The 142380-nt window shown below is 34.9% G+C and overlaps 15 protein-coding genes and 1 pseudogene across 26 annotated transcripts; 11 read left to right on the top strand and 5 right to left on the bottom strand.

Moving 5' to 3' along the window:
- Positions 1 to 2904: 2904 nt before the first annotated feature.
- On the top strand, positions 2905 to 5706 carry LOC113760250 (pectinesterase-like). Its single transcript, XM_027302807.1, has 2 exons — positions 2905 to 3838; positions 4853 to 5706. The coding sequence occupies exons 1-2, from the start codon at positions 2905 to 2907 to the stop codon at positions 5542 to 5544; spliced, it is 1626 nt and encodes a 541-aa protein (XP_027158608.1). The 3' UTR covers positions 5545 to 5706.
- Positions 5707 to 8566: 2860 nt separating this feature from the next.
- On the top strand, positions 8567 to 11086 carry LOC113760247 (pectinesterase-like). The gene is made up of 2 exons (XM_027302806.1): positions 8567 to 9569; positions 10386 to 11086. The coding sequence occupies exons 1-2, from the start codon at positions 8567 to 8569 to the stop codon at positions 11084 to 11086; spliced, it is 1704 nt and encodes a 567-aa protein (XP_027158607.1).
- A 1493-nt stretch (positions 11087 to 12579) lies between these two features.
- Positions 12580 to 17398, top strand: LOC113760246 (probable pectinesterase/pectinesterase inhibitor 20). Its single transcript, XM_027302805.1, has 3 exons — positions 12580 to 13134; positions 13276 to 13564; positions 16698 to 17398. Exons 1-3 carry the CDS (start codon positions 12580 to 12582, stop codon positions 17396 to 17398), a joined length of 1545 nt encoding a protein of 514 aa, XP_027158606.1.
- A 1771-nt stretch (positions 17399 to 19169) lies between these two features.
- Positions 19170 to 21316, top strand: LOC113760245 (probable pectinesterase/pectinesterase inhibitor 58). The gene is made up of 2 exons (XM_027302804.1): positions 19170 to 20172; positions 20337 to 21316. Exons 1-2 carry the CDS (start codon positions 19170 to 19172, stop codon positions 21314 to 21316), a joined length of 1983 nt encoding a protein of 660 aa, XP_027158605.1.
- Positions 21317 to 24052: 2736 nt separating this feature from the next.
- LOC113761840 (DNA topoisomerase 1) lies at positions 24053 to 27735 on the top strand. The gene is made up of 6 exons (XM_027304992.1): positions 24053 to 24374; positions 26364 to 26433; positions 26522 to 26584; positions 26878 to 26919; positions 27014 to 27070; positions 27340 to 27735. Exons 1-6 carry the CDS (start codon positions 24121 to 24123, stop codon positions 27430 to 27432), a joined length of 579 nt encoding a protein of 192 aa, XP_027160793.1. The 5' UTR covers positions 24053 to 24120; the 3' UTR covers positions 27433 to 27735.
- An 11529-nt stretch (positions 27736 to 39264) lies between these two features.
- On the top strand, positions 39265 to 43860 carry LOC113762460 (epoxide hydrolase A-like). Its single transcript, XM_027305918.1, has 3 exons — positions 39265 to 39797; positions 42307 to 42548; positions 42947 to 43860. The coding sequence occupies exons 1-3, from the start codon at positions 39333 to 39335 to the stop codon at positions 43191 to 43193; spliced, it is 954 nt and encodes a 317-aa protein (XP_027161719.1). The 5' UTR covers positions 39265 to 39332; the 3' UTR covers positions 43194 to 43860.
- Positions 43746 to 48823, bottom strand: LOC113762461 (malignant T-cell-amplified sequence 1 homolog). Of its 2 annotated transcripts, XM_027305919.1 has the most exons (8): positions 48653 to 48823; positions 47347 to 47428; positions 47191 to 47258; positions 46975 to 47072; positions 44888 to 45024; positions 44657 to 44724; positions 44450 to 44513; positions 43746 to 44165 (listed from the first exon to the last, which is right to left on the bottom strand). In XM_027305919.1, the coding sequence occupies exons 1-8, from the start codon at positions 48661 to 48663 to the stop codon at positions 44148 to 44150; spliced, it is 546 nt and encodes a 181-aa protein (XP_027161720.1). In that variant the 5' UTR covers positions 48664 to 48823; the 3' UTR covers positions 43746 to 44147. The 2 variants fall into 2 exon arrangements, with proteins under 2 accessions (XP_027161720.1, XP_027161721.1); XM_027305920.1 differs by lacking the exon at positions 48653 to 48823 and having other exon boundaries at positions 47347 to 47439.
- A 17606-nt stretch (positions 48824 to 66429) lies between these two features.
- On the top strand, positions 66430 to 69839 carry LOC113760244 (bidirectional sugar transporter SWEET16-like). The gene is made up of 6 exons (XM_027302803.1): positions 66430 to 66463; positions 66556 to 66592; positions 66792 to 67002; positions 67672 to 67833; positions 68448 to 68567; positions 69585 to 69839. The coding sequence occupies exons 1-6, from the start codon at positions 66430 to 66432 to the stop codon at positions 69837 to 69839; spliced, it is 819 nt and encodes a 272-aa protein (XP_027158604.1).
- A 3469-nt stretch (positions 69840 to 73308) lies between these two features.
- Positions 73309 to 75393, top strand: LOC113760243. The gene is made up of 4 exons (XM_027302802.1): positions 73309 to 73608; positions 73847 to 73884; positions 74109 to 74291; positions 75371 to 75393. The coding sequence occupies exons 1-4, from the start codon at positions 73487 to 73489 to the stop codon at positions 75391 to 75393; spliced, it is 366 nt and encodes a 121-aa protein (XP_027158603.1). The 5' UTR covers positions 73309 to 73486.
- Positions 75394 to 75949: 556 nt separating this feature from the next.
- Positions 75950 to 76703, bottom strand: LOC113760242 (annotated as a pseudogene).
- Positions 76704 to 79368: 2665 nt separating this feature from the next.
- On the top strand, positions 79369 to 84670 carry LOC113761972 (bidirectional sugar transporter SWEET17-like). Its single transcript, XM_027305185.1, has 6 exons — positions 79369 to 79537; positions 79637 to 79673; positions 79776 to 79986; positions 80126 to 80287; positions 80907 to 81026; positions 84406 to 84670. The coding sequence occupies exons 1-6, from the start codon at positions 79504 to 79506 to the stop codon at positions 84568 to 84570; spliced, it is 729 nt and encodes a 242-aa protein (XP_027160986.1). The 5' UTR covers positions 79369 to 79503; the 3' UTR covers positions 84571 to 84670.
- A 5176-nt stretch (positions 84671 to 89846) lies between these two features.
- On the top strand, positions 89847 to 90576 carry LOC113763552. Its single transcript, XM_027307386.1, has one exon. It carries the CDS (start codon positions 89941 to 89943, stop codon positions 90463 to 90465), a length of 525 nt encoding a protein of 174 aa, XP_027163187.1. The 5' UTR covers positions 89847 to 89940; the 3' UTR covers positions 90466 to 90576.
- Positions 90577 to 96316: 5740 nt separating this feature from the next.
- LOC113762017 (serine/threonine-protein phosphatase PP1 isozyme 9) lies at positions 96317 to 99866 on the top strand. The gene is made up of 4 exons (XM_027305251.1): positions 96317 to 96998; positions 98347 to 98906; positions 99144 to 99323; positions 99498 to 99866. The coding sequence occupies exons 1-4, from the start codon at positions 96803 to 96805 to the stop codon at positions 99519 to 99521; spliced, it is 960 nt and encodes a 319-aa protein (XP_027161052.1). The 5' UTR covers positions 96317 to 96802; the 3' UTR covers positions 99522 to 99866.
- Positions 99867 to 100413: 547 nt separating this feature from the next.
- On the bottom strand, positions 100414 to 106262 carry LOC113761353. The gene is made up of 4 exons (XM_027304306.1): positions 106056 to 106262; positions 103270 to 103628; positions 102595 to 102917; positions 100414 to 100890 (listed from the first exon to the last, which is right to left on the bottom strand). Exons 1-4 carry the CDS (start codon positions 106159 to 106161, stop codon positions 100770 to 100772), a joined length of 909 nt encoding a protein of 302 aa, XP_027160107.1. The 5' UTR covers positions 106162 to 106262; the 3' UTR covers positions 100414 to 100769.
- A 1137-nt stretch (positions 106263 to 107399) lies between these two features.
- Positions 107400 to 110802, bottom strand: LOC113763738 (dormancy-associated protein homolog 3). The gene is made up of 3 exons (XM_027307648.1): positions 110567 to 110802; positions 109811 to 110011; positions 107400 to 107909 (listed from the first exon to the last, which is right to left on the bottom strand). The coding sequence occupies exons 1-3, from the start codon at positions 110679 to 110681 to the stop codon at positions 107800 to 107802; spliced, it is 426 nt and encodes a 141-aa protein (XP_027163449.1). The 5' UTR covers positions 110682 to 110802; the 3' UTR covers positions 107400 to 107799.
- An 8227-nt stretch (positions 110803 to 119029) lies between these two features.
- On the bottom strand, positions 119030 to 126678 carry LOC113763398 (50S ribosomal protein L18). Of its 11 annotated transcripts, none has more exons than XM_027307188.1 (5): positions 126282 to 126678; positions 124409 to 124471; positions 124271 to 124322; positions 120150 to 120208; positions 119030 to 119527 (listed from the first exon to the last, which is right to left on the bottom strand). In XM_027307188.1, exons 4-5 carry the CDS (start codon positions 120168 to 120170, stop codon positions 119168 to 119170), a joined length of 381 nt encoding a protein of 126 aa, XP_027162989.1. In that variant the 5' UTR covers positions 120171 to 120208; positions 124271 to 124322; positions 124409 to 124471; positions 126282 to 126678; the 3' UTR covers positions 119030 to 119167. The 11 variants fall into 11 exon arrangements, with proteins under 11 accessions (XP_027162989.1, XP_027162991.1, XP_027162990.1 ...); XM_027307190.1 differs by lacking the exon at positions 126282 to 126678 and adding an exon at positions 125038 to 125327; XM_027307189.1 differs by lacking the exon at positions 126282 to 126678 and adding an exon at positions 124666 to 124726.
- Positions 126679 to 142380: the final 15702 nt, after the last annotated feature.

Below are 142380 nucleotides of genomic sequence, written 5' to 3'. Positions count from 1 at the left end.
ATCTTCACATTTTAATGTCCAGTGAAATGCTTAAGTTGCGTTTGATAAAACTGAAATATGAAATTATTAAATTATTGAATTATTAAGTACTAAATATGATAAATATGAATGTATATCATATTCAATGATAAGTAAATAGTTCATCACTTATTTTTTGGGAGTAAGTTTTACCTAAAAAATTTAGTACCATTTAATTAATTCAGGTGTTCAATTTTTGGTTATCAAACGCGTTTGAACATGTTAAGATTTGAATCTGTTAAATTTAAGTACTGAATTACATTATAAAACAGGGTCTTAGTTTTGAGATCGTATAACAAGAAGAATTGAATTTTAGCTACTAGAACCAATAGGTCAATTGCCAGTCCTGTAAATACGTGCATTTTCAAAGTTTTTTGCTTATATTTGATTGGGGTAAATCAATCAATATGCTCTTAACTTTTTTTTTCCCCTCAAAATCAGCATCAACTTTAGCCGAACTATATTTAGTCTTGACCGAATAAAGGTTGTAAGAAAACAAAAAAGAATCGAGAATTCCTAGTCTTGACCGAACTATATTTGACATGTTTGCTGGATAGCAGCTGCCCATATAGACCAAGTCCTTTTGGGTCACCTCCTCTTTATTTCCGCTGTTTGCGATTTTTTATTCCCATCTCTCGAAGGTGGGACAATTAATTAGCAACACGCTTTTTGGAGAATTGGAACCTTCAACATTCATTCATTGCTAAAGGGTCCTAATTCACTAAAGAAGCTAGTCCATGAGATCAAGATCAAATTTTTGAAGCAACACCTTTTTTTTTTTTTTTTTTCCCTTTTTCAAAATGTCATAATATCATTAAAATCTATATTAATGACAGAAATTACATCATTAATTAATCATATCATTCATGCATAGGTATCAAAACACAGATATAAGAGAATGGGTACCATAGCCCTGAAGCAATGCATTAATTGGCGATGAATTGACAACACTAGTCATGTTTTGTATTCTATTCTAATTTGACCACGCAAAGGTGCTTCTTGGTACAACAGCAACAGTTGTTAAAACTTAGACATAAGTGATATCTAGTCGGGCCGGTGTGTACTCCGAGTTTCTTCTTTGACCCCTTTGATTCCCCTTCTCTCTTGTACAGAGTAGAAATAGGTGTAAAATCGAATCTATCGTGTCAGAAAAAAAAAGGATATCTAGTGATCGAAAATGGGGTCGGTGAAGTGGTTAGCTTTTAGTACATTAATTAATTCATTTTAAGATGGAAATCATGCAACCCAATTGTTTTAATACATTTTGAGCTATTCGTTATCCATCAAAATGGCTTTCCGTTCCCTATTGTGGTCGGGGCACGAAATTTTCTTTATTTCTTCTTTGACATAGCCAAAAATCTGGAGTATGCTTTTTATTTTTGTGACTACGATTTTATTTTGATGCATTTCCTTTGGGTTCCTCAAACCTTTCGTTATCAATCAAGATGCATTTCCTGTGGCATACGTAAAGCATCCCTCTCTTTTGTTATCACTAGCTCAATAAATTTAAGGGTACATTACATATAACACTTATGTGGTCTTGTCCGTTGTCACGTGACCCCTTAACGTTTGAAAATATCTACTTTAATTTCTTGTGATTTCATGTAAAATAAAATAAAAATTTAACGAAAAATAGCCTCTATAATATTGTTAGTTAAAATATCAATATTCACCATTTCTTAAACATTAAATCGATCAATGGCCTAATGATTTTGCATAAAAGCATAGAAGAATTATGTAGACAAATACAAAAAGTATAAGGGGAAGGGGTGAAATGGATGTTCATGCAAATCATGTGAGATTAAGTGGATATTATGATTCCATCTAACGGAATGTTCATGCAAATCACGTGAGGTTAAGTAGATATTATGATTCTATCTCACGCCATTTTAGAGCGCGTTTGTTCAATTAGTGTAATCTATGGTGCTTTCCGTCCATTTTTCACTATACTTAGAACTACACGGGAGCTATATGACTATTTTAAAATCTTAAGAGAGTCATGTAGTATTATATAAAATTATAAGGGAATTACACGTAATTTACCCTAAAATTTAAATCCAGTCATTAGTATTCCAGCACAAAGAACATTTTCAGTCGATTATATATCCCAAATCTTTCCGAGTCACACTATACCTATCTATACAAAGGTAAAGTGAGATCTTACTACTGAATAGGCGGAAGGAACGGCATAACTTCAGAGATATATCTAATCTTACAACCAAATCTGCGGAACACGTCTGTGATCGGTCCGCGGCGGCTTGCTATTGGATCCCACGTTAATACATGCTAGTACATGTTTGTCCTACTCTTTCTTGCAACTTTTTCAAGATTTGGCCAATGTATTCTTGTTTCTTAATTTCTAACAACTCCGCTTTGGCTTTAGCATAGATTAGTTATTCATTATACCATATAGCATCTTAATCAGCCACGAGGTTTGTCTTTAGCATAGATTATAGTATGTAAAATAAACCTTAAATGTTCCTTTATGTTCCCTTGTTCTGTTAAAACGCGGTTTGTTACAGGAAGACTCTAGCGCAGCCTTGGAAGATCAATATCCATTCTCCAAAACCTGCAAACAGATTCCCAACCTGGATAACAGCTTCACAAATTGTGGAAAAATGGAGAGAGTAAAATACTCGTAGAATTTGGAGGAAAGCGAATTTTAATTGACTTCCAACCCTTCGCGTAAATTCAGACCTAAACACGGTTTCAAATTTCAAGAAAGACAGATTTACGGCTAACATCTTGACGTGTACTGTATGTTTGAATTTTTTTTAGTTCCATGAATCTCTTTCGATTTCTTTTTCTATATATATAGGTTTCAGTGCTGCATAAAATTCATAGTCTTGAAAATTAGGCAATTCACTTGTGTCATTTTCAGAAACCATGCAATCCAAAACTTGTATTATTTTCGCTTTACTTCTCCTCTTTTCTTTCTTCTTCACAAACCATGCATCTTCTCCACCACCACCTTCAGCTCCTTCCAATCCACAAACCGTTTGTAGCTATACTCCATTCCCTTACTTCTGCAGATCCACACTACCAAACAATCGATCCGCGACCATACATGATTATTGCCGATATTCTGTCCATCATTCTCTGTCCATGACAAACAATTTTCTCTCATTAGTCAACAGATATCTCAGGCGTCCGTTTGCTTTCACCGAAAGCACGATTCGAGCTCTTCAAGATTGCCAAACTCTAGCTAGCTTAAGCAGGGATTTCTTGTCGAATACCATTCAATCCATTGGTTCCACAACAACCCTTCAAAGCTCCCAAGCTGATTATATGCAAACATTGCTTAGTGCCACATTAACCAACTATCAAACTTGCTTAGATGGGCTAAAAGAAACAACTTCTTCCTCTAGTGTTAGCAGTGCATTTTTAGCTCCACTGACTAATGGGAGTATGTCTTATAGTGTCTCTTTAGCCCTTTTCCTGCATGGCTGGGGTCATTACAGACAATCAAGGAGGTCGCTAAGTGAATTGAATTCTGATAAATCTTTTGGGTGGGGAAGAAGACTCCTGCAGCAAATTGGGAATAATAATGCCAAGGTGAATCAGATGGTGGTTGTGGATCCAAATGGGAATGGAACTTTCACTACCATTAGTGATGCTGTAGCTGCAGCTCCCAATAATACGGCCGCCGGCAAGGGCTACTTCATGATTTACGTGGTTGCTGGAGTTTATGAAGAGTATGTTACAATTGCTAGTAACAAAAAGTATATTATGTTGGTTGGAGATGGGATCAACCAGACGATAATTACGGGGAACAGAAGCGTGGTTGATGGTTGGACTACATTTAATTCTGCAACATTTGGTAAGTATTCATATTCTAGCTTCTAGCTAACAGAATATCTTCTACTATTTTTTATGCCTATTTACTCAATCTCTAGCAAGCCAAGAAGCTTGAACCGTCATGACAAGTTGTGTCAATTTATGTTGGAGAAGATTATTAACTAATTTTTTGAGAGCATTTGCCATACCATATTCTTGTGCATTTCCTACAGGTTCTTTATTTGTAAGTTAGAAGTTTCTTTTTTAAAAAAATAATGCAGTAAAATAGAACATAATTGGATTGCTTCATAGTTTGACTTGTTTCAATTTAATTTGGAAAACACAAGGCAGCAGCAACGATGGATGTGCTTTAAAATTTTTTTGGAAATGTTCGAAGCTTAAATGGTTACACGTTTCGCTTCAAGAACATGCCAAACATCAACATCTCTGTTGGGTGCTACTAAAAAATTGATTCAGCTGGTAGCTAGATTTGAAAAACTTTGATCTGGTTTTCTGGATTCAGTATCGATCGAGTACACTAAACTAGTATATCAAGTTAATTAGTTGACCGTAAAAGTGTGCCACAGTCGTCATTTTATGTACTAAAATTTAGTATTTTATCACCATATTACTACTTGGAAGTTTGAAACTTCACGTCATGAGTCAATCGCATCTATTAATTACTCCGTAAGAATTGACTAATGTAATTGTTATCATTTTTTTTTTCTTTTTTTGGGGGTTGGTAATGTAATTGTTGCTTTCCAAGCTTTTTTTTTTCTTCGTTTAATTTCGAAAGGGCTACAATGAATAGCATCTAAGCTAGGGTAGTGCATAGGCACACTCTCTACATTCTTTTAATAGTAGGGTGAAGGGTTCGAACACTGACCTAAAATTTGGAGAGAGACTTTAAATCCTTTATAGTGATCAATTTACCGTTGACAAATTGATTGCTTTCCAAACGTTTGTCCTTAGAAACTGTTTTATCTAAATAATTGCATGATAATATTTATTATTTGTTGAAATCTGAATAAATATACTCGTGTTGTGTTACACACAGCTGTGACTGGGCAAGGGTTTGTTGGGATGAACATAACCATTCGGAACACAGCAGGAGCAGTAAAGCACCAAGCAGTGGCGGTTCGAAATGGTGCAGATTTGTCCACCTTTTACAACTGCAGTTTTGAAGGGTATCAAGACACGTTATATACACATTCCCTAAGGCAATTTTACAAGCAATGCGACGTTTATGGAACAGTAGACTTCATATTCGGCAATGCAGCAGTTGTTTTTCAAAATTGCAATCTCTATCCTCGTCTTCCAATGCAAGGACAATTCAATGCGATCACTGCACAAGGTAGAACAGATATAAACCAGAACACAGGGACTTCTATACAGAATTGCAACATCATGGCAGCCCCAGACTTGGCTTCGAGTAACGGGACGACTAAGACATATCTTGGACGACCCTGGAAAGAGTATTCAAGAACTGTTTACATGCAATCATTCCTGGGGAGCCTGATTGATCCTGCCGGCTGGACTCCATGGTCAGGGGACTTTGCACTGAGCACATTGTATTATGCTGAGTACGACAATTCAGGCCCCGGATCTGATACTACCAGCAGGGTTACATGGCCTGGTTACCATGTCATAAATGCGGCTGATGCAGCTAACTTCACTGTTGCCAATTTCATATTAGGGGATAATTGGTTACCCCAGACAGGAGTAACCTATACCAGCGGTTTGCTATAATTGCCACTTGTCCAAGACTTCTATACACTGCAACTCTTGATTCTTTATAAGATTTTTTTTTTAATATCAGGATATTCAGATTTTCACAAGACGTTGTATTGATGCAAATATGTAACTAGCTAGTACAGCTCGCTGGCTATATAGAATTAGTTTTTTTCTTGTATTTATGTATCGGGTGATAAAGAATTTTTGAGTTGTTATTTCTTCTATTATTGTATTTTCATATATGTTATGGGAAATGTTAAGTTGCGTTGGGACTAACATATTTACCAATCTTTTTGCAATATTGCTTGAATTAGACTACTAGTATGGGCATGATAATTTGAGCATCCATTTATTATTAGGTAAAAGGGAAATCAACAGGTATTACGTTTGCCGGATCTGATTCTCCTGCTGCAATGTTTAGAAGATTAGCACTAGCTGCAACAGTTTTGGCACCTGTGGCACAAAGGAATAGGAGGATATTTCAACACTTTGCCGTTACCACTGAACAAGTTGCTGCTGCTATCAACCAAGAGGTTCATTTGACTCTGGTGTCATGGACTTGAGCTCCCAGAACTCATGGAAACTAGCTACTGGTCCTGGCAGGGGGGTGATCTCAAGAGTGTTTGCAAAGCTAGTTGTAGGAATAGCTTTTGTTTGTGTATTTTTTAGCAGTTTTATACTTGTACTCGGTAGTCTAGTGCTGTGTTGTAGATGTAGTAAGAGTATATCCTCCCTTGTAAAGCTTACTGATACATCAATAAAATGGTTATTATGTTAAAAAAAAAAGATTTTACTTTATTTGGAAACGAAGTGAATCAAACCTTTGTCAATTATTTTAGTACACACCTTCTGTCTTCTGATGTTATTTTCTGCCTTTCATTGTATACAATGAAAATGTTTGTCCTATCATCACAGATATATATATGCAAATTGGTCCATAAAGTATTGAGTAGTCTTACAATCATTTCAACCCACAAACTTGAACGTGGGGCTAAAGGGCATATATGGAACAAAAGCTTTAAAGCTTTTGAGTGAAGTTTACCATGCATAAAATGTACTAATTTCAAGGTGCGTAAACAATTAAAAAATTATGGGACGAAAGGAGTATACTCATACATACCTTACTAGTGAAGATTGCATGGCCACCTTCTTTATCCCTTATCCTTGTATGTGTAAAATTATGATAGTCTAGAGTATACCTGGCAATTGGGTGGATTGGGCGGATTTTGGGCGGGTTAATATTGGATTTTCATTTAAATGGGTTACATCCAACCCGCTCAATTTTAGATTAGATTAATTTTGGGTTGGGTCATATTGGGTCATCTCAAACCCATGACCCAATATATTAATTAATAGATTTTAATACATAAACTCTCTCAAATATATTTTCACATACCAAAAAAAAATTTTAAGTGGATGTCCAACACAAATACCCAAACCACCCAAAAAAATATTTTATGCTAATATTTTCACAAAGAAAGTAAGGTAATTTTGGATTTATGTAGTTTTTACATATTGAGAATACGGTTTATAAAAACAAAAATCTTTTAGCATGAATGAGTTATGTGGTAGTTATTAAGCACCGAGGGCACAAGTAGTTGTAAGTTGACATTAATGTCTCAAAATTAATTTCGAATTTAATAATGTTCAAATTCTTCATACTGCACATTTTGATGACGATAATATAAATGAAAAAAAGTCACGTTGTAGCTAAATATTTAACTCATAAATGCAAATTAATATTTTTGTCACGATGCATCTGGCAATTATTCTAGCACATCTGGCCTTTTCCATATCTAGGGTACTACCCTACTAAGTATGTAACCAAGGAATTAAAAATAGGCCAAGTAAAAAAATTTTAACTTGCTTGGCGAATTATGTTATAATCACAAAAGATGTTTATAGCAAAAAATAGTAAAAAAAAGTCTATAGTTGATGCTTTTGAGTAACTATTCACCCTTTTAAGATTGTGTTGATTATTCACTTGATTCAATTAGCACAAGTTGGGTAATGGGTGTCCAACACAAATACCCAAACCGCCCAAAATATATGTGGATTTTTATTATCCAATCCAAAATTGACCCAATACCCAACTTACACAAGCCAACCTGTCAAATTAGTGGATGGATTGTTGGGTTTTGGGCATAATTACCTGGTCTAGTCTAGAGCAACTCTTCTCTTATTCTAGCTCTATAAATCATCGAGTGCAAGGCAAACATAAGAGATGATATATACTGTAAATATTTGCAAGAAGAAGCTATCTATCAAATAACTGTGGACAGCGTACATCTTAAACCCTTGGAAACATAGCGGCTGATCAATGAGTCACGAATCCAATTATCCTCTGCTTCACCTTCTTAATCTCCACTCTTCTAGATGTTGAAAAATTTGTCCTGTAAGGCAGACTTGTTGACAACTTGACATATTTGGGCAATCAAATGCAACTGTTACCAACTTGACATTAGCCGATTTTAGACCATTAAAACACAACAATTGCTGGTTTTTCTAAACTCGAATCCCCATAATGTTTACACAAATACTAGTATTATTTGAACCCTGAATTGCCGCAGCCCCAATCAGGTTAGCTGAACATGAAACTTCTGAAATTTATGGCCCTTTAATTACTTCAACTTGTGTTCTTGCATGTGAGTTCATGAAAATTTTTATGGGGGGTTGTTTGACATTTTGATCTAATTGCTCAAAGGCTAAGCCGTGTTGATTTTTTCTTGCGGTTGTATTGGACTTTGACTTTTACAATACTATTAACTTTTTTCTCGGGTCCATGTTACACTAGTACAAGTACAAATTTGATCAAGAACCCCTTCTAATTAAAATGCACGATTGGAATTTTGTTAGGTAAAGAAGATCTTGATCCATGTCAACGAAAATGCAAACTTGTTCGTGACAGTGTGGCCTCTAAAAGTCAGCACCAAGTTCACCCAGCCAAGTTGATCATATTTTTATAGCTCTCCTGCCTATAAAACTCCTGCAGTGGCATACCATTTGTCACAACATCTGATAACCCTCTGAATTGAGTATGGAGAAAATGTCCATATCTACTTTCTCCAGTTGCACTACTTTCCTGTTGCTCATCATTGTAATTTGTTCCATCTCATTTCCTCATGTCCATGCATCTTCTTCTTCTCCCTCAAAACCTACTTCATCTGATGCCCTATGTGACATGACTCCGTACTCGACTTTCTGTAAATCTCAATTCCCTCAAAACAAATCTACCAACATACATGACCATGGCAGGCTGTCTATTCAGAAATCCCTTTCAACATCCACAGTCCTACTTTCAGCAATCAACCGTCATTTAAGTTCCAAAAGTTCTTTATTGTCTCAAACCGCAGTTTTTGCTCTTCAAGATTGCCAAGATCTTGTTACTACAAATGTGGATTTGTTGTCAAATATTCTCCAAACTATAAAAAATAGTGATGCCCTCCAGGGTTCTCAGTATGAGGACTCCAATACATGGCTTAGCGCAACCATAACCTGTCTACAAACTTGTTTGGACGGACTGAAAGCTGTACTATCAGCCTCACCCGTTGCCAGTGAGCTTTCACCTTCACTCACCGATGGGAGCATGCTAAGTGGGGTGTCTCTTGCTCTTCTCAAGTATGGCTGGAAACCATCTACCGGTAAATCCAGATTTCTTGGAGAGTTATTTCATTTGTCTATGGCAAAATATGCTAGAAAGAGCTTGTGGAATGCTAAGTTTTATGAGTCAACAAATGGAAGAAAGCTCCTACAAATTGGTGGTATGAGTGTTAACATAACCAAAACTGTTGTGGTGAACCCTGATGGAAGTGGCAATTACACTACCATTAATGATGCCATTTTGGCAGCTCCAAACAACACTAAAGCTGGCAAGGGGTACTACCTGATTCGTGTAGTTGCTGGAGTTTACCAAGAGTACATTTCTATTGCCAGTAACAAAATGTATTTGATGATGGTTGGCGATGGTATAAACAAGACAATTATCACCGGTAATCATAGCGTGGATGATGGATGGACAACCTTCGATTCTCCAACATTTGGTAACACTATTACTCCATTTTACTTCTCTTTAGGAATCAAATTATTCTTCTTTTTTTTTTTTTGGAGAATTAACTCCCTAAACAAATACACAATCCTCTGATATGTTAGTAACTCAGTTCTAATATAGTACTTCATGCTGTGACAGCGATACCTTTCCCTGAGGAGTACTTTATTCTAAGGTTTTGCTTTAAAAATGTATAAAAGGAAGTTTACACCTTTTAATCAGCATGTTATTGGCACTTACATCTCACTATTTAAGATTCCGAACAGGATCATTTGTGATTAATACATACTGAAAAGTAGTATTTAAAATTCACATTTTCAGACTTTCCATTGCAATATATTAGTTCCATTCCACTATTTTATGACAAAACAAGAGAAATGCATACAGCGCATTTTACTTGGGTACCTCATTTGTTTCTTTTCAATCACACATTTTGATTTGGTTAAAATCGTCCTCCTTTTTCGTTAAGTGTAAGCTTGGATTCATTTGGCTGGCTGACTTTGTACAGGAAAGGGTGGATAATTTTATACTTGAAGAATTCATAATGGTAATGGACTTTGCAGTTCATGAAGCTGAAATCCATTATAGGATTAAAAATTGAAAAGACAAGTCAAAACTTATGCTATAGTTTGATGAACAAATGCTTTTCAGGATATAATATTTTCATCCAGTTGTCTGAAACTCTCACCATGTATACACGTTTGAGTAATATTCTGTGCTGGTGAAGTATCTTGAGGAGGATCATTTTAATTAGTAATCAAAACTACGTAATGCCACCTACTAACACGTCTAAAAATAATATTGCTTGCAGCTGTAACTGCTCAAGGATTTGTTGCAATAAACATTACCTTCCGTAACACGGCCGGAGCAATAAAACACCAAGCAGTGGCTCTTCGAAGTGGTGCCGATCTTTCGACATTTTATAAGTGCAGTTTTGAAGGTTACCAAGATACTCTCTACACTCATTCCATGAGGCAATTTTACAGAGAATGCGACATTTATGGTACCGTAGACTACATATTTGGAAATGCAGCAGTGGTTCTCCAAATGTGTAACATATACTCAAGGCTTCCTATGCAAGGCCAGTTTAACACCATTACTGCTCAAGGAAAAGTTGACATAAACCAAAATACTGGTACATCTATCCAGGATTGCAACATTTTGGCCGCGAGTGACTTAGCTTTGAGCAATGCGACTGTGAACACATATCTTGGACGACCCTGGAAGAATTATTCCACAACGGTTGTTATGGAATCGGTCATGGATAAATTGATCAATCCTGCTGGTTGGGCACCATGGTCCGGGGATTTTGCGCTGAGTACATTGTATTATGCTGAGTACAATAATACAGGTCTGGGATCAAACACTGCCAAGAGGGTTACATGGCCTGGCTATCATGTCATCACAAAATCATCTGATGTTTCTAATTTTACTGTGTCCAACTTCATATCTGGAGACTCCTGGTTGCCTGCCACTGGAGTTCCTTATCTTGGTGGCTTTTTGCATTCATAAAGATTTCTCAATCCGTGGTCTTTCATTTTCTTGGAGCAGCTTAAAGATTAGTAAAACAAAAACCAGCTAATGGTCGGATACTTGTCAGTGTCTTAATTAATATTCCTCGCGTTTTAAAACGTTCAGCTAGCTAAATGAATTGTGGATTATTCACATTGGACAATCTCATACTAATCACTTGCAGGTTTTTGTTGTAATCTCCCCTGAGTTATTCAGTAACCTGCGAGGGGTCTCAATGTCTTATGACAAACCCCAACCAGATTTGATGATTATTGTCTTTTGCGCAAAACCTTCGACGAATCTACCAATGGCTACAATCTGGAAAAGCCCAAATGCAGCAATGTTCACTAGGAAACGAGAATGAGACTTTGGTAAGGTCAACTATGGATGGGATAATACATCTATAATGCAAGCAGAAATACATAGCTGATTTTTCACGTGATAGGCAACGAGTAAAGATGATCAAGATTGGGAGATAGCGTTGACCAGTGACGAAACTAGAAAAATTTACTTTGAGGGCGAAATGCATACACATATAAACTTTAGACTTGATATATAATGCTTTGAATTTTTTTGTGGCAAACTATCATTTATAAGGAAAATTTTGAAAACTTAGAAATTTTCAACGGGAGAAAACACACATTTCTGAAATTTGAGGTGTTGTTCCAAAAGTAACTCTTAGATCTTAAAAATTCAATTTAACACTTAAATTTAATGGATTAAGATCTTAATATATTCATATGCATTGGATAACTAAAACTAGAATATCTAAATTAATTAAATAGTACTGAATTTTTTAGGCAAAATTTGTTCCAAAAAAAATAAGTGATCAGGTATTCATTTGTTATTTAATGTGATATACACTCAAATGTGTCAAATTTAGTACTTAATAAATTCAGATTTTAAATTTCAAATTTCAAATTTCAGATTTCGATTTTCAAATTTCAGTTTTATCAAATGCACCATTAGTTTTATGGATCTCAAAACTCCAAAGTTTTCACACGGATGGTAATTGAAGTCTTCATCTGGACGCATGAAGTAAGAAAGCTTTGGGGGATGAGCAAACACTTGTTAACACATATAAATTACATTTAACTTGTCATATAAATATACAATATCACAAGTATTGCACCTCTCAATTAAAAACTTTTTCAAATTAAAATTACTTTTTCAAAAAAAAAAAAAAAAACTTTTGAGACCCTATTAACGACGTGCACCCATTAATCAAACCATATTAAAATATATTAAGTCGCAGTTTTGATCTGGTACTGCTTTAACCATACTTGATTGATGCATTATTAAGTAAAGAGGAACTTGATTAATGATAAAGAAATGGAAACTTCCTCATGACAGAGTGGCATCCAAAAGTCAGCACCACGTTCATCTCGTCAACTTGATCATATTCTTTTTGACATACTTGTCTATTTAAACCCGCATAAGTGTATCATAAATCACAACATTAAGCTGCCTTCCAATATAGTTGCATCGAAACAATGTCGATTTCTACTTTCTCACTGTTTTTGATCATTCATTCAATCATGTCTCCTATCCATGCATCTTCTTCATTCTCAAAACCTACTTCATCCGATGGCCTCTGTGACATTACTCCTTACCCGGATTTCTGTAATTCTGAAATGCCTCAAAACAAATCAACCAACATATATGACTATGGCAGGTTGTCCATCCAGAAATCTCTTTCAACATCCCAAGTCATACTTTCTGCAATCAACCGTTACTTACATTCCGGAAGTTCTTCACAATCTCAGACCACAATTTTTGCTCTTCAGGATTGCAAAATTCTCCTCAGTTCAAATGTGGATTTGTTATCAAGTGTTGCTGGAATTATAAAAGATAGAGATGCCCTCCAAAGTTCACAATATGATGACTTGGAGACTTGGCTTAGTGCAACCATTACCTCCAAACAGACTTGTTTGGAGGGACTATATGCTGTGTCATCAGCTTGGGCCATAGCAAATGGCCTTTCACCTTCATTAGCTAATGGAACCATGCTTTGTAGCGTGTCCCTTGCACTTGTCAAGCATGGTTGGATCCCATCTACCCCAAAATCCAGATTGCTTGGTGAAAAATTCCCTTTTTCTGGTGCGAAATATGCAAGAAATCACTTGCCTCTGAGACTATCAAGGTGGCATCCTGAATTCTATGAGTCAACAATTGGAAGAAAACTCCTACAATCTGGTGGTGGTAGTGTTAACATTACCAAAGTAGTCGTGGTGAATCCTGATGGAAGTGGCAATTACACCACCATTAACGATGCCATTTCAGCTGCACCTAACAACACTCAAGCAGGCCGGGGATATTACCTGATTCATGTTGTTGCTGGAGTTTACCAAGAGTACATTTCTATTGCTAGTAACAAGAAGTATCTGATGATGGTTGGTGATGGCATAAACCAGACGATTATAACTGGTAATCATAGCGTGGGTGATGGATGGACAACCTTCAATTCTGCCACGTTTGGTACGTACACTTCTTCAATTATTTTACGACTTTGTTTAGTTAGTCCTTCGAATTGGTACCAGATAAAACTATACCTTCTTCTCGTTTGCCTTAGATTTTGCATAATCTAATTATAGACAGTGATTACACAAAATAATCAAAATCAGCAAAAGTTACTAGTTGATTGATATGAAACCTAGCTTTTTTTGTTATTAAAAAATTTTATAATTTAAACACAAAAACTAAACGAGAACATCAAAAAAATTGATTTTCCAAAATAAAAAATCTATAATCAATTAAGAATAAGCCCTATGTTGGAGTCTCTCTGGAACTTTCCTCTAGATTTATTAAGAGTAAATTGTGTTGAACGATTTCTAGCAATATCATTTGTAATATTTGTTTGTTCTATTAGAAACAAAAAATTGTTATAATTATGCAAAAACACTAGTTAAGAAAGTAGAAGCCCTGGCATTGTAGAATGAGGTTGTATGCATACTGCATGCAGCTTCGTGAGGGATGTCAATGTTTGGCTATTTGAGTTAATACCAGCTTTGGGAAAATGTTGACACTGAATACTGATCAGATGTGGTAAAGAGGTTTTGCACTACCCTATTGTAGCCTATGACCTAAGACTCTAGAGCATCCTTTTCCCTCCCCCAGATCAATTGATTTAGCTAGTAAGATCTAATTTAGGCTTATCTGATGATTAATTTCACGTTGAATAATGTTTTTCCCATGTTTACCTACGTGATAGATTAATTAAGAGAAATGAATCTTTATGGAGAAGTAGAGGTGGCAAATCAACCCACTTAACTAAATTTATCCATACCCGTCCATGAATAGATGGGTATGGGTATCTTAAATTTTTGTATATGGGTATAAATAGGTTACCCAATAATACCCATTTAATAAATGGGTATTATTGGGTAACCCATCAAACCCAATTAACCCATTTAAAATTCTCTTCTCCTAAATCTCTTCTTTTCCCCCACCTATTTTTTTTTCAAAATTTTCATTTTGTCATGATGTTAACTACTTTTGTTTCATTATTATTATTATTTGTTGGTTTTATTTTATTATTTTGTTTTCTCTTAGTTTGTTAACTTGCTCATTTTTCGGCATTACCAATTTATGATAAATTTGAGCATCTTTTCTTATCTTTCTAAAATGAAAATTTAAATTTATATATGGAAAAAATGTTAGGGGTTAAAAATTTTTGGATTAAATTTTTATATTAACTTTTATAGTACTTAGTTCAAATTTTTATATTCTTATTATTCAATTATTAAATAATATGTAATTTTGTGAAATAGAGTATAAATGAAAAAAATTTGGTAATTAAGCTTATTGAACATTATAAGTAAATATTTAAAACTAATGATGGGTACAAAGAGCGGTATAAATTGATAACTTATTTTGCAAAAATGAATTTAAATGAATTTACAAAAAATTAAAATAAATGAGTTATAAATGGATAATTGGGTTACCTAATTCATTTTTTGACTTACCCATTTATACCCATCTAATTAAATGGATATAAATGGGTTGACTCACTTATACCCATTACCCATTTTACCCAACCCAAACCCGCCCAAGTTACCCATTTTGACACCTCTACGGAGAAGGACGAATAAATTTGTAGTTTAACTCTTTCACAAATCATAATTGACCACAATTTGCAATTCTTTAAGCTGAAAATTCTATTACAAGAATGGACATAACTAATAGAAAGTCCAAGCCTTTGTTGGTCATTGTTAAATGTCTTCTTCTTCTTTTCAATTGGCTGAAATGCTGAAACTGTCAGCCTCTTGCTCTATTCATTAATTAATGTGTTTGGCTCTTTGACTAAATTGGGTAAAATTATTTTAGACTGTTTCTATATATAGTACCAGCCTAGTTTTAAACCCTTTTCCAACTGACTGGGTGGAGTTGCATATAGACCATATGGCGTGCAATGTCATTAGTCACAGTTGTTTGGTACCATAATTAGTAGATTGAGCCTTGACTTCTTTAAATTTTCTCTTTTTAACCCTCTCATCTGCAAAGAAATGAAATTGATTTTTTAGTGTTTGTCAATCATGCACACCTTCTGAAAAATACGTAAAACTTAATCTCATTGCATATATCCAATAAACAATGTCTCACTAGTTCATCAAATTTTCCTATATATTCATATCCTTGCAATTCTCATTTATTTTTCACAATGGAAAACTTACTTTGGAGGGATGACCTGCATATTTTTATAAGGTTTGGGGGTCAATATGAAAGTTTTTGAAAATTTTTGTGAAGGCAAAAAGTTTAATTAATTTGTAACTAACATCTATGAAATCCTTTTAAAATTCATGGCAAATAGGGTAAATTACTTTTTAACCTTATGTGGTTTGATGTTTTACCACACAACCCCCTTATGGTTTACAAACCTATACATAACCACCTCTTAGTATTTTTTTTTGTTTCTTAGTTATTTGTTTTATATTTCCCTTCCATCTTTTTTGTTTCTTATTTATTTATTTATTTTTATTTCCCTTCCATCTTTGTTGTTTCTTATTTGTTTATATTTGACTTCCCTTCCATCATTTTTGTATTCGGAGAAAATTAAAATTTTGTAGGCCAAAATATAGGTTTTCAAAATCATTTCTTCTCTTCAAGAGAGAGAGAGAGAGAGGAAAAAGAAAAAAAAAAGGTAGTATAAGGGTGAATTTATTAATTTATTAGTTTGACTTTGACGATTAGTTTAAAGAGAAAAACTAATGGTGACACTTTGATCTAAATCATGAGAGAACTATACATAAGTTTTCAAACCCTAAAGAGATTATGTTATAAAGTACTAAATCACGTGGAGGTAAAAAGTAATTTACCCCCAAAAAATATAAATTTCTAAGGCTTGGGGGCGGTACACCTTAATTGGTTCCTTCCCTCCTGACTAAGATGATTTTTTCACATCGAACCAGGGCAACTTGTGCTTCCAAATCTCCCTAAAAAGTTCGAGTTTTCTTATTTTCTTTGCGTGTGTGGGTGGGGTTTTGTGGTTGGGGGGGGGGGGGGGCGGGGGAGGGAAGAATGAGAGCCAATCGTCTCATGTTTGACCTGTTATATTTCAGAAATCAAAACTACATGTTGGTACATACCTCAACGTAATATATATTTCTTGCAGCCGTGGTTGCACAAGGATTTGTTGCAGTCAATCTGACGTTCCGTAACACTGCTGGAGCAGCAAAATACCAAGCTGTGGCTGTTCGAAATGGTGCTGATCTTTCTACATTTTACAACTGCAGTTTTGAAGGTTACCAAGACACATTATACACCCACTCTATGAGGCAGTTTTACAGGGAATGTGACATATATGGAACCATAGACTACATTTTCGGAAATGCCGCTGTTGTTTTCCAGCTCTGCAACATGTACTCAAGACTTCCTCTCCAAGGTCAATTCAACACCATCACTGCCCAAGGAAAAACCGACATAAACCAAAATACTGGTACTTCTATTCTAGATTGCAACATTTTGGCCGCGACTGACTTATCTCTGAGCAATGCAACGGTACAAACGTATCTTGGACGACCATGGAAGAATTATTCCACGACGGTTTATATGGAATCCTTCATGGATAGTTTGATTAATCCTGCTGGTTGGGCTGCATGGTCAGGGGATTTTGCGCTAAGTACATTGTACTATGCTGAGTATAACAACTCTGGTCCGGGATCGAACACTGCCAACAGGGTTACATGGCCTGGCTATCATGTGATCACAAGTGCATCTGCTGTTGTTAATTTCACTGTGTCCATTTTCATATCTGGGGACTTCTGGTTGCCTGCTACCGGAGTTCCTTACATTGGTGGCTTTCTTTATGCCTAAAAATCCTTCCATTTGGGCGGGGCTTGTTTTGGTTGAAGCTGGTGCAAGATTAGAAAGACGAAAATTAATAAACTGAGATTTATCTATATAATTTTTAGGATTAATCTTTTCTACACTAACAATGCATACACTGTCAGTTTTGGATGAATGATAACTATGTAAAATTTGAATTTGAAATTCAACTTTTGTACATGTATCATGAATCTAACGGTGATAGTATACATTGTCAGTGAATATAAAATTTACCTTACTTTTTACCTTATATTCTAAACAGTTTAGCTTGGCTAAATAGATAGCATCTAATCTTATTTTACAATGTTGTAATCATATCACTTGAAGGCTTTGGCTTTTAGTCTTTCTTAATGTGAGCTTTGTTTTGGTTGCTAAATCTTATGCCAAACTCCTTGGATCACATGGTGGGAATTGTTGGAGAAAGTGAGGTGATTAATCTTTTCAAGCGAAATATTTCTTGAATAATTAAGTGTGTGGTCAAAGTTTGAGAAAGCTTCTAAGAAGGAAATAAACTGGGGCGAGGCAACTTTGGGTAAACTCATAATCGATTTAATTAAGGTGATAATTAGACTGTAGGATGGAACTTGTATACCGTAATACCCTTTCAATTCGGCTTTATTGAACTTTGGCATCAGAAATGTTTTAACTTCGCTGTAATTATGATATGATTGAAGGCAAAGGAAAAGAGATTTTGCAGCTTATTTTATCAATGATCAAAATCAAAAAACAAAAAAAAAATTATTTTGTATGATTTATTTGCACTATAAGAGATGATTTCCTTGCGACCAATGTGGAAAATTATACGAAATAAAATTAACATAAAAGGGTCTTATAGAATCTAAACTTTAGTCTTGTGTGAAGAATAAAGCTCCTAAATGATTAATTCATTTTGATTGCAGTTATATGCTTGATATTGTATGAATCAATTGATGTACGTATACATGCTTGTTTTGGCCATTATGTAGCACATATTGATAACGTATTGTCGAATGTTCAATTTAACTCACTTTGATTTGAAAAACTATACTATATCTTCCTGCGATTTTGACTAAATTGAAAATTGAATGAAAAGCATTTCTTGTATAGCAAGGAGATTATTGATATTTCACACACATCCGTTAAATTGGATGCTTTTTGTCTAATTTTCAATTTAGTCGAAATTACAGGGAATTACAGTGTAAGTTTCTAAATCAGTGGGAGTTAAACTAGACATTCAACAAATCACATGGAATTTTTTGGTATTTTACCTAAAATTTATCCAACACAAGTTTATAGCGTGTGCAAGAAGTGTCCTCCGTAATTTAAGACATTTTTTTGTGTCTAAATGGTTAGATTGGATGTTTGCCGTGTCCTATTCGTGTGATGTGATTGTGTCCATACTTGCTAATAGTTCCACTATATAAGCAAAGAAAACAGCCGAATGTTAATCACCACTTGCTAACCATAGTAAAAACATCTCTAACTCTCCATACTAGTTTCTCTCTGAGCCTCATGTTCTATAACAGAATAACTACTAAAAGTTTCACATACTGATTTACACACCACCTATAAAACAATCTTTCTAGTAATTCTCCAGGGCCAACAGCATCCTGCAGGCTAATAGATAGCTTGAAAGGGGAGGGTCACAAAGTAGCTGTTCTGGCCCTTCTCCACTGAACATCAGGTTAATAATTCGTTCTATTAGCCACAACCTTTCTGAAAAAGTTATAAGAAAAGTGATTTCATTTGGCAGTTGTTGATAGCTATACAATTGCCAAATATGGCTGGCCAGGCCAAGAAGAAATTTGCCATTCTTGGCGTTGCTTCACTTGTCCTAGTGGCTATGGTGGTTGCCGTCACCTTGGGCACCCAAAACTCCGACACCGACAACTACAATCACCAAGAAGTTTCTGACTCCCAGAAGGCCATCCAGACAATCTGTGAACCTACAGATTACAAAGAGACTTGCATCAAGACCCTACAAGCCGAAGCTGGAAATTCCACAGATCCCAAAGAACTCATTCAGGCTGCATTCAAGGTTACCACTAATTACATCAACGAAGCAGCCAAGAACTCAACTGTTTTGCAAGAGCTTCAGAAAGATCCCAGAACCAAATTGGCTCTTGAAAACTGCAAAGAGCTTGCTCACCAGGCTGTTGAGGATCTTGAAAGATCTTTTGCCAAGTTCCAAACTTTTGATTTCAGCAACATAGATGACATGCTTGCTGATATCAAGGTTTGGCTCAGTGGTGCCCTTACATATCAACAGACATGTCTGGATGGTTTTGAAGGTGCCGAGGGAGATGCAGGAGAGAAAATGAGGCAATCTCTGGAGACTAGTATGGAACTGACAAGCAATGGTCTTGCCATGATCAATGACATCTCTTCAGTCCTCACAAGTTTGGAACTTCCTGCCTTCACAAATCGTCGTCTCCTATCTGATGATATCCTCGGTCACGGTATGGACATTTTACCTTCTTGGATAGATGAAGGAAGGCGCAGGCTCCTTCGAGCTAAGCCAAGTAAAGTTAAACCTGATCTCATTGTTGCCAAGGATGGATCCGGCAATTTCACGACGATCAACGAGGCACTCCTGAATATCACCAAAAATGAAGAAAAACGATTTGTGCTCTACATCAAAGAGGGTGTCTACGAAGAGAAGGTGACCTTTCATAAGAACTTGCTTCATTTGACGGTTATCGGTGATGGCCCAACCAAGACAAGGATTACTGGAAAATTGAATTTCATTGATGGAGTTCCTACTTACCACACAGCTACAGTCGGTATGCATTCTCTCCCTTTTTTTTTTTCTTCCAATTTTTATGATACATTGCCTTGGTTTACTAATAATATATCAAACAAAGGACACAACGCCAGTAATTCAAATGGGAATGTAACTTTTTCCTTTTTGGATTTCTAATCTTGTGAGAAATATCTTTGAATGCAGCTGTGCTTGGAGACTTTTTCATTGCCAGGGACATTGGGTTCGAGAATGCTGCTGGCCCTGAAAAGCATCAAGCCGTGGCAGTGCGTGTTGGAGCTGACAAAACAATTTTCTACAATTGCCATTTCGATGGCTTCCAAGATACTCTCTATGCACACACCTATCGCCAATTCTACCGCAACTGTAAAATCTCTGGAACCATAGATTTTGTATTTGGTGATAGTGCTGCCGTGCTCCAAAACTGCACATTGGAGGTCAGAAAGCCTCTGGACAATCAACAGTGTATCGTCACAGCACAAGGCAGGAAGGACGCGCGCCAGCCAACAGGTCTGGTGCTACAGAATTGCAGCTTTGTGGCCGATCCAGCATATTTCCCATACAGATTTCAACTCAAATCATATCTTGGCCGTCCATGGAAAGAATTCTCAAGAACCATCATCATGGAATCTTTCATTGATGATTTGATCCAGCCGGAGGGATGGTTGGCCTGGAATGGCTCTTTTGCTCTCGACACACTCTTCTATGCTGAATTCAACAACAGAGGACCTTCCTCCAATAAGATGCTCCGTGCTCAATGGAATGGTGTTAAGGAGCTTCCATCATCTCGAGTTGAACGTTTTCTTGCAGCCAAATTCATCGACGGCAATCACTGGGTAAAATCAGCTCATTTCCCCTACAACTCTGGATTCATTTACCCACCACCACAGGAGGATCCCAGTGTTAAATACTCCCCTGTAGCACCAGAAGAAACCAAAGACTTAGGCTCAGACAGAAGCAAGGAGGCATTCTATTTCCGTCAACCAGCAGCAACTGATAATGCAGACATTGGATCTGCATCAATAGCAGCCCCTCCTCTTACAAGCTATGGCCTTCCTCCAGCTTTGAGCCCAGTTGCCGCTCCAGCTCCCGCTCCCATTCCCACTCCCACTCGCAAACGGAGATCAGGTTCACGTCTTAGGCGGCTTATAGCAAAGATTTGGTGACATGTTGGCATCTGTTATCCGACGGTAGAATATTCCAGTGATCAAATCGCAATGAACTGTAAGATTCAATTTTCCCATGACAATGCAGACAGCTCGAAGGAATCAAGTGTAGAAATCTCGAGTTAAAAAGACTTTTTTTTTTTTTTTTTGGAAATAACCAATTGTGTATTTTTTTTGATCCCTTTTGTAATTTCGTTTTCTTCACTTAATGTTAAGTTCATGGCCAATTTGTAGTAATTTATATTCTTTTTTTTTTTTTTGGAATATGGTAGTAGTAACAGTAGTAATTTATATTCGTTTATGGTTTATCATATATATCAAGATTTTTGTTTTAATGTATTGCCATTATATTTCTGAACATATATTTCAATGCTTAATAACATAATTCCGTATTAACATAGGGGAGAAAAAGTAGTAACTTTTGTTTGTGTCTATATATATATATATATAGAGAGAGAGAGAGAGAGTAGCTACTAGCATTCATCTCTTTTTACCAATAGTTTCTTGCTTGTCTAATAATATCCAGACTTCAATGTCCTTTTGATACTTGGCTATGAGTCTTTAAGTGCAAAACTTGTCTTGGCTGTATACGGCAAATCTCATAGGTTTTCATGCGGAAAAGGAAAGGTATTTGAAAAATGACATTTTTTGAGGGATATAAGTTCTTCATGTGAGGTAACGTAGAAAACAAACAATTAGCTTGCTCCATCTCCTAACCAATAAAATAAGCCAACTCAGTTCATGCGAGGGTGAGAAATCAATGAATCATAAGAAGAAGAAGAAGAAGTGATTCATATGTTGCTTGGGTCATAATTCAGTTATGGGTTAATGATAAAATCATCCCATTAGTCACTGGCAAATTAATACCACTATGATATTTTGCATAGCCAATTAGGACCACAAAAATTGATACATAAAATTTAGGAAAATGTTATTTGCACTTCCACTATCGTTTTAATCACATAGTTTTTATTTATTAAATTATATGATAAAACAAAATGATGGGAGTGCAAATAAGAAAAAATGAAGTCCAAATAGGCTTTTCCCAAATTTTATTATAGAAACAAGAATTTACAAACCAATTCAAGATCAGCTACAAGTTTGTTAGAGAGACAAGAGTTCTGTAATTTGTTAATAAAAATTATACCTACAGATGACTGTGAAGTATGTCTGCAGGGTGTTTGAGGCATTCATTTGATTAAGTTCATCCATTTGCCTGTTGAAAAACTTAAACTTAATCATGAAAGTGGCTAAATGCATGCAAGGGAAAACACATGAAAATTAATGTGACAATTTAAATGTAAATTATGTATCAGGCAGTGTATGTTAACCATGAAAATATCTATAATTTTCCTATATTAACACAAACTCAAACCCTTCAACACTTTTCCTTCAAACAAAAAAAAAAAACCCTTCAACACTTTCAAAAGAACAGAAGTGAGAGCACAAGATTTCTAATTTGTAGCTAGAAAAGTAAATAAGAATCTTCGTATTTTGTCTCAAACTGAGCTCTTGATTCACAAAGCTTTCTTTCCTACTTTTTGGTCCACTATTCCCATGTCAAAAATAGGTTTCAATCGAATATTGACTCACGACGTACTTACATCATCATGAAGGCCTTAAACCCAAGGATCTTCATTTGGGAACAAACAAAATGAAAGTGAAAAAAGGGGGGCTAAAAAAGAAATTTATAGCAAAATATGGTGCTTTTAGATTTTTTTTTTTTAAATTATTGTGACACTTTTCTAATAAATATATTGATGAGATTTAAAAAATGGTTAAAATAGTTTTAAAAAACACTATACAAATGAAAGTTTAGTCTAAGCATCATCACCTTCAAGAATTTAATGTTTACATACAAATAAGTCTCATTTAGTTATAAGCTAAGGGAGTTTTATGATCAATGCAATTTCTCCCTTTATTTATAGGGAAGGAAATGAGGTGTGTCATACGCTAGCAAAATTCACTTTGAAGCTAGTTAATGATGTGTATTGAGAAACAAATTTCCCGGGTTGGATAAAATATCTAGCACGAAAGGATTGTGAGGGCAGTTTGTCCCTTTTGTAAAGCATACTTGTATTATCAAGTTTTAAATCAATACAAATGTTATCGTTTTGATAAAAAAAAAAGTTATATGGAATTGCATTCTTTTCCCTCTTTTGTACAACATATTGATCTACTTATTGAATACAAATAAAATATTTTTGTATATGTTCTTAGAATTTCTGAAAATATGTATTGCAAATCAAACTAACATTGCTAAAAATTTATGAAGTTGAAATTACAAACACCACCAAGTTAAACTAAAAATTTAAAATCTTGCTACTTCGCAATTATTACAATGACATTATTATTAGTTTTAATATCCATATCACAGTGTAGAGAGTTGTCCATCATATTTCTTTTTTAAAGTTTCACATCAAATTAGAGAGCCATCCAATATAATTTTTTCCCATTATTCTAGATTCCTTATAATCTAGTCAAAACCATATTAAACTTTATTCAATTTTTTACTAGTTTTTTAAGTTTGATTAAAGATAATAAAACTTTGCAGGGTTCGTTTTAGGAAAAAGTGCAGTCATTGGAGTAAAATTTAGAAAATTAAAAATAGCAGTCCTTGTTGTACACTTGTACTAGGTATGACAAAGCAAAGAAAGGTTAAAATAAAGAAAAAAAAAAGCACAAAAACCCTTGATACCACGTCGTTTAAGTACCAACCGTTCACCAGTATGCCAATCGAAAGTCGAAGCTCATCCCAGATTTTGCAAAAGGAGAAGAGAACTTCCCAAATCTCTGGCGTAAGTATGCCGGCCTCCTCCACCTCATCATCCTCGGCGTCCTCTTCATCGGACAACTCGTCGGATTCTTCGCCTCGGCGCCACCGTCGTCGCCGCCGTCAACGCCGAGACAAAGACAAAGACCGAGACGAGCTCAAGGTCAGCAAGAAAAGCCACCACCGCTCTTCTGAATCCAAACGGCGTCGTCATAAGCGCCACTCCTCCTCGTCCGACCGATACTCTTCTTACTCCTCTTCCGCTTCATCGGATGATGATTACAGGTCTCTTTTTTTTTTTTGACCCTTCCCTTTGATCTTTTATTTTAATTATTTCGAAAAGAAAATCTCCCCTCTGTTATTTGATGAAGTTTGGATTTTTCTTTTCTCGGAAATCTGTAGACTGACGTTTGTTCTAGGATGTTACGGATTGCATTTGGTTGTTTTGGGGATTGTAGTTCTTTATTTTTTCTTTTTTTGTTGGGGGGGGGGTGTGATTTATTTAATTTAGATTCTTTTTCTAAGGTTGCATTTAATTTTCGTGAATTCTGCCTTGTAAAAAAGCAGTGAAAAATGCAGCGGGTGGTTGGGTAGAGAAGATTTTAGCTTCTTGTTCTGAAAATAATATTGAGCTTTTAGTAAGCTAAAAGGAAGCTATAGATATGTAGGAACATCTAAGAATATTCTTTAGCTGAAGTAAGCAGTGCTAGATTAAACATACTATTAGCTCATGAAATCCGACCTTTAGGGTAAGGTAGACCATTGTTGTCATCTACTTGCTAATTCAAGCTGCAATACAAGCAGGCATAATGGAGGCGTTCATAAAGGCATTACTTAGGTCACTTTGGTGCCTTGACAGTCTGCGACAGTGTATAAACCTTGTATTTGCGGTGGTTTATTGTTTTTTACTTTTCTGTCTAGGCTTGGGGTTAGAAACCTTGTTTTGAGGGTACGAGCTTTGTTGTTTATGACCTAAACTGTTTTAATATCATTTTTCAAGGATATTCATTCTCTTTCACTTTGTTTTCAACTTCAGCGTGGGCTCCCCTTGGGCAACCTACGCACTTGTTGTAGTTAGGAGACACTTGCTGTGAAGGTGTTTGTAATGTCAGTTGAATGTAAGTCTAGTCACTTGCTTGAAATCATTTATTAATTCAATGCAAAATTTTCGGCTTTGCCTTTGTCAAAATTTTTCTTGGATTTTTCCTTATGAGATGGTGGTACCAATTTGAACTTTATACTTTCAACTATTCTTAGCTTGAATAGAAAGCTTTCATAATATAGAGGCGGTGCAGTCAGCAGATACTGCTATGAAGAGAAGGGACGGGGACGGGGGATAATATGTTGCCTATATTTTGCCATTTTGTTGATGATTTTTATGCCTCTCCACCTTGGGCAAAGAGTAGATGAAACTCATAATATAAAGATACTCAAATAGGTTAGATAGATACACAAAATTAACTATTTCATAGGTTGAGCAGACTAATAGAATGCAAATTATATTAAACAGACAAGACATGGAATGCTAGGAATCAATAACTTGTTCACTCCATGAGATGGTGCTCATTCTATTGGATCTGATTTTAATTTGTCTATTGGTAACATGGTTACCTGGTCCTGAGCAAGAAATGGTAGAAGCTTGGTCAAGATTCCTTAATACGATTTGCACTGGAAATACAGTACTATCGCATTAGCCTAAATCAGTTCAAATTTTTCACAAGTCTCTTCAAAATTGTTTAATACTACCATGTGGTCAACTTCTTTTTAGCTATAAAAGTTGGAACTGTATTTTCCTGAAGCCTGCTTCAAGTCTGATCTCTTACTTCCAAAAGTGCAGGAAATCTACATTAAAAAACTGGAAAGTAATTGGTAGTTAGGAGGTTTCCTAGTATCTATAAGGTTTCTTAAAATGCTTTTAATTCTGTTTTCGTTTGATCCGATGTTAAAGGGGGTTGCTTGGTTTATTGCGGTCTAAAGATGGGCAGATCATCTTACTTATTAGGCAATCTCTGTAAGGCTTACCTAAAAGTTCTCTGCTCTGTTAATAAACTCATTATGCCGTGCATTAGAGGGTCTGTACATTATGTTGTTCTCAAATGATGCCATATTGCACTTTGGCTTTTCCCCCTCAAACACAAGGAACTTGAATTTGAATTTCTATTAATGTATATATGCTGCAGATTGAAAAAGTGACTTCGAATTACTATTTGGTTTAATTAAACTATAACTGGAACTTGGAGATTTCGTCTCATGCCATATTTTTTGTTATTGCAGTTCCTCTGATAGTGAACATGAAGCATCAAATCGTTCAAAGAGGCACAAATCGAGTGACAGACCCAAGAAGGTTGTCTTGAATAATGACTTTATTTACTTTCCATTGGTTACTATTCCTCTCCCATTGTGTAACCTTCTAATGGCTTCTGATCTTTCAGAGCAAGGATAAAGAGAAAAGGAAAAGCCATCAGCATAAACGTCACAAGCACAAAGTCAAAGAGGTAGATTACTGGTTCAGCTTTGGATTAGAGTGATCACATCCCTAATTTTGTGATTGAAACAACCTTCTTAGCCATGTTAAGAGTTCTCTCATGTGTGGTAGTTTATTGGTTTTGTTTTTATGAATTGGTGTATACTTTTTTGACGTGACGCTTATAATACTTTCTGTCTGTTTTAATTAATGGCTCTTCGAAATTGGAGCTGGGTCTGTGGCATGATGATGGGGTGGTTGATTGGCTTGCTTGGATGTTGTTTCTGCCTCGGATTTTATCCTGGTAATGGGAGCTATATATAGAAGCAGCAGGAGGAGAGTAGCAGCCCTGTGCAGCTGTCTAAGGTTGTCTTTTCGCCCTCAAAGATTTCCTTTTGAAATTTGCTGCTTAAGTTTTGTTTTCCTCTGTGAACTAATTTATATTCTGGGTACAATACAGTTTCTGGGACGAGACAAAGATGACGGTGTCCGTCGTAGTGCTGTCTCTGGCAAAAAGGTAGATGTCCGGCTTCTTAAAATTAGCACAATATAGTCATCTAAATGTAAAACATTAATGCAAACTGGTGTCTTGGAGGATTTCATGACTCTATATTGTGCGTAGATCTTCTTACTGAAATATGAAAAAGTCAGATGAGCTGACTCAATGCTTATGCTAGAAAAGATTTGCTTTCTACTGGTTGCATTTGATTCGCATTAAGTAGCTTTAGATTGTCATATATATTATCAGGAAGGCGCCTAAGGTTATATCGTGTTCTTGACTTGTAGATTCTATTAAAGCTTGAGAAATCAAAGGAGGACAAAATGGCAGAAAATAATCGGAACAAGCTACTGAATTTCTTGAATGCTAGTTATGATTGATCAGGGACCCCAGAAAGGTTTCCTGGAATGGGATTTCTTGGGGCAGATGATTGAAGCTGTACGACATTCATGAGGATTCAAAGGCACTCCATATATTAGTTAATTACAAGATATGGAAATGTGTTCTTTCTCCGCCTCATGGTTTTTTGAGAACTTATATGGTTGTTGTATCATTATTATTATTATTATTATTTTTGACATTGTATCTCGATTTTGCATTTCTGACATTCAGCGTTATACGACTCCTGATTTTGCGTTATTTAGTTGTATCAAAAGCTGTTACATCAAAACTGTTTTGGTGATCTTTTGGGGCATCCACAGCCATCTTCCCTGGCTTTTATAGTATAAATAGATAAGGCCCCGGACTGGAGTTAAAAAGAAAATTGCGCAGGTTGTTATCATCAACTGATTGAGGTGCTGATCAATTATAGTATAAAATGTGCCGCAAGATGTTCCAAGATAAGTTTTCTTGATCCGCATCCAATACTTTGATTTAACTTCAAGCAATGTCTGACTCCGAACTATATTAGCATGTTATTTTGGGATGCAAGTTAAAGAATCTTTTACCTTAAATATGCTCTTTTGGATTGCTATGTTCAATATTTTCGTTGTACTTGCAGGCCGTGTAAGTTTGTTCATTTGTAGCGCTATTTTTGTGATAACATTAATCTTCGGAATGCATTCCATAGAATGCCATTTTGCAGATGTAATATACAGCCTTGCGTTGCCATACTAGATCAAGAATCGAAATGAAGTAGTTTGAGAGATTTAGAGGATGCCTTTATTTCCCCCCCCCCCCCAAAACGATAAACTTTCATCGCATAAAAACTGTGTTACAAAATTCTGAGCAACTGCTCTATCATATCTTCCTTGGTTAGCGTATTGAGCCAAGTTGGGAAGTTTCTTTCCCAGGTTACAACAGTAATCAAGCTCAGAGCAAAATTTGCCAGCGTATGACTAACTACATTGTCTATTCTTCTAATGAAAGAGAAAATGCAAACATCAAACTCATTCTTCAACTTGATAATATCCTTCAGAATTGTAGTGCAGTACACATTCTCAGCAGAGTTTTCTTGCAGCTTCCGTACTACATTTTTGCAATCTGATCGAATCTTTATTTCCTTCCATCCTTTCTGTTTAGCTTTCATTAAGGCCATTTGTATGGCTAATTCTTCTTCCACAGTTGGTTCTGAAGAACATTTTTGAGGAATTGCCCACGTGGAGATCAGTTTCCCTTCTGAGTTTCTAGTCACTATACCCCATCCAGCTTTCCCTCTTGATGTCTGTACCGCTGCATCTATATTGATTCTGATGCATTTCTCCCTTGGTGGAACCCATCTTTTATCTTCTTCTTTAGGCTCTCTGATCTCCTCTTGTTCCATTGTAGCTGTTTGTGCTTCTTTGCACTCTATCCATTCTGATATGGCCTTGTTGATCTGTGTCATTGGTTGTCTCTTCATTGTGTTGAACTGGAACTCGTTCCTCGCCTTCCAAATCTGCCATAAAATATTGATGGTTAAAGCAATATGATCATGACCATTTTCTCTCTGGGTCACTCCCAGAAGCTCAGTGCCAGAAGTTGTCTCTATACTTTTTCAGTCCATCCCATTTTATAGGAGCACATTTCCATATTGCTTCTGCATTTTCACAGAAGAAAAACATGTGCTCTAATGTTTCCACTTGATTGCCACAGACACTTGCACGTTGTTCTCCTTTTCCCATCCTAGTCTTTTATCACTTCATTCACAAGTAGAAACCCCTTTAGGGATTTCCATATGAAGTGCTTCAACTTATGTTTCACATTCATTCCCCCCCAACAGTTTCCATATTCTTGTTCTGCTCTCATTTCTGCTACTTTCTCCACCTATGATACTCCTGGATATCTTCTTTCTTTTCAGTTCCCTCGCCAGCATATACCCAAATCTTACTGTATACCCACCAGTTGGTGAGTGAAAACAATAGAACCTGTCTTTTGCCTTGCATGTACTTGGAGGGATTTTTAGTACTTCTCTTGTATCCTCACTGAAAATGGACTCTATCAATTGCTTTTTCCAATTTTCATTTGTGATCAGCTCTCTTACTTTGCTTATATATCTCCCCCAGTGGTGGTGATGACTTAACCAAGCCATTTTCTCTCCCTAGAAGCCACTTATTGATTATGAAAGAAAAAAGGGATAATTATAGAAATCTCCCCTAAGGTTTTTGACAATTTCACTAGCCTCTTCTGAAGATTGTATTTATATACAAATCTCCCCTAAAATTTAACGTTTTGATAACAAAGTTAGTCCAATTAGAAAAATAATATTTAAAAAATACTTTAAGAAGAAAGATAAAAATTTTATTTCATAAATGCCCCTTATGTATGTATATAAATCGTATTAGTAAAAGAATAAAAATAATTAAAAGTTAGTAACAATTAATGAACACATTTAATCACTCAAAAAGTTTATATTTAATAAATTAGACAATACAAATAAGCAACAAAACTACACTAATAATTACAAAATTCAATAAAATAGACCAGTCATTTCTTTTAACTTGATGTTTGATATGATTCTTGTAATTTTGAATAGAAAAATTTTTAAATTTTGTCTTTCTTTTCCCTCATTTCTTCCTTATTTTCATGAAATTACTTTACAATTGTCTCATTTATTTTCATAAAATTACTTTACAATTGTCACAACTTTAAAAGTTTCAAAGAAAATTGAAATGAGAGAAAAGAAAGGCAAAGTTTGAAATTTTTTTTGTTCAAATTACAAGAATCATAACAAATATTATGTTAAAAAAGATGACTAGTTTGTTTTGCCGAATCTTGTAATTATTAGTATAGTTTTGTTACTTATCTGTGCTGTCTAATTTATTAAATATGAACTTTTTGAGTGGTTAAATGTGCATATTAATTATTTTTATTCTTTTACTAATACGACTTATGTCCATGCATAAGGGGTATTTTGCGAAATAAAAGTTCTAACTCTCTGCTTAAAGTACTTTTTTAATGTTACTTTTTCTAATTGCACTAACCTTTTTATCAAAATCTTAATTTCAGAGGAGGTTTGTGTAATTTTACAAACTTCAGAGGAGGTTAGTGAAATTGTCAGAAACATCCGGGGAGATTTCCGAAATTATCCCAAGAAAAATGGATGAAAGGCAGGAGGGTTCAAAAGGAAATAAGAAGATGCATATGAGGGCAATAGCGTCATACAAAAATTGGCCCGGGAAACCTTCGATCCCCCAATCTTTGTATAAATAGTAGCAGCCCAGGTCAGTGACTTCGTTTTAGGGTTCGAGACCCCGCCATGCGGCCTCCTCATCTTCACCATTGTTCTGTATCTCTTCTTCATTTTGTCTTGGGTTTCTTCTCAGCAGAAGCTTCTTTTTTTTTTTTTTGGTTTTCTGTTCTTGTTTTACCTTTACTCTGTATCTCTTCTTCTTTTCGTCTTCGTTTTTTTTCCCAATAGCAATTTCTTTTTTGATTTTTTTTTGGTTTATTGTTTCTGGTTTATCGCACATAGTTCTTCTTGGCAATTCAATCACAACAGTTTCCAAGATTTTATCTGTGCGTAAAGAAATCATCCATTCTGCTTGAGCTTTCTCCCCATGAAACTGTGGAGCTATGCTTCAATGGTAATGGCTGACACCTCAACTATGACATTATTCTTTCCCCTATAGAAAATGATATAATTTTTTCTTTCAAAACGTCCGAATCCTTGTCTTGCCATAATTGGCAAGAAATGGAAACAAAGTCAATTTTTTCTTTTTGGGTAATGCCCCTTTGATTTGAAGGCCAAGTTTATAAATTTGACACGTTATTGTCTTTTCTTTTTCATTTTTTGCACATAAACTCTCAAATGAGGCATTAGGTACGAGGTGCTTGGTCATATCAATGCTATGCTTGTACTACTAGTTATTGATGTATTGTTTGTGTTCTGCAAATTGAAAATAAAGAGTGGCACTTGGCTCCTAATCAAAGATTAATCGTTATGAATCTAACTCTTACTCTTTATTTGGATTGCATCTTTCTAGATTTTTTCTAGAAAAATTACTGTAGCGATGTAGCGATGTAAGGTAAAATGGTGATTGAAAAATGTGTCTACGGAAAACGTAATAATTTTTCTTTAGAAAATTACAATCCAACCACTCCTTAAACATTGAAGGATTTGTTGATCATCTGAAATGAAAAAATTGGATTAACTTCTTATATATAGATAGTGTAGTGATTTTTGTACACTAATAATTATGAATACATTATTGTATTTTTAAATTTGAATTCATGTTATCTGGTAATGATTTAAATTTATAACTGTAAAATATATTTATACTAATAGTGTACACAAAAATTTATTTTCAAAAATTTGACCTGAAAAATGTACACAATGTATAAAAATTTTACTCTAAAATTTGACAAAAAAAATCAAATCAAAAGAAGTACAAAGATGTAATGTTTTTTTACCCCTTTTATAAGAGAGACGAAAAAGGAGTCAAGAGAAGTATGATGGACGGATCAGATGTTTTATTGCATCGAGGGACAGCAGCCCAACCCAAACCCATCATTGTCTTGCTGCCCAGTTTCCGACCTCAACTAAGCTTGTTTTGGATTGGATCTAACTCTAGTATGTAACATTGGCGTATTTTTTATGACATGAAAATTTTGACCAAAAAATTCTCAAATCGAAAGAAGTGTAATTGACTTAGGAAATTGACGGAAAAGGAGAAATATGAATGGATAACATTTTATTGCATTCCAGGGACATGAGCCCATCCCAAACTGGACCAACTGGGTGGGATTTTGGCCCATTCCAACCCTAGAAATCTGTCAACTGGCAATCCACAACATCTACACCAAACTTTAGGAGCCTGGACCTGTGACAAACATTTTACCTTATGAAAATAATTTTAGGGAGATTTTACGGTCCTCTTTGGATATCATACGCCCAAGTTAAATTCACTGTTAGATAGTGAAAAATATGTTATTGGCTCTTAAACATTAACAATTCCAAAGATTTAAAATGCAAACTATTATTTTTATTGAAAGATACAAGTTGAAGGGATGGTATCCAAAAGGGACCATAAAAATTTTTCATAATTTAAACCAAGTAAAATTAGGGTTTGGAATCTTTTCTTGACCCAACAAAGAAAAAAAGAAAAACCCAATAATTTGAACAATACTGAATTCTAATTTCCTCTTAAAGAAGTCTAATGAAATGTTTAACTATATCCCCAAAACCCAATCTAGCTAGTAAAGACATTAGATAGGTAAGGTTCCTAGTTCAATTCTTAAACTCACGTCATTTTTCCCTTATCCCTTGTAAGGCTTAAGCTTAGAGTCTCCCCTTGTAAAAATAGAAATTGCTTAACTGCCATAGTGTGAGAAAATCACTGCAATACTTTCTTTTCCAATTTGGCAAAACGCAACAAGTACTTTAGACAAAGGAGAAAATAAAGTAATTTAGGTAAGCTAATTCTGTACAAATTTATTCTTAAGATTACAAATAACCCACATGTTGAGAATATTACAAATAATCAGTAAAACTAACCCATAAAATAGTGAGAACTACAACGCAATAATATTGCACACTCACTCATAATATTGCATATTCCCTCGAATTCTCCTTGATCCAGTTGAGCCCTTCTCTATTATAGGCTAGAATAGGAGTAATGTAACAATTAGTGACTGATCCAAAAAAAAAAAAAACAAAGAACTCATAAAGAGTGGAAAAAAATTGCTTATAATGAAATTTGAATTGAGAATTTTTTAGTCTTAGGGCTTGAATTTTAATCACTAAATCAATGATTGGCATATATATATATATGAACATTTTTAACATGCATGATCAGCTTGTGGAGGTTCAATTTTAACATGCATGATGAGTGTGGGCCGTGGGAAGGTTAAGGAAGAGTGGCCAACTCTAGGCTCCCGTTCTAAACAGAGGATAAAAAATCCACAAACACAAATGAGTTAGACATTTAGATTTGAATATCTTATGAAATGAGAGTATACTACTGTTACGGTATAAGGTCCAACAAGCTACTTAGGAATCTATGGACAGAAACATCATGATTTCAAGTGCCTAACCCTAGACGGATTGACATTTGTTGGAGCTCATCTTCATTTATATTGATTTTTCAGATTTTTTGTATTTATTAATCTCAAATTTATATATATATATATTTGTGTCATTTTTTATTTAATGTATTTCTAGTATTTAATACAAATTTATTAAATAAAATGATTTTTAAAAGAAAAAAAGAATAAACTCTACGCGAATCGGTCGATACTTGAATGCTCAAAATTATTCCGTCTTCCTCCTCATTTACTCCCCCATTCATTTACATCTGTGCTCTATAATTTTCCTTTAGTGCCATCACAAACCATAATTATGCGGTCCCATTCCAAATTTCCGATGCATTGATATGTTCATACTACTTTCCTTATTAATGCTGCTACTCCTTTCAAAACATTTTTCTTCCTTTCTTATCGACTAGCGATTGGATGATGCTAAATCAGATAACTCAACTTGAACTTGCGAACAACTCGGTCAATAACTTGACTCGGGTTCGTTTTGACCGAGTTTGAGTTTGAATTTGAATTTGAACTACTCATTTGATCTCACGAGTCAAGTTCGAGTTCCAATATTTTGTGTTAGAAAGTTTGATGAGCTTAATCAAGTTTTTTATAATATATATATATATTTAATTTTTTATATTTATTATTGTGAAATGTCAATAATGTCTTTTATTTAAGATTATATGTAAAATATTAATTTTTATTACGTGAGCTCGATTAGACTCGAATAGGCTCAATTGATTTTGATTTAATTCGATTAAATTTAATTAAATTCAAACTCAAGTAAGGTAAATTGAAATCAAGTTTGAAATTGAACTCGAGTTCGACTTCTAAAAGCTTGATGAGCTCAGGCTTGAACTTGACCTCAGTCATTTTACCTCGAGTCGAGATCGACTCGGCTCGTATGCACCCTACTAGGGATATTGCCAGAGCTAAAATCTTTCTGCCGGATCAATTTTGCACCAAATGCCCAAACTATCCTTACGGCCAGAGCTAAAATCTTCCTGCCAGAGCAATTTTGCACCAAATGCCCAAACTATCCTTACTCGGTAACTTGTGGCTGTATGGAAAACAGACCACTTTTCTTTCTGCCACTAGTCTCTGTCTTTCTGGGCAGTTCCATCTTTGTTTTTACATCTCTCAAATCCCAGTACCTCCATCCCCCTTCGATGATAAGATTGATCTTTGTGTGCCACCTTTTTGTCTCTCCCCTTTCGCTACTCTTCTATTTTGGTTCTTGGACAGCAAAATGAAATTCATAAAATAATCCATTTATCTTTTTGTTATTTTCTCCGTAAGAAGGATATGGGAGTTGTAGATTTAGGGTGTTTTATCGACAAACATAACTTTGATAATTTTATAAACCGTAATACAAGAAATATACTTTTTTTTTTCAGAGACGACAACTGTTATATAACCTAATATATATTACACTAGAGGGAGGAGACGGACCTAAAGAGGCCTAGAAGTAACTCGGAGGGGACTGAACCACCACCGGATCAGACGGGTGCACTATGTACCCGCCTAGATTTTTTCGAAGCCAAGCCACTTTAAATGTGGCATTTGGTGGGAGGCAAGGTTCAAACCTTACCTCCCACCCCACCAAACCTTAATGATTGGGTGGTGGCCACCAGCCTTTGGGCTGGTGGTTTAATACAAGAAATTTACTTGGCATATCTAAATTGTGGGTTTGGTCAAAAGGGAAAGCTTTGGGATACTAAACAAAAGACAGAACGGTTAGGGATTTTGGGCAGCAGATAAACAGGCTTGGATTGTTATTTTTTTTCATTTGGCAACTCGTTTATGAATGTTTCTAGCTGGACTGGTGTTGAGTTTCATGTTTGCGGCTTTGAATACTGCGAGGGCATTATCACTATGAAGCTGCTGCAAGTCTTTATGGGAGGAAGAGGAAGTGTGAATTCAGGGAAGAGAGGAAGAAGAAAGGCCCGCATGGCTTGGAAAACACTTACTGTTAACTCATCTGCCAATAGAGGGTAGTTAAGGTATTTGGAGTAAAATTGCCATGACAGAAAAATAATAGTATTTTTTTTGCCAAACACAATAGATTCTATGCTACACCTGCTCCTACTTTAGAGTCTAGATTAGGGGAAGAGGGGATCCAAAGGGACTAAAGGAAGAATTCGAAGGGGATTGAACCATCATCGATCCAGCACCTGTTGGCGAATTTTTTTTTGGAAATTTTGCATTTTTTTAGAATGTAGGTAAAGGGATTTGATCCTTTACCTATTCTCATTCTCCTTGGTGGTCAACTATTCTAGAAGTAGTTGGTTTTGACAGAAAAATAATAGCTCTGGCAATATAACAGTTATGTTTGGATAGCAAATTTTTTCAAAAAAATTTTTCGCTTGCATCATAAATACATTTCTCAATCCACCTTTTTATATTCCCAATCATCTTTTTATCTCACATATATCACATTACAAAAAGTATTACAGTAATTATTTTTATCCCAATTATTTGGAATAATACTCTATCCAACAATCCTTATCATTGAAAATTTTTCCTTTCAGGTCGGAACAAGGAAGGAAGAAGCCAGAAATGAATTTCAGATAATGAAAATTAACCACTATATCTTAAGGTTAAAGATGGAACTCTAACAGCATTATCTGATTTTGATGGAAAAAAAATCTCATAACACTAAATAGAACTTTGACTATATATATATACTAGGGGAAAAAACCCGCGCAACGCGCGGGAGTTTAGTGCTTGTAATTAGAGATGGTTAATAATTATTAATTGGTATTTTGTAGTATAAGAATTGAAGTATGACAATTTTATTATGTAATATTAAACATAAAAATCATTAGTCAAAATATATAATATGCAATGAAACATAATTATAAGATACGATCAACCACTTTGCATCTAACCTAGTTGAATAAAAAACCTACCTATATCGGCTCATGCACTTTAGGAATATTAAAATCTGTTATTTAGTTTGAATTTAATCTTGATATGAGGGCAATCCACCACATTATCTTGTCATACAAGTGAGATTTGGACAATTACATACTTAAAAAAATCATTGCTGGTGGAATTTCGGTTCTTGCAAGCCAAATTCTTGATTTTATATTGATTTTAAGGATATATCATCACGAAACCTCCATATTGACCAATCAATCAATTATGATTTATTGTATGGTTTAGGGCATATAGCAAAGAATCTTCTTCTCAATAAGGGTTACAATCACGAAACATCAGTTTTTGAGTTAATTGCAAAGATATACAACACCTAACACTCTAATTTAGAGAAATAATTACCTCAAAAAAGTACTAAAGCATCTTAATCCACTCAATTCAAGAAAATAATTAAAAGTAATGAAATACATACTTTAGATTTGCAGCCAAATAGTTTTAAGTAGATAGTTAAACATATTGACAAATCAAATGAAGTGAAAATTTGCCTAGATGGAATCATCAATAAAATAGTAAACGATTTGAAAATTACCATAACTAATACTCCCTCCGTCCCACTTTGATAGTCCTGATTTTTTTTTCACACAGTTTAAGAAAAAATAGTTAACTTTGTTGGAACAATCAATTTAGGTAACTATTTTCCTAAAATACCCTCACATTAATTAGAGTACAACTTTATGGGAACTTGAATTGATGGTAAATAAAGAATTAACTCTCATTAAATGAGGTAGGTTTATAGTAACAACAACTTACATTGAATAAGGATATTTCATAAAAATTAAAATACAACTATATTTTTCAATTGAAAAGTGGACTACAATTTGGGACGGACGAAAAAGGAAAACATGACTATCAAAATGGGACGGAGGGAGTAGTTAAAACAACAAAAGAAGTAGCTACAGTCTATAAATGGAAAATTTTATGATGATAAACTTATTTTAAACCACAAATAACAACTAACAAATGTGATCTCCTACCTATTAAGCTTGTCTAACATGGATAATTGAATTAAAACACTAAAAACTTATTGCACATACAACTTGCAAGATTATAGATTTCTTCAACCAAAAAGTAAATTGGTTAAAGAAAACATACCTATTGAGAAACAAATAGGTTGCATGATTGTGATGGAACAAAACTATAAGTAAATGAAATGAATTTGAATAGATGGGGGTTGCCATGGTAATGGTCAAGAAACTAAACTTCTCTACTAATTGGTATTGATTATGTCTTAACATCTATATATAATAAGTTTTGCAAATAACTGATGATAAAGGCTTTAGAAAATTAAAAGACTTGGATATTAATACAATTAAATGATTAGAAGGGTTTTTATGTAATTTCACTAAAACACAAGCTGAATTCAGTTGTACCCAATGTTGGATCGGATATCGAACACTACCACATGTCAAACTTAAACCTAGCTTTGAATGTCTGAAAGGACATCTAAGTAATTACAACAAAATCAAATTAACTACAATGACTCATATTCAATATTCTAATTGCACTTCAAACATTCTCGCGTTTCCAAAATAGTCCCACCCTTGCAGTTGAAATCCAAAGATCATCTTTACCCTAAACTCATTCTTATATAGTATAAGGATATATATATATATATATTACATTTCTAGTTGAATTAATATCTTACTATTACATTTTAGTGCATTTATATAATTGAAAATTTATAATACGAAGTATTCATTCAGTATAAATATTTTACTTAGAAAATCTTTTAAATTGTGATTTTCAACTCTCTCTCTAAAGTCTAAATACTCTATCAAATCAAACTAAGGACCTGTTTGGAACCCAGTTTTTTGGATAAGTATTTTATCTACTAGTTTTTTAACAACTTTTGCTACAGGAATCCCAAAAATCTTCTCAAAATTTTTTACCTACACACCTCAAAATACCCAAAACACACCAAAAAAAATTCCCTTCCCTTTTTTCCTTCTTCCTCCCCCATCCCAACCCAACATCACCGCCGGTTCCCAAAACACACCACCACCGTTTCGTCCCCCAGCCTGCGCGCGCGTTGCGGCTGGGTCGTGAGTCCGGGCTGCTTCTGGTGCGCTGTGGAGAAGAGGAAAGGCTGAGCCTGGGCTGCGTCTGGTCGCAAGCCTAGGCCTGCCATCGTCTGGTGCGGCTGGGCTGCAGGGGAAGGGCAGGGCAAATGGCGGGGGGAAGGGGGAAAAGGAGGGCAGAGGGTGGCGGGCAGGAGAAGAGGGAAAGGTGGCGCAAAGGGGTGGCGGGGGAGGGCAGTAGGCGGGGGAAGGTGGAAAGAGAGGGCAGTGCGATGGCGGGGGAGGGGAGGGCAATGGCCGGGGGAGGGGGGAAAGGGAGGGCAGAGGGGTGGCCGGGGAGGGCAGTGGGCAGGGGAAGGGGAAAGAGAGGGCAGTGCGGTGGCGAGGGAGGGGGGAAAGGGAGTTGCTGGTGCAAGGTAACGGGGAAGGGGAAGGGGGAAGCAAGAAGAAGAAGAGATGAAAGAAAAGGAAAGAAAGAAAAAGAAAGAGAAAGAGAAAGAGAAAAAAAAAAGAAAAAAAAATTTTACCTTACAAAAACTTCTACAAATTTTTTTTAAAAACTTCTACAGTGCACTACAGTAAAGTTTTAAACAAACTCCAAAAAAACTCAGGTTCCAAACAGGCCCTAAGACATTGAATTTGAAACCATGCATTCAATGAGACAGAAAAGGCAACTTTCTAAAGTTTACCATAAAAGGAACAGTGCACTTGAGAGTTGAGAGGGAAACGGGGTCGAAGGGGAGTAGTTCAGCCACAACCATATATATCCATCTTCAAATGCACTTGACTACCTTCCTACATCATTTCAAATATTCAACCTTTTCAGCTTTTCTTCTTCTTCTTCTTCTCCTTGTTCATAGCCAAAAAGCAGCCACAAAATGGAGGGCATCGAGCATAAGAAAGTGGACTTAAATGGCATAAACATGCACGTAGCTGAAAAAGGTGAAGGCCCAGTAGTCCTCTTCCTCCACGGCTTCCCTGAGCTCTGGTACACATGGCGCCACCAGATCACGGCGTTCGCCACCTTAGGCTACCGTGCCGTTGCGCCGGACCTCCGTGGCTACGGGGACACTGATGCTCCTTCTTCTATATCCAGCTACACTTGCTTCCACATTGTAGGTGACCTCGTGGCCCTCATTCAGTCCCTAGGCGTAGCCCATGTTTTCTTGGTGGCTCATGACTGGGGTGCCATGATTGCTTGGTACTTGTGCTTGTTTAGGCCTGACATGGTGAAGGCATTTGTGAGCTTGACTGTGCCTTTCCGGCCAAGGAATCCTAAGATGAAGCCCATTGCCGGCTTGCGGGCATTTTTTGGGGAGGAGTATTACATGTGCAGATTCCAGGTTTTTTTTTTTCCAGATGACCAAAAGCATTTAGATTTGAAATAAGCTTTTTAAGTATGACTCTTTTTTTTATTATTATTATTATTTTGGAAACTTTTTATGTTCGACTTTGAACCAAAAGGGGTTTGTTTCCATAGATCTATTTGCTTCTTGGACAATAGGGAATGAAATGAAATGGATCATGCGTCCACTTTGATTAACCTCTCACTGACTTATTTCCCGTTTGAATTGCATTTTTTGGGAGTTTTTGAGGGAAAATTACTATAAAAAATAAAATTTACGTCAGATAAAAAGATAATTAAAAATTATGTTGAACAAATATTCACAGAGTAGAACCACGAAATTTTTCAATTGAAAAATACAATCCAAATGGAGCCTTAGTATCTGCCTATGAAATCTCGACTCTTGGCCTCAGCCACTTGGGTTGGGTCGGGTAATGGTTGGGTGGTTAGGGTTGCCTTGTAAATCATTTAAGGGGATCATTTAAGGGGATCATTAATTCCACTGGGAGCCAGGGTTATATCGTTTACAGAGTCCACCGGATATAGTTCGGAGATGGATGAACTTGGATATTGCCGGAGTAACTACCCCGCGTTTAGTATCTATGTATTGAGCTGCTTAGCTCTCCTTGATAACCAAAAAAATATATATATTTTTCTGTGGACATTAGTGTATGCTTATGAAATGTATATGTTAGAAAAATATCAAATCAACTAAATTACGGTTCACGAGATTCACCAATTTAGTTCACGGTGTCTGCTCAAAGAAAAAATTGTCATGTGACACCTTAATATTGAAAGTTAGGCTACTTGCCAGTACAATTGACTGGTGTACTTGTCACATGACACATCAAAAAGTTGCAAGATAGCTACTTGTCACCAAGAAGATTATTCATGATGTTTTATGTTATTTGAGGGGTTTTTTAGTTTTAGAAATCTGATTTACGTAAGGGAAGAAATTCTTGCGAAAGATTAGAATTTGTCCAAATTTGTGAAACCATGCACAATTCTTAAGTGAGAAGGAGAGGATAAATACGGATTTGACTCCTCTCAAGTGGATCCTGTCTCGATTTTCGACAATGCACATCTGAATGAATGATATGTGTCTTTATTTATTATAAATAAATGTGATCATTTTAAGCTCGACTAATTCTAACCAGTATTAATAAATGAGGACACGTATCATGCATTCAGATGTGTACTGTAAGAAATGGAAAGAAAATCTACGGTGAGAAGCCAAGTCCAATAAATACTACAACGTGTATACTAGATCTGAACCCAAAGAAAAGGGCTATTTTATTATGGCACCCCATATTCTAGATTAATAACTCTACAAATGCAGACAAAATTATTTTGTCAGCAAAACCACTGCTCCCAGTAAATGAGACGTAGGCATTAAAGACGTAGGCAGGTCATATAATTCATTGTTTGTGGGCTATGACCTGTTGTTCGTGGTTCATAAGCATTTTTTCTTGAATGCCAATTCAGTCTTCTTGAATGCGCCGTTTCCATTACCTAAATTCCAGTTGCATTTATGGCCATAATTTAAGCCCTGCATCTCCCATATTAAAAGGTAAAAGCCAAAAATGAGAGTAGAGTAAAATGGTTTCATTCATTTTGTTTGGTTTGAATATGGGAAAAAAAAAAAGAACATTTGAAATTTTGTTTAGATCGAGAAAAGAAAAGATCAAGTGTTAATTAATAGGATAAGAAAAAAATGACTTTTTAAAAAAATTTAAGTTATTTTACTAGATGTCATTCTCTTTCATTCTATTCCTGCTCGCTTTTGGATCGAAATCATACTTCAACAAAATAACTAGATCGTTTCCTTTCCATTCCCTTTCTATCCTTTTCTTTTCCTCTCAAGAATCAATTAAAATGAGCACAATCAAATCCCTTCAATTTCTTTCCTTACGTTTCTGTCCGACTCCCTCAATCCAAACCTTTAAAAACGTTTTAGATGGATAAATTTGTCGCATAATCTCTATCAAAGCTATGTATAATTGATTGTTAAAACTATAGGTCTCCATATCCCTAGTTTAAGGTGTAATTGTTTAATACAAGTCCTTTGGACATTGGTCATGGTCTTTGATTTCTCAATTATTTCCACTTGAATTAATTGCAATATATACCCTTGAAATGTCACCTATTTGCACTATAGACCCTCAACTATCAATTTATAGCATCAAGTTGTCCCACCAGGCACTGGATTTGAATGACTTAGCTTGTAGAATCTGCACTTTACACTCTTAAATGCATGAATTTGCACTTTATGACTTGAGTATCTATGCCATGTCCTATAACACACATCTTGGTAATATACAACCGACAATAAAATGTTTATCGTTAGCTGTACGATTGTGTTTGGATTGCATTTTTCTAGATTTTTTTGTAGAAAAATTACTGTAGCGATTTGATATATGTGAGGTAAAAAAGTGATTGGAAAATGTAGCAATTTTTCTTTAGAAAATTGCTGTCCAAACAAGGCCTTAAGTATTTTCATGTCACAGGAACCTGGAGAGATTGAGGCTGAAATTGCAAAATATGGGAGCAAAGCAGTACTCAAGAAAATTCTTACAGATCGTAAACCTGGTCCTCCTTGTCTACCAAAGGGGAACCCTTTTGGGATTTCACCTGATACTGACATCAAATTGCCCGCCTGGCTATCAGAAGAAGACTTGAAGTACTATGCTAACAAATACGCCCAGAAGGGCTTCACTGGAGGATTGAACTACTACCGTGCATTGGATTTGTACGTTTTCTTTCTTGATGAATTGCCTTCTTGGTTTTCGTGTTCTTGTCGCTAGTCTCCATTTATGCATCCACATTCCAATTGGAGCAAATCTGGGATCATACTTGATAGACTTGTCTCAGGTGCAGTTCCCTCTTAAACCATTGCAAAACACTATTAAGTCCATTCTGTTTAGTTTTACACAGCAAAGTTAGAAAGAACTGAGCTCTTTAATGATCATCACAGTTTTATGAATGTCGTTAGGGAAAAAATTGGTCAAAATTGAAAAATAGTGAAAGATTAAACATGGAGACTAATGAATCTAAAGGATAGAATGCATTGAGAAAATTCCCTTGGCTTTCTTCCTGGTTTTAAAGACGGATTTTGCCTTTCATAGTAATCTTTCCACACCGTTGCAGAAACTGGGAGCTGACTGCAGCATGGACAGGAGCACAAGTGAAAGTTCCTGTGAAATTCATAGTCGGAGACTTGGATATGGTGTATACCACTCCAGGGACACAGGAATACGTACATGGTGGCGGCTTCAAAAGGGACGTGCCATTCTTGGAAGAACCTGTGATAATGAAGGACGCGGGCCACTTCCTCAACCAAGAAAGAGCTGAAGAGATCAACCATCACATCCATCATTTCATCAAAATGTTCTGAGAGCTACTTGTGGTAATATGCCCTGCGGTTCTGCAGAGTGGCAATTGAACATTTAGAAGCTTGATTTTCCGCTAGGTATTCTCAGTTATGTCTGTTTGCTGTTCCTGCTGCAGGATTTCCTTCTTTGATTTTTTATTTTATGGTAAAGCTTCAAGATCATTCAATTCTTACTATCAATCATCCATTGAACAATTCTGTAACGCTTTGGATAAGAATCCAGTATCACCTGTATTTTGCAACGTCAAGCACTTGATCTAAGATCTATAGGACCATGAACCCAAGAGCTAGTCAGATCTCAGCCAAAGCTGGAAGACTGACAACTACTGCTAGGTAAGGGGAGAAACAAGCTCATCAGGTTTGCCTCACCACTAGGTTTCATGTCAAATTACACTTCAGCACCATGTAATCATTACCTGAGTTCAGAAATTTGTCTTGTACTCAACTGTGAAATAAAGATGCATCCATTCTTATCTCATAACCTGTTGGATAAGTACTCCACGTAGAACTAATAAAGCAAACCCAAGACAATTATCAAAAGAAGATGGCCATTGGAGCTTCAACATATAAGGTAGGCTTGTCTCTCCAACAAATTTTAACGGGTTCCAACTTCTATTTTCACGATTTCTCGAAAATTTCTACATTTTTTTGGCTCAACTATGCAACAAAATTGAAGAGATGACTATAGTTCAGCCTCAAGATGTTTGAGGACCAGCCCCCGCTTTAAGATCCACACTCAAGAGGGGCATAACCTAACATTCATACAATTGTTATACATTTTCAGAACCAAAACCTGTAAACCCTCCAAGGCAGAAAAAAGGGTCTCAAGAAAACTCTGACTTTACCACCAGCATCCAGATTAACTGAAAACTATTGCAGAAAAGAAAGCAGCTTTTCTAGCAGGTAAAACTTATTCATTTTCTTGCAAATTGGACATCCTTTGACCGTTGTGTCAGCTCAATCCAAACGCTCCATCTGTAAATACACTTTGAATTAATGCCATAGATAACAATTTGCTTAATGAAATGTAGCTAGCAGAACAAATAGAAAAAAATTTTCCATTTGATGAACAAATCAATGAACTCAACTTACTTAACCACTTACAATGCCAAAATCTAAAGAAACTGCTGATAAGATGCAATTCCGATGGTTGTAATACTCATGAGGAAATTTCAAGAAATACAGAAAACCTCCAAAAGAAAAATAAAACCACCTTAATGCTTTAAGAGACCAAAGAAATGAACTAGAAAAGAATATACCTTCCAGAGTCCATCGTTAAGATAATGCATATTATCCACACCAATTCCTTTATTGATTGACCTTCTGCAATAGCACAGAATAATTTTTAAAACATAGTGAACGTACTCACCAACATAACATGATCAAAACGAAGAAAATGCAAAGCGAAAAAGGAAAGAAACATAAGAGGACAGTCGAAGTTTCCTAACAGCTTACAACAAACTTACATATCTTTAGCTGACATTTTAGTAAAACCAATAGCGAGAGCATGTTGCTTTCCTTCAGCCATTATAGCCTGATAATTGAAGTCAACGAGTCATAAATTTTAAGACCACAATCAAACCAAAATTGATACAACTATGGCACAACAGCACATCAAACCAAATATCTTTATATATCTAATTAGATTATAGAAATGGACATGGTAAAGCAATGAAGAATATGATTCTTGTACTTACCACAGGGGAATCGGCTTCCACGTCATCATCCAAAGCACCTCCAGGAGACGTAAGCCCAGGACACATAATATTCGCACCAGATAGGACAAATTTAATCGCGCCCCTATCAACTTGGAATTTTTTCATGATATTTGGATCTGTGAAAGAGAGAAATACATGCAAAAGTAATTATAGACTAGTTTTGACAACCCTTAGACTATAATGATTTTGATGCCACAACTTGCTCAAGGAAACATGTTTAATGTGCAATATTAAATTTTTTTACTCCAACATAATGTAAGCAACACCTGTCCCCTAATGAAAAAAGAGTTTTAAAAAGAAACTTCTTCTTGAATCAGCAGATAAGTGCAGTTTTGATCAGAAATCCCTGCAGAGTAAAGCAATAAGAAAAGAAGAGTTCCACTCTGCCGATGGAAAACAAGGAGAAAACATTTACTTCTCAGGAGCAAACTACTAAAGGTGCTCATAAATTGTCAAAGCATTTTCCATATCATCCAACTTAGCCTCCAGCAATAGTAATCCTGAAACTGTTCAGCATTTTTCTTTTTCTGGTTGAATGAGAATCCTTGAGTACAGTCTAAACTTTTGCACACTCAAGGCAACCAGCACCACATTCAAATATATTTGTTTAAGCAGCTAAAAACATAATGAACCTATTGACTGTACTATTGCTGCATACTTGTTTATGCATGCTAATGACAGGTGACTGCAACGCATCTCTCAGCCACCATCTCTCTAGGGCTCTTAAACTGTTCTGTTCTCATTTCAACTGTGTATAAGTCAGCACCAGTTGAAATCTGGTTTTTATTTTTACATTTTTTGTCTTGATGTTGAAGCACTTTTTATGATGTCTTTCTGTCATTCCTTCACAGTAATCCAAGAACAGTTAACATCGATTATCTGAGGATTGAACAAATCATGCTGGATGACAGAACCATTCCATATTAGTGACTACAATTTCTTGAGACCCAAAGGTGGCAATCAACATGACAAGGTAACACCACACTAGATTATCCTGTGAAGATAAGAATTTTTTACACACAAGTACACAACTCACTGGGATATATAGTTAAGCATATAATAAATGGATTAACACAACTAAACTTTTGTATCAAAGTATGATGTGATCTATATAAATGACATACTACATTTTCTTTTCGTACATAATTCCACAGAATAGGTACAATGGTTCTCCTAAGAAACTGATGTGTACATGACTCAGTTTGTGGTTCGACACCATTGTATTTTGCGTTTAACAGCATTGCTTACATATCTCATTGCAGGTAAAATTACTTTTAGTGATCTCATTGTTAGTATGCAAAATGCAGCAGGGAACCCCAGTGTTACGCTTCTTTTTTTTTCTTGGTAAATTAACATAATGCTGGATCATATGTCAGCTAGCTGGTTGTTGAAAGCAATTATCCAAACAGAAACAAGATCTTCAATATGAAAACCAAATGGTTCACAAATGAAAACTAAGAAGGATGACTGCTAGAATCAAACTCTCTGCATCCCAGCATTTTGCATCTTATACTAGTTTTAAACTTGGACCTGGACATGGATTGAGGACCATCGCCAATCCAACCAAATTACCCAATAGATCTTAAACAAGACATTTAGATGCAGGTTTTTTAAGTATGATATCTTATAAGCCTTTCAAATATTCAAATGTAGATTATTAAACGAACTCTTCATTGCAAATGGACAACTTCGTAATAAATAAGCTACATTCTGTAACTTTGTAAAAAAATGTGCTACAAGTTTTCAAACTTACACAAGCTTGATACATATCTTCATAGTATTAAACCAGATTCCTGGTATAGACTACAACTGCTGACATTCCCTGGGGCAATCATTTGGAAATTTTAAAGGAAATCAGTGGTGGATTATATTTCTCTCTTTCTCTCCCCCCATTCCCCGCTGCATATTGAGCTTCTATTCCCCCTGGAATACAACTGACTTACCATGCATGTTGAGACATTGTCAAATCAACAGGAAACTTTTTAGCCTAAATACATGATAGATGGCAATGTTTAGAAGAAATTAGAGAAATGGGGTAGAAACTATGTAATGAATGACCGACTTACATTGATGAAGAAGTCGAAGAGTAGGCATGTACGGTCCATCACGTATATTGAAGAAAAGTGGCACATTGTTCACTATAACAAGATTCAGATGATTTGGGCTTACAAACAGAAAAGAAAGCAAAAGAAGAGTAGAAAGTTAGATTCAAGGTCATAATCTAATTGATAAAAGGCAGAAGTAAAATACAAGGATTTAAAGATCATTGAAGAAAAGAAAACCATTTTGCAACTATTAGGGGGGATTTCTTAGGAAGCAAATCGTCCAATACTGGTTCAAGTCCTGGATACTGCAACAAAAAGGATTACAAGATTGATAAGTGCTAGAACTAAAGTGAAAGTACAGAGTAATGTGATAGGTATAGCCCTAATTAAGACCTCTTCCGCAATACTTTGGCGGATTCTGCGTTGCACAGATGCCTTTACTTGGTTTTGGCCAGAAACTTCTTCGGATGTGAACCTGCAAAACATTCAAAGGAAAATACCCAAAGGGTTATTTTACTCTGCATATTAGTAACTGCTAAAGAACAAGACTGCAGGACCTGAACTCCTCAAACAAGTAACTTGAACATCATTAACATCAACTACAGTTTGTTTGAATTTAATCACAGAGGACACAAATGGTGTTTAACTCAATACAACACAAACGGTGTCAACCTTGATATATGGCAAAAGTGTTGCAAACCAACATAAGCCAGAGTTTCTTTCACGCACTTGTTTAGCCATTATTCCACACAGCGAAGGAATAAAAATTCAACTTAAATGGCAATATGATTACATGACTCCTACTCTCCTCATTTGCCTAGGTCCTGAAACTATTCACCTCATTAGTCCTATTGCCAGGTTGATTAGAATTTCATTTCTTCCACCTAAGGGTGAGGGTGGACCAGGGACTATAAAAAATGAATTTGAAAGGAACAAATAAAATCTCCTTCAACTCAGCAGACGACCAGCCATACAGACTGTCAATAGTTCATATAATCCCTTTCTCCTCAAAACCTTGCAACTTGAATAACAGTGATAGAATAAAGTTAAACTACTACACTTCCAAACCGGTATCTCTTCACCTTCACTTTCTTTCAAATAACTTTCCTCAACAGCTTATATCCGTACTATATGAAACACCAAAAGTGTCTCGAGTATTTCAGGAAAACATGTTTTTGAAGCTCTTACACAGTTCATCACCCTTGATATCAAATAAAAATCTTCCTCGCCGCAAAAAATCTGTATCATATTTAATGTCAAATTTCGATTTTTCAACGATAAATGCTATCTATCTTCCCTACTTATCCCAGAGAAAATCCTTATCTAAGCTATTCACTGCAACAATTAATTGCTCTCAAACCCCCAATGACCTTACAACCCAGAAGCCCAACTCACAAGATGAATCCCCAAATCTAACAATAACTTGAAAACAACGAACAAACAAACAAAACAACAGGCAGAGATAATACAACAAACCCACAAACTAACACACAATACACAATTAAATCAGCAAAATCACGAAATGGGATTCCAATTGAAAACCGAGAGTTAAACTACTTGAACCCAAACACAAACGTTAATATCTACATTGGACAAGTAACCCTTCCTCCCAACCCAAGAAAAAATGAAAGAATTTTGCAGCATAAATTAGTAATCAGAAGAATCTAAGAGTGTCAGAGGAGGAATAACGAAAACTCACTTCTTGAACATTTTTTGCTCGATTTTCCGAGAAAGACACAAGGGTTTAAGCTGAGGAGGGATTTAGTGAAATGGAAAGTATGTGCTCCTGAATTATGAACAGAGCTTTATATGAATGGCCTCGAGTTAAAAAGTTAAAACAGCCGCGTTATGACCAAGCTAAAGTTGAATCCAGAGATCGTGGTTAGTGAGACACCAGTATAAAGCTCAAAAGTGCGAAAAAAAAAATTTTCAGGAAACTTCTTTTTTTTTTTTGTTTTGTTTTGTTTTTTGTGAATAAAAATTTAGATAGGTTGGACTCCAATCACTGCCACAAGCTTAGGAATGCCATACCAAAAGGAAAAAAAATGGAATTCAATATGCTTCTTTTTTTTTATTAATAAAACTTTGAGTGGATTCGATTCCAATCACTATCACGAATCAGAAAAATATCATACATATAAAAGTTTTTATAGATCACCCGTCAATTCTCACATGAGCTCCCTTACAAAACCTCACATGAGTAAAGGAATTCGAACACACATAACATTGTGTTCATTAGTGTTGCATATTTTAATAAAAAAATATCACATGTTTATTTTGAATTCAAACACAATAAATTATAAATTTTTTAATGAATTTTCAGTTATAAATTCAATCATTCAGAAGTGTAACTTATGTTTTAAAAATGAGATTTATGTCTTAAATTGTGTAACCTACGTAATGATTAGATTTATGAATTCATTTACTGAATTTTTTACCGTTATACAATGAATCTGGACTTTTCAATTTGTAACTGAAAATATGAGGTGTTAATTTCTCTTAATGTTCGTATTTTTAATTTCTTAGCCTATAAATAGAGGCATCTATCAACAAAACCTTTAGCCATCTCTAAACTATCTTCTACTTTTCTTTCTCTTACTATAATTGAATTTTAGAGGGCAAAAAACAGTGTTGTATAAGGCTTTTGTCTTACTCCAATAGCGTAGATTGGAGTAGACTACAGTGAAAAAAAGGTTAGACTGTTGTATCTTGGAGGCAACGTGCTGAAACTTACTACACCGGAAAATAGTCCATAGGGACGCAAATCGTTTTAAAGAGAGTGATCTAATCCGTACCTCAATTCATGCCAAATTAACATTTTATGGTACAAATTATTTGCATTTTTTCATGCAATATTGAGGTATGAAATTTTTGTTAATTTTTTTTGTTAAATTTCAGTAGAAAATTATAAGTAACAATAATTTCTCTAATGAAATTAAACAAAGAAATTAAAAAATGTTTCATACCTCAATATTGCATTAAAAAATGCACATAATTTGTGCCATAAAAATTTAATTTGACATGGATTGAGACGTAAATTAGGTCGCTCTCTATAAAACGATTCGCGCCCCTATGGAGTATTCTCCAGTGTAGTAGATCTTAGCACGTTACCTCCAGGATACAATAGTTCAGCCTTTTCTTCACTATAATATATTCCAATTTGCACTATTGAAGTAAGACAGAAATCTCGCACAACACTGCTCTTTACCTTATAAAATCCAATTATAGTGAGAGAAAAGTAAAGATAGTTTAGAGATGGCTGAGTATGTCTCAGGTTTTGTTGATAGATGCCTCTATTTATAGGTTGAGAAATTAAAATACCAACTTTAAGAGAAATTAACACCTCATATTTTCAGCTACAAATTGAAAAGTTCAGATTCATTGTATACGGTAAAAAATTCACTAAATGAATTCATAAACCTAATCATTACGTAGGTTACACAATTTAAGACATAAATCTCATTTTTAAAACATAAGTTACAATTTGAATGATTGAATTTGTAACTGAAAATTCATTAAAGTATTTGTAATCTATTATATTTGAATTCAAAATAAACATATGATATTTTTTTATTAAAATATCCAACAATCCCCCACTTATTTTAATAAAAAAATATAATACTCAAAACTTAACACCTAATATGGCAAAGATTAAAAGTTCAGGCATAATGAAGGTGGCAATGCCTTTAAACCTTCACTTTGTGCTCAACAATTCCAGAGTTAAAATGGACTTAACCTTTAAATGATGACTATTTAAGGGCATGTAGAATCATATCACACACGAACCTTTCAATGTTCTAAAACAAGTTTCATAAGTCAGCACATTTATGGTTTTGTACTTTATCCTAGTTTTCTTGAATGCTCTAGAGAACCAACCCAAATTCTCATAAGAAGCAGCTCCACTTCCACACTCATATAGGTGAGTCTATCAAGGATGCTCCTATGATTTAGAAATCCCATCCACAAGGGTCATATAGCTCATTAAGGGATTAAAAATCCCAACCTCATTTATCGTCATAGGATCACAAATTCACTTACATCATAGGGATGAACAATTTAACCAAAGTAGTGCATATTAATCAATCAAACCACTCTATGATTCGTTTGTCTTCAACCTAATTCTTAGGATTTCCAGTCCTTATGTGGTTGTATCCTCATAGGTGATTTTTAACGTATATTAGGCTTTTGTCTTATCCGTCTCGATGTGTATCATATCCTTGACTCAAGTTTGAGATTTATCTTTTACATAATAAATTAGCAAAGATATGATGTTCTCGAATTTTTTCAAATAATTTCTCTTAGTGGTCCAAATATATATATTGAACCAATCTTTGATGAGAAAATTTCTCATCTATTTATATTTGCCAAATAATAGAAGCATATATTTGCTCATATTCAATTTTTTCAATTTTTTTTCTCAATGGCCAGTAATCTAGTAGCGCACTAGAAGCCATTCTCAAAAAACTCCATGGTTAATTTTACTTTTACAAAAATACCAAGAAAATATTTCGAATACCTTCACGTCAAATCATACTTTTTAGTGAGTACTAGTCTGCAAAACTCAAAATAAGAGTCAAAATAAATTCAAAAGTTATACTCATAAATTGAGCAAATAAAATGATATCACATATTTTTTTCACCACTTTCTACGACCACTATGTTTAAACCTTGGCATTAGGCATCATTTATTGGTCATCACTAATCTACACACTCAAACCAAGGATTAAGGAACTCATAATATAATTCCTAATAAAATCTCCCAATCAAATTTCAAAGTCTGTATCAAAATGGTAAAGTAAATGCTTAGAGCATTTAAAGGTCACGCTCTATATTGGCTATTGGACTTAGACACCCCCACTATTTATCATATTTCTATAGAATATGATGCAATTTTGAGATACAATGTATTAAGCAATATTGAAGATATTTATTCTAAGATTACTGCTACACAGAGTGACTTAAGTACTCAAGAACTTAATGCCATTATCAATCACTAGATATATTGACAGTTATCCAAACCTAATAACTTGTACCAGTTATCATCAACAAGCAACTATGGTACTCGGGTATGAAATTTTAAAATTGTGGCATCTCAAAGTAGTGAGAAAAATTAGCTCTAGGTACAAAATATGTCAATGATCGAAATTGTATAGAAAGACATTTTCCAAGTTACTTACATACTAATAAGCAACAAAAACTTAGCTAAGACTCATTGATGTACTTGAATCTAAAGGGGGCTGCAACCCTAATGATTTTTCCTTAATCACACTACTCAAAATTAAGCAAAAAATTTCTTTTGCAATAAGAGGCTACTGTCTTAAAATTGTTGGTTCTTGGCCAAAATAATCATATAAGTAACAATAATTTCTCTAATGAAATTTAACAAAGAAATTTACAAAAATTTCATACCTCAATGCATTAAAAAATGCAAATAATTTGTACCATAAAAAGTTAATTTGGCATGAGTTAAGACGCGGACTAGGTTGCTCTCTTTAAAATGATTCGTGCTCCTATGAAGTATTTTCTGGTGTAATAGGTTTCCGCACGTCGCATCCAAGATACAACAGCCCAACATTTTCCTCACGGTAGTCTACTCCAATCTACACTATTGGAGTAAGATATAAATCTCACACAACACTATTCTTTGCCTTATAAAATCCAATTATAGTAAGAGGAAGAAAAGTAGAAGATAGTCTAGAAATGACTAAATACGTCTCAGGTTTGGTTGATAGATGCCTCTATTTATAAGTTAAGAAATTAAAAATACCCACATTAAAAGGAATTAATACCTCATATTTTTAGCTACAAATTGAAAAGTCCAAGTTCATTGTATAAAGGTAAAAAATTCACTAAATGAATTCATAAACCTAATCATTATGTAGGTTACACAATTTAAGACATAAATCTCATTTTTAAGACATAAGTTACACAATTTAAGACATAAATCTCATTTTTAAGACATAAGTTACACTTTTGAATAATTGAATTTGTAACTGAAAATTCATTAAAAAATTTATAATTTATTGTGTTTGAATTCAAAATAAACATGTGATACTTCTTATTAAAATATCCAACATATAGAATTCAAGATGCTTATATATATATATATATATATATATATATATATTTTGAATAAAAGTTTGGATGGATTAACCACCACGGATTAGAAAATGTTGTATTTATAGAGGTTGTTATAAATTGTTCACCAATCCTCACGTGAGCTCTCGTTTACTACTCCTCACATGAGGAGAGAGATTCGAACACACATGACCTTTGTGAGAAAATGATCCACGTTCTCATCTGCTGACGCTCATATCGATAGGAGATTCGAACAGACGATTTTTTGTGAAGAAATTATCTATCCTTGTCAATTGAGCCAACTTGTTTTGGCATTCAGGATACTTCTATAAACTAGCATATATAAAGTTCGACTTGTACCACATTAATTAAGTACTTAAACAAAAAAAAAGAAAAAAAATCTTTTTTTCTCTTCCTCTTTTGTCCCTTTTCTGGTAAACAAGGGGCAATAACCTCTTGTTTTGGCATTCAGGATGCTTCTATAAACTAGCATGTATAAAGTTCGACTTGTAACACATTAATTAAGTACTTAAACAAAAAAAAGAAAAGAAAATCTTTTTTTCTCTTCGTTTTTTGTCCCTTTTCTGGTAAACAAGGGGCAATAACCCTTTATCGTTGCGATTCAAGAAATCAGTGAAATAGTAGAACCAAAAAGCACACATAGAGTCCTTTGAAGAAATGCAATTGGCTGGCCGTGATGCTAGTCTGCCAGAGCAACTTTGCTCTAATTGGCTTTAACCTGCACAATTATTTATTTTTATTCCCAATATTCTTAACTCCAATTCGACTTTATTTAACCCCCTTCATTCTTTGTAAAAGGGCTTTTAGGGGAAAAAAAGGATTAGATTATCATATCAAATAGTGAAAGACAGTATATGAGACTCTACTACTGTGACCATATGAATTATTAATCAAGTCTAAAATTTTTGTTCACGGAAAATTTGAGAAAAAGGCGTGCTTGGATATATCTTATTCATGAGACAGCAACATTTATCAAATACACTTTTGTATTTTGGGGCTTTTAAACATATAGTATTTTGCTAATGCAAGCATCATTTCTAATGACAATTAAGATGGGGGGGGGGGGGGTATTTGACAAACGTTTGACAGTTATTTGGCCAAATCATATACGTAGATTTTACAATTTGGCCAAACTTTAGAGGAAGTAGATGTGAGTAACCCTAATGTTTATCAATTTATGATTATGCGAATAATGCATTGGCAAGGTATAACTTCTTCGTAGGCTGGATATGAAGGATGTTGGGTACATATCCTGATTTTTCAAATATTTAGTCCGCAAAATCAATCGTTAATGACTTTTATGTCCTGGTAAGTTTCACCCTCTAAGTTAACGTAGTCTTGAAATTTAGTGCATTTCTGCTAATAATAATGTTGATTTGCTTGATTTCAGATCCCAAATACGGTTGGAATAGTGCTCGGCTCACTTCAGCTAATTGTCTACTTCATCATCTACAAGAACAAGACACTCCATCAAAAACAGTTGAAATGATGGATGAAGAAGACATGGCAAACCATACTAAAGAGACCAGCAAAGGGCAAGATCTCGAAGGTGGGAAATGAAGACAACTGATGTTTGAAACCAAGAGAAGATCTTTCGGTTATTAATTAAGGGCATGCATTTGGTCAAGAATTAGCTCATGCGAAGTGGCTTTTTTCTGCTGATCGATAAAATGAATAAGCCTACTTCACGAGATGGAGATCAATCCTTCCAAAATCATAAGATTGTTGTACTCTTATTCATCTCTTATATAACCAACCAATTTTTTGAATTCTAGCAATTAGGTACATTAACTGTAAGGTTAATTGTATAGGTGGCAAACCAACCCATTTAACTAAATTTATCCATCCCTGCCCATGAATAGATGGATATGGGTATCTTAAATTTTTGTATATGGGTATATATGGGTTACCCAATAATACCCATATATTAAATGGGTATTATTGGGTAACACATTAAATCCAATTAACCCGTTTAAAATTTTCTTCCCCCAAGTCTCCTCTCTTCCCCCACCCCCTTTTTTTTTCTTTCAAAATTTTCATTTTGTCATGATGTTAACTACTTTTGTTTCATTATTATTATTATTTGTTGGTTTTATCTAGAGCTGTTAAGTCAATCAAGTAGCTCGAAAGCTCGTTAGAGCTCGGCTCGTTAAGGCTCGAGCTCGGCTCGTTAATTTTGGTTAACGAGTCGAGCTCGAGCTCGAAACATGCTCGTTTAGTTAACGAGCCGAGCTTACTCGGCTCGTTTGATACTCGAGTAGCTCGTTAGAGCTCGTTAATGAAGGGCATATTTGTCATTTTAGAAATCAAAATTATAAAAATTAAAAATTATAGATTTTTATTAAGGTTAATTTGCACGAGCTCGAGCTCGAGCTCGTGAAGCTCGACTCGTTTGTGATAAACGAGTCGAGCTCGAGCTCGAGCTCGAGCCACATGTACATTTAACGAGCCGAGTTCGAACACATTTTAAAGCTCGTTTTCCTAACGAGCTCGAGTCAAGCTCGGCTCGAATTAAACTCGAGTCGAGCTCAGCAACCAAATACTCGGCTCGACTCGGCTCGATTAACAGCTCTAGTTTTATCTTATCATTTTATTTTCTCTTAGTTTGTTAACTTGCTCATTTTTCAACATTACCAATTTATGATAAGTTTTAGCCTCTTTTTTTATCTTTCCAAAATGAAAATTTAAATTTATATATGAAAAAAAATGTTAGGGGTTCATAATTTTTGGATTAAGTTTTTATATTAGCTTTTATAGTACTTAGTTCAAATTTTTATATTCTTATTATTCAATTATTAAATAATATGTAATTTTGCGACATAGAGTATGGATGAGAAAAAATTGGTAATTAAGCTTATACAGCATTATAAATAAATATTTAAAACTAATGATGGGTGCAAAGAGCTGTATAAATTGATAACTTAGTTTGCAAAAATGAATTTAAATGAGTTTACAAAAAGTTAAAATAAATGGGTAATTGGGTTAGCCAATTCATTTTTTGACTTACTCATTTATACCCATCTAATTAAATGAGTATAAATGGGTTGACTCACTTATATCCATTATCCATTTTACCCAACTCAAACCTGTCCAAATCACTCATTTTGACACCTCTACTTGTAACCAATATACACACGCACATACTAATACTTATTAACCTCTCTTACATTTATATACTTTTTCTATTTATTCTCGTGCTTTGTGACCGTGGTAGCATTTAATGGAGATGCAAGACGGACATTTGTGGGAGTTGTAGCTATGTGCAACATTCACCGTAGTTATGTATGGGGAACCTTTATCAATCGTGGTAAGCTAGATGGTCAAATCACTTCAAGGTTTTTGAGGTTGCATGCTAATTAAGTTAAACAATAAAAGCAACTCATTAACAAGTAATATAAATACATTCTTTATAGTTTTGTCATATTAGTCTTACTGAATTTTTATGGAGATACTCGAAAAATATCATTTAATGTTATATTCCTTTTATTTGTCTAGCCAAAGTGTTCTTGATTTTTATTTTACTTGTGTAATAAATTGTGCAGAGAACTGTGATAAAGACAAAGAGCGTTGTATATATGCCATTTTTCCTCTAAAAGTCTCTTTTCGTGAATGCTTATCGGTTGATTAAGAAGGCAATAGGCACAATGTGCATTTGAAACCTTACAAACATGGTAGATGATCAAAATTATTTATACGACAAGGACGTAAATTCCAAACACTTATGATTTTCATAATTCTTGTTGTCGGACTAAATATCTCAGACAGCAACCTTGATGCTTGCTCTTGAAATACTAGACAGATCCCATTATCTGTGGAACACAAGAGAGTATTCAATCATCGAATCGACTTGGAAGGACGAAATCATGAGATGATAAAAACCACTAATAAATGCAGAATTGAGAATATCGAGACCATATATGCAGTGCACCATATTCAGTTTACTTTTAACTTTTTTGCAGTCTCTCAACTTGCTAAAGATGGATAAGTTCACTTGAGTCCTGCGAGTTCTGTCTAATTTCTACTTAGAAAACTTGCTACCATATCTGTTCTTTTACATTGGATACTATGGCTTGATCACCAGTTTTCCTTGTTGGGATTACATAGGTTGTTTCTATACTTCTTAATATCGTGAACGAAGTCGATTGTTTTCAGTGAAAAGTACGGTTTTTTTTTAAGCTATTAATTTTCTGCTATGCTATGTCATCTAGATCCAGTTTGAGTGCTCCAAGTGCGAATGAAAACAGCCTTAGATCACTAACGAATTCTCCAAGTATTTTGTAGGCTTAGATTATCAACTCATAACCTTTCTTGCACAATTCATTTTCGTCTCTACAATTCCATTACGACAGTAAAGCCAAGATCAATGTTTAAAAGAGTGAATTATTAGTATGGGGCATTGCTAAATCGATCACATAGTCAGGCATTGCTATGATTAATTGATGATGAAGCGCTTGTAGTCTTTCTGGTGTTTACAGCCCAAGGAACCACTGCACAATCTTAAGCCAATTATTCTCCTGTAAAACCATCTATGGGTTGTAAAGCTTTTAGACTTACTTCAATAATTGATTGAGGGTGGTATTATTCTTCAAATGAGATATTAAGATGGCATTCTCAGTTACAAATTCGAATCTCGAAATTAGCAAAATCTTCTATCCAGATGGTTTATTTTACATTGGTCTATTATGTTAGGTTCATGAGTAATAATTATGTCCCACATTGGTTCGAGAGATGAAGAAAGAGCATTTAATATGTAAGTAAGGGTCTAAGACCTAATGGTTTAAGTTTTTGGATCAGAATTGGATTTTTGATTTATATATTAAGCTCTTTGGTGAACTCTCTCGAGGTGTTTTCCCTATTAAATTGATATCAGAGTTTCAAATTGCGAAACTGGACATGAACAAGTGGATTTTTTTGGGAATTGGACCGGTGAAAGTTCTCTTTTTGGTGGTGGACCGAAGTGTCAAAGTGCTAAGGAGTTTAGCTAGTGTTGGATTAGGTGCGCCATGGGTTTGGCAAAAGATCCGGTTGTCCTTAAACCAAAGAGCCAAGGTTTGGCAGATGAGTAAGGATTATGTTTCACATTGACCTAATGGCTTAAACTTTTAGGTCAGAGTTGGGTTTCTGACTTACATATTGGGTTATTTGGTAGACTTTTTCGAGATTTTTATCCTTAACATATTAGCGCAATGGGAATTTTCTTATATATAGATTTGAAATAAATTCAAAAATAATTCTAGAAGTTAATTAAAATTTCATTCAATCCTCTCAAACATGGCATTCTTTAATTCAAGATGGTGCAGAAGAAGACATCGGATGAATTTTGAAAATCCAACGTGTTGAAATAAAAACAAGAAGGCACTAGTGTGAAGAGTCAAAGAATGACCGGTTGGTATGAAAAACTAACATGCGAACCAAACAAAAGAACTGAAATGAATTTCTTGTAGGATCCTTTTGCTTTCACTTGTACAGGCAAACCCTATGTCCAGTTTGGATCCCTGGAATTTTTGTGATCAATTTTTCTAATGCCATTTTAGCAGTTAGATGAATTCTCCAGTGTTGAAACTCATCTCTCCGCAACTATGCTAACCCACATCAAATTTGGGTTGAAAAGAAAATGAAAGAAATCAATCACTACAAATATTGTGCAAACAATGTGAAAATGTAGAGCACAATTTGAAAAACGTAAAAGAAACATCAGATGGCAGTTCAACTTATAGTTCTTGAAAGGAATTGACAACATAAATTATGTCAACCAAAATTTTATTTTCTTTTTGATGCATGCAAAACATGGATTTGAAAAACGAAAAACAAATTTTGTACTGGTTGGCCGCTTTTATCTCAAACACTTTTCACCTTTACTCTAAAAGTGTAAATAGTGTAGAGGCAGGATTGGATTTATGAAGATCGTATGAGTGTTTTATCCTCTTCTTTTTTGTCCAATAATTGTCTAATTTCTGTGTGTTTTTGTTTTGGTAAATAGTTGCTCAGGCATCACCAAGTCAAATCTTTTGTAAGGCACCCATTCTCTACCAACCCATCAATCTAGAACTAATTACAAGAAACATACCTTGATACAATTTGTTACTATTTTTAATGACGGTCAGAAAGATGAATGAAAATGTAAAAATGGTTGAGGAACTCTATTTAATTGAAGGATGCTTCGAAGAACAATATCTCATTCACATATATTAAGATTACCCTTAATCAGTCAACTTCATATATTTTTTATGATTTTTTTTAGATCCATTAATTACTCCTCTTCTCCTCTCTCTAATTAAAGTTTTTTCCTACTCATTTATTCACATTCTTCTCTCTCTCTCTCTCTCATTAATTCATCAATTATTTTATGATTTACTAAATTGATTTTGGTTGTAATAATTTCTTGTATATTAATTCTACATTCTCTTATACTTTTTTATTTTTAAAATTTTACTCATATGGTTCTTTTCCAAACAGAATGTAATTGAAACCAAAATAAATAATAGTTTAAATTGAAAAGAATCCCAAAAAATAGCCTTACTTTTCCTTCAATAATCATGGGATACATAACGTAACGTAATTTAAACTTATTTTCATCTAATTATTAGAGAATATGACTACTTAATAGAAATCAAGTCTTACATGATTACAGATAAAAGTTAAAATTTACATGACAAGTATAAAAGAGAAAAAAAGGGTAAAGTTTTAATAGTGTTAGTTGCTTACAGACATGATAAATAAGTAGAATTCAAAGGAAAATTGCATGTTGCATGTCAAAAGAAAATTTATGCTAAAATATTAAGTTACAATGGCATCATAATAATGATTATTTTAAGCTGAAATTTGTTGGAGTTAAATGAAGTTCTATTTGCAAAAAAATAAAAATAAAGGAATAAATAAAAATTTTAGAATTGAATAAAAAAGTAAGAGCACATATTACCAAAAAGATAGAAGAAAAAAAAGGCATAAATTACATTATTTAATTAAAAAAATAATAGATCTATTAGTGTATGAGTGAGAAAGAGAGAAATAAGAATAATAAGAAGCATAATAGGTTCTCACTTCTCACCCTGTTATCCTATTGAAGTATTTGTTGTACGTAACTTTCCTCACTACAGTTTTTTTTTTTTTTACTTCATGGGATCTCATAACATGACACGACTGAACTCTTACAGGCAGTGTCATCTCAGTTTTACTTTATCCTGCTCCAATGTAAGTATAAAATTGCCCAAATGAATTTGTAACATTTTGTTCGATTGTTTCAAAGCACAAAAATAAGCATAATTGCTAAGTTCGCTTGACCAAACAAAAATTTTGTTAAACTGCCTATCTTGTTTCACAAATACATTTCGCAAGTGGTGATCATCCAGCTAGGGTAGGAGGCATTAGTTGTAAATTTGGCAAGTCCATAACAACGATCGGTCCAAATCTTGAATAAAAAAAAGTTGCTGTTAATAAAATAGCTATCTTGCAATTAATGAACTGGGGAAAAAACCAAGTTTAATTGCCTCAAAAAACAAAAGAAAAACTTAATGGTAAGTATATGGAGTAAGTGTATAACACGCAATCCTGGCATTGAGTTTTTTTTTTCGGATAAGTTAAATTTTCCTTGCAAGTAGCATAATGTATGTTACAATCACTATAATAAAACTGACCCTTAAGGTGGAATCAGTCAAATAAACAAAGAGACACGAACAAATAAAATCTACCCAACAACGTTACAATCAAGTCACAATAAGAGCAACCTTGAAAAGACAAACAAGTTCCAACCTGCAAGGTTACACCGAGACAAGAGTATTCTCACATGTTGATCAGAGAATTCGCTTGATGAATGAGCAGTCAAGAAATATGGATTTAGACAAATTTCATATGCATTGCAACCACGTATTGGGTTGAGATTTAGTAACCCTGTCAAGCGTATCTGTCCCACGTTGGGTCAATTACTCCATAACATCCTAATTCATTTTAATGGTTCTATTTGGTCCTGAAGTTCTGTTTCTTCATAATTGTCCTCTATGTTTCTTTTGCGAGGCAGTATTCTCTCCTTCAAGCAACTTTTATCATCAACAATCCGTTGTATAAAATGACAACTGTAGCTTGATGCAGATATTTTTCTGAAATAATAAATCTACCACAAATCTTTATTAGGAATCGACACTAGCCAGATGAATTATACAACTGTTATAATTTAACATAATTCACAGAAACAAGCACGAAACTTTTTGGAAAACCTTAATGAGTGTGGCAAAATATGCAGTTATGATGCCTAATATTTCTTCACCAGCTCATCTTGATCATGTCCGGGTAGAACTAGGAATTTATCTTTAAAATGACTTATAGGTACATGAAATTTTCTAGGTATATTTGCACTCTTTTTATACCCATTGACTAAGGAGAAGGCCCATGCAAAGCATGGAGTTTATACCTGCGGTGTTGTTAAATAATTTGGTAATGTCGGACAATTTTTTTCCCCTTAGGTAAGGCATAGTATTAATGGGAGCCAAAAATGTCATACTATGTGTAGATAAAACTTTTTATAGTATGGTAGATAATTAGTTAAGAGAATTATAAAAGTTTGAAGGGATAATAGACATAGTTGCTTCTCTAGGTACGGTGCTTCTTGTTTGGTGGCTATACGCCTTTTGCAGAGTTTTGAGTTTCAATAATTGTGGTCGGAGCATCTGGAGTGGAGCTTGGTTCTGTTGTTACTTCCAAAGACTTCTGTTTCATGAATCTAACTAAATTCAAGAAAATAACAGAGCATATGTACATAGAGACTTGTTTATTCAAATAGCAATGTCAATCCACACACAACTTCTCAAGCACTTAGCTATTGAAATAACAAAATTGCATCATCTATAATATAATTTTAAAACTGAATCAATCATTCACACACTTGTTAATTAAAGACGCTACACAACTATAATCAATGCAATAAAATTGTAATCACATTTAAGCAATAGGTGACATGCATCATGTGGAAATATACAAATAGGGGAGAAGATGCGGGGTCTTCAGTTACAGTTGAAACGTTGAGTTCAAATGATTCTTAACCTCCCACACTTTAATGAGCTCTTCAACATGTTGCAATTACTGGTTCAAATGAGTGTCTTTTGTTAGAAAAACTCAATTAATGTTTCTTAAGATTTAACGATGAAGAAGACAAACTTTCTACGGTTACAGTCCACAAATAGTCTTCGAATGGTATTTCTACTTTGGCCTATTAATATTGTCTTAAACATATTTAACTTACCATTGTACTAAACGGGTAGTTAAAAGGATGAAACTATCACTAACGACACATGAGCACAATTTGCGGATGTAATCATCATCTCACAAAGGGCACTCTAGTAAACTCATACTCCAATGAGCATAGCTTGTTTGTACTCTGAGGTGGATTACTTGTATGATACTTATACGATCCCTAAATTGCCCCTTAAAATGTCGGATGAAAACCACCCAACAAAAAAATTACAATTCCTTTATATATATATATATAGGATAGGATTTCAGTCATCGTTCCAATTTAACTTTAATCTGTCAAAAAATTCAGACTTGGATCCGTTTTAGTGAGTGCTCCTACGAACTCGTGCGTCAAGACATTCCATATCATAACTCTAATCACATAGCTGAAAGACAACATTTGAGACTACTTACTAGGAACGAATATGAGGACTACGTAGAGCTAGCCTTTGCAAACAATATAGAGATTTCGGAGTTATTTTACCCTATAACTTAGCTATTGGCTTCCTTCGAGGTTAAGGTTTAATTGTAAATTAGTTACGTTAAACTGGTACAATGGTTTTTCAAATCTTACAAAAGGTTTGCATTTCAAAACATATATAACGTACAAAAATCTCAATCAAGGTTGATATTTCAATTCCTTCGGCATGCAACAAACCTACAGGTGCCAAATGCACTAGGGATAATTTCCGGAACTGCTCAAATCATCAAACACATGATTTTCAAGAACAAGTAGGAAACAGTCAATTCTGTCCATGCAACTAAGGAAAATGCCTCAATTGAAGTAGCCGAAGAGGGCAGCATCAAATTGCAGCAATCGATAGATAACTAATAAAAGTTTCAAAAGCTATGAGAGTATTCATAGTATGAGCCCGCCAGTGCCAATCAGAGATGACAGCTTCCGAAGTTTCGTTAAGGACGGTCAGCTCCTTGACTGGTCCCCGTGACGGCCACTCGGGTCCTTTTTTGCTTCTTCATTGAGAAAGTCATGGGATTGAGAAGTGACGACTCTGTATATTTTATGTCAAATTAAAACCTCCAAGAAGGGATATAATTTTTTTCTTCATTTTATTTTTTTGGATGTATAATTATGGAAATGTCAATTACATATTCTGGAGTTTATCGACGTCTTACAATAAGAGAAATTGATTTTTTCTTGGCATATAAGATCCATTTGCTCCTATTTATCATCCATAAAGAAATTATCAATGCTACAGTAGTGTATAATTGTCTTATGAACCAAACGTGGTGTTTTCTTGTCGAGTTTGCATCCAATGATCTCAGTATACCTTGATAAATGTTAATCAGTATTTATTAAGTACTTTGACAATAGTATATATGCAATCTTCACTTAGTCATCTTGGAGGGAAAAACTATATAGCGAATCTAAGCATTTTTATATGCTTTTTATATTCTACAATGGTGGCTTAAGGAGTAAATTTCGAAATAGTGGTAATTCTCCAAAAAGGGTTTCAAATAGTGAGAGTTCTAAAATGGCACATTTACTCTTTTAAACAATGCATTTATTGAATAATTTGTTCTAGAAAAAAAATACCTAGACAAATGTAAAAACACATTCACAAAATGCATTTTCAAAAAATAACGCATTCATTAAATACGTTTTTCACTCTTTGAGAAGAAATTTGAAAAACATCACCTTTGAGAATTGATTTCAAAAAAATTATACCTTTTGGGAAGTTAGTCATGGATTAAGTAGATGCTTCCATATATTGACATGTGGCAACAAAAAATCTAGCATCAAGGAGAGCAACTGAGATCATTGGATGCAAACTCAAGCAGAATTCTTACTCCTCAAGCTTGAATTCTTGTTGAGTTTGCACTAGAATTACTCCTTTTCTAGCATCAAACAGAATAAACTCCTCAACCATATTCGAACCAAACAAGTAAGGGATATCAGATTAGCAACTGTTGTGGATGATATTGTTCAATTAAAACTTTTGTTTCATATATGCTCCTTTTGTCTAGTTCAAAATGATAAGAATCAACTAAGCTCCAAGCTTAGCACCTATGCATTAGGCATCACCTTTGATGAGGAACTTTCGTTTCCTTAGTAGTATAATTACCGCTTGTAAAGCTATATCGAGTCTTTACTCGTACTTGTACATCTTTTGACAAGAAATACAACCATTTATTGTTTCAGAAAAAAAAAAGGAGAGCTCTTTTGTTATCTTAGCTGACTCTTATGAGTAATTCTTACTTCTTGTAGACGATTGCATTCTCATTGTTTGTTAAAGCTTTATTTCCATCAATACTTTTCTTGCTTAAACATCTAATTAGTGATATAAGAGTTGGGATTTGTAACAACACTTTTTTTTTTTTACTTGAGCACCAGTTAAGACGAACTTTGAGATCTAATTACCTAATTATCTGCGTAAGATTAATGTAAAAAATTCATGTTTATACTGCTACAACTACGCTTAAGAAAGCCAGATATGCTCATTTAACGATTAATTAACTTGCACCCAATTAACTTCAAATTATTGATACATATAGTATGAAACAATCCTCGTATTCTCAAGGTTCAAGTGATAAAGTTATTCAGCTATTTGCCACAACTGTAATGAACAATCTTCCTCATGGAAAGATGTTTTCTTTTTGTTTTTGTTTGCTAAAGAAAACATGTGCACGTCTCTGCTTAACAAATTGAACAGACACAAAAATGGAGTTTTGTTCTACTTTACAGAAAAGGAGAATGATGAAAGTATTTTGCCAATAATCCTCATTTGTCTTTTCTCCTGTACACTTTATTTTTCAAATTAAAGTAGATTCTTCAATGGAAAGCCCGAAAAGAACTGAAGAGTTGCATCTGTATATTCTTTTCATGAAAAATCTTGACTGAATTAAGATGCCAGATGAATGAATTTGACCCTTTACACGTTACAAAGTTGACAATGTAAAAAGGTGCAAAATGCATCTGTTAACATCAAATCCATGCCACAATTTTCCTACTTCTCTAAGCATCTAACTGGGACCAAATCGATCCCTTTTAATCATTTTGCACCATAGAAATTGTTTGGTAGAATCATTAATCTTGGGGACCAGCTACTTCGAGTGAGAAGCGTGAACCAGTGCTAATGGGCTGAATATAGGAAGGGAATGGATAGGGTGCCTTTGTCCCTTCCCAAATTTGTGCAAGGGACTAAGATTAGGTAAAGTGCACTATTTCTAGCAAAAGGCACACCAGAACTAAAGAAAGGAGTATTACCTTAGGAATTAGGATGTAGAAGAGCGCAAAAAGTTGAAATTAATTATTGATTAAGCCAATTAAGGTAAGGCCATATGATTAGGTGCATGATGTACCTAATGAATTTGGATAGGGTATTATTTGAAATATTATTTGGAATAATTACTGTAGCACTTTTTGTGATGTGATGTATGTGAGATAAAAAGGTGGTTGGGAATATAAAAAGGTGGTTGGAAAATGTGTTTATGATGCAAGCGAAATATTATTTGGGATAAGTTTTGTATCCAAACACTAATGTGACGGAATGCAGAATGATTTTACCTATCCTATATGAATTATTCTTTTTTCTGCATTAGAAAGAAATTTTTTTAGCTTTTTTATTATAATTTTTGGTTAATGAAAAATTTTAACTTCTTAATGCTCCTTGCAAATCGAAGTCCAACTCTAAATTCAGGGAAAATTAGTCAAGCCAATACCTGCTTAGTACAATTTCTTGAAGCCCCCTTTATCTAGCATTCAATTTTTGCTGCACGCATATGACCTTCTTTTGACTAATTCAGACCGTGTTAATTTGTACGCTTCCCTCAGCAACATATTCAACGTTAGGCACAAAGGCCTGTGGCTCCTTGTGACACGTCCACCCAACAATTCAGGAAAAAAAAACAAACAAAAAAACCCTAATAGATCTAGTCGTCTCCAAAAAAAGATGGTGGTGAGATGACATTTTCAAGATAATTGCAAAACTACAAAAAATTGAAACGTGGCAAGAAATTGGATGGTGATATTCATCCAGAATCATTGAAATCTGGGAGGAAGAACCAACTTACTTAAGCATTCTACCACCAGAACCATCAGTTTTTTATAAATTGTATTCCTCCTCCACTTGCTATAGTCTCACCTCAGCACTCTTCATTGCTACTCTAAGACAATCTCCTTGATCGATTAGTTTCATGGCTAGCTTTAGTGTCATACTTGGTATTATTGGTATGCTTCTAATTTGTCAACCTTCAAGTTTCATATTTCGTGGCATGCAATTTACTTATAGAAAATGATAAGTTTTAATTGTACTTTTGCAGGTAATGTCATCTCTATACTCATGTTTCTCTCCCCGGTGTAAGTGTAGACTTGTCTTCTCAAAAAATTATTTTTGTTTTTGTTGAACTTTTCTCATATAAAAAAAAAAATGTTTCCTCCATGTTTGCAATTATTTCAAGTTTGTTGTAATCAGAATACTGTTACAAACTTTGCTCTATTCTATTCAGAATTGCTAATTGACTTGATGAATAATGACATGCCTAATATTTGTGTTCAGAAAAACCTTCAGGCGGATCGTTAAGAAGAAATCAACAGAGGATTTCAAAGGTGTACCCTACATAACCACATTATTGAGTACGAGTTTGTGGTCATTTTATGGGATACTGAAGCCAGGAGGATTGCTTGTGCTCACCGTTAATGGCGCCGGAGCTATCTTACACATAATCTACGTTACCCTGTTTCTCATTTATGCTCCCAAGGATGTAAAGGTGACTCCTCAGAATCTCCATGTTAAAATTTTTCGTGTCAATAAAAACTCTTCTGATTGCCGGTTGGCGGTCAAATTTGTTGGATTTTATAGTTCTTTTCTTTTTGGATGGTAAAAAAGTTTGGATTGTTTCATCTCTGATCATTACTACGGATCAGGCCAAACCATGAGACCATATGTTACTTGTAGAGGCATTTACATATGACCCATTAATGCAATTTTTATTCATATAGTAAAATTCGAATACGCAACGAGCTAACATGCGTTGGCAAGATAACATTAGATTCATATAACTTTGTATGTGCTTGTTGGACCAAAGAGGTTTGGCGGAATGGCTGCACGAAAATGAATTTTCCGGTTTAGTACTCCTTCGGATAACACTTTGGTTCAATTTCCTTAAATTCAAACTATTCAACTTGACTTGCATAATTAATCAAACATCAGTTTATATGGACATGAATTAGACTGTTACATGCATCATTATGTATAATTATGTAAGAGTAAAATGCAATCTAAGTGCTCAATTATTATAAACAGAAAATAAGCATCTAGATTACCATTTGGTCAAAGTGACAAGTAAAAGGCGTTTAGGCATGCATTGAGAAAATTTGTTACCTTGGTTTTATCATTTATGAAGGAAGTGCCCATAAGTAATGATCTTGTTGATCAGGTTAAGTCTTTGAAGCTGGTGGCAATAGTGGACGTTGGTTTCTTTGGAGTGGTTGTTGCTGTAACGCTTCTGGCACTCCATGGAAGCCTAAGGCTAACAGTGGTCGGACTTCTATGCACAGGAATGACTATTGGAATGTATGCATCCCCTCTTTCTGTCATGGTATGCTCACCCTGTCCTTTGGCTCTTTCCTGCCCCGTTCTCACTTTCTTCTAGTTCAATTTTCTATAACTCGATAAAAAGCTACAACCTATGTAAATGCCCTTTTTAGGTTTGATAATTCTGGTAGATAAATAAAGGGAATTAAAAAGCTCAGTAGCCACCAGGGAGGGACTTAAGTCCCTCCTTGGACTGAACCCTCACCTGCAGCAAAAAAAAATCTAAAGGTAATGTCATAACACTCGCTTGGTCTAGTTGGGTATGTATACCCACTAACCCCTAACACAAGCTTTTTTAACTCCCCCTCTCCCTAGATTAGGATAGAGTAGGTTATACAATGTATTGTTGTTGGCAAAAAAAAAAGGGGGAATTAAAGGGAAAAAAAACCGTTTTCAAAACCCAATTTAACTGGTAAGAATATTCTTTTCTCTCTCTCCCTTATAAGGATTGGGGTATCACCTTCGACTAAATTTTTTTTTTTTTTAAGAAAAAATCACTAGGGAAAATACACCCTTTACTGCTTTCATTATTATTTGTATAACACATGCAGTTTTGCTTTATTAGCCTAAGGAGAACCATAGCGAGAATTCTGTATTTGTAATTTGTTCTTCTGGCAGAGAACTGTGATCAAGATGAAAAGTGTGGAGTACATGCCATTTTTTCTTTCTTTCTTTCAATTCCTCAATGGGGGGGTCTGGGCTGCCTATGCTGTGCTTGTAAAGGACATCTATCTTGGAGTAAGTCTTTCTATTGCCCTTTTTTCTTAATTTTGAACTAATGTTTTTCTCCTTTTCTGATTAAAAATTAACAAATAAACAAATAAGGCTTTCGAATGGCTTCTCCTTTTTTTAAAAAAAAAAGTTAATTGTTTTCTCGTTTTTCCGGTTACAAATAAACAATGAACAGTAAACCTATGCATTAGATACCTGTTGCTCAATATAAAATATAGTTGAGTAAACGTGGGCTGAGGAAAAAATACACGAAAATAACAATACAAAGAAAAAAAATTTGTAGTTGATATCACTTATTTTTGGAAAAAAATTTTGTCTAGGAAATTCAGTGCTACTTAATTAATTAAGACGTTCAATTTTTGGTTATCAAAAGCGTTTAAACGTGTTAAGATCTGAATCTATTAAATTTAAATGCTGAATTTGGTTATCAAACAGAACCCTAAATATGTTCATATAGGTAGAGAAATTGTTTAAAATGTCTTCAAATTTTAGAAAATAAAATTTTACATTCTTTATTTTTAAAAATATTAACTTTACGTCCCTTATAAATTTAAATAAGTAAAATTTTGTCTCAACTTAGATTTTCGATCACTCTTTAATCTGAATTTACCACGTGACCTATATCTGGTCATTTTTTTGGGTATCAAAATATCAGATTCTACATTTTTAGGGGCAAAATAAATATGAATCAAGTCATATCTCACTTCTTTAGGGACAAAAATGAATATAAATCAGCTAATTTATTTAATTACAAATGGAATCTAATGTTCATACGGATCACGTGGTGAATTCGAGAACAAGTGATCAAAAATATAGTTTGCGACCAAAATTTGTTAACTTGAATTTATATTGGATGTAAAGTTACTATTTTAAAAGTGAAAAATAAAAAAAAATCATTTAATGAAATGTTATGGACATTTTAAACAATTTTCCCGTATATCAACCCAAGAATGAAGATTCAGAAAAAGTTTCTTTTATTTTTCATTGGGCTTACTGCTCCATTTAAATTCTTTTGTTCATCAGGTATCAAATGGAATTGGATTTATATTGGGTTCGGCCCAGCTGCTTCTTTTCGTCATTTACAAAAACAAGTCTCCGTCAAAATCTAAGGATGCCGTGGAAGAAGAAGAAGGAGGAGGAGGATCGGCCGTCGAAGGCGTCATGCAGATGGAGGATTTTGATAACAACGAAAAGATGAAGACAGTTTCATTAAATCAAGATGCATTTGGCTCCACTGGAAGCAAAGATCTTGAACTTGGTGTCAAAGAAAATCTTTGATCGTTCAATAATGGGATTTTTCAATTTGTGTTGTTAAAACAAATCAGCTGTGCTATCTGTTTTGAACAATTTTTCTTGGCACAAAAGTTTAAAATGGTTCGGGCACCTTTGCTTTTTGTAAATGGGAATTTACTCTGACATGTGTAATCTAAAGCTTTGAAGATGGTATAACTTCTTTAATTTTGTGTGTGGATATCTTTTGCAAAGTCATGTCCCGATTATTGTTGAATTATTTGAAGTAGGAAACAATAAGTGGTCAAAATAAATTTGCCAAAAAAAAAGCTGTCAAAATAAAAATCATAACTCGAAGAAGGGTTATAAGATATAAAGTATGGAGAAAAACATCTATTTTGAAGTATGTAAAGAAGGGTTTGTTTTTTTGGCAGATTGGATTGATCTTGGTTTCCACGCAAAAGTATATTCAAATGTAAATTGTTTTGAAAGCGAGCGAAAAGCTCTCTTCGAGTTTAAGAAATGTCTAGTTGACAAATCAAATTGTTTGACATCCTGAACTGGAGAAGATTGTTGTTCATGGAAAGGAGTTGGCTCTAGCAGAAATATTTGACATGTGATGAAACTTGATCTACATAATAGTGCCGCCTTTGATTATGGTCGATTAACCTATGGGGACAGGCAAAATTATCTCTATATATGGTAAAACTTGATTGGGAGGCCAGATGAGTCCTTCATTAGCGAATCTGCAACATTTGCATTACTTGGATTTAAGCTCGAATTATTTTGCAGGAATTCGAATCCCAACATTTATAGGATCCTTGAAAATTTTGAGATGTCTCAACCTTTCTTATGTAGGTTTCAATGGGACAATTCCTCCCCCAATTAGGAAATCTCTCAGCTTTAGACTATCTCGATCTTGGTAATAAATTAGGATGTTTTTGTGCTTGGATAAGTGGTTATAGATTGGCTGCTAGTCTTTATTTCTTGAAACATTTAGACCTCTCTAGAGTGGATCTAGGAGAGGATCAAGAATGGTTACAAGCAATTAACAAGCTTTCGTTTCTTATCCTTATTAACATTACGAGATTGTGGTATTTATACCTTTCCTTATATTGGGCACCTTAATTTCACATCTCTTACCTCACTTGACCTCAGTTCTAATATATTTAACTTCACAATCCCTCTGTGATTCTTTAATGCGATTTCACTTGTTCATCTCGACCTTTGTTCCTACAGTGTTTTTTTGGTCCAATAATTCCTAGTAACCTTCAGCATTGGACATCACTAAGCTACTTAGATCTGAGCTGCAATCAATTCAATTTTTCACTGTCCGATCCACTTTGAAGTTTGAACGATCTCGTCTTGATGGACATGAGTGCTAACCAAATCCAAGGCTTATCTTGAAAACTATTTAAGTCTATAATGGTCTAGCTGTCACAGGGGTGCCACCAAAACTAAATATATTCACAAATACGTGGAGTTTGACAAGGAAAGAAGATCAATCACACCAAAACTTGAAAGGAAAAATTATATATTCTGACTTATTTCGAGACATTCTTAGTTGTGTGAGTATACATTTTACACCTATAATATTCTTAGAAAATTTTTCATATGGCTCTCTTTTTTTTTTTTTTTTTACGCAACGATACATTTGTATAACCTATTCTATCCTAATCTAGGGGAGGGGGAGCCTAAGGAGGCTGTGGTGGGGGCTAGTGGATATACAGACCCAACTAGACCAAGAGAGTGTTATGGCACAACCCTTAGATTTTTTTCGCTGCAGGTGAGATTTGAACTCTCAACCTACAGCCCAAGGAGTGACTTAACTAGTGGCTCTCCCCCACTAGTTAATCTTCCTATTTCCAATCTCTATGGTCGGCCATTGTCCAGAAACGAGATTTTAGAGCCTTCCTTACTATTAAATTCAGAGTTTAAATCTTGTGCTTAGCAGTTAGAAGCAGTGTTTTGAAAACCGGACCGGACCGGCCGGTTCGACCGGTTGAACCGCGAACCGGCCATGGCTCCGGTCCGGTTCAATGCCAGGTTTGACTTTGTCAAGAAACCGGTCAAAAACCGGTCGGACCGCGAAACCGCTGAACCGGATTTGAACCGGTCATTTCCGGTTTTTGAGTTTTCCTTTTTTTTTTTTTTTTTTTTTTTTGCAAAATGTAGTTATCATGATTCGAACTCAAGACCTTTGTAATAGAAGACCAATGTAGTAACCGTTGCACTATCACATCTTATTAGTTTTTTTTTATAACTTATTTATATAAAATAAACACTCATATTTTTTTTGTTCCATTTTTTTTACAAAATATCATCTTTTCATGACTCTTTCTTTTTAATCTTCAACACACACACACACACACTCTCTCTCTCTCTATCATCTTTTCTTTTGCCACTCATTTTTTAATCAAATCTCTTTATTTTTAATTTATTGATGTTTTCTTCCATATATTAATTTTGTTTTTGTCCATTAAATTTAAAAAATTTAAAAAAGAATTATTTTTCTTTAACCCAATTTATTTAATACCACAACCACTCACTTTTATCTCATTTTTTGTTTCTTATCAAATTTGCATTTCTATTTTCAATTCTCTTGATTTTCTTCGAACTCCAAACTTCCTTTTTTAAATTGTAAATTAAAATTTAAGTTCACAATGTCTAAATTCTCATAGACGTGAATTTTGTATAATTTCAAATATTGTGATATTTTTGGATTATATTTAAGATTTTTTTGGTAGATATAATTGAAATTGAGATGAAATTTATTTGTTTTAACTTATAATTTAAAAAATTTATTTTTAAAAATCAAAGTTATTCAAAAATAGTAAACTTTTCATCATATAAAGTATTAAATTATCCATTACATGTCTTATTTTGTGCACATATATATTTATATAAATTATTTTTAAAAAAATTCATTGAACCGAGATTCAACCGGTCCGACCGGTTGAACCTCGACCCTTTCACTTCACCGGTTCGATTAACGGTCCGGTTTTTAAAACATTGGTTAGAAGTGAGAAGGAGATGGAAAGGGGTGGGAGAGTGTTAAAAAAAAAAATTCTTATTCCCAAGAAACTTTCCCAAGCAGAGATTTTGTAAATACCTACTACGTAAAACATAAAAAAAAAAGGAACATTTTTTGAGAGGCCAAGTAGATTAGAGGCAAAACTATGTAAGAATCATACTTGGGAATCTTTGACAGCTAAACTATATATATGATGATGCCTAATTGCCTAATGATGGTCAAAATCACAAATAATCTTATAGAAAATTAAGTATAAATTCTCCAGAATTTTTTTTTTTTTCCCGAAGCTATCTCCAGATCTATTGTTAGTTGTTACTACTCTGTATAATAACTTATCACAAGTCATAGAAGCGATGCCAAGGAATTTTCTGGGCGTAGAGCCCTGTACAGTTGACTTGCCGTACCATATGGTAAGATTTCAGAACCACAAGATTCATCAACATATAAGACTAACAGCCGAAGGAGGGTTACTGTTCACAAGCTTTTTCGTCGTCCTCACGTGCTCGCCATCCTCCTTCGGCTCGGCTCTTCTCATCATCTCGTCTCATCTCACAATAGCAGCCAAAATTTCGTTATCTTCCCTTTCACCTCTTTTCATCTCATCTCATTAATGCACGCACATGCTTTTCCATTTTTGCTCCTTCGTCTGCTCTGGTTATGAATGGGTGGGCTGAGAATCTTTCTTAATTGGAATAAGGCGTATCACACAATGGATTTTATCCTTTGGATTTATGGCCTCCATCCTTTACCTGAGATTTCTTCTCTTCTACCCAACAATTGGAGGTACGATTCTTTTTCTCCTTCCTATTTCAGTTTTTGGCTCTTCCTCTTTATGATTGTGATATTTTTCTAGGGTTCCTCTCCCAGCTGTTTGCGTTCTTGTGGAGGTTGATTTTTTGTCGGAATTTTCTTCTGTGCCTTTTTCCTTTTTCTTTTCTTTTGTTATATTTTCGCTTGCATGCTGAATTTTACAGATGTTGTTCTTGTCCTTTTATGTTTTACGTTATTTTGTTGTTTTCAGGATAGCCTTGTGCATTTGTCTTCCAAATCTGCGTGGAGGTACTATCTTTCCCCCCTTTTTTTTTTGGCAATTGCCTTTTCGTTTGAGCTGTCTTTTCCTTCTCCTTTGAACCGGTCTCTTTATGCCTTTCTTTCAATATGCTCTACCTATGTCTCGCCTGAGAAAACACCTTGATGATTTTTCCCCAGATCTATTGTTTCTTTTCTTTCCTTCTTTCTTGCTCCCGGAGTTCGAGCAACTACCTAATCAGCTGCTAACTCAGATCATCAGATGGCTTTGTCACTAGCTCTTAAGCGGCTGGTCTCATCGAGCAGCCTTCTCAGCCGGTCTCTCAATCCCCTCCTCCGTCCGGCTGCTTCCGCTGCGTCATCAAGTGTTTTCGACGTCGTCGATCGCCGCTCCGATCGTCCTCTCGACCATCGCCTCGAATTATCCTGTTTTCCAGGTAATTTTTTTTTCTTTTTTGCGCCCCCACCAGATCTATAATCTGTCTCTTCTATGTATATAATTTGGGGGAATTTTCATCCTAGCCTCTGATCTTGTCCTGCTTAGCGCCAATTGATATAGCGCAGCGGAAATGAAGTATGGGTCCCTTTATATTTTTATTTAAATTGACGATTTTTCGACTGATCTTTTATTTTTAATTTTTTTTAAAATTTTTTTTTGTCTGGGTCTTTAATGCATTTCCGCTAGATGTCTGATTTGTTTGAAGCTTGTGTTTGCTTTAGTCTTGTGGTGGGTGATTTTTTTTTTCTTTTTAGTTAACTGCTTTTCTTATTTTTTCAAACTCTATTTTTTTTTTTGACCTTTTTACCTTGGCTAATAATAATTGAAGCCTTGATTATGCTCTGTTTTTCTACCATTGTTTTGGGTCAGGCAGGATGAAGTATATTTAATCCAGTAATATACAATTTTCTTGCTTAGTGGTTTGGATTCTCATGCACTTGATCTCGTGCTTTTTTTTTCCTTGCTCACTTTGACTTAGGATTTTGCATTTTGCTTGTGGTAGAAAGTGATTTCTTGTATGCGAAGTAACTTTTACAGTTTGTGCTCGCCAAATTGACAGAATTTGTGGATGTACTGAACATGCTTTTAAAAGCTTTACCAAAGTGTAATTCTTCAATAAAGTTTAGAATGTTTTAGTCTTAAGGTTCACTGAGGATTGGTGCATATTGGGATTAAGAAGACGCTAACCTTTAAAATGCTTTTTTGGATAATTTTGGGAGGTGAATATTATTTGTGGACTTTATGTCATATTCTTGGTTAAAATGTGTAACTGGAAAATCAATGTTTCTAAACTAACCCACTCGGGGAAGTGTAAGGCAAAGAAAGGAAAAAAAAACTGGATTAAATAGCAAATAGAAGTATTTATGCTGGTACAGATCTAAGCTTCATTTTCATTTTCCCATAGCTTTTTCCTTTATGATGTTGGAAGTTGTGAGAACATACTTCTTGTGTACAAGTAGTTGAAAGATTAGTACTCATTTCAAAGCTAATTGCTATTTGTGCATCCTTTGTTTGTAGGAAGTATTGGAGTATGCAGATAAAGACTGCATGAAACAAGGATTCCTTCACTTGTTCTTATAAGAGGAAATAGCAAAACTGGACAAATTTGTTACTAATCACTCCCTCAAAGTTGGTGATTCCCCAATCTAGAACAACTTTTGCTATTATTATCTTCACCAGGAAAGGCATAGAAAAGTTGCAACCCAGGCATTTTAGCTTCAAAATTTAGCTTGGAAAGGCATAGAAAAGTTTCGACCCTGCATTTTAGCTTCAAAATTTAGTTTTAGTCAGATTCTATATACTAAGAAACTATACCACCTCATGGTGATTATTGATATTTATATTGTTAGTGAAATCTGTAGTAGACCCTTCATGGTTTTTCCGCTTTCAGTAAGTTTTGAGTTACCATATAAATCAGGAGAATTTGGGATATGGTTTTCCCGCTTTCAATTCATCATCAAAACCACGTCTACAGGGAAGCAGATTATGAGAGGACCAAATTGTAGTGTCTTCAAATAATGCCCTCATGACCAGCAACGGATGCAAGCCAGCACTGCTAGGTACGACTGTGGTCAACAATCTGAGGCATTGATGTGTTCAAATCAGATTGCAGAGCAGGGTGCTCTCGATTGGTTTCAAATGCAGTGTTCTGAGCCCTTCACTGACAAAAAATTTCACAGCATGCGCAGCGACGCAGGCCCCAAAGCATCTAATGGTAGCTGAGTTGACGATCACTTTGAAAGCAACTGTATTTGATGACAGAACAAACATATCAATTATGATGATCATGGAAGAAGGAAATTCCCATACCGTCATGGCGATAAGAAAGATCTTAAAGTAACTGGAAACAAGCATGGTAAGGGCTGTATCTTTGCCCTTCAGAACTCCAACTGAAGTATTCAGAAACTTTGCAGAACCGATGAGTACCACAGACATAAACAAGAAATTTCCCAAAACAACATCAATCAAGATCTTTACAGAACCGCAATACTGCAGGCTGCAGCAAAGCTCATTAACGAAGTGCTTTCTGAGTCATTCGCATTTAACACCCAATTTCTGTAAGAATCCAGCATTAAAAAACCCAATAGTAGTTTCCACATTAAACACTCAGAATCCAGAATGTCCCTGGTGAACATATTGTAGAACAAATGTCTATATGCCTTAGGCTTGTGCAGAATCAAATCAATTAGAATAATCATGACTTCACACACAATATATTCATCAGCCACCTTTTTGCAATTCCCACATTTCATGAGGCGGATGTTTCCGGGAGAATACTGAATGTAGAGACTCTTGATGGGAAAAGAACATTCAACACATCTAAAATCGCTCTTCTCCTCCATCCTTTTGGTCTGTGATGCTGTCTAAAGGTGTGTTGAGGGCTGGCATTGGTGGTTCAAAGTAAGAACTATTCCATTGCACTTTATACTTTTGGTTGTCCTGGAGTGTCTCCTTGTTCTTACGGGTGCAATAATTGAAAGAATTAGAGGAAGATTTAACCGGGTTCATGGCATCATGCCACCCGAAAGAATCTATGGCACCCACTTATTACATACAATAATAACAAGTTTTTATTTTTCAAATTATATACCCACTATATATTCTTTATGGGCATCCATTATAAATTGTCGCCGCGCGACGCGCAGCCCATGCCTCCTAGTGTTACTTTAAGTCTTAATCTGCACGTAAAACCCCACACACACACACACACACCACTCAAACCAAATTAAAAAATAAAAAAAAATCTGGGCGTAAAAACAAAAACGAAAACAAAAAACATTTAGGGTCTGTTTGGTTGGAAGTAAAATGTTTTCCTTGGGAAAATATTTTCCGTGGAAGTAATTTTCCATGAAAATCATTTCCCTTTCATCATTTTCAGGTGTTTGGTTAGCTTATTGAAAATATTTTCTTACTTCATTTTCTGGTGTTTGTTTAACTTTTGAAATATTTTCACTTTTATCTCTATCTTTACTGTCTACACATTATAACTACATACTTCTTCCCATGCAAAATAAGAAAATTTATCTCATTGTTTAACTTTAAAAAATCTTGGAGAAATGTATATATGAATAAAAAAATATCTCCTTAAGCAATAAACAAATTGCTGGCCATTTAGTGTCAAATATCAATCACATGCAATGCTTATTGTGACATATATCTTGCACTCTCATTGCTGAAAGTTTCTCTAGAAAAGAATGTCCCTATTATACATAATTAATTACTATCATAGGATGAGTAGGATGGGATTTTTTTTTTATTTTGAATATACTTGGGGAAGGGTTGGGTTGGGTTGGGTGGTACGGGGGAGGGAGTGTAAGGAAGAGGTATTGGGTTCGAATCCTCCTGTTTACACTAAAAAAAAAAAGAACATACTACAAGATGTTTTCAGTAAGTTTAGAACATACTACAGGCGGGATGCATGCATTTTGGAAAACAACTTCAGTAAGTTTGGAAGGGAAGTTGTTTTCCATAAGATGAGTGAAAATATTTTACATAGGAAAATGTTTTCAGTAACTTTTGTGCAACCAAACACGGGAAATTAGGAAAATATTTTCCTGGAAAACATTTTCACCCGAAACAAACGGACCCTTAATGTCGCAATCTTAAAATAGTAGTACTTCTGATGTATTTCCTAACGATATTTGGACTTGGTCCTTGGTTCGAGAATGCATGTAAAACACGTGAGAAGGCTAAAATGTGATGTCTTTTTCATCGTCCCCTCTTCCTTTTCAGTAATCTCAAGCAGAAGCAATACTTGGATTCAATTATCGCATTCATCATGTTAATCATCATTTATGCTCCGTTTGAATTGCTATTTTTATAAGTTTGTATAAAAAAATAGATTATAACGATTTGATATACATGAGATAAAAAGATAACTGAAAAATATGTTCACGTAAAAATTTTTCTGTGAAAAATAACGATACAATTACAGAAAGTTTTCTTTAAAACGACTTTTTCTTCCTTTCATATTCCTTTTTGAATGTTGGTGCATTATTTTTCCTTTAAAAAAAAGCAGGGAATGTTGAATAGTTTGTCCAGCTATTTTTTTAAGCATTGCCGACAAGTAAATTTATATTCAGCAATGGACCCCAAAAGGTAAAATGTGTATTAGTTTTTTTTATTAACGTGCGCTATACGTGCAGATAAATTAATTAATTTAATTATGATTTTGTTTTTAGTTTAAGTAAAGTGAGTATGTCACCTCTTTTTAAATATTGATTTGTAAAGTAAAAAAATGCCTGTTTCTGATAGTAGTAGTTATGACTTAGTGCAAATCATGTGGAAGATTTAAGCACGACATTGTGAAGACTGAAACCTCTTCTTTGAAGGTGGTGAGAGAAGATTTCTCCATGTGAGTTGAGAGCCCATCTTGTGCAATTTTTGGTTGGTGAAGTAAAAGCGTTTTAATAGAACATGAAATTGTCATGATTGCCGTGTATAACCTTATACTTTTTTTTTTTGTCAAAAATGTATAAACTTATACACTAAGGGTACATTTGATAAATTTGAAATTTAAAATTTGAAATCCAAATCCGTTAAATTGTCAATAATAAAATTCTAACATTTGACTGCATTCTGCATTAAGTGATAAGTGAATAACTTATTGTTTATTATTTTTTTTAGAGTAAGTTTTGCCTACACAATTCAAACCTACTTAATTAATTTAAATGTTCTATTTTTAATTATCAAATACGTTTGAACATGTTAAGATTTAAATATATTAAGTTTAAGTATTGAACTGCATTATCAAACAATGCCTAAGACCGGATTTACCTAGAAAATATTTGTAATTCAAAGTACAGCATTTTTGTTTAATCTTACTTGTAGTCATTAATGAACTATAATTCAATATACAATTGGTAAAACTTAATTTGAACTAGAACTTAAGCTTTCCAATTTCTTTTTATATATTTGCAATTCCAAACATCATGTCAAATTCGGGGATGCACATATAGGCCCACCTCATGTGTTCATGTTCACCTACAAACTTGTTCACATAGAAATATCCCATTACTGTTGAATAGGACATACATGAAATCCGTTCTCTAGTTTGTTTAAGTTGAAAACTTACCAAACTTACTCCCTAAACATATTTCTTCCCTTAAAGGGCCACAACAGCATTTTTGCAGGCCAGAGTTTTGCTCAACATGGAGACACTAATTTTATTCGTTGGCATAATAGGTAATCATTTGTCTAAACAATTCACAAGTTATTTTCTCACCGTCATCGCTTTTTCAGTTTTAATTTTGACTACAATCAATTATGATCATTGTTTTGCAGGAAACATCATCTCAGTGCTCATGTTTCTTTCTCCGGTGTAAGTGAAATATGCTGACTGATTCATCAAAGCAAATATTGAAAGGTTAGATATGTATATATTCTGTACTCAAATGAGAAAATTGCTGTAAAATATTTCCAGGAAGACGTTTTGGAGGATTGTGAAGCGTAAATCGACTGAGGATTTTGAGAGTCTTCCTTACATTTGTACACTGCTGAATTCATCATTATGGACATACTATGGAATTACAAGGCCAGGAAGTTATCTCGTGGCAACAGTCAATGGTTTTGGTGTGGTCGTTGAAATAATTTATGTATCTTTGTTCCTCATTTTTGCTCCTCCAAAAATGAAGGTATGTAAATCATCTCCGCCCCCTCCCCATCCTGATCTTTGCAAATGTATCATCTTTCTTGAGGTCCAAATGAAGATTTACTCGCATGATAAGCAAGTCATTACTGACATCAAGTTCATGTACCAATGTTGATCAACAGGGCAAGACTGCCGTACTTGCCGGTGCTTTGGACGTCGGATTTTTGGCGGCGGCCATTTTAGCCACTCAATTCTTGACGACCGGAGATACGAGGATCGATGTAATAGGCTACATGTCTTCAGGCCTAAACATCATCATGTATGGCTCCCCTCTTGCAGCCATGGTAAGATCGTCTCTCCTATATATGTTAATTAGCTGTTAAAAGCAAATACAAGCATTTCATGAGTCAAGTCGCTCTGACTTCTTGGTTTACTTATTCCAAGCAATTTATGACTCAGATGTATATAATACTTCAAGAATCCAAATTTCACCAATTTTTAGGGTTTTCATGTTTCTTGCAGTCCAGATTTTCAATTACTCCTCCGGTCTCTTTGGACTGGCAATATTTAGGGTTGCTTGATGGATTTTAGCAATTTTACCTTGTTTTCCTTTTGTCTTTAGACATTTTTTTTTTGTCGGTTAAATTTAAATTTCCATTTACTTCACTCTACCATTCAACATTTAGTAAGCTCAAGATTGGCTTTTAGGTTGGAGGAAAAGGTGGATGTATTGAAACCATAGGTACTTTAGACTTTGCTAAAAAATCCAAGCTAATGACATCACATGCGTCCCATCTGAGATTTCTTATGATCTCAGCTTCCTTTTGCTATCATATATTTGGTAGAGTTTTCTTTCCAGTCTCACCTGGGCAACCCTACACAATGGGAGGGATCGATGAGTATCATGAATTAAACCTTTGCTTATAACACAAATAATTAATAGGCATATTCTTGGCCATGCAGAAAACTGTGGTGACAACAAAAAGTGTGGAGTATATGCCTTTCCTGCTCTCATTTTTCCTGTTCTTGAATGGAGGGATTTGGACTTTCTATGCCGTGCTTGTGCAAGACTGGTTTCTGGGAGTAAGTTCTCAATCATTATCACTCGAACATATTTCCTAAAAGATCACCTATTTATTAGGAACTTCCAATTGTCAAATTGGCATGTTCCTATAAAGAGCTCCTTAAATGTCACGCAAGACAAAAAGCCTAGCGTAACGCAACCAATCTTCCAGCTACGGGTATTACAAAATAAATAATCTTTGTCTTTCTTTTCTTCTAATCCATCCTAATCTCATATTTTGCTTTTTTGTATTAAAAAAAAAAAAACTCTGTTGACTCAAATACTTGATACATCAAAACTGTTAGGTGCTCAGATTTTTTCCACTGTCACCGTCACCTCCAACATCAATTATGAAATACACTGAGCCCCACATGATTTTTTTTCTTCGCTTTTTAAACTACTCTATCAACTGTTGCTTTTGACTCTTCATATCTCAGTAATCGTACTATGTGAAACTATGACATTCAATTTGAGATAGAATGGGTGATAATGAGAAAAATATGGAATAAGTGCATATTATTTTGAAGGAGTAGAGGACAAAGGTTGCAAATGGGAAATACTACTGGCATTCGGGAATAAAAAGTAAGACGTCACAATACCAATACTTTAATGTGTGACTTATTGGGTCAAAATAGTAAAAAAAAAAAAAAAAGCAACTAAGTCTCTAACCTAAACTGCTTTTGCAGTATCATCTAAAACTAAAACCCGTTTAGATGGTGAATTTTTTGGATATTTATATAAAATTTTATTGTCCTTTATTATAAAAGTTATAGAAAAATTTTGTGAAGTAGAGTTTCTGTGCAGAAATTGAATTTTTTTAAATTTTTTCTCTCTTCTTTTTCTCTTTTTCTTTCCTCTTTTCTCCTTCCATTTTACTATTGCCACTGCTCTAGCCGCTACCGCCACCACCTCCGCCGCCAGCGCCATCACCGTCACTGGCTACTCCATTTTTTTGCTCCTCTTTCTCTCTTTGTCTCTCCCCTTCCCTCCCTCTTTCCTCTCCTCTTCTCGTCCCCCCTTCTCCCTTCTTTCCTCCATCACCCCCCTCCCCCTAGTTGCACAACTAGATCAAGTGCAAATTTGCACCAAGAGGTTGCTCCTAGGAGGAGGGGGAGGGGGTGGCAGGAGAAAGAGGGGGGGAATATGAGAGAAGGAGGAAGGAGAAGAGGGAGGAGAAAGAAAGAGGAAAAAAAATAAAGCAGCACCCACTCGCGCCGGCCATGATAGTGTTAGCCTGAGGTGTGGGGAGGAAGAAGAAGAGAGGAAAGAAAAAAAATTATGTGTTTTTTAGCATATTAAAAACTTTAAGTAATTTTTTGAGGATTGTGTAATTAAACATCTTGTTGAGAAAAAACTAGCCAAAAAACTAACGAATCCAAACCGGCCCAGAATAATACACAGGGTAGAAAAGAAATCCACCCAAAAATTAAAGTTTCGGGCGTCCATATTCTACTGTGAGGATTGTTGATGGGATTAGTATAAATTTCAAATGATACCCCATTATGAATTGGCTATATGTATTTTATTTCCATTTTAACGTAATTTTCAAATTCCTCAAAATAACCTGGAAATATTTTCTCGGATTCGTTGTTTTCTTAAAGCAACAATTACATCATAGAGAACAAGTGGTTCAAATTAGCCTGCGTTAAAAAGTGACAGCCACAGGATGCTTTCCACCTACTTCACTAATCATCCCAAGTCCATATCTTGCTACATGATGAATAACTATTACCTTTTTTTTTTGGGTAAGTTGAACTCTATTATCATCAGTAACTCTAAATCATTTCTCGGAATCAACATCAACTTTTTATGTGTCCCACGATTTATGAATGATTTTCAAGAATCTCAATAGTAATGGGTAGTCCCAATCTGACCCTAGCTGAAATGGTCTTTATCAATCTGTGGTCTCCAGCTCGATACAAGACAGTAATTACCTTAACTGTTTAGTGTAGGAACACCACCGACACCATTGAATTTTGTCAGTTAAAATTCAGAAAGTAAGAGTACCAAAATTCTGAAATTATCAAAGATGATTGATTGGTATAAATAGTAGTAACAATAATATTATTGTCTTAATCCTAATCACCATGAAGTTTTTACAAGGGGATACTTCAGACTGTGAAATGACGTCGTGGGCAATGATAAACTGTTCCCGAAATCGCCCGTATCTCATGATTAAGACTTTATATGTTTTCTTCCACTGGTTTACTTTGATTTTTGCCTCGTGGAGACAAAAGGGTGTCAAGTTTATTTATGATGGCTGGTAAGGGAGGCCACACTTATGAACCCAGCTGCCCTACACGAGGACAGCTCCCTAATTCTCTACCACATTTTTACTCTTCTTTCCTTTGTCAAGTATTGGCCAGATGATGGTGATATTAGTGTCAGCAACCTTCTTGGAGCTACATATACAAGTGATAGTGGGTGCAACTTATAAGCCTAGCTTAATAATTGAGCTATTGGTTGTGCTAAATCAAATATCACGAAAAGTTGACAGAGCAGTCATTTTATTTTAACCGTGAGATAAAAAGTTTAATTGTGTCAATATATCATCTGCCTAATAATTGTGAGATACTAGTATAACGGTTAGTCTGCTGATTAAATCACTATATCAATCGTGAGGGTAGGTAGTATAGTTAACCTATGCTAGCTCCAAGAATAAATGCATGATTTTGGATCATCCAAAACATGTAATTTAGCATGAAATTGTGGCCATCAATTGCCTTCAGCAATTTTCTCTCGTATTTGTTAAGGCCTCTTCCTCACTTGATAGCTGGGGCAGCAAGTCTATTACCGTTTTTGCTGTCTCCTTAAGCAAGTCATCCAATCTCAAATCTTCTTTTCGAACCATGATCTTTTACCTCACTATTTTACGTACAGAACTTCTAGCCATTATTATTTTCAAGAGCGCTGAAGAAAAGAGCTGGATTAGGGAAGGAATTAATTTGTCCTTGTTTTCATTTTTTTTGGTCATTTTGTTTAAGGATTGCTTGAGCAAAATGTGAAGAAGGTTGTAGTTAATTTGCGGTACCATAAAGGGTGGTAAGTGTAATTATTCAAAGCACATACCAAAATTAGCAATGGAGTTTTGTGAGTTGTAGGGATAAACATTTTGAAGTCATTCGAAGTTTTGTAGTACTCCATCTTTCTTTTATAGGAACACAAATGAATGTCATTTATATGCCTCAATTTGCACCGCCACCAGTCTTTTTTCTTGGGGCCTCAAAATTTGAGCAAACGAATTAGAGGCAAGCATGATTTGGGTTTATGCGAATGTGAAATAAGAACTGCAGTACATAAAAATTAGAATCAGACTCCAACTTGGTCAAGAATGAATTCATTCCATCTTTGGTTAACTTGAAAATTATGGCTTGCAACTTTCTGATGCTTTTGATGTAGGTTCCAAATGGCATTGGCTTCATCCTCGGCACAGTTCAGCTGGTACTCTATGCAATTTATAGGAACGCAAAATCTAGTTATTCTGCATCAGCCGATTTAGAGGAAGCATCGGAGAGACAGTCCCTTCTTCCACCTTCGGCCTCGGGGCACACAAGCCACGGATAGAGAGAGTAATTGCCATGCATCCAACATACATATAAATCATGACACAACTCCTATTTACATCTTTTTATTTTTTTTATTTTTTTCCCTTTCTCTTTTTATTATTATTTTTTTTGTAAAAGTTATTTATTTATACAATTAAACAAAAACAAAAAGAGGGAAAAAAAAAGTAGTTGATACTTCGCTGTATTGGCTTACTACTGTTGGTATGTAGGTACATGTGTTTCTTTTGAATTTTGTTTTGTTTCGTGGTATAGTATTGAAATCAATTCGTGTAAATTTAATTGATTCGGCATGATGAGGAATAGATTAAAAAAAATTAAAAGATTTTTTATTTTGCCAAAACGTGAGCACTTTTTGAAGTGAAATGACGAGATCGGATCACAATTGGTAGATTTTTTCTTCTTTGGTCTTTTTTTTATTATGTGATGAACTTTAATTCAATTATTAAATCGAATCCAATTCAATGGTTCAATCGGTCAATCGGATGATCGGTCGCTTAGCTGGCTAAGTTAATAGTTGAACCAGATAAGGAAGAAATATGTTGACTAGTCAGTGATCTGTCAGTTCAATCATTAAAATTCAAAAAATCAGTTCATTCAATCACTCGTTTAATTACCAGGTCAAGAATTATATTATTGTTAATAATTCAAATAATTGACTTTTTATATTACATAAATCGCCTATACAACCGATAAACCTGTAGTCGAACTGCCATTGAACCGGTAGCCTTGCTGGATTGATGTTAAAACCGACCTTAAAAACCATGGCTTACCTGAGCAGAGCCACGATTCCAAGCCAAGGATTGCATGCATGCATGGTTTGTTTTGCTATGGGCCTGTTTGGTAAACGAGTCGAAAGTCGAAACCAAATTTCTTGATGAAACGCAATTCAAAATGTCTTTGGGCTCGTTTGCATGCATATGATCCCCAAGCCATTTTGCTTGTTAGCCCAAGCTCAGTCGCAATAATTAGCTATTGATATAGGTAGAGGTGTCGAAAAGGATGATTCGGATAGGTTTGAACGGGTCATAATTGGATAATGCGTATAATTGACTCAACTCATTTATATCTATTTAATAAATCGATATGAATATACCCAATTATCCATTTATGAATCACTTAAAATTCTACTTATTTTTTTTTCTATTTTTTCACATGTTGTTTAATAAGAAATAACAATATTTTATTGTTACTAGATTGATAAAAAATTCAAATTTATTTGCTTAACACTCACTAAAAATTGAGTTTAAATATATAATTATTTTTAAATGAATATAAATGGGTAAATCAAGTCAATTCACTATTCACCAATTAAATGAGTTTAATTGGGCACCCATTTAAACCCATTCAAAATTAATGGATAGATTTGGATGAGTTATTAGTGGGCGGATTTGGACGGATCAGATAATTGAATTATGATTGCCGTCTATAGATACAGCTTGCACTTCCATTTGGTGCACTTGGCAATTGTCGTCTTAAGGTCCAGGTTTTTTCACTAAACATATAATTTACACCTAATCTGTAGACAAGTAAAATACAGCGAACCTGAGATTATATCGAGGATTTGCAATCTACTAAGATCCTTGAAATTTAAGTGTGATTGATCACTATGTTATCACAACCAATGTACACAGTGTACAAGCATCAAGGCATTTTGTCCTATTAGCCTCGAATGCAAGAATACCATGTTATTCTTTACTCATAGCACTCTCGGATGGAATGCCGCATATTCCCGTTTAATTTGACTGAAAAATTGAGAAGAAATTTTGCTTAGCCTTCTTAATTTAATTAGAAGGTACATTGGGCAGTTAATCTCATAGTTAGCCAAGGAAGATAAATCAAAATACTCTTTTGATTAGTTTCCTACGAACATTGGATAGTAGACAAATTCATTCTATAATTCTATATCTGACCAGTCGCTTATTACAAATGGGTGGTCGGTGTACCAAGTTTGCCGTGGTTTTCAGACATGCAGTTGATTGGGATATATAGAGGAATCCAGTGGATGATCCAGCTGCATGCATCCCAAAACTCTTTTTGTTGGGTCAGTTTGCTGGCTGATTTTTGCAGCAGCAATTGTTTATTATCATTTGTGGTGTTGCAGAAATGTATAGGAGGTTATCCAACAGATTCTCAAGGATGTTCGTGGGATAATTTCTGGCTGGAAGAAGGTAGACAGGAAGCATGAGAATGTATAGCTTCACTTGTTCTCGAGTCGAGTTAGGGACTAGTACTACATATTTAGCTCTGCAGAGTTTTGTATAGCTCTGCACAGTTTTGCTTCATTGAGCTTTAATAGGATTTTGTACCACTGAAGTTGCTCGAGGGGTACAGCCTCTTGAATATCAATGGGAAAGCCAACAAATTAACTTACCAACCAAAAAAAAAATAAGCTACTCCATCTAGCTAACACAATAATAAATAAACTGCACCTTGCGATTACAATTGTGATTGCAGGGGATCTGAATCCCATGAGGACGGACATTAAACAGGTGCAATACTTCGGATTTTGTACGTAAGAACCCTTGTAAGTAAGCTACTTATGATCCCGAGACACGTACATGGCGGTGATAGGAGTTGAATCGAACCAAAATTTTTTTGTTTTTTCAAAGAAAGAAAAAATACTGACCCGTACGTAGGTAATATCACGGAAAAGATGACCAGCAATTACCTGCGATCGAGAGTCGACAAAATTCCTTTTATTGGCCGTGTCTGTGCTTTTATATGTTGTTGCTTTGATTTCCAAGTGAAAGCTAGTGCACTCTTCTTGCTTTTCGTAATCTGGCTTTTTGTCTTTTAGCTTCGTAGTAAGATTTGCGTATCAATACTAACACTAATATCATGATATTGGATCTTAAGAAAACAAAAAAGAACTAAAACATGATATTTATGTAGGAGAAATAACAATATAATAAAAAGTGAGACAGAGAGTGGCACAGGGTGTGGGACAGAAGATCCGTTGCGCACTAATACCGCGTATGGTTTCTCTTTTACCCTTTTTGCGATGTGATATATTCTTGACAGCCCAAGAGATTCGCGTAACTCCTAAAATTAATCAATTTTTAAAGTCTATGTTGTTTGTATGTCCCCTCTCTTTTGACACATAATATCTTTTCTTATCCTTTAACATACAAATGTAAAACATATGTATACAATTGTAATTCACTTACAAATGATGTGTTTTTCATTGTTCAAAAATAGTTAAAATTAAGACCCAGAAACTGAGATTTATTGCTTGGGAGGCGGGTATTGATCTATTTTATGATAAGCATATTTATATATAAAATATAAGCATATACATATATATATATATATATGTACATACATACATATGTATGTGCATATGTGTGTATAAATACACATATATACAACATATATACATGCATGCATACATATATATATATATATGTGTATATATATATATATATATTGAACGAACTAAAAATGGGACCAAAGAAGATTAAAATGGTAATTTGCCCTCCTTCACGATAAAAAGAGAAATAACAAATTAACCAAAGATCCTAGAATTAATTACCATTTTGATCAATAAGATCCTAGAATTAACCACCTCATGATACTAAATTAGTCCCCCAATAAAAGTACCACGTTTATAAGTAAGGCCCTTGAAACCAAACACACATTCAGTGATGAAATTTGTCGGATATCTAATTCTAAATCCTTAAAATTTCTAGCTTATCGAGTTCAGATATACCAAATACGATAATGCCACGTCTAGTCAGATTGGCATGCCCCATGAGGGTTCCGTAGGTTGAGTTTGATCGACTCCTTAAATCTGAACAAAGACAATTCATTTGTAACACGGCAAGCAATTACCTACGAATTTGAAACAAAGATGATCAGCCTATCAACATCGTTTCCAGGTAACAGATGCACTAAAATTCGTATGTGATCTCCATTTATGTCTTTGTCCTCTGAGATGAGAAGTGAGAACAACATTTGCCCATCAAATATTACTTGTGAAGTAAATATGTTTTGGCCCTCATCAAGTGTTGCTGTTTGGGAGTCTCAAATAAAAGTTCATGGAGACTAATTAAATTTGTCCCTTGAGTTATATATTCCAGTATATGGGTTGTAATAATTGGTTATATTAGATGTATTGGAAATCTTTTTTTTTTTTCTGAGTATTCTTGGTTCCCGTATATGTTGGAATGAAGCCACGGTCCGGTCTCTATGAGTGTTGAAGTTTAATTAGGGGAAAAAAAAAAAAGGAAAGCGCTTTAGTGCCTTGTGATTTAGGCGAATTAATTTGGTCCGAAGGGATCTTGTGGTGGCCACTACATGTCTTTGTGAGGTGGGAGGTCAAAGGTTCAAATCTTATCTTCCATAAAAAATTGCTACTTAATGTGATTTTTCTTAGATTCATATGGGTGTCTCTAGCATCCGTATGGTCTGATGGTGATTCAATCCTAATTGACTTCTCGTGACCCTGTTGAATCACCCTCTTAATATAGATTAGAGTAAAAATAGGAATACGTATAAATGATAACAATAAACCAAAAAAAAAGAATGCGGCGATGGAGTCTGCTTTTGGAGCTATCAATATTATATGTGGAAAGCACCATACCTCCTTATTAGGAATTTTTAGTTAAATTAGGAATTTTTTTATTTTTCTTTGGCTAGTCAACGAAATTTTTTCCAAAAGAATCCATCATAAATATATGCACACTGATCCATCTTAACTTCCTTATTTTGTTTTAAAAGAAAAGGCTAAATGTTTTTCCTTATCATAAATTCACACATCATGCAAGTTTATTACTAAAAGTAATAAAGATAGTGAAAGCAACAATATTGAGACTCCAGTCCTGTTGCTGTTACCCTATCCTTTTCATAAATTTATCAGCTACGTAACACAAAGAAAGTGAAGTATCAAATATCAATTGCATGAAGTGAAAATTATAATACTACTAATAATAACAAGGAAAATAGAAATTCATAGACGTTGCAACTTTCAGAGTTATGGAGTAGTTGCTAATTTTTAAAATATGTCGTTATTCTATCCATTTAACCCTATATTTTAGTTATTTTCACCCAGGATTTTTAGATGTTTTCATGAATATTTAAAATGCTAAACAATACAAAATAATGATTAACAAACTTATGTCCATGATGCTAGTAGAATTCTAATATCAATATCAATGATTGCAAAAATAATGACACCAAAAAGAAAAATAAAATTTCAAACCGACATGCCTACTTCAACTACCATTCGTCCAATCCAGAGTAATAGAACAAAACACAAAACAGGCTATAGTTTTCACATAGAGACGAAGAAGAAGAAGAAGAAGATCAACACATAAATTATAAGGTCAGTATTTTCAGTAAAATTAAACCATCACATACTATAAAAAAGATGGATAAACCATTCCATGCAAGAAACATCTCATTAATAAAAGCAACCTTCTTCCTGCTCGCGATCCTCCCTTTATTTCTTACAAAATCCATGGGAGACGAGCCAACGGCATATGAAATCCTTGAGAGGTACAACTTTCCGATAGGGATACTACCTAAAGGAGTCACGGGGTCCGATTTAGAGGAGTCGACGGGCAAGTTCTCAGCATATTTGAATGGTAGTTGTAGTTTTCCTATTGAAGGTTCGTACAAATTGAGCTACCAACCAACCATCAAAGGCTACATATCTCAAGGCAAACTTTCTAGCTTGCAAGGTATAAAAGTGAAGTGGTTATTTTTGTGGTTTGATATTATTGAAGTTTATCGAAATGGTGATGTGCTTGAATTTTCTTTTGGAATTGCATCGGGTGAGTTTTCCATTGATAATTTTGAGGAATGCCCTGAATGTGGATGCGGATTTAGTTGCTCCAGTAATCCATTTTCAAGCAAGACTAGAAGGAATGAATTTGGTATTTGTTCTTATTAGTTGGAGAAAACTTTTATTTGGTATTTTCTTTTTGTAGTTTTTCCTCCTTTTTTTTGGTTTGGTTTTTGTGTTTCTAAATGATTGAACTTGAAGTTTGAATTTGTTTCTTTAATGCACTAGAATAAATAATCAGTATAAAATCTTCTATGTAGAATGGTTTATATATATGTTTTTTTTTTTCAATTTATGAACTTTTTTTTACGAACTATAAATTTTATGTTTCATGGTTTCCATTATTTTCTCATCTGTCTACAAAAAGGCAGGATTTGAGCCAAATGACTGCACCTCTTCAAGTATATGAAGTCGCCTTTTGAGGGCTATGGATTTATATCTGAAACAGTATCTGCGATAAATTCTTCCCTGAAAACTTTTGTTCCTTTAATGACTAATCTTTTGTTGATTTAGTCCTTCTTTTGCGCAATGTGAAGATGCAGAAAACATCAATTCTTGTGCTTAAACCAAACTATAAAGTTGATAAATTTATTTACCATCTCTAGGATTAATGCTACACTCAAGTTTACAATTTTATGTTAAGAGTTAGCATTCAAATATCAGTTGGATTGAATTGGCCAAGAATCATCACTTTCTTATATCCTCCCCAAAGTTCCAGTAGTAGAACTTTTTCTGTTTTTCCTGTTGCTACCAAAACTATCTTAACAGGATAACTATGAAAATAGAAAATTAACGAACATCAAAGGTTCAAAATTATTTTCTGAAAAAATGATCACATCTCTTTGCCATTTCTGTCTAAATTATTGTGTAAATGTAACAATAAATCCAACAAGAAAAAAAAAAAAAAAAAAAGCAGCCTGACTTTGAACTCAACTTTGATACTGCAATCAAAGGCTTCTTCTATTTTTGACAAGAGCTTATGCATATAGATGGATTTATCTATAGGGTGAGGCCTTCAAATTCAGTTTCTGTCCTCTTAGCCAAATGTTTGTTTTTCCGAGCCTTGGCCCTCCATTTGACCCCAAGAAAGGAATTATATAATCGTATCAGTTGTTGGGGTCCTTGGGGAGATTATGCAGTTTTTTATGTTCAAAGATTCTTTTTTTTTTTTTTGGGCAAAGCTATTTTTTATGCTTCTTTTTTTTTTTCTGAGTTACTTACTGTTAGATACACGGATGGAAATAATGCAACACATCCTACTTTCAAATGTCTATGGTCCAGGTTTAGATAGTTCTGAGCTTGACAATTGACACCTTCTATTCTTTTAAAAGTAGTTTTATCATTCCCTGTTGTTATTTATGTGTATGTCGAATTATGGCTATGTGAAGTTGATAGAAAAACCAATAGCAATTAAACGTTTACTGTTTCTTTCTGTGTAAGTTGGGCCAATTAGTTGACTTGGACCACTTAATGTCCTCCCTGCGAAGATGATAATTTATTACTCATGGTCCAATCTATGCATTTCAATCAACATCTTTATGAACATCTTTAAAAATTAAAAAAAAAAACCTTTCCACCCATCAGAGACAGGATTCGAATCTTGAATCTACTAACGAAAAAGATTTTGAGAGTTTTCTCTTGACTATTGGCGGACCCTAACGGTTATCTTTATCAATATCATGGTTAAACTATTAATCACTAATAAAAACAGAGAAGCTAGGTGTAAGGTCAAGTCCTTTCCTTTCTATTATCTTCTTTTTTTTTTGGCCGCAACGATAGCATTTTTATAATTTAATCTATCATATTCTATAAGGAGAAGGAGTCTCAAGGAACTGTGTAAGGGGCTTTGAAGTCTCCCTTCACTCTATAAAGTTTTGAAATCTCCTTTTGAGTTGATTGCATTTACCTCTCCTGAGGCCTATCCAAATTACATTTATTCCCCTAATGTTTGTCCAATACTAAGTTTACCTCACCTAGAGTTTGTCCAATGGACAAAATAAACTCTATAGTTTATTCAAATAAGTCCAATGCATCAAATGTCCAAAAATTTATCAAAAATGAACATTTTCCACTAGCCATGTAAATAAATTGCAATAGAATTTTTATAGTAAAACTCTCTAAATTTGCATTGATTATTAATCCTTTTTTTTTTACCAATCTTTGGTCTCTCTATAAGTTACAAGTAGCATAACTAAAACCCTCATAAATTTTGACGTTTCTGTGCAAAGAAAATTACTTGCAAATTAGAAGTATAAGAATAAACAAGTTAACAAATTATTGCAAATAACAAATCATATCAATCTATTTAAATTTTATTATCCCAGACCAAACTATAAATCTAAGCGAAATGAATCACTATTGTATGAAAAAAGTGGATTGAGGAAGTGTGGTAGTGGATGAATCACTATTGTTCTTTTTTTTTTTTGGATTACTTAAGATACTTCTTATATATTAGTTGGCTATTCAAAAAGTTAAATTGCATTTTGGTCAAACTATAAGGTCTTTTTTGTAATTTATACAAACCTTTAGGGAAGTAACTGTAATTTTCTGCATGGGGCATTTTTGTGATTTTGCTACTTATGTTAGCTGAGTTTGGGTGTCAGCAATCATAGAGAGGTGATTGTTATTTGGTCAAACCACACGATTTATTTAGTAAATTGATTAAGCCCTCCTGAGATTTAAATATAATTAATCTTATTACTCATTAAAGATTCTACCCCACAATTTATATGTCCATCTATGTCATATCAACCAGGCTGGTACTGCCTCCCTTTGCTCTGGAACCTCTCCCGTTCCAAAACAAGATATTAATTAGTAATTACCACACTCCCCTATCTTTCCCCACCACTTTCAACTTCCCCTAATTTTTCATCCTCACATTTCCAATATGTTTTAATATCCTATCCTAATTTAGTTTTTTACGCCTGAACACTATACTCTTGCTACTGTTTTCTTCTTTTTTTTTTTTGTCATTCGTCATTTATCTAATCTATTCTTACTTTAACCTAATCTACGAGATGCCCAATTAGACCTATGGGAAAACCCATGGGAACTGAATCATCATTGGACAAGATGAGTGCACTACATACCGGTATAAATTTGAAGAACAAATAACGGGAGGCGAACCGTTGACCTTCCACCCACCAAGACTTAAAAGGCTTTGGTGGTGGTGGCCACCCGTACTCTTGTTACTGTTGGTATAGTACATTTTGTGTTTCTAAAATACCCTCTGTATACCCAGGAAAACAGGCATTTCCTTTTTAATTCTTTTCTTTTTTAAATTCCGACATAAAGAACAATTGTATTGCTTTCGTGTCATTCAAGTTTTATTAAATGTTTCACTATTATTTAAACAATGTACTTGTAGGTTTTCTTTTCTTTTTTTTTTTAATGGAAACTCGTTAGAATTTATCAAGGAAAAACTGTCATACTTTACCGTGCTACAATGTAGGGTATAAAGGATGCATTCGGTAATCTTTTCAGAATTGGGACAAGAACTTTCTAGTCATTGTTTCTTTTAGGGAAACAGTAATCATTTTATTATAAATAAGGTGCAACCGTCTGGGATTCTAGCTGGTATTATAATGAGGTCTTACATGTGCTTTCATGGGGATGAGGGGCAGGCAGTCATCAGATGGATCACTCCTGAGCTGTTTACGGCCAAGATTTGGTCCAAAAAAATTATACAGTTCAGATCACTTCTTATATCTTGTTTTTAATAACTTGTGTGGGTTCACAAAAATTTGTTCTAAAGTTACACGTTGTACAAACAAAATTACGCCATGTACAAATAAAGTTACGCGAGGTGCAAAATGCACAAAATCCCTAGGAACCGTTCCTGCCCGTGGTCCCTTTCATGGGGTCTGTCCTAGAATTGAGCATTGTTAAAAATTAGCTTTGGATTGGGGTCTTTCTTGTTCAATGTTTTGTTAGCTTGTGTACAGTATGTTAGTGTTTCTTTGAGGCATATGAGAATCTTCCTCTCGTAAATACTTTCTTGTTCACTTTAAAAAAAAAAAAAAAAAAATCTCAATTGATACGGACGACAACTTTCTTTGAAAAGGTCGTATGTTCATATCGCACTAGTGATGTTAGCATGGGATTAATAAATACTTTTTAAGTTTTCTTGATCAAGAATTTCGTCAATTTGATCTCTGAACATATACACTAAAACCAATCTCGTCCTTCATAATTTTTTTTTAATCAATTTAGTTCCGAAACTATTTTTTGTTATCCAATGTAGAACTCAGGGGCCACCAAATTTTACACATTTTATGCGATAATCGAAAATGCGAAGATTCAGATCCTGAAGATGCCATCTTAAAAGATAAATTGACCTCCACCGGTGAAATTAAGGAAACCCCAAGCATGGACTCATTAGTGTCTCTTAATTAAGTACCACAGTCAAAGTGTATTTTTAAGGATCTAAGGGTTCAAGAAGAGTAGTCTCCAAACATGAGACAAAAGTTACTTGATGAATATGCACAGTTAAAGGAAAAATTGCATGAGAAAGAAGAGGAGATGGTAGTGTCTATCACCAAGAAACTCCAAGCTTTTGGGGTAACAAAAATTGCTTGAGATAAAGGAGCTAGAGGGGCTGGTAACAGGTCCGAAGCTTGAGCTAAAAACAGTAGTGACATCGCAGGAAGAGGCCTTTGAAGAGACAGTTAAAGACCAGGTCTATCTAATGAAGCTAAACAGATGAGGAAGGAAAAATCAAGACTACAAGAGTTTGGATAAGAGAAACTTGAATCACCAGCGAAAGAGAAAGAATCTCAAATTTTTTTTTTTTCTCTTCTTGAGAAATTTGAAGAAGACAAGAGCCGGTGATCTTCAGCTGGAAGTGGACAGTTTGCACTCTCAGAAATGCATATGGATAATATTACATTGGATAATGAAAAATAATTTGGGGACCAAATTAGTTAGAGAAAATCATAAATGACGAAATTGGTTTTAATGTAAATATACAAGGACGAAATTCCCGAATTTCCCTTCTTGATCTCGGGATCTGACATGATCATGATCTATGATGGTGAAAGAAGTCGAAATTAGACGAGCTTTTCTTAATTCAAGTTTTTTTTAAAAAAAAAAGTGTGTTTGAATTAGTTATTAATTTAAAAAAAAATACTTAGTTGCATTATAAATACATTTCCAATTATTAATTTTTATTATCTTTTTAATGTCACAGATATCACATTTAAAAAATGCTAAAAATGCACTTCCAAACATTTTTTTTGGTAATAATTTTCCCAATAATTTTCTATAGAGCATTCACCCCCTACCATAATTTTCTAGTTCAAAACAATTTATAACTCTTTACAAGCTGATTCATGATTGGTGCCGAAAAATAACCTCAAGACATTTATTTACAAGGAACAAACCACATGAATCCAGAAGTTGGTGCCATTGATTCCATTTCTACAAGTAAAGTGATAAATAAATATTCATGAGCAACTTACTAGGCATGTGAGTGAGTTGGATCCGGATTGAAATTGAATATTCTGGACCACACTTTAGTTATACTTCTACCAAATTAGAATCAAATACCCAACCGGTCTTGAATTTATTCTTATATTGGGCAGGTTTGGGTCGGGTCGATATCCAAATCCGATCCATTGGTAGACCTACACACCCTACGGTCCTAACTCCTAACCAAGCAGATGATATGAAGCCCTCGTGGAAAAACGCGCTTTCACCCGGGGATTATAAAAACACGCTTTTGCCTGCAATAACCTCAACCGCGTTTTCGAATTCGAAACCAAGGACTGCTGGCATTAGTTTGCACGTGTGCCTAAACACCTGACCCATCGATTCATGCCACCTTAGCCAACCAGAAACTTTAACTCCGTTTGTAACTAACTAATGAAAGTTATCGTGCGCCACCGCGACCTTTTAGTCAAACATTTTCTAATCCCCATTTTGCCCACTTTTCTTTGAATTTTTCAACCTTCCTTTTTTTTTCATTTTTGTATTGAATTGAGAATCTTCATGTTTTTTTTTTTTTATTTGTTGAAGCATTTATCCTAATCACAAGAAAAGCTATAGAGGCGAGCATAGCACGCATCACTCGATGAGAGACATTGACAGGTCCAAAAGATGATTTATTGATTTCTGGTAGTATTATTGTAGCTTCAAACATAAGCCTTCAATCTTCATCCTCCTCCTAATCAATCATTAATTCCACTCATCATCAGGCAATCAAGATACATCCAAATCCAATCCAATCCAATCCAGCACTTACAGAAAAAATTCAGCGCATATAGCTCAAGACCCTTTTCTTATTTTTGCGTTTCTCTTCCTTTCTTTACATGTAAAGACTTGATTTTTATGTCAAGAAAGTCACTGGAATTTCTGGGATTTCCTTGTTTGAGTGATTGGTTCCTTGGTTTGGCTAGGGAAAGAGGGGAAGAGGGCAAAAGGGATTGTTTCTTTTTGGCAAGAATTAATGAATATGATGACAATGGAGGGAATGATGGCTAAAGGGGTGTTGGATGATATAATAAGGAGACTGTTGGAAGGGAAAGGAGGGAAGCAGGTTCAGCTATCTGAGGCTGAGATCCGGCAGCTTTGTGTCAACGCTCGTCAAATCTTTTTATCTCAGCCTAGTCTTCTCCAACTTCATGCTCCCATCAGGATCTGTGGTAATCATTTTCCTGCCTTTCATTTCTTCTTGGTTGTAGTCCTGTCTTGCCCTTGTACATGCATTTTGTTGGTTGGTGTTTAATTAAGCTCCTGAATTCCATAGCTAAGAGGGTGATAGTTGTGGTTGGTATAATTAATTTGTGATGCACACCATTTTTCTCCCTTCCTTTCGAAAGGTCCCAAAAACGAAGGAAATTGGAAGTGTATCGTTACCAATTATGCCTTGTAGGATTGTCAGTACGTGCTCATTAAGGATGAGTTTTTTCTTTTTGTGAAAGTGGTTTTGGTTCAGGTGATTTTGTTCTCTTCTTCATCCTAGTTTTACAAGAGGTTTGTGTTTGATTGGTCTCTGCTCTTACATTGAAATTTTGAGTTGGCAATTGGCATGTCTCTGTGGATATGCACTGTTGGAGAAATTGGGATCATTGTGTTGGTTCGTTGGATGTAAATGACATCTTTGGAGTGGCATTGTTTTAGGCATTGCTGATTGTTTTTACATGGGTAAAAAGGCCGATTTGTTTTAGATAAGTACGTGGTGAAGAGGAAATCTTCGTGCTCGTGCAGGAATATGGTCAATTGTCAACACCCATCTGGCGATAGTATCGACAGATGGATTAGTAATTTCTGATTGACAAATGGAGTCAATTATAGGTGATAAGAAATCCACTGAGCATCTCGATGCAAATGTAATCTGTTTCAACACTTTTATTGAACAAGAAGAGATTTTGACATTAATTAAGATGAATAAATGATTCAGAATGAAAACTGAAGTATCTAAAATGTGATAGGAAAAAGTTTGCATTTTTTAACATTTCTCGTGGACAAAAGAGGTGTACTTACTGTACCTGATTTGTTTGGCTGCTTTTCCAAATGTGCGCTAACATCATGTAACGGCTAGCAAAGGTCTAGATGTGAGCATTTTGTTGGAAAGATTGGAAGCAGAATCTCTTTGCTAATTGCTATGTTAATGATATGGTTATTTTGAAGTTCTAGTGAAGATTTTGTGAATATCAAAGCTGTGAGTGACACTTTAACTGTTTGGCTCTTGTCCAAGAATGCCTACTCAAATATGCGATTGACAACTTCAGCTGTTGATTCTTTTTTTCTTTCTTTCAGAAGTAAGTCCTTGCATTTAAGACATTTGGTATTAACAAAGTAAACTAGAAATAGCCAGCTTGAAGAATTAGTCATACACAATCTTGACTAAATGCCACCTTAACTGTTGATAATCTGCATTGTAAGCACTTAATCCTTCCGTGGCAGCAAAAGTTTGTCTTTCTACTTGTTTCTTTTCTTCTTTCTCTTGTTTATATATGTTGTTTTCCTAATATGTTGTTTTTATTGCAGGCGACATACATGGACAGTACCAAGACCTGCTGAGGCTTTTTGAATATGGTGGCTATCCTCCTTCTGCAAACTATCTCTTTCTTGGTGATTATGTTGATCGAGGCAAGCAGAGTTTGGAGACAATATGCTTATTATTAGCTTACAAGATTAGGTACCCTGACAAAATATACCTTCTAAGGGGAAACCATGAAGATGCAAAAATCAACCGGATTTATGGATTTTATGATGAATGTAAAAGGAGGTTCAATGTTCGGCTATGGAAGATATTTACCGACTGCTTTAATTGTCTGCCTGTTGCTGCTCTCATAGATGAAAAAATCTTTTGCATGCACGGTGGACTTTCCCCTGAACTACAAAATTTAGACCAAATAAATGAGATTCAACGACCCACTGAGATTCCAGATAATGGCCTCGTCTGTGATCTGCTGTGGTCTGATCCTGATCCTAGAATTAAGGGTTGGTCTGATAGTGATCGAGGCGTTTCGTGTACTTTTGGAGCTGATACAGTTGCCGAGTTCTTGGACAAAAATGACTTGGACCTCATATGTCGAGGTCACCAGGTATACTGCTTTCTTTTTCAGTAAGCTCCTTGTGGACATAACCATTTCAGGTTGCATGATGATAGTCACGTCTCTGATATTAATATACTAGTTAACTAGGGAATTTGCCATGCTTTCATAATTCTATACCTTCACATTTGTAAAGAGCATCTGCCTGCTGCCATTTTGTAGAGCAGCCAACAAAAGTAGCCTTCCAAGTCATGTTAGTGACCTGACTACATTTGCTTTTTGCCTCAGGTAGTGGAGGATGGATACGAGTTTTTCGCTAAACGAAGATTGGTGACAATATTTTCAGCACCAAACTATGGTGGAGAATTCGACAACGCCGGTGCTTTGCTGAGTGTTGATGAATCACTAATCTGTTCTTTTGAGATACTAAAACCAGCATCAAGCAGTTCGAAGGTAGCTCTTAAAAAGGTAAACAAGATCCAACTTAAAATGAACCCGTGATGGCTTGAATGCGCAAAGTTACCTAAGAATATTCGTTCTGCATTCTTCTTTCCTTCCCCTTTAGACCTGAACCGCATGATAGTTAACTTAATAGTTTTAAAGCTCTTTCTATTTGCTTTTTCTTTGTTTTTGTTTGAACAGCCCCCGAAGATTGGAGCCGCCTAAAATATTAACAGAAATGGAAGCAAGGATTTTCTGCAGCAAGGAATTATGTAAAATTCGTTATCTTCTGTTCATAAACAAGATTCAGGAAGAAAGCTGTTACTCCGGCCATGGAAATTTAAATTTTTTTACCATTGCCGATAATTTATGATCGTGGACAAGTGATGAAGATTTTTGTAAATTGGTATTAAGCGTCATGTGGAGAAACAGGACTGTTTCACTTGATTACTTTTAGAGATCAGAGTTGTTTTAGTATTTGTAGTTGGCATTTGAATCTGGAATTGCTCCTTGCATCAGTCTTAACCTCGGTTCTAATTTTTCTCCGTTTATTGGTGCATTTGATGGTTATAGTTTTTGCTCCACTTTTACTGCCCTGCCACAAGAGAAAGGGTACCCAAAATCCTACAGCGGCCACTTTTTTTGGCATTTTTTATGAGACCCGTTAAAGAAACCCATGCAGAATTTTGCTTTCCATTTTCTCTCCTGTCCCTCGTGGGTTTGAAGGCATGAATCTGTGAGAGATTCGAGGCAGTTGAAAATGCTCAAAAAATTTCGTAGATTTTATACTCCAAAAGGATCACCAACATTATAAACAAGCTAAATAAGTCACTTACGAGGCAGCAGCTTTGCAAATGAAAGCCTCCAGGGAAGACTGGTAAGTGAGCGTCATTGCAATCTTTGTTGTAATCCTTTGTATTGTACCACAAAGTTGTGCCATGTTTAATGAACCGTCCATTTGGTACTTTTTTGGGCATTGCTTCAAAGCTCTTCCACACATTCAAGTTTTGTTATGAATCTCTCTGCTGTATCATTGGAAAAGAGTCTCACTCTCTCCATTAAAATACAAAGGAAGGATGAGAAGAACAAGCAGAGGACCAAAACGGTGGCAGTCAGATTTATGCCTTTAACAGGTCAATCATAAATTGAGTGGCTTCAATTCGCCAGTGAGGATTCAGAGTTTAGACATCCCAGTACAAATTGCCAACAAAGGTAGACCCCTGTTTAAACCCCCACCCAGACAACAAAGAAAAGCCCAACTCTTAGGCCATGACCTTTGTTCTTATAGCTGTTGATATATCAACCTGCCAAAACTGCTTGTAAAGTTACAACCAGAAGCCTTCAGACAAGCAAATCCTTGTCCATTTAGAAGCAGCGTTGGAGACAAACTATAGGCATTACAGGAATATCAGAACAGCTGCCAATAAACTAACATGGTTAATTACATTTTAAAAAAAAAAAGGACATTCATCACTAAGTTGTCTTTTTATTTCCCCGACCAGGAGGAGACGTTGAATTCATCTTTGTTCCCAGTTTCCTTGCAGTCCGTTGAAGAGCAGCGTGCTTTTGACGTTGGCTACGGCTTTTCCTTTGACTGCATGTTCCAAATACAAAGTCATTTGTACAACCAGAGGAGCCAAAAGGTTGGGAGCAAAAATCTTCGACAATATATGGAAAATAAAATGTAAAATTTAACATTATTGATCAGCTAATGTCTGATATAAATGTTGCAAGCTCCATAAGTTGAGGAAAATGTGATTACTGGACATTGTCAAAGAAGAAACTCCCATCTCAAATCAAATCCACTGACGCGGACAAGAAGAGATGCACACAAACAGCTCTCTCTCTCTCCCCAAAATTTTACATAATCCAAAGACTGAGAGCTCAAAAATATGCTGCACCAACGTGAAACTTCAAATAGACAAATGAAAAAAAAAACTACCATCCATCAAACGAACTATAATTAGCACCAAAAGACTACCTAAACATTTCACTATGGAAAGGACAGAAAACAAAGATAAACACAAGGAACAACCCACAATTGCAACTTCCATCAGCATACTATCCCCACTTTCTTCCCTTTGTCACAATTGACCTTTCCTTGGCTTTTATCTTGTCTGGATTCCTTTAATCTTCTATTATCAATTCATAGTTCGCAATGAAAAAGCCTAATTGCACTTTAAACTTTGCTAGAGAAACCAGTTAGTTGGATGCCACATAAGTCCGAGGTAGATCATACAGGTAATCATTCAAAGGTCTATGCTCAATTTCTGCAACTGAACTATATATCATCACTCCCTACCCCAGAGCACTACCCATCATTATAGTCCTCCATCTCCACCAGATTCAAACCTCTTTCTCAAAAGCTCCCTTCCTCTTCAGAGAAACAAACCCTTGCATTCCTAAAAATTACAACCTTGGTATCACTTTTAAAGCTATATAATAAGACACTATTCTATGATCCTGTTTATTCAAAGTTTTATCTCCACGGCATCTGAAACTATTTCATCAGTGTCTGTCCCCTCTCAGCAGAGCTGATTTCCCCTTAGCTGATTAAAACCTACCTTTCATATGTTCCTCCCAGGGCAACTTTACTTTGCAAACAGATGACCAGAAAAGTGTGTGAAGCTTTTGCTTAAAGCGTGTGAAGCTGTTGCTTAAATTCTTCACAACCCTTTCTTGAATCACAAACTGAGAGATTTTGTGACCACCCTCAACTCATCAGAGCCAGGCCTCATGCCAATAAAAGAACTTTTACCTTGCTTAAAGATATATAACCTTGATTTGACTAAAGCCATTACTCAAGGTTGTTTGATTTGGTCTGCGTCCTAAGCCCAAATGTGTTTCTGATTAAGTCAAGGGATACTGGAGCACCTCTTATTATGTTTTTACCAGTCCAGAAGCTGACCTTTCACATATTGACCACATGGACAGCCTTTCTCCAATTCCTGTTTCTAAACTCAATTTGTCACAGTGTATAACACCAGTCTCCCTAAAGTCCATTTCAGAAACTTTTGGTCATCAAACTAAGCCTGTTCAACACTTCCATTTCAAACACCCTAAACCGAAGTATGTGTCTCCCGCTTGATCTCTTATAGACCAAGACAGCACAGAATGCTCATTATGCATAGTTGCCACAAATTTATGAAGTTCAACTAGTATGAATATGATACAAAAAATTCAGTAGATGAACTAAACTTCAGATAGTAAAAGCATCAAACCATAGACAAATTAAGTATTGTGACTCGAGTAGAAAACATGGCGGATGCTTTTGATACCATTAACAAAGTTGTCTAACCTTGCAAATATCAGTCCCGCTGTAAGAACCATTCCTCCTACTGCCCAAGAAACTTTTTCACTGAATGGCATTGCCTCCACCCATTGCCTGAAATCTTCTAAAGACCCCAAACCTTCTGTTTCTTGTGGAACCCTAGACTCTGAAGCTTTCCAGAGATCAGCAACATAATCCAGACTAGCTTTCCCACCATAGCATGATAATTCTTGAGGATCATCAGATGGCTTAACAGAAAAACCTGCAGCACGGCAGAGATCTGTGCCATTAGAGATCCATTCTGAGGCTCTACCACACACAAAGTCTTTTAATCCACATGGTGCTAGAACCTGGCATGTAATGGTCAAATAAGAGAGTAAATTTTTCATAATGCATGAGGTAACTTAAGGCAATATTTTTTATACACAGAAAATTAGGGGCATTGGCATAACAATATTCTAGATAAGGAGCACTTTGAAGATAATTCATATGCTCCCTTGAACGGTTTTTGCTAACTTTACTGAATCAGATTTGGGAAAAGAAGAAAGAAACAACACAAAAGAAAAACATAGAACAGTTCCATGGATCAAGCTCCCTCGCAAACTAAAGATACGAAGCTTCAGCAAAGTTTCATACTTGTTACTTTGTTACAAGGCCAACTGGAAAACCACATATCTAGTCCTTAATTAAAGCACAACAAACCTGTGTTTTAGCATCCACAGAGAAGTATGCATCCAAGCATGCTTGATACACTCTATCACAAAACGATACACATATTACAGGAGGTCCAGGCTGTACACCAACACGAGGATCACAGATGGAACATTCCAACAGTTCCCACAAGTGTAAGCATTCTTGACTTGCTTCTCCAGCTGAAGCCAACTTCCTGATAGACAAAAAAGCTGGATGCGTCTGGGTTACATCACAGCATGTACTATGGCGAAAAACCCTGCAAAGAGTCAGATCCCGACGTCCCTTGCTTACTTTTCTGGGAGGCTTACCCTCATCTAGAAATGGCGGGAAGCGCCCACCAGGAGATACACAAACACCAGAAGTTTTTTCTGCATGAAGTAAAATTCAATTCCTTAGTTTAGGCATAAAGACACATTAGGAGGATGTCAAGAACTTCAAAAGCACAGTAACCACCATATATATCAACAGAGTTTATTCACAAAGTAGCAGATCTTTTGATGCTTTAAGTATATATTTGTCGTTAAGGAATCCATACAGGATATACAAGCTGCTCAAAGCAAGCTATGTGTTTTATTTATTAATCTACACAAGTTAGATTGTAAACCTTACTCCAGAAGAAAAATGTGAGCAACGTAGGAATTCTTCAATCTCAAATGGTATCTTCCCTTCTTCAGAACATAAGATTGCCATTTTTCAAGTTCTCTTATTATCGTGGATTATTCCTCAATCACCTCAGCCTTGTAGAAGACTATTTTCCAAGCTACAGAATTATAAAGATAGCAATGGAGACTCAAGCACTGGTTTTGAAATATTATAATCAGTTTTGGCATTTTAAGTGTTGAAGACCCACTTACCTTCCAAGTTTTTAGCACAACTGGGACAGAAGTTGGTATCTTTTGTGCCCCGCACTATTAGCACATACTTTACTTTGAGTGACCTGTATACTGTTCCATTTACCTATTACGAGTTATTCTATCCGATGCTTTTCTTCAATTCTTATCATCAACATTTTATACACATCAAAGTCGTCTTTTTTTTTACAAATTAAGCAGGAGAGAAGTGGGATTTAGAAAGCAAGCCGTGGGGTGGGGCCCGGTGGGGGATTTGATCCCAAGAACTCTAATTCCTTGGGTGCCAACCTTAGCCACTAAACCAAGGTCACCTTGGCCTATTTTATTTTAGCAGTGATGAATGAGGTGGGATTTAAGAAGCGGGAAGGGGGGAAGGAGGAATTTGAATCCAGGACCTCTAATTCCCAGGGATTTCTAAATCTGCTCATCTTTTTGAATACTCCACCAATCTTGAGTTTCTCCTAATTATTCTCCTGGCAGTGGAAGCTTTATCGTATTATGGGTTGCTACATTCTTAGACATCTTTAAGTATTTTACAGGCCATCCATGTCATCATTCTGTTGTACCAGCATTCTGTTAATATGTTGGTCATTGGAAGCCTACTACTTGCTGCTAAACTGGAAGTTGATTGACTTGCCTTGTTCCAAAAGTTTCCTCAACTTTGACAAGCATATAAGAATCAAAACAAACTCCCAAAGGTCTTTCCAGTTTGTCTAATGCATCGGATACCATAATTACATTTAGAACCTTACCATCACCTAGATAGGACCACCACTACTTACATTCTCCCTCAACAATTTTAAGTAACATTTAGATTCATCATTTTGAGCTCATTGAAAAATTAACCTAAATCAGGCACTAGAAACCATTCCCATTAAGGAAAGGAGCAATTTTACTAGCTTCTTATGGCTTCCTGATCCACAATGTTTCGAGAATTATTAAACTCAATTAGTTTCCGCTTATCAGATGCTTTCTCTCCTTAATAACCTACAGTGAGAGATGCCGCTGGTCCACTTTCCATATTTGACCAGAAAAACAACTACCACAAGATAATCAGGTGAAAGGTGTGCATTCTAAGGCACAATCAACAGTCTAAACCCTCTAAGGTTCCTATAAACTAATATTCGAAGCCATGTCTTCCTTCTTAACTACCCAAATAAACAACAAGCACGTCACAAGATTCACTAAACTGCTGAATGAGAAATAAAATTGTAAAAGCTGCAGGAAAGGTAGCCTATGGTTGACCATTGCCTCAATCTGGCGTAAAAATTCAATCTTTAAAATATGTGGACCTTCTAATAAGAGACAGGAATTCAAATCTAAACAGATGAATCCTGTTAAATTAAATAACTCCAAGGGTAATTCGGTTGCTTTGAAGTACTTAAGGGCCCATTTCAAGCCAAATCTCTAGACGTTGTTTCTAGCTTAGGTTTTAGCATTACAATTAGGTATTAATGATTTCGCACCACCCTCATAAATATTTTTCACTTCCACTACCATTACATTAGTAAAAGGCTACGCTTCAACAAATAATCCAACCTCCCCTCCCCCACCCCACCCCCCTTTCACCCCACCCAAACGGAAGTAAAAAAAAAAAAAAAGTTTGTAGAAAACCATTATGAATTGTCTTTGATAGGTTTAAAGCCACAAAATATACTGTATGACAGTAATGACCATCTGAAGCAAAATTCTTGAATAGCAAAAGATAAGCAAAACATACAAACACCCTCAACAATAAAAACGATGAAAACAAAATTTGGGTTCGAGAATAAACTATGTAAAGGGTCAGAAAAAAATTATGGAATGCAAAATAACCGTGAATTCATCTGTGATCGTGTGGCATGCCTTGTATATGTTCGTGCATATGCCTGACTGATAATACACATACCAGGAATAACTTTGGATTTGAGAAACAGAGGCAGAGATTAGGAATAATACACATACCAGTATTAGTAGTAGCAGAAGCAGCAAAGACGCGAGAGAAAGGAAGGTTGATGGTTGAGGTGGTGAGTATCAGCAGCAAAATGCAGCGGTGACTTTCCCATCTCATCTTTTGGTGCTGTAGGTCCAGGAGTTTCTTGAGTTCCAACTTTTCTTCCCAAAGGTTTCGCAGTAATAATATCAGAAAGTTTCTCCTCTATCAAAGAGGAAATTTGCCTAATCAGTTTTAGTCTTCTAGCCTAAACTCTCTAACTCAAAAAGTTTTTAATAAAATGATTGTGCTAAAAAAATAATAATGATACGGTGTTACTGATATATATATATATGATAGCTTTAATTTATTCCAAGCAATTATCTAAATTTTTTTTTTGGATGTTTATATTATTCTTATCTCATGATTTTATTTTAGAATTTTATCAATAAAATTAATCTTTTTCTTGCCACCAAATTTGTGTGCAAAAAATTGAAAATGTAGCAACTGCTTAGCGAAAATAATTAATCAAAATTTTAAACAATTAGTTGTTAACATGGACCGAGTAGAGAGACAATGAAGCAAGCCCAAAGTTCTGAAGTCAAATTGGTCCATCTGCTTCTCCCAGAATCATAACTTTTTTCCAGGTCAAATTTTCATAAAAATTTTGAGGAGTTATATACTATTATTTTCTTTTTCTATTATGTTATTATAGTCTTTTGAGTCAAACTTTCTTTTTTTTTTCTCAGGCAACATTCTACACTAAGACGTGAACCCCTACACCACACAAGTGCATGGCTGCCTTAATTCAATAATTTCTTTTTTTTTTTCTGTTATTTTCGAGGGGGGGGGGGTTAAATGACTTGTGCTTTTAATAGACAGGAGCTTATTATGTCAATTAGCTAATGAAACATGTCATCCTCATCGTAGTTATAAATTTTGGTCTGATTCGATTAACAGTCAACTGGCTATAGAATCAAAATAAATAGCTAATTAAACCAGTTAAGCAGTAAATCTATTGACCAGTCAACGATTCAACCGATAAATTAAAAAAAATTTACCGATCAAACCACCAATTTAAATTTTTTATTATTTTTATAATTTAAAATATATTATTATATTATATAATATAATTATTATACAACCCACAATTAATTAATTAAATCAATGGCTCATAACCCAATGATTCAAAATAATTATTTTGGCGACATATTAAACACCACCATGCCCATTTCTTCCCTTTAAGAGTGACGGGGAGTGAGGGAAAACCAATTGCTGAGTCCAATTGCTGAGTCCAATTTCCATTCTTTTCGAGGGGGGACTCATTCATCACATAATACAGACGAGAAGTGGAGGTAAAAAGGAAAACATTCCCATTGAAAAACAGGTACAAGGAGAGCACAGCTTTACTGCAATATCAACCAAAGTTGCACAACACAAATAGGCATTCAAGCGCACCGGAAAATGAAGGAAATAACAGAAGAAATTTAGCAGTTTTGCGAGAAACCAAACCACTCTGAGCTCTGCATACAGAGACCAGGATACATTACAAACTTCAAACTGAGCTTTTACAGAAGTCTGCATAACCAGCCCTCCATACACCGAGACAGCAAACACTACCATAACCCATATTTACAAGATTAATTTTTTGATTACACGCCACCAAACTTTTCACACTCAGTGCTATTCATCTAAAAGATTCCCCATGACAAGCTGCAAAGATGAAAATCTGACTACTTTTAGCCGCTCAACATGGAAAATGCAAAGCCTCATATCTCACAGGTCATAAGGAGGAGGAGGGTTCCTGGGTCCAACACTGCTGGATTTCTCGTATGCGAATGATGCAGACTTCCTGCGAAACCGATACGCCTCTCTTCCTCCAGCACCTACACATCATGCATCAGGAAAATTTTTTTTGCTGTCAATATTCTTCATCATCCAAGTATACAGTAAATGCAGGAATGCTTGCAGCAAGATTGAACGAGAAAATACTGTAGTAGTCAATAAGCTGGGGTACAGCATCAAAGAGTATAAAGAGGGGGACAGAGACATTGCACCAAGCTGCAAAAAGAAGCCCCATGTCATGATATAATTGCTATTGATCAAGGAAGAAAAAGAAACACTACATCACATTGCTTTGAGACCATCTATGCTATTTACAATTCAATTTGTTGATTAATAAGCAGTCCCATCACCTACCACATCCAACCATATTTCCCTTTATTCCACCCTACTCGGATTCTTTCCCACCACAAGCTGAGCATGGACCATGTCATGCACATGATCACATGCATAATAACACTTCCAACACTTCCTATGACCTAACTTTGTGTCGGTTCCATATGCCAAATTAATTAAGCTTCCATTTCAATTGCTGCACACAACCATGATGAGCAAACCTCTCAATATTCCTCACAGAAAACATTTCAAGATTTTGTATTACAAAGTCTTGCACAACAGCATATCACAGCACATTCAATATTACTTGAGCAGTAGGTACATATTTAGACTGAAGCACAGCATAGACTTCATTAGAGCACCTGCTCTTTACCACCGTCGAGCTCCTTAGCAAGTTGGTACAAAATGCAGTCCAGAATACTAACACCAGCAATTCAGTATTATTACTTCTTAGCACGTTTACAAGAGGACAAGCATAGAGAAAATTAAGTCTTACTACCACCTAGATATCATGTCCCTTCGGCCATGTTTGGTTAGTCATCACAAACGGAATTCAACTGAAACTCTTGCATCTTGTATTCTTTAGTCCTTTTACCCTTCTTAAGGTACAAGCCCTGGATCTTCCATCCAGCAAAAGAGTAGGACACACGTCCACCATACAACTTGTGATACAAACATAAACATGTCCCATAGGAGGAGCTGGAGTCAATTTCAGCCAACTAATCCCCATGCAAGTTGCAAGGTGGGTGTGACTTGTGACGTTGTCGAAAAGGAAAGATTTGGTTGTAATACCAAATAATTTACTAAACATCTACGTGGATGCCACCTTAAAACGGATTATTAGTGTATAAGAAGACAACCAACAAATAATTGCACCCTCTGATCCACCATTCCACATTTCCACCTAACTTTTCCGTCCGCCTTGCATTATCCGCTCAAAAGATCTATCCACCACAACCCCTTAACGACAAATTTTTGTTACCATTTTTATTTAATGTAAATACACATGATGTGATATATCACTCATCCATAGAACTACACATAATATGGCAAAATTTGTCGCCATAATTGACAATAACCCCTTCAATTAACAAAAACCTATCACTAGTTTTCTACTATACCATACAAATGAACCCTATCAAACCCCGTTTGTGGATTTACCAATATGTCCTCTAACAGATTGTTCTAGATCTAGACTAAGACCCCTCTACAGATTTCTCCCCATAATTTCAAGCCAATTATGATTCCAAATAGTTTTTTTAATCGAAAATTATAGATATTTTCAGTCTATATTTTCAGTATTTTTTTTAAGTATTTTTAAAAAATATGCACATCGATAAGAAAGTGTATCATCTATTTACTAACTTATATGCAGTACTAAAAAAGTGTACCGCACGGGTATAATACAAAGCCTTTGATCTATTTTTTCTGTCAAACTTTGATATACTACTATTTGGAGTAGGGTTTTGACCCAGTAAAAAAGATACCTCCCTACTTCTTGGAGGCCGGTTATCAAGGACAAAATGGACATTTGGTCACGACCAAAAGCAGAAAAACAGTACTCTACTGATGACTAATCATAAGAGAGTGATGACTATTGCAACCTTACCGGCGAAGGGAGATACCGGAGGTGTAGAGCCAGGTGTTGTAGAGCCAGGTGTTGACCCGGCTGGCGATGCCGGCGGCGAGTCTTTAACGTCAACTGGAGGTGGCCTTACTATCATGATACTTCTTGTCACCCTCACTGCATCCTCCGCCGCCGCTCCTCCTGCTCCGTTCCCGTATGATCTCGGGCCTCCAACTACGGATTCTGTAAACCAAAAACAAAAAGGAGGAGGAGAAATTGACATCAACACTCAACCGTACAAACAATCCAATCTGATGTTACAGAACAAAACCCAAAGAAACTAAACAATAAAACCTCACACTTCATTTCACTGCAGCTTCATGCATTAATATTCTCAAGGCATCCGGATTCAACTTGATCTATTACGGTACATCCCAACCCAAAAATAAAGGATAGTCCCCAAAATGATCTTGTCCAAAAGTCAACTTATCAAGGTACTTTTTCCCTATCAACCTAGGACTCTGCTAAAATCTTATCATCATATTATCAGAACCTTGTGCTTAACTAACCAGCCCTTCTTCTGTAAACCCATTTTCCTGGCGCCCATATATATTACACGCTTCAATCTCTTATACACAAAATTTGTACCAGCATCTTTACAGACATGAATCAAAATTTCCAGATACATAGTAAATCTTTACCAGCATCTTTACAGATATGAATCAAAATTTCCAGATATTGTGGATTTAAGTTCTGTTATAATTTAACAAACGTCGTAAGATAGCAAGGAAGGCGTACCCTTCCCGGCGTTCGGTCGGAAGTTAAAGGTCGGATGTTTTCTGAGTTTCCCGAGCCCGCTATCGGGCCGGGGGCCGGCAACTGTATCATCCCAGAGCTTCTCCAGTAAACTCATGGCGCACTTTAGCAGACTCCCCACACGCTAACGGAACGGAACGGAACTATTCCCTCAAACCTTCACCCACTCGGAAATTATTTCACGGAGAGAGCTCAGAAGAGGAAATGGTCCTCAGCTCAGCTCACCTCAACGGCTATTTATTAGCCGAAAACGCGTTAAAGTTGGAGCGGAGTCCTATGGGCAGAGTTCAGATTCAATCGTGGCCGTTGATCTGGGCTGGGTGGATCTGACGTGACGTGGAGGGTGGATCGATAAGCACGATAGAGGAGATAAGATCGTTGAGGGTCTAGATTTTTTGTGGATCGCCACGTGGAGACCGATTAATGGGAGAAAGGGCATGTCACGTGATGTGTCGTTTTCGTTCTGATGTGAAAGGTCGAGAGTGCCCTTTGCTTTATCCCTAGTGGGGCTCAGGGCTCGGATTCATTGGAAATTGCGAAATGGATCGGTTTTAATTCCTTACATTTTTTTCCCTTTTTATTGTAATGAAAAAGCTGGATAAGTTTTATGCTGACCACATAATATTTGGATAGAGTATTATTCGAAATAATTACCGTAGCATTTTTTATAATGTGATGTATATAAGATAAAAAGTGAATTGAAAAATGTGTTTATGATGCAAACGAAATATTATTTGGGATAATTTGGCAATCCAAACACCTTCATTGTGTTTGGACAGTAGATTATTTGAGATAATTTGGTAAAAAAAATACTGTAATATTCTTTTAATATAATATATATGAGATAAAGTGCAAATAAATTAAAAAATATGTTAATCATGCAAATAAGTAGTGTGTGTAAATAACGTGTAATCCAAACACACTCATCAATAATAATGTGTAAATAAGATGATTATCTTCAGAACTATATAGATAGTTTATACAGGAATTTTCTTTTAAAGATCGTTAACCAACGTAATTTTCACATCCTTGATTAGATTGGAACACATAATATTTTATAAAAAAAAAGTTGTTTAGATTCGACTCCAATTAATACGAGTTAAGGCATTATCTTCGAAGCCATAAATATTTGTAGAGATTTTTTATAAATTATTAGACATTAATACAATTATCACTCCTTCGAGCACATAATCTTTTGTAAATGAGTTGTCTAACGGCGGGCGAGGAGAAACAGCTTCAATTACTTACCCCAAGAAGAAAAAAAGAAAAAGCCTGTGCTACGGTAGCATCAATGAGAAATCATTAATACGTTTTCTGGTCTTTTTCTTGGAAATGTTCTAGAAGGATGACGCTGAAGGGAGAAATGAGCGCCAAAATTCTAATTACCCTTGAATCCATGCTACTGGTTCCGTTTGGATTAGTTATTTTTAGGATATTTTTTAAAAGTGTTACTGTAACAGAATTTTTATAGTATATTTTGAGATATTTAAGAGTAAAAGAGTTTTTAGAATATATTTAGAGATTTTTTTTAAAAATTTAAAAAATGTATACTACTTTTTAGAATATTTTTTAAAAATTTTAATAGTATTTGAAAACTCTGGAATCCAAGCAGATTAAAAAGTAAAGCACTAGACTTGGCTTTTAATATAAAAAAAAACTTTTAAATCACTTTTTGGTTTTTAATTTTTGTAATAATTTGCACTTTTATATGGTGTCCTCTTTTAAAAAAAAAAAAAATTCGTAGGGTGTCTCCTTTCTTGCTAGTATGCTATATCCAAACAATATATCATATTAAACTAAATCTTGGCTTCAAAAATTAAAAGAAAAAATGTGAGACTTTGATATTGACATCTTATTATATTTATTATTATATAATAAAGTTTGAGCAGGGGTTTGGTATTAATAAAAAAGTGTTACAATTTACTCTTCTAACATTTACCAATATCTATCCACATCGTATTTATAAAATCTCCCACTCCTACATAACTACCGTCACATTACTATCACTACACTTTCCGATTAACTGATTACTATCACTTTTTGATTTTTATTTTCTTTATTAATTTGATTTCACATATGGTGTCCTCTTTTTATTTTAAAAAAAAAAATTTTTTGGTAGGGTGTCTCCTTTCTTACTAGCATGTTATATGCCACAAGTATAACATATCAAACTAAATATTGGCTTCAAAAATTAAAAGAAAAATTGTGAGATTTTGATATCCATATCATTTATGAAGTACTAACATGTATAAGTTCCAACATTCTTTCTTTTTTTTTTGGTATTTTTAACTTTTTTTTTAAATGTAAATGTAAATGAGGAGTTTCGAATCCAAAATCTCTTACTTACCTTCCAAACTTCCATACCAGTACAAGTTCAAACATTCAATTCAATTTCTCTTCCCTGGTCCTCAACTTGGGTTGCATTTTAATTTTATTGACAGTTCAACAACCTCAGCTAAATATTTCAAGTATCAATCATTATCTGTTTTCTAAACAAATTAATTGTCTTTTGGTTTGTTCCACAATTAACAATATCGATTAACAGTTGTGTTCCACGTTCGATTGATAGCGACGGAAACGCAAGAAACTCTACAAAAACAACAAAGCATCACCCTAACGGGATGAAGCCGCCTGCAAACATATATGACCTATGAATAGATTCTTTTCTGGTTTGCTTGAGTTGGAGCTTGTCAGTCAATGAAGTCTTTTACATGTAATTGAATTAGAGTACAACCATTGACAGTCCTTTATGAGTTTGGGATAAGAATTTGGGACAGAAAGGTTGGCCAATGCCAATTGTTGACCGTCCTTCATGAATGGTGTAAAAGAAAGGGGTACAGCACTACAACTATTTTAACCAGTTCTGAATTGTGCATATAAACAACAAAGAACAACTTTTCTAGTAAATTATTACGGATTAGATGTTTTTAAAGGTGTTTTTAGAAAATTTTACTGTAACGATGTATATAAAAAAATTTTACCGTAAATAATTATGTGTTTTTGATGGAGTTTTTGAAGTGTTTTTGTGATGTATTTTGAAGTACTTTTAGAATTTAAAATTCTTCAAAGGTATTTTTAAAAATTAAACATCACCACGACCCCCACCCCCTTTCTCCTTCCCTTCCTCTCTTAGACCTAGTCGGCGATAGTGGTGGCCCACCACTGGTGGGTGGTGATAGTGTAGTAAGTGGTTGTGGTGAGTAAAAGAAGAAAATGTGGTAGGATTCGTTTTCCTTTTTTTTATTATTATTATTTTATGTTTTTAATATTTTTATTATTTTTATAACTTGTATTTGAGATTATGTGTGTTTTTTTGAGTTATTTTTGGAGTTTGTTTTTTAGAATTGTTACTATAGATTCCAAATACAAATATAGTTTTTGAAAAAAAATTTAAATCCACGCAGATCCATAATTTATCGATTTAGAGTTAAGGTTAAAACATAAGAACTAAAAAATTGTATTCTAATCCTTCTGCCCCCTACAGGCTTTTTAAATGCTATCCCTCCCTTGTTAGAAAAAATTTTATTAAACAATTTATATTAATTTGTAACAGAATGTTTATTTTCCATATTGAAGTACTACATGTTAATTGTGTAAAATTTACGTAATGTTATCTAAAATAATACATTTTGAACTGTTACTTTGTTTAGCTAATTTCTGAGCCTTTAAAAGCTAGTAAAAGGTTGCCGCCCCTAAATTCTGAATAGTCGCAGCTGTAACTACGGACACATGGTCTTGCGATTCAATAAATTGAATAAATTTTATATATACTGCCAGTATGTATACACTATCACTGTTGAATTTATAACTCATGTACTAAAGTTGAATTTCCTATTCAAATTTTGTACAGTTATCATTCATTCAATACTGATAACATATGTACTGTCAGTGTAGTACAGATTAATTCCGATAAATTTAATGGACAAGTCCAAATCGAAAGGCAAATAATGGCGGCGGTAGTCGGGATCCGACCAAATTGTCAACAGAGGGCCGAAGGCCACAAGCAACACTACTAGTCCGTTTTGTCCAAGGAATTAAATAAAATCGAATTGTTAATCTGTTCTTATCTCATTATTTGTTTGTTTCTCAACTTGTGATTATAATTTCACTTTAAACTACAAGCCTATTTGTCCTTGAACTCAACATACACTACTTTCATGGATAAAAAGTGAAGAAGAAATCTTGAAATTTATACCAAGCGATAATTTTAGAAACCTCCCCTGAAGTTTCTAACTATTTTACTTAACTCTTCAAGGTTTTAAAAATTATACTTGCCTTCCTTGATTTGACACTTTTGGTAATCAAACCCTAAAATAGGGTCAAAATTTTAATGAATACTCTAAAATGCCCTTATCTTATAAAGTTTAATTTATTCTTTTAAACAATAATAAAGTAATTTGACACAATTACCAAAGGAATAAGTGTTAGTTTTTTCACGTCAATATTTGTTATTTGATAATCAACTATAAATCTATCACTATAATAGGTTACTTTTCATAGTGATTTATTGGGGATATAGATTCTTTTTAAGATAGAAAAGAAAGCGTTATTTTGATTTTTTTTTTCAAAGTTTGTGGACTAGTTTAGTGGTGGAATTACTATAATTAGATGATGATATTATGTTTGGATAGATTATTATTTGAAATAATTACTGTAGCACTTTTTGTGATATGATATATATAAAATAAAAATGTAGTTAGAAATATAAAAATATGGGTTGAGAAATGTGTTTATGATACAAGTGAAATATTATTTGGAATAAATGTGCTATCCAGACATTATAAAAAGTTATAAAAAAATTTACTAGTTTGACATTTGATCATGATAGAGATTACAGACAATATTAATAGTTCTTTAGATTTTCTGATAAAGAGAAATGAATAAGAAGAAAAAAGGAAAAAAAAATTTATAGAACCCCATCTCTTATATGAACATGACAAACAAGGGAGTTTTATTAGAATGTAAAAGCTACTATTGTCATGTTAAATAGATAAGAGAGGCATGCATAATTTTTAAAACCTCAAAGGAGCCAAGTAAAATTACTAAAAACCTTAGGAGAGATTTCTAGAATTATCCTTTATACAAATTTTAATGATTTATAGTCACTATCAAAGATAGAATATGAATATTAGCAGTAACTTGTGAAGGATTTCCATGACTCTCAATCTGGAGGCAGTGTGAGGCCATCCATGACCTAGTTGTGCCATATCATCTTGTCGCAGATTAAGTATAACCAGGCACCTTATAAAAAAAATGTAGAGTTAAGAGTCTGCTCTCTTGGTCCTAATTAGGCTTTAATTCTATAGTCTTATCTTATCTTTTTTCTTTTGGGTCAAAAATTTTAATTCTATAGCCTTTTTTTTTTTGTTTTAATCGGATACGATAGATTATATTCTACAACTGCTCCTACTCTATACTAAAAAGAAGGAATGGACACAAAAGAGTCAAGGGAAAAATCCAGAGAAAATTGAAACAGGCCTGTTTGGAACCGAGTTTTTTGGCCAAGTTTTTTAGTTACTAGTTTTTTAACAACTTTAGCTATAGGAATCCAAAAAAACTTATCAAATTTTTTAACCTACACACTTCAAAATATCTAATACACAAAAAACTTCCTTTTTTCTTCTTCTTTCTCCCCCACCCCGATCCACCATACCTTCATCGCCAGCCACCACCTCCGCCGCCGGCCACCACCACCTCCGCCGCTGCTTCCGGCGCCAGCCACCTATTCCAGCGCCGGCCTTCCCTTTTTTTTTTCCTTCCTTTCTCCCTCTCCCTCTCCCTCTCCTTCCCTCCCCTCTCTCCCTCCCCTCCCTGGCCACCTTCCCCCTTTCCTAGCTGCAATCTGGTCGCGCAGTACCAGACCGCATCTGCGATCTGGTCACGCGACCGGATTGGGCAAAAGGGGAGGGGGAAGGGGAGGAGAATAGGAAAGGGGAGGAGAGGGAGATGGAGAAGAGGGGGAGAGAAAAAGCAAAAAAAAAAAAAAAAAAAATTGTGCACGCCATGGCTGCTGGTTCTCTGGCTTCGGGAGGGAGATGGGGAGGGTGAAGGGGAGCAGAGAGGGAGAAGAGGGGAAGAGAAAAAGGAAAAAAAATTTTGGGACCATGGCTATTGGTTTGTCTGGTACCGCGAGGGAAGAGGGAGGGGGAAGGAAGAAGAAGAGAGGAAAGAAAAGAAAAAGGAAAGAAAGAAAGAGAAAAAAGAAAGAGAAAAAGAAAGAAAAGAAAAAAAAATGGTAGGGCCATGGCTGCTGGAAAGGCAGAGGTAAACGGCGGAGGGAAGGGGGAGGGGGAAGGAAAAAGAAGAAGAAGAAGAGAGGAAAGAAAAGAAAAAGGAAGGAAAGAAAAAGAAAGAGAAAGAGAAAAAGAAAGAAAAAAAAGAAAAGGAAAAAAAAAAATTCATCTTAAAAAATTTTTTCAAATACTTCTACGGTGCATTACAGTAAAATTTTAGACAAGCTTCTAAAAAATTCAGGTTCCAAACGGGCCATAATCTGTTCAGATGGATGCTTACGCATCACTGGCAAAATTTTTCTAGGAAATCCTGGATTCTTTCTTTATTAATTCTATAGTCGATTCCATAGCCACCTCAGCGCGTGTAATGCATGACGAGCCATCGAAGATTCTTGGCTAAATTATTGCACATTTGGAAGATTGACCAGACATAATAGGCCCACTAATCACTTTCACACAATCAATATTAGGTGCAGTGCTCTGCAACTTGTTTGGAATGGATCACAAAAGTCAGGCTTTGCCAAATAATCAATGGAAGTAACGTTCAGCAACAGGGTTGATAATCAATACACTAGTTTTATTATTTAAAAAATTAAGGGGAAAAAAAAAACCAAATTGATAATTTTTTCCTCAGGTGGAATTCCAGATAAAAAAAAAAAAATGTTTCCCTTTTGTCACTCTCTTAAAGTTCGTTAATGATGATTGGTGAAGATAATTTCTTTTATGGAATCTGTACCTAATCATACCTCATCTTCTTCATTATTGTGACCACAAAATATGGAGCAATACATCCAAAAAGAAAAGAAGCAGAGGTATGGCCAAATATTTTTTCCAGGACCGGACTTTTGTCTGGCAAAGAAGGATATGAAGATCCAAGGCAGATAGTGATGGGGCTGATTAACCTCTGGTTAGGCCTCTTTATGTTCTTTGTCACTCCAAATCAATTATTGCTTCAAAATGTTGACACCTTTAATTTTGAATCCCTTTCTTATCATGCTATTGATGGTTCATAATTTTTTGAATCAAAGTAAATTTTATCTGTATTCCCGAACTGTAGGGGCCAAAATGTACACTTCGTGAACAGTGTCACAATGATATGAAATAACAAATTTGATTTTCGTTTGTGTAAATAAATTATGAATTAATCTTCTATACACTGTCTGTCTGACAGTGTACACACTTTCACCATTAAATACATGACACATAATTCAAATTTGTATATCCAATCGTGATAGTGTATACAATGTTAGTACATATAAGATTTACTCATAAATTATCCCCTTTTGAAAAGTACACTTATTATTATTACTACTTATTCTTAGTTATAGAGTTTGTGCGAAAAATGGATCGACGAACCATTCCTGAATTTAAGATGACAGTAGTAGTACTATGACTTGGAATTTCAATGCCAAAAAATTTACCATGATTCAAACCCCAAATGCCAAAAAACATAATACTAAAAAGAAAACCAAAAACTTCCCATTAATCTACAGCCACCAGCTCTCCTCAATAACGTCTTTTGTTCCCATCTAGGACACTTCAAGAGCCATGGCATGATGAGAACCAGACAGCCTGCGGGTCCCTGCTTGCACTACAGCAAGTTGCTTTGGTTCATGCTTGCTGGGATTTGGGGGCAGGGACGGTCATCAGTATGACCGTCCCTGCACGGTTAAGGGCCAAGATTTGCCCTCAAAATTTTGTTTCGGCTGAAATTACACCATGTAACTCGATTTCCGCGCCAAGTGTGGAGCCCACCACTATCTGTTGTGAAAATATATCCTGTGAAAAAAAAGTTACACGATGTACAAAGAAAGTTACGCGCAGTTGATAATGACTAAAATTGCTCTGAATGGTTGCACCTGCAACCGTCCGTGCCCGAGTCCATGCTGCTGACCTTTGCTTTATAAGAACTTTGATACGTTAAGCCAAAGATAAAAGAGCACAACAGAATATGGGGACCTCCCTTACTCATCTGGACATTATTCACAACTCATGAATTCAAAGAACTACGCCTCAACTGCCCCCTTTACTCCACACCGGCTACGAAAACGACTACTTCGTTAACCTTGAGTACACCATTCTCCTTGTAGGCTAATTCAGACAGAACCTATCCGTACTTGCAATAATTCTTATCTCAAATGTCAAGTTTAGCAGGTCCATTCATTCCCCAAACACAGACTATGGATTATCAAGAAATAGATTTAGCCACGTAAAATAATAATAATATATAACCCTGATTCTTCTAATCCTTGTCACAATAGCAAAGACCCTCTAGTTAAAGAAAGAGGGCTTCAGAAAAATGCATGCGGGGCATGCATTTGCTACTCTTGAATGGAGCTGATTCTTAAATTTAAACTAATTTGACACCTGCTTCCCTCACGGAATCAATTACTGCTTTAACTTTGCCATGATACTTCTGTTCTCTCTTCAAGAAAATTGAAACAGCCGGAATACCCTTGAGAAGCAGACGCTCGCCCAATATCTTGCCTATTTTGCCAGCAGCTGCAACATCCCTTGTACTTTCTTTGGCTTTTTCCATGCTTAACCGCAGTGCCTGCTCTTGTGAGCTGGCAGAGGATGCTACAGTTGCTGTTGGTGTGTGGATTACCTGAGCAGACACAAACTTATTCGTGAAGTGCATCTTCAGGACATAAGGCTTGAGAAAATTGGTAACTCTTTCTGGCCGAATTACAGGAGGGATAACCATTTTCTGCATCACCAAAGAAAAACGACTTCATGAAACACGTGTAATAATAATAATAAAAAAAAAATCAATCTACAACATTTTATTAAAAGCCAGTGCAACTTGTTCATTTTTGTTTTCCTGACATCTAACTTACAAAAGATCAAGCACATATGTCATCATATAACACAAAACACCCATATCCAATTAGGAGAGAGTGGTACTTGTGATAACTGTGTATTTGCAAGAGCCAAACGACTTGGACAAAAATAACAGGTATGCGAAAGGGAAGCATAAAGTGCAAATACTGGATGAGATAAGTGTCTTTATCCAGAGAGTTGAAGTATACTGTCTGAGTTTGCAAAAGGATGAGACGTCGATAACACTGTCTTTCATTTATATCCAGACGTCAGACTTGACACACCGATACCCATTCAGATAACTGAACCATTGATGTAAAACCAACTGAGTTGGAACAATCTCCAGTTCAAAACCTAAATCTCACATTATTTTACGCATCCTTGATTGCCAGTTTCAGGTTCAGGCCTGTCCATTGAAAAGCTTACTTAAAAAGAAAAAAAACACTTCACTTTGTAGTGAAGACTAGCCCCTGTTGGAAAAACACTGAAGAATTGCATTCAAAAGGCACCTCCCAGTTGCACTTGATCATACAATCCACCAATTCCCCCCAGCCCCAGGGCAACCCATCTGAGACAGAAAAAAGAGGAAATGAATAAATCTCTGCTGCTTTCTCTTTCTCTGTTTGTATGTTTGTAAAAGATTGAGCAGGGGACTGGTAAATACTTAATTCTCTTGAAAAAAACACCTAGCCATTCAGAAGAGATGCTCGTCTAATGAAGCCCCATTTAATTCACACTCTAAAAGCCGCCAGTTTAATCTTATCACAAACATGATGAGTTCTTACAAGCTACACATCTTAAACATCTTCATGTGATTATGGCAGGGAAATACGCATGCACTGCATTCTGTACATCTACAGTGATTTCCAAAACAAACTATTTCCAGAAAAAAACTTTAGTGATACCCAGAAGCCTCACAAAATTCATATGTCTTTTCTTGGAAACCAGAGAGCATTCCTAATAATCATTTCTGTGGCAATATAGAAAGAACCTTGTGAGATACATCTTATCAAACATTTAGCCTACATCACGCCACTTGGATCATAGCTCACATTTGATATTTGCATGAGTTCTTATATCTAGAGTCTACATAGACAAGAATGGGTGCAAATCATATCTGCCAAAGTAAAACATCAATATTCACTTAGAACTGCCTTCAATTTCACAGCTCCTACTGACAGCAGTTTAAGAGGAGAAAATGCACCCTACCCAGTTGGTCACTCCACAAAAGGCATCTATGGCTGTGGCCACTTAAAAGATCAATTAAAGGGAAAATCATAATGTGCAAAATAGTAGAATTTCCACTCTAAAAAGATGAGAGAAGAGGCTCCCAGTACTGAAAACAATCCTACAACAAAGCAAAACTCAGAGTTTTATGAGTTTCACTCCATCACTACCCAAGAATAGATTTTTACCCCATATTCATTCTTGTCTTATATTTCACTGCATCAAACACATGATTTTCTCATATTATAGAGAAGAATTATCTAATATTAATATGCAGAAAAATCAAAGGCAATGTCAGCATATAAGAGTATACCGAACACCTGATTTAGCAATCAAAAGTCTGAGGACAGCTATTCTTGCAACTACTTAAACGGAAATCAGATTTTCCATTTGCAACCAAGAACTCTAATTATTATAATATAGATACCTCAAAAAAAGCCCATTCTTTTTGGATTTCATAGAGCTGACTAGCTAACCAGCTGACTACACAATTACGGATATTTAAAGGCAAAAACATAAAATCTCAAGGAAAAAAATCTACTTTACTAAAATCAGTGGAAAGAATCTTACCCCAGAAAAAAAAAATTATCAGTGAAAGGAAAAATGACAATTCCAACAACATCCCAAAAACACTGATACGTAGAATTCAGTGGACAAAACAATTTAAGAAAAAATGCACCAAAAATAATAAGAAACTAAACTCCATACCAATCTTTAGCCCAAGCTTGTCTCCTCAAAAAACCCTTGAAATAACGGCAACTAGGTAGGAGAGAAGGGTGACTGAGAAGAGGGAAACTAAGGTTATAACAGAAGGGAAGCCAGGGGAGAAGGCGTTGTGTTGGCAAAGGCTGTTGGGTTGGCATGCAGTGGATATTGGCTTTGGGCTTAGTGGGCTCAAATTGTTCGGTGAAGATTGTTAGAAAAGTCATTTTGGTGAAGATTGTTAGTGGGTTTTGACGATGGGCTGGGTACTTATTTTTGTTCATGTCCTTTTTCGTTGTTCAAGTATTAACGGTGTAAGAACTATAATGGTCATGGTTAAGAATTTATAATGGCATAAGAACTATATCATTGCAAAATTCGTTCTAAAAAAAAGAATAAAAAATAAGTAAATAATACTTTATTAATCCATGATCAATAAATTAAATTAATGATCCAAATTATATTATAGGAAGTACTCCTGCATTTTCTATTTGTGGAGCTTACGAGGGAGTTAATTTTACGTAAAATCATATCACATTGATTGTTGTGACATGTAAAATAACACATTTTGCAGTCAAACATTGACTGTTGTGATATGATTCTATCAATAACACATCGTATGATATTATTCAAATTTATAATTCTATTAAATTATATTATATTGCAACTAAACAGTCAATATTTTACGTGTCACAACCAATGTTCAGAAAATTAGGCTGAATCGGCCAATTTGACCAGTTGGATCATGAACAAGTCAAGTTTTTGGTTCGATTCACTACTAGTGTTTAACTTATCATAAAAATCAGTCAGAATCGCAATTTCTAATTTGACCGTTCAACCTGGATTGACATGTGAATTACAATTTCTAATTTTTTCTTTTTTTTTTAAATGAACCTAAAGTTTTAAACATAAAACTTATTTGTCAAATCTTTTGCTCCCAATCCTAATTTCTAAAAGAGTAACCAAACTCGCTCTATTTCTCATTTCAAACTCATTTCAAACTCAAAGATCGCCGTTTTCTTTTGTAGTTCTATTAGATTTTGTTTAATTTTAGATGTTTCAATGTATTTTGTTTAATTTCATAATATGGTTGTGGTTTGTGTTGGATTTAAGATTTTTTTCCTAGTAGGTACAATTGAAATGAATTTATTTGTTTGAATTTACAATTTTAAAAACTTATTTACATTTAAAAATATTTAACTTTTTATCAGGTGATGCTATAAATTGGTCATGGGATGTCTTATTCTGTGCACAAGTATGTGTGCGTGCATGTGCGTACATACATATATATATATAACATATATATATATAATACTAGAAATTTTCTGGCTGTGTTGAACAGCCAATGCCCAATTTGTTGTGTAAAAAATATTTAAAAATTCCCTATATCTCTCATTTTTAAAATTAATAGAACGTAGGGTAATTAAAGCAATGCCCATGTCCATGTGCAAAACCAGAGAAACTAATATAACAAGGAAGCAGCAAAATAATTGAAGACAGAGGTGTGTTAAAAGCCTTTGTCCCCCCAAGTTAGGATCCGTCCATTAAACAATCCACTTTCAATGAACCAAGATATGGAAATCAGAAGTGCTTATCTGTGCCAGGAATTAATCAGTGCATGACCAGTTCCTAAAACTAAAATTTAAGCAGAAACCAAATTATGTCAAACAAATCATAATTTGAGTGCAGATTCTACTTGTTCAGCCCCAAAACATGCAGAAAATTAGGACCAAGAAGCTGGGGAAATACTCTCTAACTGGTCTTTGGTCCTAATTATGATAGTCACTAACATGACAATGCAGTAAAAGTCAAAAACAATCAATGAAATTAATGTTTCTAGGTCTATCAAAGTATTGTTTCCAATGAAATTTAAAGATAGTTCCATTGCAAGACATTAAAGGATCATTCAGCATACAAACACAAAGGCAAAAGTAAAATCATTTTTGTTTAGGACCAAACAGTAAGCTAAAAAGCATCTCTCAAATCATCTAATACTCCATAACAATGGAACACGTAAATTCTCAGAAAACTAAACCAGTGTAGTGGTAAAGCTACCTTTAGAATCAAATCATCAAACACAAAGCATGCTACTCTTGTAAGAGATGATCACACACCTTAAATACTAGATGTTTACTTTGCTGTGCTTCTTCTTGATTCTTTTAAACTTACAAAACAATCAATAATAACAAAAGCAAACATTTCTGCTAGGAGCACAATTTTGGGGAAAAAAAAGCTAGAAAAACTCACAATAAATTCATCAAATGGCTGAAAATTGATGCGAAAGTGTGAGTTTTTCTTCATGTTTTTAGCTAGGAAGGCAAATAGGGGTGGGGAAAGGAGATGTATAGTGATTTCCCCTCTTTGATTCTCTCCTTTTTCTAGGAAAAAAAAAGAATTGCATAGTTGGGAGATGAGATAATGTACATAGAAGGTAAATCAGAAGGGCAAGCATAAATTGGGGGGAAAAATCAGGCTTTTTTAAATATACTTTATTAATATTTCGATGCCTTAAAATACCACATAAAACCAGTAAAGCACAGCTATATCTTCTTAAGAAGCATAAGCAAAAACTTATCAGAAGAGTAAATAGCCAAACATATAGGCACATAACTCTAATATTAAAATATTTAAAAACTATCAGCCCATATAATATTAACAAAAATTTCAGCAAATTAATGATACAAATCAAACGTAAACTAACCTGGAATGAACAGAAATTTTACTGCAAAAGCTTTTCTATTTTCGGACCAAAGCTGAAAATTAAAAAAAAAACTGATCAGTATATATTTTCGTGGTGCAAAAAAATAAAGAAAAAAATAATGGCAAGAAATTTATTTACCAGGATGCAAGGGAACAAAAGGCACCAAACCACTTGCTAGGATTTTCCACTTTCCAAACAAAGCTGAAAATACCAAAAAAAAAAAGAAACACTAATTGTGTAGCATTCGTGTGTCTGCTATGCGAAAAGGAAAAAACCAAACATGTTTTAAATTTTTCTTTACCATAGAGGAAAACACCAAAAGGCAAGAAACCTCTCTATTTTTCTTTTCACCTATGAGAAATGAAATAAAATGTATATCCTATAAAGCCTCTAACCTCAAGCGCCCTTTTCTATTCCTCCGGTTTTTAATACTGATTCTACTTCCCTCTTACTAAGCAGCCATCAAATTGAAGCCGAGACAGCAAAATTTAGAGTCAGAAATTGTTGACAAAGATCTGAAGGCTGAAAAAAAAAGGGTTTGTACGGGCTTAGTGAATCAGACGAAGGACCATTTTTTGGGCAAAAAATCCCTCAATTTTAGGGTGAAAGTGTACACCCAATCTATGGCAAAATTTGTAGGTTTCATATCTGCATGTACAAATACCTGATAGAAGGAATAAATCTACAGTGAAAATAAGAATTCTACCAAAAAAATGAGAAAGCCGTAGAAATTGCAGAGAAAGCAGTTCATTAGCAAATATTCCGACCTCATCTTGAATTTCACCCAACGACCACCGCCAAAGTCACTAGTCAACTGCTCCCAAGGGAGTCGCCAAAGTAGAATAGCCGCGGAAGAGCGAAAGCACGAGCCAAATTATGAAGGATCGCCCAGTTATTTTTATTTTTAATTAAAAACTCCTTTAACCCTCCCCCAGGGGACGAGAAGGCCCAACAAAAGGCAGAGAGAGATTTTATCGGATTAGCTGCGAAGCTTGGGGAAGTTGAGCTACTTGGCCAGTGACTGACAACCAGGCGAGCGACAGCGAGAGTTTTCATTCCACTTATTAGAGACTCCAGTCCAATGAGTGCTGGAGTGTAGGGCTGCAAATGAACCGAATCGAGTCGAGTTTTGAACTTATCGAGCCAAGCTCATCTTAAAAATAGGTGGGCTCGAGTTCGAGCTCGAGCTCGACGAGCCTATAGAATTGAGCTCGAGCTCGATTTGACTAAAAAAAACTAGGCTCAAGCTCGACTCGATAAGGCTCGCGAGTTGAATCTCGAATTCTGACTCGCGAGCAGCTCGAATTGTGAGCTCGAATTTTTGAATTTTTGACTCGTGAGCAGCTTGTTAGCTCGAATTTTTGGAAATTTATCTAACAAAAACATCATTTTCGTCGTCATCAAAAAAAAAAAAACTTTTCGTCAACTGCAGAGCAAAAAGGGGAATCACATCACATCAAGGACTCGTAGTAAAAAACGTATGTCCAAAACCAAATTCCTGATCTTGATTATTGGGTTTAAATCGTCAGATTTTTGAACTACAAGAAGACGTTCAAATTATGACAACTTCCTGCAAGTACAGAAATTGGGACGAATAACAACTTGGTCAAAGTGGAGGAATAAGAACGTAGCAACAAAATATTTAATTTGTCCAAATATTCGAAAGAAAGGTCCAGTGTAAATTTTTGCATTCCTGAGCCGCTGTAAGTTGGAAACATTCCCTTTTTTTTTTTCAAAACGACGGTCCTACCCAAGCTTCAATCTTTCATACAAAGATTGCCCCTTTCTGGTTCCTTGGAAATTCAAGCAACCGAGTCAGAACTGAAAATACAAATTCCACTTCCAAAATAACAGATTAACAACAAAAAGCATTAATCGAAAGAAAAGGCCAATCAAATTATAACATCCCCCAAGGAGATTCCAGAGTGCCGCTTTTTCAAACATACATTGTTTGGAAAGCAAAAAAATAAATAAATAAATAAAGCAGAAGAAGGAATGCATTGTTTCTTACCATGATAGGAGTAAGCAAAGACAATTCAATAACTTAGCATTGTGTCAGACCGCCGATGCTGTTTAGCTGCTACTACTTCTAATGTAAAGGAAGCTGACCAACGGGAGAAAGGTTAGGGGCTTAGGGCTATGAAGTGTGGGCTGGCGGTGGCAGTAGCGGTGGCTGTGGTGTGCTGGCAGTGGCGGTGGCTAGGGTTTGTGTGAGAAATTGTGAAGGAAAAACAGAAAGAGAGATACGGGACTTAGGGGCTTAGGGCTATGAAGTGTGGGCTGGCGGTAGCGGTGGCGGTGGCTGTGGTGAGCTGGCGGTGGCGGTGGCGGTGGCGGTGGCTAGGGTTTGTGTGAGAAATTGTGAAGGAAAGACGGAAAGAGAGATACGGGAGGAAGCAATTAGAAATGGAATGCAACTTCTGGAAATGAAACTTTTGATGAATTCTAACTTAGTAATTAGTTATAAAAATAGGGGTATTTTTGTAATTTCACAAGGCTAGTCAAGTTTTTTTTGCAAAGTCAGCATACTTTTGGACAACTTTCTACTAACCTTAACCCCGTGAGAACCCTCAAAAGCCGGTAACTTTTGAAGGTCTCACAGAAGACTAATATACTAACCACCCAAACCCCTCCAACCCCGACGTGGGATATCAATCTCCACAAGGGAGCCTGCTAGACCTAAAGAGACCCCATACTCCCCCGGGACGAGGTTGATGTCTTTTTTGCAAAGTCAGCAGACTTTTGGACAACTTTCTACTAACCTTAACCCCGTGAGAACCCTCAAAAGCCGGCAACTTTTGAAGGTCTCACAGGAGACTAATATACTAACCACCCAAACCTCCCCAACCCCAATGTGGGATATCAACCTCCACAAGGGAGCCTGTTAAACCTAAAGAAACCTAAAGATATGGGATATTAACCTCAACAAGGCTAGTCAAGTTAATGAATTCTAATTTAGTAATTAGTTATAAAAATAGGGGTATTTTTATAATTTTACAAGGCTCGTCGAGCTGCTCGACGAGCTAATGAGCTTAAGTTAAGATAGCTCGAGTTCGATTCGCTTTATAAACGAGAGCCGCTCGAGTTTGACTCGAGTTCAAGTTTGACCGAATTCGGGTCGAACTTTGACTCGAGCCGCTCGCGAGCGACTCGATTCGTTTGCAGCTGGAGTGCGATTAGAGAAATGAGAGAACAAAATGACAATAGTGGCATTTAGGACCTATGGTCCATCTTTTTATTATGAATTTTATGAGAGAAAAACTCACCCACCTCTATTTTTATTTTTGCATAAATATTTATGAAGGAATCAAATGAGAGACATTATTATGACGAGGTAATACAAGAATTTCGGTGCCAGATAAACTTTGCTTATTTTTTAAACCTCTTGACATAAAAATGATGTTGCATTTTGTCTAAAATTTCGTGAGTTTGTATCAAAGTCATGGATATTTCCCATTTTACCATACATAATGGTTGTGGAATTAAAAACCAAGCGACTTCCAAGTACACTATTTCATAACCTAGTTTATTTCTCTTACATGAAAGCGATGCTTTTGACATTTAGATAAATAGATTTTTAATAGTTAGATTTCTTTGTTAAAATATTGTGGTTTTGTGGATGACTTTGTATATGCACTAATTACAGTACAAATTTCATTGTGCTCCAAATTAACTTATTATTTATGATATTAAAAGTTCTTAAATCATTAAATTATTCATGATATAAATATGTGATTTGTGAAGGAATGAAAGAACATTATGATTACGTGAAGTTACTATTGAAATTTTCTTTTCTATTAATAGCTTACTAATTAGATTTTAAATCTATCCTACGAAGATTATGGAGCAATTGTAATTAAACTAAAAAAGAAAAATCTATTTAAAATTAATTTTAACTCACTTAATCGGTATCTGAACGACTTTGATTAATTTTCTAAATTTAATAGTGAATCTTGCAACTGACATGATTCATCGGTGGTTCAACTAGTGAAACCAAGTGATTCGATCGGATTTTCAAAACACTGATTGAAACTATTCGTGAAATTGAAATGGGATGAGACTAGATTTCAGCGTGCATAATTTGTTAAAATAATGACAATATAGAGACAGCCTCTTGCTAAATGGGTGTTTAAATAGTTTTTTTTTTGACAAAAAATAGTTATCCAAAACATTTAATTTTGCAGTTTTAGTAATAAGATTAGATTAAGATGTATTTCATCCGTTAATTTGCAAGAGCCTTACTAATTAAGGATTTATTTTACTGCGACGCCCCTTGCCAGTTTAGGTAATCATCTATAGGACTATTAGTTGGGCCAGATTGGCCTGAGCTCGGACCAAAAAATTGGGACCTAGTCTCATTGTTACTTTGCAAAACATGGGCCAAAATCCTATGCTCAATTTTGATTGTACTTGGTTTTATTTAGGTCTGTCAACGGGCCGGAATTAATAAATCTGGGCCCAAACCGGTTATACTATACCCGTTCCGGGTCTTGACCCGAATACCCGACGGGATCTTCTATTATTTCTTCCAGAATCGGATCCGACAGGTCACGGATCTGGGTTGGGCCTACCTGAAAAAAATATATTTTTGAAATAATAGTTAGAGAAGTAAATTTGGGATATTATATTAATAAATATATATTTTTTAAATTATTAATCAATTTATATTTGGGTTCGGGTCGGAATACCACATTCCGTATCCGATCCGTTCTTTTGTTTGACAAAACGGATTTGGGTCCCGGAATTATATCCCTACCTGTACCCGGAATAATTAGACCTAGTTTTGTTAGGCTCAAACCAATTAAAGTTTCGTCCCAATAATTTCATGTAAAAATATACTCTTTTACTGTACGCAATTTATAATATATATTGTAATCGTAACAATATAGAATGCTATGTAAAAATTATATACTTTTTCTTTATAAATGTAAATATTATCTATGATTATGCATTCATTGTAAAGCCTTGTTTGATAAATCAATCCAACACTTAAACTTAATGGATTCAGATTTTAATATGTTTAGACATGTTTGATAATTAAAAATTGAACATCTTAATGAATTAAGTGACATTGAAATTTCTAAGTAAAATTTGCTCCAAAAAATAAGTGATAAGTTATTCACTTATCATATATATTTGATTTAATACTCAACAATTCAATAATTTAATGAATTCAAATTTCAAATTTCAATTTTATCAAAAATGCAGTTTGAGTCTAAAGTAGACTCGAAACCCTAATATTTTTTGTGGAGTATGAGCTTCAAATACGAGGTTGAACTCGGAAAGCTCGAAAATTTTTTCTTCCCTCTTTTATGAATCAGGATTTAGATTGAACCAAACTCGAATCAGAAAGCCCAATAGACACTCCTGATTATATCTTTTCTTCCCAAATTTACCCCATATCCAAAGAGAGAAGAGATTAAATGTGATTTGAAAAGCAAGAGCCAAGAGCCATGCATGGAAATTAACCGCCACAATACAAACAAATTTGCTCATGCTACTACTATTTTGCTTTTTGGGGCCGAGTGAGGTGGTCTAATGCTGGAAGCAAAGGGGTTACTACTTACTAAAGATGGGGAATCATATCTACCTAGGGACTCAACCTGCCTTCCTCAATACAAACACACAACTTACTGCTACTACTACCGCTACTACCACCACCATTACTATATATCTTCAAAGTGACACCTCCCACATGCACGCCAATCACTCCATCACTCAAGTACTGTGATGAAGAAAGCATTTAGCTTCATTTCTATGTTTCTTTATGGTAACATTTACTACTGTACTTCTCTCCTATGGCTATAGTTTTTTATACTTGCTGCCTCTGTTGCTATCATCATCATCAGCATCAGCAGTATCATCAAGAGAACTCGCGAACAACACGCAACCCCAACGTGCATTTTCTTACACAGCTCTGGTATCTGCTCTCCCCATCAATTTCCTTCTTGCCGAAAACCAAGGAGCTAGGCAAACCCCATCTCTCACCATCTAATCTCCAAATGAAAAAGAAAAAAAAATGTATCTTTCACTCCCATCAATTTCCTTTCCTGGGTCAAAAGTCAGTCATCCATTGCTCCTCCTCCTAATAAGTACCCCCCCCCCCACTCCAACTCCCTCTCTCGTTGTCTCATGCCAACTATTGAAAAACGCTACTGTCCATCAATGTTTGCAGAACAAAACCGAAAGAAAATGCATAATAATTACTAAAACTAGCCAGATACATAAAGGTGTTAGACTACTTGGTAAGAGATACTTTACCTCTCTGATTACTGTACTAAACAACTCTTTTATCTACCAAAAAAGAAAAAACAAACTTTTACCTTGTTTAAGCAAATTAGTAGTTCTTATCATGAGTTCATGACTGATATTAATAAAAAAAAAAGGTAGAATTATTTATAATCACTATGAAAAATTAACAAAATTATTAGAAAATAAAATTTCGTTTAATATATGAATTTGGTGGGGTTTACGTACTATTGTCTACAATTTACCTATCATACCAAGAAATCTTTGAAGTTTTTTATCTGCTTTGGTTGATAATCCAACAAATTGTGCAATTAGTTTTCTTATTTTTGTTTGAATTATTTTTTATGAACTTATGGCTTAATATTAGAGAATAAATGCAAAATTAAGCATCCGCTGAAACTTCCATAAAGATTAAGTGGCACGAACCAACACTTGAAACGTTTATATTAAATCTTGTTTGGATTGTCATTTTTTACAAAAAAATTTTCTCCTTTTATAAATATATTTTTTAATCATTTTTTATTTTATTTACATCAAATGTCTAAAAATTAGCAAAATTTAAACGAGCCCTTAATGTCGAGCTGATGACAGTAGTGAGTAGTGAACCCCAAGTCAACTCTGTACGTGTACCCTCTTACCGCAGAATAAAATGATGACGAAAAAGAACTCGGAAGAAAGAAACAAATAAATGGAACAAAATACCAGTTGACGAAAGCAGTGAGAATAAGATTTTCCACTGAGCGTGTCAAAACGGGCGTCAAATCTAGTATTGCATGCTTTTGTGTCTCAGCAGTACAAAAGCTCACAACCTTCACGGGAGCGTATCCAACACGTTCAAGCAATGAACCATAACTAAGGTTGTGTTTGGATTCCAATTTTTTGAAATTTTTTTTTTTAAAAAAAATATAGTGTAGCGATTTGATATATGTAAAATAAAAAGATGATTGAAAAATATAGAGATTTTTTGGTAGAAAATTCCTTTTCATTTTAACCGGAAAACGGACAAATTATCCAAAAAAAAAGAAAAGAAAATGGACAGAATGGAATGTACATTTGCATCTCCAATTAAAGAAACCTCTTCTTACGTTACTCTACAATTATATAAGAAAAGGGCTGTATTAATTCAACTCTTGTTTCAGCTGAATTTTAGCATTTGTCAGGTCCACCCAACGGAGACATGTCATACAACCAAAATTAAGGTTCATTTGAATTGGATTTTTTTAGTAATTTTTAGGAAATTTGTTTTTTTTTTTTTTTAATAACAGTGCAGCACTTTTGAAAGTTGATTTACTATGATTTTCAAGAAAATGTCCAGTACCCTTATAAAAGTTAATAGTAACAAATTAGACTATGACCACCATAAATTGTCGGAGTCTCTCTTTTTCATGACTCCCTCTTTTTTTGTCAAATCTCATCTCATGTCAACCAATTGGCAAAGATCCAAAATGTTCCAAAGTCACAGTCCACAGTTACCATAAAAACACCGATTGGTATTGGAGTTTTTTTTCCCCTCATTTTTCATGAATTTTTTGATACATAAATTTCTTACATCAACTATTCTCCATGATAACAAGTGTCTCAGAAAGTCCTTGTGAGCTATGACTTCACGAAGAATTGCATAGTAAAAGGGTTGGTAGCTCTAGAAAAAGAGACGATTGGAGTAGATAGAGGCAACAGAAAAGGAGACACGAGGAAAAGGAGGGTAACTGAGGAAAGAAGTCGTATTGACGTAGGTAGTGACAGTGGAAAATGAAGATAGGAGAAGAAAAAGAGAAGGCCAATGGTGGAAAGGGACCAATGTGGATTGAGTGGGGAAAGGAATGAAGTTGGGAGGAGAAGAATAGGTGATGTGTGGCGTAATTGGCAAGGGAAGTAAGAGAGAACTGTGGAAGGAAAAAGATGAATACAGAATATCGAACATGTGAAAATGAATTACATTGAAGTCGTGTCAATTTGTGAGAAATTAGCATAAATATTTTGTATGAGTGGTTTGGGTATTTTACATAAAATTACTCTAGTATAAACATAATTATGATAATTACTCTCACGATATCACCGGTTTTCTTTACAACGTAACATAAAAAAGGTAATTTAAGGCCTTATTTGGAAAGGAATTTTTTATCAAAAAATCTTTGCGTTTTTCGTGAATACATTTTCCAAAATTACCTTTTTTATCTCGCATATATCAAATCAATCGCTACCGTACATTTTTTAGAAAAATTTCAAAAAATTGCAATCTAAACACAACCTAAAAATGTGATAAGCGAACCTTTAGAAACTTCTTAAATAATGCAATCCAAAAAGTTCTAAGATTATTGAATCCCAACTTTAGACCGCTTTAAGCATGAGATATTTGCTTGACCGCTTTATGTTTTGTTTCTAGATTCTTATCCTCGCATACAGTTAAATGAAAGCTAGTGGACTTTGTTTGTGTTGTGACAAATGAACAGCACGCACCATGTAGTGCGTGAGGAATGCATTATTCTTTTTCAGAGAGCTCAAAATCAAAGGGCTCTCTTTCTTTGCCTCTGAATTTCTCATGACCTCTCTCTCTCTCTCTCTCTTTCTTGGCTTTGCTTGCAATCAATTTCAATCTGTCTTAGATGTGTTGTATGCCAGTGGACTTTGTTGCTTTCTTACTTCTTAGGAAGAACTTAAAGAGTTGCATTGCATGGGCAAGCAAAAGCAGGGCATGACTTTTGTTTTCCTTCACCAAATCAATTGCAATTGAAATCAACCTGGATACACTTGATTGCTTGTTGCATGGTCTTTAAAGAATCCCCACTCCAAGACTCCAAGCTTTAACTCCTCTCCCCCACAAACCTACCCCCACGCTCCAAACTTTCCCTATAAATACATGTGCCATGCTTTCTTCTTTGTTGTGATCCAATTGTGATTGGAAGTTGGTTTTGGCCAAAGCTAATACAGCCCTTCTGCTGCTGCTGGATTGAGCGGGTAGCTCTTGTTGGAGAAGCAGGGCACGTGCAAGTTCTCCTTTTGCCACTAGCCATGCATGAACTCTGCACGTGCTCCCCTTCTCCAACATGTGTTGCTCACTCCTCTACTTGTATCTTCTAGCTTCTTATCATCATCTTCAAAATTGAACAATCACAGGTCTGATTCTTGACTTCTCTAAACCCTCTGTACCTGCTTCCAGTTTCTTCTCCTCTTTTTTGTCTTTTCTAAATAAGACTTTGCCTTGGTCCTTCCAACAGGCATAAGCATTGTGGAACCATAAGGCAGACAAATATGTGCAAGTTTGGTAATATGTGGGAATAGAATAATGCTGGAAACTTGAACTGAGCTACTGTTGCTTGCAGGTGGTTGTCAGAGAAAATTATCCACCACGTACAACATATTTACCATCATGTTTTCAGCCCTGTAACTTAGTAAGAAACATCATCGTATTTCTTTACCATTCAGCCACTATAGCAGTAGTGTGTTTTCATTAGTTTACTTTATACTACTTGGAGGGTTTTCCCCACCTTTGTTTTTCACTCATGAATTTTGCTTCTAATGTAAAAAGTTTTAATTATTTCTAGTTTTAGTGGGATACATTTGCCCAAACATTAGCAGTTCAAACATTTCTCAGGGACCGAAGAAAAGCTTTGTGGTCCACTGGCTGGCTGCTGACTTTATGGGGTTGCAGTCTTGCAGGCCTTAATTAAGAACATGTACTAGTACCTGCCTCACAGGACTGGATTCTACCTTAGATTTCATGTTTTCACTTTTCACCCCTGATTTCTCTCCCTTATTTTTCCCATTCTTTTTTTTTCCTTTTGGGAAGAAATTCTGTGATCAACAACCATATTTGATCATTCTTCTTATATAAGGTGGCTGGTGATCAATTCTTCTTTTTTACATCAGATCAATTGGAAGAGACGGTCCAGAAGAGAAAACTCGAAAAGGTAACGAAACCGCTTTCGCTGTAAAATGAAAGTAGCTAGCATGATGGAGGGGCTCCTTTACATTTAACTTAGGCCGCTGTAGCTGCTGCTGCGCCTCCGAGTTCTTTTAATATACTTCATGGTTACTGGTCCATGGCATGGCCGATTGGCAGCCAATTCCAACTCTCTAGCTAACCCTCCCTCCCTCCCTCCCTCGTCCTTGTGCTCATAATTCACTAGATACACACTTGTCATCTAAAGATTTGAGCTAATTTTGCTATGTTACCATAGGCTGTGTAAACTAAACTAAGTCCATGATAATCTTGCATGTGTTGGTTGTAATATTTTCTCACATGACTAGCTCATATGCTGCATTTTGGTTTCTAGGCTTTGTATATCTTAGCACTACCATACTACTTATAGTTAAAAATTTCTATGTTCAATGAATTTACCTAAAATTTCAGTTATCCCATTCAATTTCTGAGTGGCTATGAGGGCTATTGTGCGTACGTACTAACTACTACTACTACAAGCTAGCTCAAAGACTTGTTGAAACTAAGAAAACCAACTGGCTGGCTGACGTCTTGCTGGCTGCTTTCCTAACAGAAGACAATTGCAGGATATATATATGGCTGCAAGAGAGATGCAGAGAAGACTACTTTTGTGTAGAATTTGATATCATGGCCTAATAACTTGATGAATTTGGAGCCAAAGAAAAAAAAAAAAAAAAAAAACTTGATGACTTTAGCCAAACCAGTACCCAAGAACTTGATGAATTTTTCATGGATCTCAAAAATTTTACCAGTGGAATGTACTTGGTTTTGTTGACCTTTTTCACTCCACCAAACCAAACATACATTCTTGAAATGAGGGGAAAAAAATATTTTTGTTTGCATGGGTTAGGATTTGCCCACTGGCAGCAGTCCTGAAGATATTAGAAATTCTCAAGTGCCCCCTTAAAAAATCAAGACTTTTCACTTGTACCCTTGAAAATGTTAAACTTTGCCTCTAAAGTTCTTGAAACATGTAAGAATGCCTCCTTCAGTGAGCGTGTGTGTGTGTGTGTGTTTTTTTTTTTCAAGTGCTAGTCTTGTCCCCTAAATCTCAATCTTCGGTTCCACCAGTAATAATGCCAATATTGAATTCCAGAAAAGAGACAGTAGTACCATGTAACTTTATATCATGTCAAGTGGTATTATGTGATTGGCTTGAAGCTTTTGTTAAAGAGGCATAGATGCCTAACGAAGAAAGATGGTTCTAAATTAAGACTTGGAAACATTTCACTTTGCACTTTGTTTAGATGACTTGATGTCAATTACAGAGTATTATAGTACACTTACAAAAAGTCAAAGGCATTTCTCGTAGTACACTTATGACAGTTGACCCTCAGAGCATTTGCTTGCATAATAAATATATTTTTTAAATAAAATTTTATTTTATATATATCATTTTATAAAAATTACTATATAATTTTTTTAAATAATCTCCTATCCAAGTACAATTAGCAAACTGCAAAATACTCGTTCTTGATATTTTGTAAAAATTCTGTATGCTACAGTAGCACATAAATAAAAATAATTCAAAAAATATATCATCCACAAAATATATCAAAAATAACTCACATACATTCACAAAAAAATTTAAAAAAAATGAATTCTATAATAATTTTCATATATATCACTACCACTCGTCACCGTCACCATCCCCTCCCTTTTTCACCTCCCTCTCCCTTCCTTTCCTTTTCCCTTTCCCTTTCCCTTCCCTTTTCCTCCACCCCCGGCCTTCCCCTGCCTCTCTCGATCTGTGCGGGGGAAGGGGAGGGAAGGGGAAAGAGGGAGGGAGAGGAAAAAGGAGAAGGAAGGGAAGTACCATAAAAATAAGTTAATTTTAAAAGTTACCCTAAAATATATTTAAAAAATTCCTCCAAAAATATCACAAAAAATATATTTACAGTGAAAGTTTTTTATATATATTGTTACAATAAAATATTTTAAAAACAATCCTAAAACAGTAAATCCAAACGGAGTGCACCATTCGCATTGCAGTCCATTAGCAACAGATTCAGGCCAATATTTGACAATTGACAGTCCAATAGGGCACCAGCCCTTTGGCTTGGTGGTCACTGCCAAGCACTTGAGTCTTGGTGGTGGTGTTGACCCTTGACCTCCCACCAAATTACCACTATATGTGGTTGCCTTCAATGGCTTTCTCCCGCAGGAGCTGTATTTGGCCATTTGTTTGCTAGAAGAATACCAAAGAAAAATATAAAAGAGAAAAAGGTGCCTTAATTTCTACTTGAAATTTTGAACTAATTTAAAATGTGTGGTTAGCTAAAATGGATTGTCATGTTTTTGTGAAAGTTTGGCGCTTTGGCATAATTTCTCTACCATTTTGAAGATAGACATCATGAATTTTCACGGTGCAAGAAACGGTTAAGAAATGGTACCAATTGTACTTATTTTGTACTTCAATCATACTCGACGCAAAAATTCTGAGAAGTACACGAAAACATAACTAAAGGTGGTTGGCATTATTAAAAAAGTGGTTGAAAATTGTGAAATGTACTTCAATTGTATAATATTTCTGCTTAACCATGTCATTCTCATGCTTATTTTTCTTCTTAAAATCCCAAAGTTTGGAGTGCAAAACAGCCACTATGCCTATCAACATTTTTTTACCCCCGTTTTGCAGTGCTTACATGAAGGATTAAAACATGGAGGGTATAGTAATTGTTTTTTATTATTTTGCTTTAACGTAAATAAGGGTATATATAATGACAGTTATTAAGGCAATTACCAAAATCTCTCTTAAAGCACTTTGCTGTATGGTTCTTTAAAATCTGTTTGGAGGGAGAATGAATGGGTTAGATGATTCGGAAAGAGGGAATGTAAGTAAAAAGTTTTGGATTTGAAACATCTCACTTATACTATTAAAATAAACAAATAAATAAGTCTATTAAATTGCCAAACAAACACGTAAATAAGTTCTTAAATGTTATTGCACCCAATTAACATTCGAATTATATATCATCTTGATCAAATTGTATACAAACTCTATATATTATAAACACCTTCAACCAATTATATGAGACTAAAAAAATTCTAAATATACAAGGTATATTTTGTACACCAAATAACAAACCCAAAAAATGTGGTCAAACCATCAAAGTGATTTGGGAAAATTATTCAAAATGTTCCTTACATTTCGTCAAATGATTTATTTTTCACCTTCACTTTAAAAATAGTAACTTTACATTTCTTACAAAATCAATTTAATAAAATTTAGTTCCAAAATATACACGGTATATTTTATACGCCAAATTACAAACCTAGAAAATGTGGTCAAACCATCAAAGCGATTTGGAAAAATTATTCAAAACACCCTTACATTTTGTCAAATAAATTTTTTGCCATTCACTTTAAAAATAATAACTTTACATTTCTTACAAAATTAAGTTGGTAAAATTTGATCATAATTTAATTTTTTTAGTTGGTAAAATTTGATCATAATTTAAGTTTTTAACCACGTTTTACTCTAAATTTGTTATGTGACCCATAAATTATCTTTTTTTAGGAGCAAAATGGTTAAATCTCATTTGTATTTAAATAAATAATCCAATCCACATTCATTTTTGTATTTAAAAAAGTAGGATTTGAAATGTGAAATTTGATCCAATTTATATTCACTTTTATCACTAAAAAAGTGAAATCTGATCTTTTTATATATAAAAATGACTGCATATAATTTATGTGGCAATTTCAAGTTCAAAACTTGTCGAAAACTTAGCCATTTTTCACCGAAAAATGACCTTATTTTCGGTGAACACATTTCCCTATCACATTTTTATCTCACATACATCAAATCGCCACAGTAATTTTTCACCGAAAAATCCATGGAAAATGCAATCCAAACACAACCTTAAGTTGGGATCAAGTTTTATTAACTTGAATTTGTAGAGGAAGTAAAGCTAACATTTTAAAATTGAAAGATGAAAAATATTTATTTGAACGAGGTTTGAACGATTTTCCCAATGATTTACTCTGACAAGAGAATAAGAAAGTTTAAAAAGGAAAAATTGTTATCGAACTACATAGAGATGAGAGCATCTGCTGGTTATCTTCCCAACTGGAAGAATCAGCCTCTGCATTGCACAGCTAACGGCTAAGGCCTAAGAAAATTGCCCGCGTATAGTACGGAGTCTAAATCATCTTCAATGACTGATAATACACACGTCTCTGCAGGGGAAAAAGAAGCAGAAGAGATCAGATCAGATCAGGAAGATGATGATGAAGTGGGGTGCAGCAGCAACTGCAAGAATGGACTACTTGATTTGGCAGTCACAAGAAAGTAGCACAAGTTAACTCAAACTTGGGTTTTCCCTAAGAAAGTGGGGAACCTGTTTTTTGTATAGGGTTATTGAAATAAGTAAAGCGTAGGGTGGGGGGGGGGGGGGGAGGATGACCACTTCTTGTTGTTGTTGTTGGAAATTGGAATTGTGTAAAGGGCAATAATAGCAGTACTTGTCCTCAATCAGAATTCAGAGACCACATAGGTGTGAGCCAAAAGGGGTACCTTAATTTGCAAGCAATGGCTTAAAGGATTTGATAGCCAATTGAGAGACATGAAGTGGAATATGCATTTCTTTTGTCTGTGGGATGCCATTTTGCACACACAATGCAGCACGTTAGTCGATGCATGCTTGTCAATTTTGCCACTCACGATTCATGTTCCTTCACGAATTGCCATCTCACTTTTTTCACATGCCTCCCTTTTACACGATCAGCAGTAGATTTTGCTTTGCCCCTCATCTATTTCTTAGATGGTATTTTCACAGTATCAATTATCAATCATGCATGGGAGAAATGGACTTTGAGCAGATATAGCTGTTAATGCTGCTGTGATTATGTAGGTTACCTGGCAGCTGCAAATGTAGATATGATTTTCTGTAACTTTTTTTTTTTGGGCTTTTCCTATGGATGTAGTAGAAATTCTATGTGTGTTTAATATATTGATAGGGTTCTACAGTGATTTTCAGCAACCTCTCCCTTACACAATTAACCATTTTCCTCCTTAGGTCCAAACTTCTCTCGTTGCCAGAATACATTCACAAATCAGACTATATGAATGTAGAACCTAAGCCAACCTAGAAAGTCAAAATTATCCACTTAGGAGATTTGCAATTACTGGAGAAAACAACAGAAAAGTCTTATGTAAACTAATAGTAGTGTAAATTTTGTCAGAAGTATGATAAACATTTTGTTGAAAAATTTGAGTTTGACGAAATTTATAGAAGATATTATGTGGACATAACTGAAACTTATATAAGAATCAAAATAGGTAGTGATTTACTAAAACATCCAATTCACATTATAGACTTCACTTGTGTAAGTAATTTATACGGTATATTTTCGGCATAACAAAATTGTTGAACACTATCCACCTAGAGAACTATTATTGCTCAGTATAATACTGGAAAAGTTTTATAGTTGATTTAGGATGTTGGCAAACTAAACCAAACCTAGAAGTATTTATTTATTAGTTTTTTTTAGTAGTTGTATGATTTAGAAATTTGTGTTTTATTTGATAATTTCTTATGCAAGTGGTTTCTTTTCCAACAAGTCTGGTAGGTTATAAATAAAGCATTAGTTTAGACTATTTTCTTAAGAGAGTCTAGAAGAATTTGTTAGGTTTTCTATTGTGGTGTGACTTTCTTAATTGTTTGGGATTTTAATAATATTGTAAGTTAATTATTTTCTTCTCTCCCATATATATTTTGAATGTTTGTTTTATCCCTTCAATTTTGTAACACTGCACGCATTATTTATTATTATTAGAACCCTAAAATTGGAGTTCTACAATTGGTATCAGAGCCAGACTATGATGTTAGTTTTTGGCGTTTCTGCTGTTAGAGAATAAGGCCAAAAAATTGCTGAAAAGTATTCAGTTAATCGAGGTTGACCACAAAATTGGTCCTGAAGTGTGTAGTTGATGAAGAATTCGAACATAAGATTGGTCCGAAAATTGTTAGATTGCTACAGGTGAAGGCAGAGACCATAGAAGAGTCCTGCCAGATTTATTGATTGCTGCGGATTGTCAGATTGAAAGATTTAATTGGTCAATCAACCAGGGAGGCCAAGAAAACTTGATAGAATGGAGAAAAAAAAATTATTCGGGTATATAAATTGTTAAATATTGTAATATTATACAGATTTGATTGATGGTGAAAAATTTTTCATATTGACTCCCATAATGACAGATAGACATAGATATTTTGGTTGGGTTTTGATAGTGAAAAAATATCTCAAACAATGTAATTTAGATGACATTCTTTGTTGGGTTGATGCAAGTGAGATGCATGCCAAAACATGTTTTCAAGAAAAAGGCACGATTATTTTTTCAAGTGATGTGTAAAACAATGGCAGAATGTATTTACAAAACTTTTGTTCGTCATACTAAAATACCTTGGAGATTTTAGAAGGATATTTACTATATTTTTCAGACGATTGAGAAGAATTATGCTCTCAAACCAAAGTCTGGTTGTTGGAAATGGTTTGTGAATTTTGAGAATGATAGATTTGTTGATAATATGGGTGATATTGAAAATTTTGAATCAGTTGATAGTTTTGATTTGCATATTTTGTTTGGAGAAATTGGAAGTGATGAATTTGTTGAAGAAAAAAACTGCAATAATATGGTAAAGGAAGAAAAGAAGTCTGATTTGCTATGTGAAGAAAAAGAAATTATCATTGAAAAAAATCATTGGTTTGGACTCTCCTCAAGATGATGGAAAGATATTTGATTTGATAGATATGGATTTCATTGCAATTCAAAAAAATTTTGCTCCAAAAGAGTTGACTGAAAGTATGAAATTTTTGGATAATTATCCAAATGTGGATATTTTAAATTATTTGGTGATGATAGTTTTGATAAGAGAGCAATCTATGATTTTGTATTTTTGGGCACTTATATTGGTGGTAAATATGGTGATTTTGGTGATGAATGGATTTGCATGAATGAGTACTTTGATCAAGAAAAAATTGCTGAAAAATTATTTGCAAAATACAAAGTGCGCCCGCTGCCACGTGTAAAGATGAAGTTAATAACCAATAACAAGATGAAATTGCATGTCAGCTATACAACGACAGAAATTTGCATAGAAATTGTTGTTCGAGATGGTGTTGGACCTGCCTCAATGGAGAGTTTGGTTTAGGAGAGACAATGTTGGCAAACTAAACCAAGTCTAGAAATATTTATTTATTTATTAGTTTTATTGGAGTTAGGTTTTTGGTAGTTGTATGATTTAGGAATTTGTGTTTTATTTGGTAATTTCTCATGCAAGTGGTTTTTTTTCCAACAAGTCTGGCATTAGTTTAAACTATTTTCTTAAGAGAGTCTAGAAGAATTTGTTAGGTTTTCTATTGTGGTGTGACTTTCTTTATAGTTTGTGATTTCAATAATATTGTGAGTTAATTATTTTCTTTTCTCTCACATATATTTTGAATGTTTGTTTTATCCCTTCAATTTTATAACCCTGCACACATTATTTATTGTTATTAGAACCCTAAAATTGGGGTTCTACGTAGGATTCTACGGAAGTCCAAACATTTTGACACGAGACAGGGCTGTCCTTCTGAGTTATGCATATGAACCTATAAATTATAAGGGTATAGCATATGGGCAAGATTTTTAAGTGACGAGTTTTAGTTTACAAGTGTACTTACTTAAAGAAAAGGGTTAATTACACTTTGCCCTCTTGAAGTCAAAGTATATACACTTTGCTCCTAACCATTAACTTTTTAAGGATCAAAACTGCTAAATATTTTATATGACTAAAGTAGCTATGGGTATTAATCTTTGAGGATATACTAGAAGTGAAACTTAGTCAACAACTATTTTTTCAACTGTTGCTGAGTTCATTTGAGACAATTGGACTACGTAATTTGTCAGAAATGAGAATTAAGGTAGAAGAAGTTC

The sequence above is a fragment of the Coffea eugenioides genome, chromosome 2, assembly GCF_003713205.1.
Source record: "Coffea eugenioides isolate CCC68of chromosome 2, Ceug_1.0, whole genome shotgun sequence".
Classification (NCBI taxonomy): Eukaryota; Viridiplantae; Streptophyta; class Magnoliopsida; order Gentianales; family Rubiaceae; genus Coffea; species Coffea eugenioides.
The sequence above is the reverse complement of the archived record's forward strand: the minus strand, read 5'-3'. Positions and strand labels throughout refer to the sequence as shown.

Excerpts from the sequence above, each read along its gene's own strand:
- LOC113761972 (XM_027305185.1), top strand. The coding sequence starts at position 79,504 with ATGGAGACACTAATTTTATTCGTTGGCATAATAG. Across the intron at positions 79,987-80,125 it reads TTGCTCCTCCAAAAATGAAG|GGCAAGACTGCCGTACTTGC; the intron begins GTATGTAAATCA and ends GTTGATCAACAG. Across the intron at positions 80,288-80,906 it reads GCTCCCCTCTTGCAGCCATG|AAAACTGTGGTGACAACAAA; the intron begins GTAAGATCGTCT and ends TTGGCCATGCAG.
- LOC113763738 (XM_027307648.1), bottom strand. The coding sequence starts at position 110,681 with ATGAGTTTACTGGAGAAGCTCTGGGATGATACAGTTGCCGGCCCCCGG. Across the intron at positions 110,012-110,566 it reads CCGACCGAACGCCGGGAAGG|AATCCGTAGTTGGAGGCCCG; the intron begins GTACGCCTTCCT and ends TTTGGTTTACAG. Across the intron at positions 107,910-109,810 it reads TCCGGTATCTCCCTTCGCCG|GTGCTGGAGGAAGAGAGGCG; the intron begins GTAAGGTTGCAA and ends CATGATGTGTAG.
- LOC113763398 (XM_027307186.1), bottom strand. Across the intron at positions 120,209-124,270 it reads AAAATTTCTGTTCATTCCAG|ATGGGTTGCCCTGGGGCTGG; the intron begins GTTAGTTTACGT and ends TTTCTGTCTCAG. Across the intron at positions 119,528-120,149 it reads TGATCAAGTGCAACTGGGAG|AAAATGGTTATCCCTCCTGT; the intron begins GTGCCTTTTGAA and ends TTGGTGATGCAG.
- LOC113760247 (XM_027302806.1), top strand. The coding sequence starts at position 8,567 with ATGGAGAAAATGTCCATATCTACTTTCTCCAGTTGCACTACTTTCCTG. Across the intron at positions 9,570-10,385 it reads CTTCGATTCTCCAACATTTG|CTGTAACTGCTCAAGGATTT; the intron begins GTAACACTATTA and ends TATTGCTTGCAG.
- LOC113762017 (XM_027305251.1), top strand. The coding sequence starts at position 96,803 with ATGAATATGATGACAATGGAGGGAATGATGGCTAAAGGGGTGTTGGAT. Across the intron at positions 98,907-99,143 it reads TCATATGTCGAGGTCACCAG|GTAGTGGAGGATGGATACGA; the intron begins GTATACTGCTTT and ends TTTTTGCCTCAG. Across the intron at positions 99,324-99,497 it reads CGAAGGTAGCTCTTAAAAAG|CCCCCGAAGATTGGAGCCGC; the intron begins GTAAACAAGATC and ends TTGTTTGAACAG.
- LOC113760250 (XM_027302807.1), top strand. The coding sequence starts at position 2,905 with ATGCAATCCAAAACTTGTATTATTTTCGCTTTACTTCTCCTCTTTTCT. Across the intron at positions 3,839-4,852 it reads ATTTAATTCTGCAACATTTG|CTGTGACTGGGCAAGGGTTT; the intron begins GTAAGTATTCAT and ends TGTTACACACAG.
- LOC113762461 (XM_027305919.1), bottom strand. Across the intron at positions 45,025-46,974 it reads TCTTCGACTTCTTCATCAAT|ATCCAAATATCATGAAAAAA; the intron begins GTAAGTCGGTCA and ends TCTCTTTCACAG. Across the intron at positions 44,725-44,887 it reads TGGAAGCCGATTCCCCTGTG|GCTATAATGGCTGAAGGAAA; the intron begins GTAAGTACAAGA and ends TTCAATTATCAG.
- LOC113763552 (XM_027307386.1), top strand. The coding sequence starts at position 89,941 with ATGGATAAACCATTCCATGCAAGAAACATCTCATTAATAAAAGCAACC.
- LOC113760244 (XM_027302803.1), top strand. The coding sequence starts at position 66,430 with ATGGCTAGCTTTAGTGTCATACTTGGTATTATTG. Across the intron at positions 67,003-67,671 it reads ATGCTCCCAAGGATGTAAAG|GTTAAGTCTTTGAAGCTGGT; the intron begins GTGACTCCTCAG and ends CTTGTTGATCAG. Across the intron at positions 67,834-68,447 it reads CATCCCCTCTTTCTGTCATG|AGAACTGTGATCAAGATGAA; the intron begins GTATGCTCACCC and ends TTCTTCTGGCAG.
- LOC113760245 (XM_027302804.1), top strand. The coding sequence starts at position 19,170 with ATGGCTGGCCAGGCCAAGAAGAAATTTGCCATTCTTGGCGTTGCTTCA. Across the intron at positions 20,173-20,336 it reads TTACCACACAGCTACAGTCG|CTGTGCTTGGAGACTTTTTC; the intron begins GTATGCATTCTC and ends CTTTGAATGCAG.
- LOC113760246 (XM_027302805.1), top strand. The coding sequence starts at position 12,580 with ATGTCGATTTCTACTTTCTCACTGTTTTTGATCATTCATTCAATCATG. Across the intron at positions 13,135-13,275 it reads CACTTGTCAAGCATGGTTGG|CAATCTGGTGGTGGTAGTGT; the intron begins ATCCCATCTACC and ends AGAAAACTCCTA. Across the intron at positions 13,565-16,697 it reads CTTCAATTCTGCCACGTTTG|CCGTGGTTGCACAAGGATTT; the intron begins GTACGTACACTT and ends TATTTCTTGCAG.
- LOC113761840 (XM_027304992.1), top strand. The coding sequence starts at position 24,121 with ATGCCGGCCTCCTCCACCTCATCATCCTCGGCGTCCTCTTCATCGGAC. Across the intron at positions 24,375-26,363 it reads TCATCGGATGATGATTACAG|TTCCTCTGATAGTGAACATG; the intron begins GTCTCTTTTTTT and ends TTGTTATTGCAG. Across the intron at positions 27,071-27,339 it reads GTGCTGTCTCTGGCAAAAAG|ATTCTATTAAAGCTTGAGAA; the intron begins GTAGATGTCCGG and ends CTTGACTTGTAG.
- LOC113760243 (XM_027302802.1), top strand. The coding sequence starts at position 73,487 with ATGGGTGGGCTGAGAATCTTTCTTAATTGGAATAAGGCGTATCACACA. Across the intron at positions 73,609-73,846 it reads CTTCTACCCAACAATTGGAG|GATAGCCTTGTGCATTTGTC; the intron begins GTACGATTCTTT and ends TGTTGTTTTCAG. Across the intron at positions 74,292-75,370 it reads CGAATTATCCTGTTTTCCAG|GAAGTATTGGAGTATGCAGA; the intron begins GTAATTTTTTTT and ends CTTTGTTTGTAG.
- LOC113762460 (XM_027305918.1), top strand. The coding sequence starts at position 39,333 with ATGGAGGGCATCGAGCATAAGAAAGTGGACTTAAATGGCATAAACATG. Across the intron at positions 39,798-42,306 it reads ATTACATGTGCAGATTCCAG|GAACCTGGAGAGATTGAGGC; the intron begins GTTTTTTTTTTT and ends TTCATGTCACAG. Across the intron at positions 42,549-42,946 it reads TACTACCGTGCATTGGATTT|AAACTGGGAGCTGACTGCAG; the intron begins GTACGTTTTCTT and ends ACACCGTTGCAG.
- LOC113761353 (XM_027304306.1), bottom strand. The coding sequence starts at position 106,161 with ATGAGATGGGAAAGTCACCGCTGCATTTTGCTGCTGATACTCACCACC. Across the intron at positions 103,629-106,055 it reads TTCTGCTACTACTAATACTG|AAAAAACTTCTGGTGTTTGT; the intron begins GTATGTGTATTA and ends TACTTCATGCAG. Across the intron at positions 102,918-103,269 it reads CTGTGGATGCTAAAACACAG|GTTCTAGCACCATGTGGATT; the intron begins GTTTGTTGTGCT and ends ATTACATGCCAG.